Raw genomic sequence first — 130,501 nt, forward strand, 5'->3', positions numbered from 1 at the left:
TTGGAGCTTTTATTTGTTTGGATTGAATAAAAGCCCCAAGGAGCTGTCGGATGTGTTGAGGAAATGCTGCTCCTGAGACACCTGTGCAAACCATTAAGCCCAAAATGCCTCTGGTTGTAGAGGACAAGACAGGAAAAATGTTTCCTAGGAAAAAGGCATGGAGGCAGGTAACTGCCTGGAGGGTTTCAGCTCGGGGTTGAGAGTGTGGTCATGGTGCACTGTCACTCACGATGCTTTTCCCCTCAACTATGCAAATTCTACCCAAAATCGCCCCCAGAAAGGGCGATGCTCTCATTACCAAGACCTCAAAGTTCTCCTTCCCTTGCTGCTGCTTCCCCGCAGGTCTCTTAAAACTTTTAAATGAGCTGGATTAATAAAATATGATCCATCTCTCTCATGCACACATTTTAAATTAATCACGGCAATCCCGCTGTGAATTCACGCTGGAACAAACCAGTCCAGCACACCCAGTCCTGTGTCCCCAGCCCGTGTGTCCCTGTCCAGCTTGTCCCCGCCCAGCGTCTCCCCATGCCACGTGTCCCCATCCAGTATGTTCCCAGTCCCACGTGTCCCCATCCTATCCGTCCCTGTCTGTGTGTCCCTGTCCTGCCTGTCCCCATCCCGTGTGTCCCGTCACGCCTGCCTCCATTCCCATCCCGTGTATCCCCGTCCCTCCTGTCCCCGCCCCGTGTGTCCCTGTCCCGCCTGTCCGCTGTCCAGTGTGTCCCCATGCCCCTCCTGTCCCTGTCCCCTTCGTGTCCCTGTCCCCTTCGTGTCCCTGTCCCGTATGTCCCCGTCCCGCCTGTCCCTGTCCTTCCTGTCAATGTCCGATGTGTCCCCGTCCCGCCTGTCCGCTGTCCAGTGTGTCCCCATGCCCCGCCTGTCCCTGTCCCTCCTGTCCCTGTCCCTGTCCAGTGTGTCCCCATGCCCCGTCTGTCCCTATCCCTCCTGTCCCTGTCCCTGTCCAGTGTGTCCCCATGCCCCGTCTGTCCCTATCCCTCCTGTCCCTGTCCCGTGTCCCGCAGTCCCTCGGGGGGCCGGCAGGGGGCGCGCGCGGGCCGCGCAGCCGGGGGTGCTGCGGGGGCCGGGGGGACACGGAGGGGACATGGGGAAGGGACACGGGCAGGGGACATGGGGAAGGGACACGGGCAGGGGACACGGAGGGGTCACCGGCAGGGGACAGCGGCAGGGGACATGGAGGAAACACCGGCAGGGAACATGGGCAGGGGACAGGGGCAGGGGACACGGAGGGGGGACAGGGGCAGGGGACACGGAGGGGGGACAGGGGCAGGGGACACGGGCACCTTCCCCCGGCCTGTCCCGGTCCCTCTGCTCCTGCCCCCTCTGCATCGCCCCAGGTCGCGGCAGGTGAGAGCCCGGCGCGCCCCGCAGCGCGGGTGGGGAGCGGCGGAGGGAGGCGGACACGCGGGTGCCGATGGTTTCCCTAACGCCGCCTCTTGATCCGTTCCTGCCTCGGGGAATCGGGAATGGTTTTGGTCCTCGTCACGGCCGGGGGATGCAAGCTGGGATGCAGGACTCCGGCCACCTGTGGGAATGGGACTGGTGTCCTTGCACCCTGCCTGTGTGTGGGATGGGATGGGATGGGATGGGATGGGATGGGATGGGATGGAATGGAATGGAATGGAATGGAATGGAATGGAATGGAATGGAATGGGTGGGAAGGGAACCGCAAGGATCATTCAAATCCAGCACAGACACCCCAACAATCCCACCCTGGGAGTGGTATCCAAAGGCTCCTGGAGCTCTGGCAGCCTCGGGGCTGTGCCCATTCCCTGGGGAGCCTGGGCAGTGCCCTGCACCCTCTGGGGGAAGAGCCTTTCCCTGACACCCAGCCTGACCCTCCACTGGCACTGAAGCTGGCGGCTGCCACTGGCTCCAGGGTGGCAGCAAAGCCAGGGCAGGGAGCCTGGGCAGCCCCACCGGCTGTACCCAACCTCTTCCTTCCTCCCTTCCGCAGCGCTGGGGCCGTGCTGGTGGCCCCAGAGCAGAGCCCAGGCCCTGCCCTGCCCAAACCAGCGCCATGGTGTGAGGAGAACCTCTCAGAGCCCACGGCTCCGCCGTTCCCAACACCTCCTGAGGCCGTCCCGCGGCACAGTGGGAGCAGCAGGATGCTCTGGGCAGGTTTTTGGCCACTCTGCTTCCCTGGAGCCCGGTGCCTGGCTGGATGTGTGCTTGTGCCTGACCTGCTGGGCCCTGGGAGCAGCTGCCTGGCCCCTGCTGGTGTCACCTCTGCCTGGGAGCCACCCCCTCGCACCTGAGGCCGGGTTTCACCCCCAGCAGCCAGCCCTGGTCTCTGACTTCCTCACAGGATGCATTTCACAAGCCCTGCCTCGGTTTGTGTCTCTGTTGCTGTAGATACCACCAGCTTCTGTCTGTGTGTTTACTTGTTTTTCTCATCTTTCTAGGGCCTTACAGACATAAAAACTGTAGAAGCACATAAGTTCAGGGTTTCCAAAGGAAGCTGTGGTCTGAGACACGCAAAGAAATGTCAGTGGTAGAGAGTTACACTTGTGGTTAGTGACTGTTTATTTGTTTTGCTAAGTAGAAGCAGGTGTTACAGAGGGTATTTGGGGAAAGAGGAGAAGGGTTGTGTTGCTCAGAGGCTTGAAAACCTTCTCACCAGTGTTAACTATTGTTTTCAGGCACAAGAAGCAGAATGCAGGCGAGAGAGAGAAGGATTTTGCTTTGGTCTTTCAACATGAAAATTAAAATTTCAGCTTTCTCCTTTCATTTTCATTTTGTGTGTTACAACTTGAAAACCTTATTATCAAGGACCGCACAGGGATGATAGTGAAGCAGTGGCAGGAACCCCAAACGTGTCCACCAAAGCCCCTGCAAGTGTTCAAGGAGAACCATGAGAGGGTGAGGGGTTCTTAAAATCCCTCGAGGTGCTGCTGCAGGATTGAAGTATAATATATTCAGAAAACTTTGTGTATTTAAAGGGTTACTCTCTGCCACTTACTAGGGACTATTTTAAAATTTACTGTCTGACAAGGAACTACCAGTGCACTAAAAATTCTTCTCTGGAAAGCTAATGTTTGTATCTCTTGGCTGACACCGGTTGCTAACATGATGCTCAGTATTTGGTCTGTGCTGAAGCTGCCGGTATCCAGGAATGTTTGTCTTCATCACTCTTGAATGCTCCCAAATCGAGTCTGGGGTGTGCTGTGGGACCTGCCCAGAGCACGGGCTCCAGGGAAAGCAGACAAGTCTGGTTACATCTAAGATACTTCATGATGTTCAGGAGAAAATGCTTTGAATTTAATCCAGTTTATTTACATAGTTTCTCTCTCTCTCTCTTTTTTTTTTTTTTTTTTTTTTAAATTTTTAAAATCAGGTTCACATTTTTAATGGGTGCTTTTGGTGAGAGGTTTAATTTCCTGTGTCAGGATGTATTTGTAATTACTGTAACCAGGATTTGGGCAGGATTCCGTTCTTTACCTCTCCCAGGTAGGACACTTCCTGCTCTGTGCTGGCAAATTGACTGCCCTGTACCTGGGCCCCAAATCAGGCTGACGGGGCGGATTTCCCACTGTGCACAATTTTCAGGGCTAATTTTTGCTCTCAGCTTTACAGATCTGCTTTTGTTCTCCCTTCCTGCCCTCACATACTGCGAGCAATTAACCCCTCTAAAAGCATGTGATTTTTGCTATTAAAAGTCCACACCAGAGAGCATCTGTGTGCATTTTTTAAAAATTACTCCTTTGAAATGGAGCCCTTTATGCATTTTAAGATTTAGTGTTCTTGTTCCCTTGGTCGACAAAATCGAATTTGACATGGATACAAGGTTTGTGTCCAGTTCCCACTTGGCACACTGAGCAGTTTGGCCTCTCTGCTGTGCTCAAGGGGCTTTTAACCAAGGAGAACTGCGCAGGTAGGTCGGGCTGCAGGGTCACTGTCTCATCCTTGAAGACAGACACTGAGGTTGGAATCCTCGACTCACTCAAAGCTGTGCAGAGGAGGCTGAATAAAAACCTTTGAGATGTGACGCTGCCTGTGCAGCTCTGGGGAGGGCTGGGGTTGTCTCCATGAAAACACTTCCCTGAACTAAAGCTTGAAGGGGGTTTTGCGTTTAATTATTTGGGTGATCTGTTTGCACCAGGGTTTGCTGTGAGCACTCATGGGGGACTGGGTTCACCTGCTGGGTTCTTTGTGACATTGGCCCAAGCTGGAAAGGCTCTGACCTCTGTCAGTGGAGGCAGGAGAAGAAGGGCAGCAAATGGGGGAAGAAACAGAAAAATTCCCTTTGTACCTTTGCAAGGTACAGTTTGTTTCATACTTTTTTTTATCTGGGTGGGGAATTGCTGAGTGCCTGAGAACCGGGAGCTGTGCAGGGCCACGAGTCTCTCTGGATGCAGGTGGGAGGTTTCTGTGTGCGCACAGCAAAGCCCTGGCTGGGCTATCAGCAGCTGGGATTGGGCAGAGGATGGCCAAGAAGAAGTGTTTGTCCCCACTGTCACCATGGGAGAGGACGGTGGGGCCAGTCCTGCAGGGTCTGCGGGCCCTGATAGCCCCAGGGCAGGGCAGGGCTGTGCCTGCTCCGGGCTGATAAGGCTGCGGCAGCAGCCCTGGGGGTGAGGATGACGCTGACACAGGCAGTGTTTGGGGCTGTGCTGGGTACAGGGGTGGTGAGCTCGGGGCTCCCAGCACGAGCAGGGGAAGGGAGTGATTTCAGGGCAGCCCAGGGGAAGGAGATGGCTCTTCTGGGGTTCCTCTCCAAGCTGTTGCTCCCTGTTTCCAGATCCCCAGCACTGCAGTACTTGGCAAAGGCTGGCTTGTCCCCCTGCACTGCTTTTGTGGGAGCAGCAGAGGCACATCCCATCCTGCACCCACAGGGCTGCATCCCATCCTGCACCCACTGGGCTGCATCCCGTCCTGAATCCACAGGGCTGCATCCCATCCTGCACCCACAGTGCTGCATCCCATCCTGCACCCACTGGGCTGCATCCCATCCTGAATCCACAGTGCTGCATCCCATCCTGCACCCACAGTGCTGCATCCCATCCTGAATCCACAGGGCTGCATCCCATCCTGAATCCACAGTGCTGCATCCCATCCTGCACCCACAGGGCTGCATCCCATCCTGCACCCACTGGGCTGCATCCCGTCCTGAATCCACAGGGCTGCATCCCATCCTGCACCCACAGTGCTGCATCCCATCCTGAATCCACAGTGCTGCATCCCATCCTGAATCCACAGGGCTGCATCCCATCCTGAATCCACAGGGCTGCATCCCATCCTGCACCCACAGGGCTGCATCCCATCCTGCACCCACAGGGCTGCATCCCATCCTGCACCCACAGTGCTGCATCCCATCCTGAATCCACAGTGCTGCATCCCATCCTGCACCCACAGGGCTGCATCCCGTCCTGAATCCACAGGGCTGCATCCCATCCTGAATCCACAGTGCTGCATCCCATCCTGCACCCACAGGGCTGCATCCCGTCCTGAATCCACAGGGCTGCATCCCATCCTGCACCCACAGTGCTGCATCCCATCCTGAATCCACAGGGCTGCATCCCATCCTGCACCCACAGGGCTGCATCCCATCCTGAATTCACAGGGCTGCATCCCATCCTGCACCCACAGGGCTGCATCCCATCCTGCACCCACAGTGCTGCATCCCATCCTGAATTCACAGGGCTGCATCCCACTCCACAGCGAGCCCTGCTCCTGGTGCCAGGGTGTGGAGGGCACCTTGCTCTGCTCTCCCCTCCTCTCTGTGCACCCAGGACCAGCTCTCACTCCTGGTTCTCCAGTGTGGGAACGCCCAGGTGCAGCAGCTGCCATGCCAGCTCCTGCCTGTGGCTGTGTGTGTCACAGCGTCCCCATGCCGTGTGTGTCACAGTGTCCTCACACTGTGTGTGTCACCGTGTCCCTATGCCAAGTGTGTCACAGTGTTCTCCTCACACCATGTGTGCCACACTGTTCCCACCCTGTGTGTCACAGTGTCCCCCCACCAGGTGTGTCACAGTGCCCCCACACCGTGTGTCACAGTGTCCCCACACTGCGTGTCACAGTGTCCTCACAGTGCCCTCACACTGAGTGTGTCACAGTGTGCCCCCACACCGTGTGTCACAGTGTCCCCACACTGTGTGTCACAGTGTCCTCACAGTGTCCTCACACTGAGTGTGTCACAGTGTCCCCACACTGTGTGTCACAGTGTCCCCCCACCAGGTGTGTCACAGTGTCCCCACACTGCGTGTCACAGTGTCCTCACAGTGTCCTCACACTGAGTGTGTCACAGTGTGCCCCCACACCGTGTGTCACAGTGTCCCCACACTGTGTGTCACAGTGTCCTCACAGTGTCCTCACACTGAGTGTGTCACAGTGTCCCCACACCGTGTGTCACAGTGTCCCCCCACCAGGTGTGTCACAGTGTCCCCACACTGCGTGTCACAGTGTCCTCACAGTGTCCTCACACTGAGTGTGTCACAGTGTCCCCACACCGTGTGTCACAGTGTCCCCCCACCAGGCGTGTCACAGTGCCCTCACACTGAGTGTGTCACAGTGTCCCCCCACCAGGTGTGTCACAGTGTCCCCACACTGCGTGTCACAGTGTCCCCACACCGTGTGTCACACTGTCCTCACACTATGTGTGTCAGTGCCCTCACACCGAGTGTGTCACAGTGTCCTCACGTCACCGCTGTGCTGTGGCTGCCAGGGCTGGCTCTGGCCGGGACACGGAGGTCACTGGGATGGTCACTGCCACCAGGGGAAGCGGGGTCAAGGCCCTGTGAGGGGGAGCTTTGGGCAGCCACAGGCTGTGTGATAGGAGGCTCCAGAGGCAGGTTTGTCCCGGGGGCAGTGTCAGAACGGGACCTTTCTGTGAACCTTCATCCATCACTGTGTTATTTGGTCATTAATTTCCAGTTTACACCCACTGAGGGAAACCTCCCATCGGCACTGAGGTGGAGTGAGGGCACAGTGAGGGGAGCTGGACTGGTCCCTCCGTCCCCAGGACAGTGCCTGGGAGGATGCTCAGCGGGACTTAGGAGTGTTCTCATCACAGGCAGGAGCATCCCCCTGACCCTGTGCACGGGCAGCAGCGGGGATGGAAACCCTCCCACCCCCAGCAGTGCTGGGCCCCCCTGCCTGTCCCCTGCCACCCCCAAGCCCCAGGTACAACTTCACAAACCTTTGCTCTTGCTGCGGAATTTGCGTCTTTGTCTCATTTTGCAACATGTGAAAAAATAAAAATACCTGTTGCATCCCAGCGAAAGGCAAAAGCCCAGAAACACTTAAACCCCCTAACTGTGGTAACTTCCCCTAGCCCAAGCCCAGACTGGTGGGGGTTACAGTGAATCAGTGGAGCACAGAGGCAGAGGGGACGTGCCAGCCCTGCTGGAGCTGGGGCACAGGGCGATGCTCAGCACCCCGGTTTTTCCTCACCCCACTCACCCCTTCTCACTGCTCTCAGGCTCTTTGGGACTGCTTTGGGCTGCTCCTCTGCCAGGCTGCCTGTGGCCAGCACCCAGCAGTGGCTGAAGCAGAAAAAGCGTTCACAACATTAATGAAAGCTCTGACAAAGGGAAGCGAGGGGAACTATTGTCTCCTTGGCCTTCTCCTCAGAGCGGCTGCGTGTAATGAGACTTTTGGTTATGCTTGTGGCTTCTGTGACAAAGCTGTGATTTAAGGGCTGTCTGTTCCGAGGCAGAGCTGCTCACACAGGCCAAAGTGCTGGTGAGTAATATTTTACCACAAATTGTTGTAACTGGAGCTCGACGACTGCAGTAGGAAGGAGGCGGGGGAGATTGCGTTTGATTTATTAAATGACTTAGTGCAATTTGCAGGGCGAGCTTTGTGCTGGTGTGGCCGTGGATTTGCAAATCCAGCAAGTAAAAGTCCATGGGAATAGGACTGGGGAGGGGAAAACTCTGTGGTTTGCTGCCACGATGTCCAGAGGAGGGGGGCTGGATCTGCAGGAGGCTGCCGACCAGCTTTGGGGACCAACAGCAGCTGGAGATGCCCAGGAGCCCTCCCCGTGTGTGCCCAGTGTCCAGTGGGACCCATGGAACCACAGAATGGAACCAGTGAGGTTGGAAAAGATGTCCAAAATCGAGCCCAACCTTTGATCAAACCAAACCACCTTATCAACCAAACCAGAGCACTGATTGTCCTGGTGTTCCTTGGACACCTCCAGGGATGGGGACTCCAAACCAGCCCCTTCCCATGCCCGACCACCCTTTCCATGGAGAAATTCTTCCCTGAATTCCTTCCTGAAGGGTCCTGCCTTTTTGCATGGCCATCACGTGTAAAACACTCCCTCAGGGCAAGTAGTGCTTGCTCCCTCAGCCTTCAAACCGAGCCAGAAATTCAGAGGTGTTTTCCTAACCCCGAGGCTTTTCCTAAAGCCAACCTTTGAAGCATCTTTTAGGATGAGTTTTGAGGAGGAATGGAGGGCAGGATGCTGCTGGGCTTGCATCACTGTGAGAATTCAGGTCATGTTTACTACAGGCAGCTGGAACACGATGATCTCAGACGGTAACAAGTAACATCTGAGGGGACGCGTTAAAACATTCAAGCTGTTTTGTAAGCACCTACTTTGCTTTCTTTCCAAACCCAGTTTGGCCGTTTGCGAGGATTCATCCGTCCCCTTAAGAACCTGGTGTCATCTTCTTGAAATAAGTGAAAAAGAACAAGAGGTTCCCCTTCCTTTTAATTTCAGATGGAGAAATGGTTTTATCTTTTTTGGTTGGTTGGTTGGTTGGTTTTGTGTTCCTGTTTTTGTTGTTGGGGTGGGGTTTTTTTTGTGGGTTTTTTGTTTGTTTGTTTGTTTTTTAAAGTCCCCAAAACAACAAACACAATCCCACAGTCCAGCTTCCTTTCTGCTTCAGAAAAGACAGATACCTACGGTCTGAGGACTTTTGGCCTCTTGCAAGCTGACCTTGTGTAATTTCCTCTATTTACATTTGGCCAGCACTGGCCTCATTGACTGCAAGAGTTTATACAACCCCTTTTGAGAGGAATACCAAGGATTGCTGAGGCACGTCCTGCCCCACGTTCTCCTGTTTACTGGGCTGCTAAATAGATGTACAGTGCTACTGAATAAATACGTCCTTATCCTATTTTGTTCTGCCTTTAACGCCTTTGTACCAGGATAACAGAGAAGGTCACAGGCAATTAATTTAAACCAGGTGGGAAAAACGACTCTCAGAATCTCTCTGTGCAGGGAGACATCTGATAGTGCTCCAGTTAAATGTGCTTTTATTTACGTGAACTGTGTGCAGCCTTTGTAACGCCTTTTTTCGGGGGTTGTTTTTGAGGCAACTGTTGCAAATGATGTTTGTTCGCTGCTGTAAGCGAGCCAGAGTCAAATTTGGAGACAGATTATCTTCCCTGGACTTTGGTGCCGGCGTTCCAGCCTGCTCTGCTCGCATGCACGGCTCACCTCTGCTCCAGGACTGTTTTTTTGCAAGCAGAATGGAAACAGCTTGTACTTAATACACATCAGTGTCATGATGATTCCCTCAGCAAGCAGAGAGCATTTGCAAACCTAATGCATGCAGCGGTATTTGGGACGAGGCAGCACCGCTCCTTGTAGGGTTTGGGGATGGTGGGCAGGGTGAGCAGGGAAGGGCGTATCAAGAAATTAGGTTTGAGGGAGAGAAAATTGCTCTTTAGTGCGACTAATCTGCTAGTTAGTGGCTGTGGTTTTTTATTTTCTTTTTTTTAAGTAGATTTTTCTGATACACGGGTTGCTGAGCCTGGCATGGAGAAAGCATTCAGCAATTCAGCGGTGATAAAATAATTACATGATTGCGTGCTTCGGGAAGACACGAGGGTAATGCTCCCAAGTGCCACCAATTCAGGCACCACTCAGGAGAAGAAAAGGCTCCCTCTAATCAGGGCTCCCGGGGTGAGGGTTTACAAGAGCACCCTTGAGGTCAAGACTAATCCACAGCTTGCAGGCAGCTCATTTAAAGAGCTGGGATTGCCCAACTTGCAGGGAAAGCAGGGCCACTTCAGGCTGGAGGAGTGGCATGTGACAGCTTCCCACAAGAAAGCCAGGGACAGCCCAGGCATGGAGAAGAGGGAGAGGAGGAGAAGTTTTTTCACTGTGTTTATTATTAAAAAAAAGAAGGGAGAACAAGAGAGGGGGAAAGAAAAAAAACAACAACCCAAAAAAAACCCCCCAAAAAAAAAGAAAAAAAAAAAAAGAAAAAGTTTATTGCAAATCTCAGTGTTTAAGAGTATTTTCCAGAGTCCACTCGGTAACGTTACAAACAAATCAGTAAATCCTGCTTGTGCTGTGCCCTCACACACACACACTCACCACTCGCTCCCCTGCTCGTGCCACGACACAGACAGGAACAGAAACGGACTGTGAGGTCAGTGGCAAACGTAGTATTTGATCTGGATTGGAAAGTTGAGTTAAAAAAAAAAAAAAAAAAGAAAAAAGAAAAAAACCCAAACTAAATACAGTAGAACCTCGCAAATCTGCAGAACAGGGAGCTTCCACACACACGCAAAACCTGGAGGCCTTATTCCACTTCCAAGCAGTTGTAATAGCAAAGTGCTGTAGTGAGGTCTCGTATCACAAAGACTTCAATAACCTTACGAGGATAGGCTACAGAACATTTACCAAAACGCTTGAAGTATCATAAATTAACAATAAATTAAAGAGTACAACGTAATGCAACGTGGTTATTTGTTCACTGATCGCTGATTCACACAACTCTGGTTCTCTGTAAGGGATCTTCCAGTCCTGGGTGCAACACAGCGAGGTTCTGCTGGCCGTGATAAAGTGCTGAGGCAGAGGAAGGACACGAGACCGCAGGTCCCGGGCAGTGAGGATGAATTGCTCCAGCCACTTGGTTGCAAGAGTGCCTGTTTCTTTTTTTTTTTTTTTTAATTTTTTTCTTCTTTTTTTTAATTTTTTTTTTTTTTTGACATCTAAGACAGAAAAAAACAAATCAAGCACCTTCCCAAAAAGAGGTTGTTCTTTTTTTTTTTTTTTTTTCTTTTACAGATTGTCCCACGTTTCTATGGCTGGTAAAACACAGACAGGTCAGTGTAGCAGTTAATGGATGATGCCACTTCCACTTAAGTACACAGAAATGGTGGTTTGGGGTTTCTTTTCCCCCCAGACCAGAACAGACTTGTTTGATTTGTCCCCCTGAGTTGCCTAGAGGCGAGAAGATGCATATAGGTGGGGTAAGCAAGCTCGTGTCACTGTGAGCAGGAATCTCTCCCATTAAGACTGAAGGAACAGCTCAAATGTTGTCTTTTGTCTTTCCCTTCACGCACAGGCTCCGCTCCATTTCTCACTGAAGTCAGCAGCAAAAAATAAAAAGCCCCTTGCTGACTTTAGGGGAGATCTGGGGAAGGGGGTGCAGCTCTGCCCGGCCCCCCGTGGCTGGCAGGGGTGGGGAGCAGAGGGAGAGGGGAAGGTCCCGGGGGGGCCACAGGCAGCTGGGGCTGCAGCAGCGATTTCCTTGTGCACCTGTGAGCCAAGGTTTCGGGTACGTTAAGACATCCTGGGCCAAATCCTCCCTGTGGGCTGGGCTGGGTCCGGCAGCCATGCCAGGTCCGTGGGCACCAGCTGAGCCTTTTTCCATGGAAAGAGATACTGGATCTGTAGTTCATTATTTTTGTTTTGTTTTGTTTTCCTTAAAATAACTGGGTTACTTAAGACTTACCTATTAAAACCAGCTACACTTTATGCTGTAAGAGTAATTTTTCCCAACAATTTCACAAGCAATACAAGATAGGCATTGAAGAGATGGATGTAAAGACAGCTTTCCATTATGCAGAAGATCATTTTTCCTCTCCAGTTACTTAAGCTAACCTCCTTTAAGAATCTCAGAATAAATTAATAAATACTAGTTAAATTAGAAACAGTACATCAGGTCTGACTATCAACAGACAACGGTTCTAAGGATCCCAGTTGGGAGAAGAAAAATGATCTTATGAAATATGTGCAGTAAGAACTGGCCATAAAGACGCACGGAGCCTTTGATTTCCCAGCATTTGTGACATTCAAGTTAAGATCATTAGCAACGGTTTCTAATTGTCAGCTATCTGGCCTAGCCTCCTTCTCCACCTCCAAGCTAAAAGGTGAGTCTGTATCCCTCCAGAAGAAGATTCAGTTGGCTCCTGGTGGTGTATGAAATGCTCGTCTCCAGTTCGTATCGTTGGGTCTGTGTGGAATTTGTGGTAGGGGATGGGTGACAGTCAGAGGCTGAGCTGCTTCGGCTGTTGTCAGTATTTATGGGATCAGTTGGACCTTTACCTATGCTTGTTATCAGGAAAGCAAGTGTGCATCACATCTTCATGCTAGACAGAAGTTATTCTTACGTGGCTATCCGTATTTTCTATGGAGCTTTCCATTGTTGGTTAAAAAAGTTCTGTCTAATATTTAAAAAAAAATAATAATTATTGGTAGCAACTGTTCACATTTAAAATTTCACATTCCCTTTAGAATGGAGTTTTAAAACGTGGAGCAGAGCTGACATTTCCCCCCAGCCTTACACTGAGTACATTAGATGGAGAAGGAACAGGGTTTTTTATACCACGCTGTCGGAGCCTTTTCCTGAATGTTCTGCTTTTCCAATATCCATGTCTATAAAGTCATCTGGTAGTTCTGGTGGTGGCCCCGCCGTGCTCTCCTCCACCTGCTGCTGCTGCTGCTGCTGGCGGTGGCACAGCCCAGTCTTGCACGGCCTCACCAGGGCCAGAAACATGGCCCCCAGGACCATGCCAGCAGCACAGGAGTAGAAGGCTGAGCTGTAGTTCTTTGTCGTATCCACTAAGACACCTGGAAAAAAACATTTACAGCAGTTAGCCGCAGCCCACTCCCCCCCTGCCCTGCCCTCCTGGAGGCTTTTAATCGGCATTTTATCTGCAGCCAAAACTCAGGGACAATCGGATGCCGTGTTAAAAAAGTAAACCCATTTTGTTCTGGGGTACACAGTGTCATCTCCAGGCGAGTCAGAAGCCCCTGGGCACTGCAGGGATGCTGAGCCCGAGATGCATCAGGCATCTGTTTGTTCTGCCAGACTTCACCTTTCTGCAGTGCGTGGCACAGGCACAGCGAGAGGGATTCGCCTCTGCTTGTGCCTGAAGTGGTGCCAGGTTTGGGTTTCTAACGGGATCAGGGCAGCACTGCAGTATTTCCCTTCCCTCTGAGGTTCCTCAGTGCCTCATCCGTGGGACTCTGCAGAGCTGCATTGCAGTCTTCTGGCTCTGGGAGACTCCCAATAGTGCTTGCAGGGCTTTTAGGGGAGTGCTGTGATTAGTGCTGCCAGAATACCTTCTACACAGAGACCAACAGCTGTCAAACACCTCCAAAACAAAATCAAGACCAAAGTTTGTGTTACCTGCAAGGGGTGGTCCAGCCAACCCAGCTAAGCTTTGAATGAAGACGTAGACTCCAGCTGCAGAGGACATCCTCTCGATGCCGACCACGTCGTCTTCAGCCAGGAGGGGGATATGCGTGCCCGCCACCGTGCCGAGCATGAACCCAAAATAAACGCTACATATCATCAAGCCCCAGAATCCAGAGGCAAAAGGGAAGGCAACCAACGCTACCGACAGCAGGATGACGCAGATGAGCTCGATGTAGATCTTGCGGATCGGCTTCTTGTTGAGAACCCAGCCCGCAAAGATCCTGCCGAAGACCTCGGCGATGGCCATGGCTGACAGGATGTAGGCAGAGTGGTCTTTGCCAATGCCCAGGCTGCGGCTCAGGGGGATGATGTACAGGGAGGGAGCGAAGAAGCCCAGGGTTGCAAACAGGCCAAAGAATGCATAACAGATAAAGCTATAGTCTCTCATCACAGAGAAGTCCAGTAGTTTGGTTTTTGGTTCTGGAGGGGTGCTGTTATTTTCAACGGGATTCTGTCCCTGTTGCTTTGGTTCTTCACTTTTCGGCTCTGCTTTGGTTTTTCCAGGCACATTGCTGGGTGAGGTAGTTATATCGACTCCTGAGTCTATGGACTCTATTGAGGTGCATGTTTGCTCGTTTTCAAGCATGTACTTTGTCTCCGTGGACTCCTCTGGAGGCTGTGCTTTCTCTTCTTCCTGCTCTCTGATGACGATGGGGCGCAGCAGCGATCCGCAGGCGGTGATGCCGAGCTGCAGCACCCCGACAGAAAGCATGCTGTACCTCCAGCCAATCTGCTCCTTCAGGGCCGTGATTGCTGAGGGAAGAGGAAAAGTGTAACTGGGAAAAGCCTGTAGTTAAACCAAGGAATTGAATTCACTGCCGGGGAAGGGACTGGAGGTTCGCCACTGGAGGGTTCCAGGCACCTCTGGAAAAGGCTGAGCGAGGGTCCCTCCTACCCAGGGGTCTGGCACCCACCTTCCTCCCCTCTGCTGCAGCAGACAGAAGCTAAAAGCTGTGTTTACCACCTGGCTAACAGATGCCACCTTCTAGGTCGCCTCTTTTGAGGTTTGGGGACAAAGGGGGTGTTGTTTTTAGTGAAGGAGAGAAAACTCAGTGCTTGAGTTTCCTTTCTCAGCTGCCCCCACCCTGAAACGAGCTAGCAGAGGAAGTCTCTCAGCTCTGCTCAAAGGTGCACACGTCACTGCTTAATTACCAGCCTTCATTTGCACCCAAAGCAGCTTTGCAGTGAGTATTAGCCCAGAGCACAGCAGACCACATCAACCTCCAAGGGCAGGCGGTGACAGGGCCGTGACGCCTGGGGACAGGTCCCCAAAAGGCCGGAGCACTTTGGCAGCCCGTGCTGAGCACAAGCCCGGTAACCTTTAGGAGCAGTTCTGTGCACTGTGTGTGTGTGTTTTAAATAGCTGAAGTTTCTCGGGCTTATTTTTAGCCTGCCAGATCTATATAGGGAGCCCGGCGGGCTGCGTATCAGCCAGGCATGTCCTGCGCTGGCACATGGCACAGGGGCAGTGTCACACCCGTCCCTGGGCCTGCCTGTCACTCTGCCTGCTGGGCACGAGTGCCACGGGCATGTGAGCAGCCACTTGTGGGCACTGACTCCGGCTGTTTGCTTGGGGAAAGGACGGCAGCAGCGCCGTGCCTCTGGCACTGCCAGCACGTGAGCGTCGTACCTGGTGCGAAGGAGAAGACAGCGAAACATTCCCCTGTGGATGCCACCGCTGTGACCAGCGAGCGCCTTTTGTCAAAATACTGTGATAAAATGGTGACAGTCGGGAGGAAGGAGAGGCAGTATCCCAGGCCTGTGAATAAATGCCAAAAATTGCCATAACAACAAGTAAAGGAGGGGGAAACACCGATGCAAGAACACGTTAAGTCGGCTTTCCCGGCGGTCATTACAGTATCATTTCGGCCAACTCAGCATGTCACCCTGGAAGAAAATCATTGGGGAAACCAGAATGTTATTTTTTTTTGTAAATTGGAGGGGGGAAAAAGAAAAAAAGAAAAAAGGACAGTAAAAACCCAAACCAAGAGACCCAGCCTCCCAAACCTGCTAGATAATGCCTTCTGCTCCCAAACAGACAGCAGGGTCCACTTTGAGGACCTCATCTGCTTAGAGGTATTTGAGCCTGTACCAACTGTTCCCCTAAGCAAGGCAAGCTCCTGGCCATGGACATGAACAGGACACCCAGGCCAGGCTGGAGAGGGGGAAAAGTATCAGGAGAAGAAACCAGAGCCAGAGGGAGCGTCAGAGGGTTTGATCCCGGGCTCAGCTTTGGTCTCCCCAGCAATCCCAGTCCATCAGAAGCGACCGGTGCGAGCGCAGGGCCGAGTCCAGGGTGGGACAGGGCCGAGAGCCAAGCCTGGGGCCCATCCCCGCTGCGGGATCAGCTCAGGAGGGGCAGCAGCAGCAGCATCAAGCACACCCCGTGTGTGTGTGTGGGGAGCCAAAGCCCCGTGGCTGGCAGGAGGGAGCGCGGCAGGCAGGACACAGGAGGGTGGCTCACCGGAGACGACGCCGATGGTGACGTACATGTCCACCACGCTGCGGGCGAAGGAGGCGATGACCATGCCGGTGCTGACCAGCAGCCCCCCGGCCATCACCACCAAGCGGTGGCCGAAGCGGTTGCTGAGGACCGTCGACAGAGGAGCTGGAGAGGGAGAGAGCCGTGATCAACACCCACCTCAGCAGCTTCACAGCCACAATCTCCTGCAGAGGCTCTTCTCATACTCCTGCCCGGGTCCCCGCGAGGTGCCACCTCCCTGCTCAGCACAGCATCACCCTGGAGCCACCCTCGGAGCACTGCACAGCTCACAGCATTTAGGACGCGCTAAAAAATCACCAGAACAGACTTAAAGACGAGCACGTGGCAGCCTGGGACAAATCTGAGCCACAGGCCCGGACACCACCGGATTTCAGCAAGGCTCAAGTTATTTCTAATCCTTTTCACTGCAGTGTTTGGTTTGAAAACTCTGGTTTTTGTCCCTTGCTGGTGAGACCTGAACAACTGGGTCAGGCTCAGTGACACGGACCATGTCCCTGCACCACCCACGGATATGAGTTGGGGCTCAAAGGGACTGCCAGGCTGAGACAAATATTTCTTGGCATTTGAGGAAGGGCCTCTGAGCTTTATGGCTGTGATTTAATTTACAATGGAGCCATTAGAGGCACGAAAGTCACAGGTGCCAGGTCCTTGCATGCTGAGTCAGCAGCACCAGTGCCCCTTGCACCTGCACCGAGCGCCTGCTCCTCTTACCTGTGAAGGTCTGTACAAACACACATATGGATATTATCCAGGATATCCTGCTGTTGGTTTCGTCAAAGCTTTCCATCAGGTCGTTAAAGAAGACTCCAAATGATTTTATGATGCCGTATGTCAGGGCTTCCACAACAAAGAACGCAAAAGCGACTGTCCAGCCCCATCCTCCGTCAGGCACTTTAGTATAAACGTTTGCAGAGGTGCACGGCATCTTTACAGCTTTGACTGTCATTTTGGATCTGGAAAAAGAGGGGAGAGGGAGCCAGGTATCAGTTTAAGCTTTATTTAGCTGGAAGAGGCACAGACTGGGAGCTGCAGCACCCCTAAGGCACCGTGAGCAGGACCCTGTTCTGCTGCGGGATTAGGTGCGGGAGTTGGGCTGATGTTCCTGCCTCCGTCCCTCCGTGGGCTCCCTCGTGCTGTGCTGCCCTGTGAGCCCAGCACCAGAAACTCTCAGCTCAGCACTCGGGCGAGCTGTTCCCAGCAGCCAAGCCCAGGAGCTGGGAGCTGTCATCTGTCTGTCGGAGCACGGGGGCGGATGGATGCAGTTCGTGAAAGATCCACCGCAGGCTGGGCTGCTGGAGCCGCAGGAACCCCTGGGGCACCCATCCTCCCCAGCCTGGCCGACCCCAGTGTGGCAGCTCAGGGCTGCCCACACCTCAAAACGGGGCTGGGGATACCCCAGCTTCCACCAGCTCCCCTGCAGCCCTTGGCACCACTGCCACCCCCCAGGGCAGGGGGGCCTGGATGGGATCACCCCATAAGACGTGGGGTGTCCTCAGCCCTGCCCCACGGGTGTGTGGGGGTGGCTTCGGTCGCTCATGGAGCCCCCCATGGAACCCCAACACTGCCACCACTGCATAGGGGGAACAGTGCCGGTGTCACAGTCAGGGGGAGGACACTGTGCTGGGGTCACCACCACACCCACACAGGGGGGACAACGTCAGGGGCACAGCCCTGGGCTCACTGTCACCCCTGCATGGGGGGGCTGCTGTGCCACGGTCAACACCACACCCGTGCAGGGGGACAAGTGCCAGGGTCACTGTCACACCTGCATGGGGGGGGAGCACTGAGCCGAGGCCACTGCACCACCACACCTGTGCAGGGGGACAGCGACAGGATCACCTGCACTGGGGGTCTGTGCTGGGCTCACCGCCACGCCTGCAGGGTGTCCTGTGCCACGGTCACCGCCACTCCTGTGCAGGGGGACAGTCCCGGGGTCACCGCCACACCCGCGTGGGGCGGGGGGGGGGGGACAGAGCCAGTGTCACCAGCGCACACCTGCGCGGGGTCCACCGCGGCGCCGGGTCCCCGCAGCCACGCCGGGAGGACGGCGAGCGGTGGCCGTGGGCAGCCGCCCCGTGTGCCGCCCCGTCCCGCCCGGACCTGCGGCTCGGGCGTGCGCTCTGCCCCGCGCCGCCGTCCCCGGCAGCCACCAGGCATTTCCCTCCTCCATTTTAGACTCGGCACCACGTTCTCGGCGCGGGGAGCCCCGGCCGCGCCTCCCCAGCCCACCGGGGAACTTCGCACGGCGGAGCAGGCGAGTGCGCGGCCCCGCGGGAGCTCGGCCGGGCTGCCGGCCCAAGGCGAGGGGTCCCCGAGCGGGCCAGGGGGGTCCCCACGCCCCGCAGCCCCTCCTGCGGTGCCGCATGGCGGGTGCGCGGCTCCCGGGGGATCCTCTCCGGCAGGGATGGAGCGAGGCGTGGGCTCCTGCATCCCTGCGGTGCTGCCCGCGCCGGGCTCTGCTGCAGCCGGGCAGGGCGAGGGGCACGGGCGGGAGCCCCGAAGTTTGTGGGAAGTGCCTGGAGGTCCCCCCCACGAGAGAGGGGACTGGGCTACCATGAATTCCTGTGTCACTGCACGGGGAATAGGGGGGGGAAAGCAGATCGGGAGGAAGCACGCTTCGGGAACAGAAAAAGAAAAAAAAAAAAAATTATAAGGGAAGGAAAAAACAACCCGGCGAAGCCGCAAACCTGGGCGTATGTTTCGTGCATTTAAAGATTAAAAGAAATAATGATGGCGGGGAAAAAAATTGAAAATGAAGAAGCCGGAGCGCAGGGGCCCGGCGTGGCCCCCCCTTCCCTGCATCACTTTCCCAACATTTCAGCCCTGATTCCTGCATCGCCGGGGCCGCGGGCTAAAAATACAGGGATGCAGGCGAGGGGAGGTGGGGAAGGAAAACGCTGGAAAAAATGAAAAAAAAAAAAAAAATAACATTAAAAAGCGCCCCAAAAGAGGGGGGAAAAATTAAAAAAAAAAAAAAGGGAAACAAAGCCCTCCCCCACACCCAGCTCTCCCCGGAATCCCCGGGCGGGAGCCCCACTCACCCGGTGCTGCGGCGGGGTCAGGGGCTGCCCATGGCCCGGGAGGGCGAGCGGGCGACCCTCGGCGAGGAGGCGGCCCCGCTGCCCGCCGGCCTCCGGCCGCTGCTGCTCCCGCTGCCCGCGGCGGCGGCTGCTGCTGCTCGGTGCTCGCTCGCAGCCCTTTTATACCGGCTGGAGCCGGTCTCCGCCGGCGGCTCCGCAGCGCCCATGTGCGCGGCGCCGGGCCCGGCTCGCCCAGCGGCGGCACCGCGTGTGCGGGAGGGGCGGTGCAGCGGCCGGAGCGGGGCGGCCCCGCCGGCTCCCGCAGCTCCGCGGCCCCCGGCCCGCACCTGTGCCCGGAGCATCCCCGGGATGCGGGGTCCGGGGCATCCCCGGGATGCGGGGTCCGGGGCATCCCCGGGATGCGGGGTCCGGAGCATCCCCGGGATGCGGGGTCCGGGGCATCCCCGGGATGCGGGGTCCGGAGCATCCCCGGGCTGGGCTGGCAGGGAATGCGGGGAGCACATGCCGGACCCCCCCCCCCCGCCCCACCACGGTGCTGGTTCTGGGGGTGGCACAGCGTGTTTGTCCCCTCCGAGCGGTGGGTGCCGCGCATGATGCGGTGTTAGGGGTGATATGCCCCTTACTTGTATTTTTTCAGGACAAAAAAAATCTCCTTGGGTTGCATTTCCAGGGAACAAACCCCATCTCTCTTGGTTGTATTTTTAGGGAAAACCATCTTCTTCAGTTGTGTCTTTAGGGAAGACCATCTTTTGTTGTAGTTTTAGGGGAAAACGTCTCACCCGGTTGCATTTTTAGGGCAAACATTTTTCTTGCTTGAATTTTTTAGGGGGAGCCATCTCTCTTGGTTGTGTTCTTAGGGAAAACATCTCCCTAAGTTGCTTATTCTTTTTTAGGGAAAAACCTGTCCTTCGTTGTATTTTTACAGAAAACATCTCCTTTTGTTGCATTCCTTGGGAAAAACATCTCCCTCAATTAAATTTTTGGGGGAAACTGTCCCTGTCAATTGCATTTTGGTCCCTCTCCCTTGGCTGTATTTTTTGGGGGAAATCATCTCCTTTAGCTGGACTTTTAGGGAAAAACGTGTCTTTTGTTCCATTTTCAGGGAAAAGCATCTCAGTTGCATTTTTTTTAGGGAAAAACGTGTCCCTTGGTTGAATTCTAAGGGGAAAACATTTCCATTGGTCGGATTTCTGGGGGAAACCAGCTCCCTGCGTTGCATTTTTAAGAGAAAACAAGTCCTTTATGTAGGAATCTTAAAAAGTAAGGATTTGTGAGTCAAATAAAGCAGGAGAGACCGACTCACCACCTACAGGGATGGGGAAGGGGGAAGCAGGGGTTCAGTCATCCTAGACTCACAGAACATCCTGAGCTGGAAGGGACCCACAGGGATCATTGAGTCCAAACTGGCCCTGCACAGACACCCCCAAAATCCCACACTGTCCTTGAGAGCATTGCCCAAACTCTCTTGGAGCTCCGGCAGCCTCAGCTCACTGCTGCTGCTGCCTCCTGCTCCTGTGCTCCGTGTGCTGGGCACAGACGGATGCTGCCAGGAGGATTTGGAGTCTTGCACCATTCCTGGTGACTTTTGGGCCAGTGACTGCTGCCTGCAGGGAACAGCACAGGGGTCAGAGTGGGTGGGTGGCCACACCTCTCCTCACCTGTCCTCCTGGGATGTGCCCCCTGTGCTGGCCCAGGACCCCACCACAGTGTGCTGGGTTAATGCGGAACCTGCTGATCCTGGTTCATACCCCTGGAAAAAGCACCCAGGTTAAAATGTTCCTGCACTGCAAGGGCTGCCGTGTTTGGTTTGGCCAGAGTCCCTTCTGCTGCTTTTCCCTTCCTTTGTCCCAATGGGATTGCTAGTGGGACAACTCAGGCCAGGGCAGCAGGTAGCTGGGGCAAAATTCTCCAGATTCCCCAGAATGAGGCAAATTGTTGCTTTTGCTCAGGAACTTTGGGAAAGCTGCTGCTGGTTTCTCTTGGCAGTGCTGCCTCCAACAAGTGCTGGTGCTCTCAGGGAGGTTTCAGCAGCTTCACTCCTCACAGTCCCCTCCTGAACAAGCAGAAATCCTTCTGAAATCCATCAGAAATCTGGGTACTCAGCCATGGGAGCGTGCCCTGAGAGCCTCCTACCTCCCTGCCCCACAGGAAAACCCTTTCCTCTGAGGGAACCTTTGAGGTGGTTGTCCTTTATCCCTGCCCTGCCTTTCAGGGCTACAGATCACGGGTGACCACCCCTCTGGCCTCTCAGAGCCAATATCCCGTTATACAAGCTTTTCCTCGGGAATGGGTCACCCTCCCCGTGCTGAAATTCCGCCTGGTAGCGACAGTGCAAGTGGTTGTGGGACAACAAAAGAGGTTTGTGCCTCCAGGGGAGAAATAAGAATGCAAATATCTTTGGCATGAAAAGCCCCAGTGCGATTTGCTCCTCGGTATTTCTTGTCAGTACTTTGCATCTGTCTCTGCCTCACCTTCCCATTCCTTTCCTTGGGGCTTTCCAAGAGCAATAAGGCTTTGGGGAGCAATGGGGGCTGCAGGGGCCCTGTGGGGGGGACAGGGATGGAGGCTGCAGCCTCTCCAACCCAGAGCTTCCCAGCCCCAGTGTAAAACCCTTTTTCTCCCACTCTAGTTTGCCCACTCTGGGGAGATTTCCCTGCTGCTTGGCTGGGCTGTGCCTGGCTGGGATCCTTTTCCCCCGGCACATCCATTGTGGGTCCGTCCCGTGCCTGGCAGCGCTCGCACCGGGACGTGCCTCTTCATCATCCCGGGAACTCCAGCGGCCCCGGGAGCAGGGCTGGTTGTTTGAGGGCTCTGTAATCCACAGGGAAGCAGAGCAGGCGTCCTGTCCTGTCTGTGGGCATAAATCAGGCGGGAGCTGGAAAACAGGGCGGGCTGGGCAGAGCAGGGGAGCGCGGGCCCCTGTGCTGAGCCGCCGGATGGCTCAGGGACTTCCAGTTCATTTATTCTGCCGGGGTTTGCCCAGCCCTGCTCGGCATGTGAAATGTTTTCTCTGAAAGACCCAGCAGTGAGATGGGTGAAAAACATTCTCCTGTCCCAGGAGCTGGCAGAAATCCTGGTAAATCTGCAGAAGTATGTTTTTGTCGGTGCTGCTTATTCTGCGAGGAGAACTAGTATAAACTATTCCAGTAGAAAACCTTTTTCCTGGAATCAAGTCCTGACTGTGTTCAGAGCATTGTCAGGGCGGCTGTGCTGGGAATGGAGCTTTGCTGGTAAACATGTCAGCACCGGGGAGGCCCAAGGGGGCAGACAGAGCTCCTGCCCCTGTGCCCCACGGGCAAACTCCTCACCAGGTGCCTGCTGCCCTTCTCTGCTCAAATCAAAACCTCTGTAATCTGAAATTGCAAACAAAACAGAGATGATTTTTCTGCTCCCCGAAAGCCTGTCTGCCCTGCCACCCATCCCCTCCAGACTGTGGATGGACGTCTCCCAAGATGGGGCACCAAGAGCCTCACCATGGGGATATGTCCCCATCCCACGTCACTCAGCAGCTGTGAGGTCAGCACAGCCTGAGCCATCACTTCTGCTTGCCTGCCTCAGTTTCCCTGACCCCAGCTGGCACAAGGGCTGACCCTGGGGGCTCCTGGGGTGGTCCTGGCTAACAGCAGGTGCCCACTCTGCTTTGAATTTCTCATCCTTTGCTGTGTCCTTTCCTCTCTGCTCCTCGTGGCAGGGATGGGGATGAAGTCCCTGCTGGGACTTCCAGCAGGGCCACCGGGTGGGTTTGGGCTGGAGATCAGAGCTGGGACACCCCGGGTGGGTTGTGAGCCCTGGGAGCTGGCGGGGGGACAGCTCAGCACAGCTGGGTGTGCTTCAAAGAGCGGCAGGTTTTTCTGGGCTCCAGCCACTGCTTTGCTCTCCAGGCAGGCGTGAAATGTGAAAGAATGTGAAAAATGTGAAAATGATCATGCTGGCCCCAAGATTTGTAAACTTTCTGGTTAATGTGTAATAAATACATGACAGATGCTGCCAGTGCAGTGCGGGTGACCCCTCTGTGGTGGCACTGCCAGCGGTGACATCCCAGAGAGGCATCTCCCCTCCTCTGCCAGCCCGGGGGTGTCCTGCTTGGAGAGGCTCTGGGGCTTTTCTAAACTGGTTTATCTGGTTTGGACTTCTCCAGGTTCCTGTGAACCGCCTTGCCTGGTTTGCAGAAAGCCAGGTTATTTATTTGTTCAGTCCTCCCCTGGTACAAGGTGCGTGCTGTGACGCCCAGGTGCGCCCTGTCCAGCTGAGGAGCACGCTGCCAACGCCAGTTATCCAGAGACCTTGGATGCTGGCAGTGATTCCTCCCAGGTAGCTCATCCAGCCACCTGGGCAGTATTTCCTGCTTGGCACGAGGCGAGGTGCCGCAATGTTCCTGCCACAGGCAGCCTGGGGAATCTCTCCTGAGTCATTTTGATTTTTTGCAGAAATAGCTAAAAGTCGCTCGGTCAGCTCGGGGTGGGTCTGGCTGCAGCAAAGCTGGAGGGGAGCAGAGGTCCTGGTGCAGTGGTGAACAGGGGCTGGGATTTATCCCAGGGAGGCTCCCACCTCCTCCAGGGGGTTGTGCACAGCCCAGGCTCACTGGGAATTTGAGCTGAAAAGGGTCCGAGAGGGCTCAGAGGGCAGTGGAGTTGATGCCAAGGGATGTGGTGTGGATGTGGACAGTCCATGGGCCGTGTTCCTCGCCTTCAAACAGCCTCTGAGCATCAGGGATCAAGAAGTTTTGTCTGACGCTAAGGCATGAATTTGAGCCCTGAAAGACTTTCCCTGTAATTTAGGGAGGAGAGAGTGTCCTTTGAAAATTGTTTGGGTTGTTTTCGTTAGCTGTGTCATCCTGGCATCCCTCCCCAGAGTAAATGGAAGGGACAGAGGTTTGTGGGTTCGGCTGCTTTGAGGTGTGCTGGGTTTTTCTGCGCGGCTGCAGGTGCAGCTGGGGGGGTCCCTGGGGCACGCTGTGGGGTGCAGGGCCGGCCCCCAGGAGCGGGACTGGGTCTGGGATGGTGCTGCTGGGAGGATGTTAGGAGAGGCTGGGATTTGGCACAGAGACCACGCTCAGCCTGGGAGGGGCTGGGAGCTGCTGGATGCCAGCGGAGGTGCCAGAGGGCAGGATTAGGTGGTGTGTCTTTGTCTTCCCAGAAACCTGAACACCACCTGCCTGAGGAGCTCAGCTCAACTTTTGGTGCTTTATTTTTCCCTGAACCCCAATTCTAGCAGAGGATGATACCCTGCTCCATTGTGGAGAGTCCCAGACAGGAGACAGGGATGGGGCTGGGAGGGGGCTGGGATGGGCTGAGGTCTCCCTGACCACTGTTGAAGTTGGTGGTTCAGTTCTGTGCTGTCCTTGGCCCAGCTGGGCTCAGCTCCTGAGCACAGGGTGTTGGACCCAAGCAGAGCTGCTCCTTTCAAGACCCCGTCCATGAAGAAATCCAGGGAAATTGCAAAGGAATTGTTGTTTTGGAAGTAAAGGCTATTTAGATGCCATCAAACATGTCCAGAGGCCTAATGTCGATTGTTGGAGCCGTGGGGATGCAGGAGGGTGCAGACCAGGACCTGAGCTCCTGGGCTTTGTTGGGGCAGGGCTGAGCAGCCTCTCCCACAGCTGAGCCCCCTCCCACAGCTCAGCCCCACCACCCACCACGTCCCACCCCCATTAGCTGATGTACCGAGAGCCTCCAGGCTTCATAAATTAACACTCTGGGCTATGAATTATGAATGGAGCCACGTCTCTGATCACTGCAATGCTCTGCTGACAGCCCAGGAGCTGCTGATCCAAGTGACAGCCCAAAGCTTTTAAAGATGTGAACAGCAAAACCTGGGAATAATTTACTTTGCAAGCTGCAAACCGCTTGGCCTACAGATGGGGCTCATCGTATTCCCTCTCCTGCCTGCTCCTGTCCTGTTCTTCTGTGTTGTTTCCCAGTATTGCCTTCTCCACTCGCCCTCTCTGTGGTAATGGATGTTGTCCTGCTTGGCTGTGTTGACCATCCCTTGGGAGCTGCATCCCTCATGCCACGTTCCTGCCCTGAGGTTGCTGGTACCAACTGGGGACAGCAGGTCCTGGCCATCCCCAACCCAGGCACAGATCCCCACAGCCAGTGCCGAGCTCCTGGTGCAGGACCCAGCGGGATTTTGGCAGATCTCTGCAGCTTCATCCCCCTCTGGCCATAACTTTGTGTCCAGGACATCGTATTCCACAGCTCCATCTGCTCTGTGGAGCTCTGCCACAGCTCCATCCCTGCCATTGCTCTTTGGACGGTTTGTCCTTGAACCTTTCCATCTCTGGAGGCCAAATCCTGCCCTAAGCAGCTGGATGTGCTTAATCCTGGGTATTCCTGGTGTTTTTTGCCTTCTGGGCTTGTATGGATTCCTGCCTCCTCACCTCTGGGGCAGCTCCCTCCGGCAGCCGGGCTGGGCTCCCTGCTCTGCCAGCACTGGGGCAGTGGGAGCAGAACTAAATTTAGACAAGGAGCTTCAAACACTTGTGTGTTGTCACAAATGAAGGCAGAGCCCTCGTGGGGCTGTGCCCCCTGCAGCACTCGGGAGAAAGCCCTTGGCAAGCAGGAGGGAGCACGGGGTGGCAGGAGCATGGGATGGCAGGGTTAACCCGTACCCTAACCCTACCCATCCCAGCCTGAGCAGTGGGCACAGGAGAGGGACACTCCACATTCCCAGTCCTTTCTAGCTGAGCCGTTGGGAACCAGGCGGCAGAACAATTTCAAAGGCACTTTGGAGAAGGTTTTTAGCCCTGGGCTGGGATGCAGGAGCACTCCCCACGTCCTGACTGTTTTGTTTCCCTTGCACAGGGGATGATGTAACGAGGCGCAGGACGGACTGACAGAGCCCCAGCAGTTTCTTCTCCACGCAGGGGCCGAGGGGCTCAGCCTGCAGGGAAGGAGCCATTTTTGGACACAAACATCCCTGTGGCTGCAGTGAGGGGAGAGGAACCGCCGCCGCCGCGGATCGAACCCGCTCCTGGAGGGGAAAACACCGCTTCGGTTTGGTGTCTAATTAGATATTTACCAGGAAGGAAGGAAAGATATAAATAGGGTGACAGTGACTTCAAAGGGTGTTTTTTGACTTCTAAGAATAACACCTTTGCTGGCGCCGATTTCGGGAATATCGGCTGTGCCTGGGTGTGAAAGGCGGAGGAGGTGTCGCAGCTCGGTCGGCAGCCAAGGGAGCAAACCCAGACCCCAGCCCCCGTCCGGCCCCACTGGACCAGCTGAGGAAGGGACTGAGCCCGTGCGAAGCTCAGCTGCATCCGCAGGGACACAGCGGGGGGAGTTTGGGGAACACCGCCGGTGCTGCAACGCGGGCAGGAGGGGACGTGTGGCACCATGGGGACCCCATCCCTGACCCCGTGGGCAGTGCTGGTGCTCACTCTGGTGCTGGGGGGACTCTGGGCTCCCTGTGCGGTGAGCAGGCAGCCCAACTTCATTGTCATCCTGGCCGATGATGTGGGCTGGGGAGATCTGGGCGCCAACTGGGCAGAGACAAAGGAGACCCCGCATTTGGATCAGTTGGCTGCCGAAGGAACAAGGTAATGTCTGTTCCCCTTCCCTGCCCTCACCCAGCATCCCTGGGTATTCCGTCCTGCAGCACAGGGGAGTTCAGCCCTGTGGGACTGGCAGGTGAAGGGATTTCATTGGTGTGGCTTTGGGTGCACGAGGAGGGCAGCCAGAGCCCTTGGGGTGCAGGTCCATCCATCCCTGCTGGAACCTTCACCTCCCACTCCCCACCCTCATCCCCAGAGCTAAAGGGGGAGTGTGCAGGGGAGCAGGCAGGGACAGGGCAGTGTCAGAGCACACGGGGTCTTGTGGTTGAAGAGTCTTTTCATTCTGCAGGTTCGTGGATTTCCACTCAGCCGCGTCCACCTGCTCCCCGTCCCGCGCCTCGCTGCTCACGGGGCGCCTGGGGCTGCGCAACGGGGTCACCCACAACTTCGCCGTCACCTCCCTCGGGGGCCTCCCCCTCAACGAGACCACCCTGGCCGAGGTCCTGAGGGAGGCCGGGTACAGCACGGGGGCTGTAGGTAATGCCCAGAGTGCCAGGGGGCAGCTGGGGAGGTGGCAGGGGGTGACAAAGATGCAGAGGAGGTACTTGGGTGAAATGCCGGCAGCGAACGGAAAACCTAAAGGGTCACGTGAGAGAGATTTCACACATCCCCCGTGGATTTTGCAATGCCAGGCTTAAGATCTTCCTTCTCAATGGTGCTGCCGGAAATCCAGACTTCTCCACCTAATCTCTCACTGCTTTTCCTCACCAGGAATGTGCTGGGTGTTCCGTGGCAAACAGGGCTGTGCTCGGCGGCTCTGCCATCCTGCACCATGGGCAGTGCCGCTGGCCCGGTGGCTTTGGGCACCCTCCTGTCACCGTGGGTCCCCCTCAGCCTGCACAAGCCCTTTGCACCTGCAGCTCCTGCTGTTGTGCTGGCAGAAAATCCCTCTGTTTATCCATTCCCCCCTCCCCAGTTTTTGCAGTTCTCCCTCTTGGATCAGAATGTTAGGTGGGAGCGAGTGCGTGCTGGAGGTCAGGGGATGAAGCTGACTGTTAGGGAGGGGTTAGGAAGCAGTCTGCTCAGAACACAAACACATGAAAGAGCCTTTTAAGGCTGGAAACAGTCGCTTTGCACAGACATGAGATACCTTGTGCATTTTTTTCTGGGTTTTCTGCAAAAATAGATGGCATTCTGGAATGGCAGCCAGCACAAACATGGAGCCTTTCTCGTAGCTTGATTAAAGCCCCCACCGCTGCGGGCACCTCGTGGGTGAGGGCTGCTGGTGGCCAGAGCTGTGCCACCTCTGAAATGATGTTCTGTGGCTTCCCCGCAGGCAAGTGGCACCTGGGACACCACGGCCGCCATCACCCCAACTCCCGCGGTAAGGGCTGTGCCAGCGGGGACAGCTGGGCCCCTGTGGCCACCTTGACCCTGCTGACCCCCTCACTTGCCTCTCAGGCTTCGACTTCTACTACGGGATCCCCTACAGCCACGACATGGGCTGCACGGACAGCCCTGGCTACAACCTGCCGCCCTGCCCGCCCTGCCCGCGGCACGGCACCGCTGCCAGGTACGGGGCACGGGGGTCCCCTGGGTGTTTGCAGCACTGTCCCCAGCCCTGAGAGCTGCCCTTGGCTCTGGTCACCTCCCCTCATGCTCTGTGCTCCCAGTTTCCCCCTGCAGGGAGCACCCCGTGCCGTGGGGACATTGTCAGCGCTGCCTCTGTCCTCCCTTCCTCGGCTTTCTGGAGGCCAGGAGGACAGCCAGGCTCCGTGCCTGCTCTGGTGACAAGCCTGGGGGGGCTCTTCCCAGCAGGGCGGCCAGGAAGGACTGTTACACTGACATTGCCCTGCCTCTCTTCGAGAACGTCACCATCGTCCAGCAGCCCGTGGAGCTCGGCAGCCTGGCCAGGCGCTACGTGGAGGAGGCAGCACGGTTCATCCAGAGGGCCAGGTGAGGGCCACCTGCTGTCCCCGGGGTGTCCCCTTAGCCAGGAGAGCTCCTGGGTCACTGCAGGACTCCTTTGCATCATGCTGGTGCAATGCCAGGGGAGATGGGTGCTGCCCCGCGGTTCAGATTTGGGGTGTCCGTGGCTTGGCTTCCTGCTGGAGGCTTTGAGGCTCTCCTGGTGTCCTCTAAAGGGGCTGTGTGTTTTTAAAACCATCAGTTTTGAGGAATGTCAAAGCTTTTGGATGGAGCTGTGCCTCCTTCCCGGGGGGGATGTACATGATGTCAAGGCTAATGGGGATGGGAGGGAGGCTGCCATCGGTCTGTCCGTCCCTGCATCCCTGTGGATGAGGTGGCAATGGGGTGGTGGAGGTGCCTCCGCGGGTGTGAAGCGCTGACAGGGGCTGTAAACAGGCGCTGAGTGGTGCTCAGGGTGGGACCAGAACAGCACCCAGAGGTGTTTGAACACGCCCCGAGCGTGAGATCGGATCCATTTTGAGGATAAAGCACTCCCAGATCGCTGGGCTCCAGGATCTGCCTCCCCCAGCCTCACAGCACAGGAGGTGCCCGGGTGTGTTTGTCCCCGAGGAGCAAAGTGGCTCCTCCGGATGACGCCCCCGAGCCCTGCTGACGGGTTGTGTAATTTTAATCCCCATTATTGGCGGATTACGAGCTGTGACTTTGCAAAATGCCTCCCTGCAGAGTGAGGAGAGGAAGCGCTGCCGGGCAGCCCTGTCTGAGCCCATCCCCTGCCTGCATCCCGGGATAACGCAGGCCCAGGGGAGGCGGGTCCCTGGGGTGAGGTTTGTGTGGCAGAGGTGAAAGAAGGGCTGGGCAGGGAGCAGCACATGGGGAAACGGCTCTTTATAAAGCTGGGTGCTGTTCTGTTGCACAAACACCTGTAGTTTATCCCTGTGGGTACCAAGGATTGGCGTTGGGGTGGCTTGGCCACGTTTGGGATGCTGAGGGTACCCAGGCTCTGGGCTGTGGGGCAGCAGCAATCTCTTCTCCTGCCAAATCCCCAGCCCTCCAGGCTGCCAGGATGCTCTGTGGCTATGAAACCAAGTGTGTGAGCTCCGGGTTAATAGGAAAAACCTTTAAACTCCCAGCAGTGTTTTGGGGTTATCTGCGTTCATGAGAACAGGATTAAGCAGGTGCCTACCTTTTCTCCCCTTCTCTTTGATGGCTTATTCCAGTTTTCCCCTGCCTGACTCATTACAGGGCAACAAAAGAACACCGGATTTGCTATCCCAGTGTTTTTTTTTAACCAGTCAAGGTTCAGCAGTTCGTGACAGTGAGATGTGGCACTGCTCGAGCACAAGCGAGCGTGGGAGCAAAAGTCAGGGACTCCTGTCTTCAGTTATTGATTAAAGGTTTGCTGGATCTTTCAGGACAATTCCGAGGTGTCCGTGTGGCAGATGGGAGGGATGTTCCGCTGAGCATCACGGCCACCAGCCCATCTGAATGCTGGAGTGGTGCTTCCAGGTGGGATCAGAGCCAGGGGGAGCAGCTTTCCCTGCTCCAGGGGCTCTGGCATCCCATCGGGAGAGGTCTCACAGTGGCAGTTCGCAAGGGGCACATGAGCTCTCCTGTCCCCCCAAGTCCTGCAGGGACAGGCAGGGTGCCAGGGGACATAGCCCAGCGCCGTGGGGGCATGCAGCAGCTCCGGGCAGGATGGGGTTTACTCATTTTCCACCCCAGGTGGGTGACGGGCAAAGGAAGGAAGTGCCGAAACTCCCGTTGGAAGGGCCCCAAGAGCTGCCAGGAGGCAGCGATGGGGCGGCCGGAGCCGGGGGAGTGCACCGACGGGGACGTGTCCCCGGGATCCGGCCCCTCCCCGCCGCTGGCCATCCCACCCTTCCCCTCCGAGGTCCCTGAGGAAGAGCAGGCCTCGTTGGAGCAGATAAATATAGCTGTAAACAAGCAAACAGGACGTGTCCTGTGATGATTTAGGAGCGAGCAGGCGGCCGGGCAGCGCACGGCGGCGAACGCACCGCGCTCCCTGCGCGGGGCTGGCACTGCCCAGGCCGTGCCCGGGGGGGTGTGGGTGCCTTGCTGTGGCCCATCCTCTGCCCACAGCACCAGCAAGGCCGGGCACTTGCTGGGGACGGGGATAAAGGGATAAAATGTGCCCCCTGAGAGAGGAGAGGGAGGTGTGTGGCTGCACCAGCGTGGGGTGTTTGACTGCTGGGGATGGAGGAAGGAGCAAATCCATCCCAAATGGGGGGACAGCTGACAGCAGGGGGACAATGGGGAGAGGTTTGAGCAGGAGCAGAGGAGAAGTGGCTCAGCTCAGCCAGGTTTCCTCCCTGTAAGGAGAAGGGTGCCTGGAGGGTTTGCAGCTGGGGTGTTTTTCCCCCAGGCAGCTGCGGCAGAGGCAGGGGTGGAAGGGCTTGTGTGCCCAGGCTCAGCGGTGCCACCACCCCGGTGACCTCCTGCTCCTGGAGGCTGAATACTGTCCCTGTGTCCCCTGTGCAGTGACAGTGGACGTCCCTTCTTCCTGTACCTGGCCCTGGCCCATATGCACGTCCCGCTGAGCCCCCCGCTGCCCCCCGCCCCGGGCAGGGGCGTCTATGGAGCCTCCCTGAGCGAGATGGATGAGCTGGTGGGGCGGATAAAGGAGCTCGCTGACAGCCTGGGCAAGGGCAGCACACTCCTGTGGTTCACAGGTACGGCAGGACAGCGGGCTGGGGGTGACACTGGGGACTGCCCCTGGAGGCAGGAGCAGGAGCTGTGTTTGTCCCCTGCCCTCTATGTCCCTTGCCCTCAATGTCCCTGCTCTCTGTGTCCCCTGCCTTCAATATTCCCCACCTTGGATGTCCCCTGCCCTCTTTGTCCCCTACCTTTGATGTCCCCTGCCCTCCATGTCCCCTGCCCTGGCTGCTCCCATTGCCCTGTGGGTGGGGAGTGGTCCCAGAGCGGGGTCAGGGGTCCCAGGCTGCTGTGCCCACTCAGCTGGGTGCCCACCCTGCCACCCCCCTCTGGCTGCAGGGCTGAAGTGGTGAGGCTGTGACTAATTAAACCACAAATCCTCGGTCGTTAAGAAGCCCAAATCCTCTCTCTGTTGCTGAGCAGCCTCCCTAATGAGGATGTCTTGCTCCTGATGACAGGAACCGCTCGGCCTCTCATTAACACCCGAAGCTGGTGGCACCGTGCCCCCCCTGCCCTGACCTGGCTGCACTCAGCCCCTGCAAACAAACTGCTAAAAACCAAAATCCATCAACCAGCTGCTCTTGCTCCTGTGGGGAGGCGTCACAGGGCTGGCGAAGAGGGATGGAAGGGTCACTTGTCCTTGCCTAGCCCCCCAACACTGTGGAGGTGTCCCCTGTGGTCCTGGTGTCTCTCATGGGGACATTTCTTTGTCTTGCAGGTGACAATGGCCCCTGGGCACAGAAGTGTGAGCTGGCAGGACGCCTGGGGCCATTCGTGGGTGCCTGGCAGAGGCAGAGAGGTAACCTGGCAGCGTGGGGGGGTCCCAGTGCCCGGGGGCACAGCGGGGGCTGCTCCACAAAGCCCTTCACTGCCCATCGAGGGGACACGGGCACCATTCCGCCCCCAGCCCTTCCCTGGCTGCTGCCCTGGGCTTGAACACACCCCAGAGCTATTTTTTTTTTCTTTCAAACAGTCAAGTTTCCCCCAAAACTGCCGCAGAGGGTGGGCTGGGGTCCCCATTGCCCCGGAGCTTGGGGTGAGTGTGCTGGTTTGGAGACGGGATGTTGCTCTCTGCCCCATCAGGGTCTCACAGCCCCCAGCCCCATCCTGCCCGGAGCAGAGCACCCACCACCCTCCCTGCACCCCGGGACTTTGCTTTTCTTTCTCTCCATCGTTTTGTTGGGGTTTTTCTTTGGTTTGTTTTTGTTTTGTTTTGTTTTGTTTCGTTTTGGTTTTTTTCACTCTTTCCTCCTTTTCCGGCCAAGCCATCTGCTCGGTGGGTTTATTTCGGCCGGGGCAGCCAGAAACATTCATGAGTCAGGCGTTTCCCACTTCTGCTTGTATTACGCGGTGTTAACGTGCCAGGCTCGGCTCCCCCTGCCCGGGGTCAGCACTGAGGGGCTTCCTTCTCCGCTTCCTCAGCCTTCCCTGGGCAAACTGCGCTGGCTCTGTCCCATTCCCGGAGCCCTTCCTTCTCCTGGCCCCGGGATGGAATCCTAACCTTAGTTTTCTAGTAAACAAACCCCGCTGACGGCCCCGGGTTGTTGCTCTTGAGCAGCCCACGGTCACAAGCCCCAGCAGATGGTACAGAGTCTGCGGCGCTCGGGAACAGGGCGAGCACACCACGGCCCCTTCCCAGCCCCTCGCTGCCCTGCAAAGCACCCGGGGCCCGCCCGCGGCCGAGGCCGGGGAGGAGGTCGGGCTGGCAGAGCGCTCCGAGCTGGCTGTAAACACCGGCTGCCAGGGTGACTTCGGAAATCCCTCGGCTGGTGGCGGCACGGATGTTTGGAGAGCCGGGCCGGGCTGCTGCCGGCTGGGCTGGCACTGCGCGCCCCGCCTGCGCTGCCGCGGGTGGGATGCTCGGGTGGGATGCTCGGGTGGGATGCTCGCGTGGGATGCTCGGCCTTCCCAGCCCGGGGGGATTGGTCCCTGCCAGGGAAAAGCCCCCAAGGAGAGGGAGGGCAGGGGAAGACACCCTGCTCCCGGCTCTATTTATTTCCATATGTTTCTATATGTCTCTATAGGTTTTTATTTGTTGGTATGTTCCTACATGTTCCTATTTTCTGTTTCTACATGTTTCCATATGTTTCTGTGTGTTTCTGTATGTTTCTATGTGTTTCTACGTGTTTCTATGTTTCAGTGTTTCTAACAAGTTTCTGTTCCTACATGTTCCTACGTGTTCTTAAATGTTCCTATATGTTCCTATCTATTTCTACGTGTTCCTATATGTTTCTATAGGTTTCTACATGTTTCTGTATGTTTCTAACATGTTTCTATATGTTTCTCCATGCTTCTGTATGTTTTCTGTACCTCCATCTTTCATTTTAGGGTCCAACCCTAAATTCCCGGGTTGTTTTCCACTGATTTCAAGTGGTCACTGGAGTTGGCAGAGAGCAGCATGTCCGTGTGTGCTGCCCCTCTCTCTGTGCTTCCCACTGCCCCCAGCCCACCCCAAAAACTCATCTCCCACCTCAGGGTCAAGAGTTCAGCAAGGAGGGGATACTGGGAGAGAAAGAAACATTCTGGGGATGTGATGCTGGGCATGTTTTGAGGCAGGTTGGGGAAGTTCCAGACCTGGTGTCCCTGTGCTGAGGACCTGCTGTGTGTGTGGTGGGACCAAGGTTTTCATCCCCGCCACGGGAATGCACAGTTCAGCTTTCCTGGAAAGCCTGGAAAGTCCCCACAGCAGCAGGGCTGCATCATCCCCACTCTGGAGAAAATTCCCTGGTTGGGTTTGGGTGTTTCAGCCCTGTTTACTTCCCAAAGTGTTAATGTGACCTCATTCCCAGGCTGCTCTGACCTGACCAGCCAGAGGTGCTGGGGTGGCTTGGTCAGGAAGTATCCCTCTGATGTCCTTCCAGAGCCCCCTGACCATGCACGGAAAAACCCTGGAAATGCATCCAGGAGAATGAATGTTTTTAATATGTATGCAGAGGTGGGGATTGATATTAATTGCTGTAATTGCTGTGGTTTCCTGGGGCCAGGGGGAAAACACCAAAAGTTTGGGTGGGGAACGGGAGAGGTTGGGGATGTGCTGGGTTCGTGCCAGGGTCAGAAACCTTTTCCCTGGGCTAGTCCTTGTGGCACCTGTGCCATTCGTGTCCCCGCGGGCACGGCAGCATTGTCTGGGGACAGGGCTCAGCCGGTGGCACCGGGCAGTGACTGTGGGGAGGCCGGGCCGGGCTGGGGACGGCGCGGGGACTCTCTTGGCTGTGCCCGGAGGAAATGGCTCGGGGCGAGTGCCGTTGCCATGTGCACACTGAAAGGCAGCGCACAAAGGCTGCTCCTGGGAAGTTTGCTCGGTGAATCGGGTTGGGATTTTCTCTTTGCCCCATTCCCAGCCCCTTCCCCCTCCAGCTGCCTGGGGCCCTTTGGGCTGCAGCCAAGGCAGAGGCTCTCCAACACCCTTCCAGCCCTTTTGATGTTTGGTGCTCCCATTCTAGGGCTCAGCACCCCAGGTTTGGTGCTCAGCACCCCAGCCCCAGTGCTCAGCACTCCAGGTGCTGGAGGGACTGGGCAGCTTCCCTGTGCGTCTCAAATCCGAGGACAGAGCAGGCGTGCTTTGGGTGCTGTCAGGGGAAGGATGGATCAGGTTCATTAACTGGCAGGAGGGTTATTAGCAGGGTGGTATTTTTAATGAGGCAGGTTTCCAGCAGGCGGGGTGGGGGGCGGGGGTGTTGGTGCTGAGCCCTGCAGAGGACAGAAGCCCCTGGAATAAATTCCTACATTTGGTGCCTGCTCCATTCTCTTACCTGGCATTAAAAGTGGATGGAAATGCACTGGCTGTGGCAGCTCCTGCATTTCTCATCACTCACTGCAGCAGAGAAACACAAACCAGTGCCCAGCTGGGACTCCTTTCTTTTCCCTTTCCCTTTGAAAAACTCCTGTAGTTCTTCTCCCTTCCCTGGCCCGGTGAAACCATCCTCCCTTGGGGTAATTTACACCACCTCTGCCTCTGAACAGTTCCTTTCCCAGGGAAGCCCCGGGCTCAGGAGGTTTTCCAGTATCAGCAGGATGCTGAGCTCTGCCCTGTTCCCCTGCAGGTGGGAGCTCAGCGAAGCAAACAACGTGGGAAGGAGGGCACAGGGTGCCAGCCCTGGTGTACTGGCCTGGCCATGTCCCTGCCAGGAGGACGAGCCGTGCTCTGCTCAGGTAAGAGCCCCTCGAGGAGTGGGGTGGCCCCGTTTGGAAGGACCCCCCATCCCCACCAGGTCATCACCTGGATTTTGGCAGCAGCAGCTCCCTACACTGCTTATTCCCTGCCTTGTGCCAGGCTGCACTTTCGTCCTGTCCCGAGACTTAATGCTTCAGCCGAGAGGAGCTGAAAGGGCTTTTTGTGAGGCTGGAGGGCTGGCGCTCGCAGCCACCGGGCTCCGTGCGCTCCTGGCCGCCGTGGCCAAGGGCCTCCCGATAATTAAAAGATGACGATGTCCTCTCTCCCCACCAAGGAGCAGGCTCAGGCTTTGTGGTCTGTGAATGGCTTTATGTGGAGGAGGGTGCGGTTGTGGGGAGGGATGGCGCTGGCAATCCCTGCAGGATGCGGCTGGGCCGGGATCCGGCGGCAGCCAGGGCAAAGGGCTGCTGCCCCCGCGCCTCTCCTGGCTGGAGAGGGCGGCTGGGAGGGTCTGTATTGCCCCTCTCCCCTGCAGCATTTGCACCCCTTCATGTGGAACCTGCGCCTCTCCTTACGGCCCTCCTTGGCAGCAGATGTGGGGCACAGCCTGGGGGGAACGTCCCTGTTGGTCCCTGATGGATCCCCGCGGTGCTGGGGGTCAGGCTGGTGGGGTTTGGGGGTCCCTGGGCACTGGGATGCCCTGTCCCCTTTCATCCTTGAAGCACGCAGGGTGCTGGGGCTGGGGGGTTGCTGGGTGTTGGGAAACAAGGTCCCAGCTGCTGGGAGCAGGTCCTGACTGGTGGACCCTGGGGGAATGTTGGGTGTTTCTAAGGTCCATGAGATAAGCTGGAGACACTCACTCGTTCCACGGCCCGAGGGCAGCTCTGGGAGCTGGATTTTTGCAGGCAAGGGAAGGTTTGAGCCAAAAGCTGAGTCACTGGTGTCTGGTGGAGGGGCTGGGGAGCACGTAGCACCCCATGGTTTCACCTGCAAGTCCTTGTCCTCCCTGGGCCATGGGGCAGAGCTGCCAGCCCCTGCCCACTCGGGCAGCTGCGGCAGCATGGGCAGGGTCAGTGCCCATCCCATCCCCCTGCCCTGCCTCCAAGCCCAGGAATTCTGATTATCTCCTCAAAGACCTTATCTCCTGCATTTCCCAGCTCCAGTCTGGCAGGTTGGACAGCTGGAAATCTAGAAATCCAGCAGAGGCACGTGCAGCATTCCAGGCGCTTGGGAAGTGGCTCTGTAGCTCCCCAGGAGTGACAGTGCAGCTGCTGTCCCCCACGGGGGTGCAGGGTGATGGTCTGGGGTCAGGAAGGGGCACCCCCTCTTTGGGAGGCAGCACAGGACCAGCCTGGGGGGCCTGAGCAATGGGTCATGCTCAGGAAAGTGTCACCGCTGTGGTCCCAGCCGTGGCTTGAGGTGGGACGGGGAATGTGGACACACACGGAGGGACATGGAGGTGCTCACAGGACAGAGGTGGCTTTTCTCACCCTCGGGGACAGCCCTCAAAGACGAGCGTGTGCGACAGGGACATTGAAACCCCCCCCAGCTGATGGGGAAGACCGAGAGGTGTGTGAGGAGAGGCTGGGAGCCCTGTGCACTCACAGAGGGGCCTCAGCCTGGTGGGATCCCCGGGAAGAGCCAGGGCTGGGCAGGGGAAGGCCTGATCCATCCATCTGCACGGATCTCCTCTTCCCCTGGGGTTATGGAAACACCTGGCTGGGGCACGGAGGCTCCTGGAACTGCCCAGGACCTCGTGGCTCCGTGTCCTGCCCGGCCAGGGAGTGCAGGGGTGAGCGAGGGTGAGCATGCCCTGGGGCTGGAGCCAGCACAGAAACGCTGATGCCTCCTCAGAGGCCAGCACCTGCACGCTGGGCTCTGCACAAAACTGCCTTGTCTGCTTTTCTTAATTATGTTTAATTGTCAGAGCCACCCACTGTGCTTCTGCCCTTCCCTGCCCCAACCCGAAGTAGGGCAGGGAAGAAGTAGGTCAGGAGGGTGGTGAAGGAGGAGATTGCACCATCCTGGCTGTGCTGGCAGCGTGGGGCTGGGCAGGTTGGCCGAGCTGTGGGGTGTGGGGAGAGCCGCTGCAGCTCCTGTGCCCTGTCACGGCCAGGCAGGGCAGAGCTCTGTGCCACGCCCGAGCTGGGCTGGGATGCTCAGCACCACGGCAGGGCAGTGCTGCCACCACGTCCTGCCCCGGGGGTCAGGATGCCCACTGTCCCACAGGCAGGGAGCTGCTATCCCTGGGCACTGCCAGGCCCTTTTCCCTTGGTGTTCAGGTGGCAGCAGGGTGCTGGAGTGGCTTTATGTGTTCAATGTCTCCTGGCCAGGGCAGGGGCTGGCAGTGGTTCTCCCTTCCCCTCAAGCACGGATGCCGGGATGTGCCCGCTGGTAGGGCCTTGGCTCTGATGCCAACTTCGACCAAAATCCTGTTTTTCGTGCCTTTTTCCATGGCTTACACCTGCCCATGGCTGAGGAAATCTTCACCCACCTCTGCCCTCAATGGTGTTCTCCCAGCCCAGTGTTGCTTTCCAGAGGCCCCATCCACTGGCTCAGGGCTGCTTGGGAGCGTCCACGTGCCTTGAGATGGGAGCTGGATCCTGGGAGTGCTGGGCACCCATGGGACCAGGGGCAGGCTGCCAGGTGAGCTGCTGTGTTTAGGGGAACCTGCTCTGCCCCAGGAAGGTGCCTGCAGGGGTTGCAGTGGAGAGCCAGGAGTTTTTGGGCGCCTCCCGGCCGGGCTGGCCATGGGGCTGTCCCGGTGAGGGCCCGGAGCAGTGTTTGTTCTTATTTGTTCTCTCTGTCTCTTAGCAGCTGAATTAAAACTCGTTCAGTGGGAGAACGCGGCGCTGTTAAGCCCAGGGCTCTTTCCTCTCTCTGCTCATGCAGCTGCCCCCACGCTCCGGGCAGGAGACACGCAGGGACACGATCCTGGTGTTGGCACAACCACGGTGACAAGGTCACAGTGGCAGGACCACGGCAGCACCCTGGTGCCCCCAATTCCTGTACCGATTTCCTGGCCCCAGCCAAGCCCTCTGAGCTGCCGGCACGGGGGGTTTTGTGGCCAGAGGGGTGTGGGGTGGGTCCTCTCAGCACTGCCAGCTGTCAGCTCCTGTCCCCGAGGGCACTGCTGGGATGTGTCACCTGACCACGCTGATGTCCCGCTGTCCCCTGGGGCCATCCTGGTGCGGGTGGTTCCTTTTAGAAGTGTGGGGTTGCCAGGGAGGGATGCTCCATTTGTGCCCCACAGGATGTGGAGGGTGAGGATTGGACATGGGGGCTGTGAGCAGGACGTTTCCATCCCGCTGGAGTTGAGTCTGGACCCTTCTGGGACACCTGGAAGAGGGGGTGCAGGGCTGGGAGCAGGGCTGGGTGATCCCCACCCCATCTGCAGCTCCTTCACACCACAGGGATGTGCCGGGTGGGGACAGTCAGGGTCACACGCAGCAGGTGACAGAGCAGGGACTGTCCCTCTCTGCATCCCCAGGGAGCCAGAGGCACTTCGTGTCACCTGTCCCTTCCCTGTGTCCCTCTGCAGGGAAGGACTGAGGTGAGTCCCCGGTGCTGTGTTGTGGCTGAGGCCGTGCACAGGCTGGGGCTGGCACTGGAAGGGCTGACAGGGTTCTCCTGTTCCATGCTGGCAGCTGGTGCTGTGCCCTGCAACAGCCACGGCGCATTTCCTGGGGTGCCGGGAGCTGCCGGCACTGTCTGCACAGGGTGACTGACCTGCTGCCTTCCTGCCCAGGAGGGCCTGCCCTGCTCCCCCCGGGCCCCTGGCCCAGGGACAGGCACATCCTGACTGAATCTGTGCAGCTGGCTGGGCTGGGAGGGGTGTGAAGCCAGGCCTTGCCCTGGCCAGAGCTGTGTTCAGCCTTTCCAGCTGTTGGGAGCTCCCTTGTGAGGGATGTGGGGTGCAGGTGAGGTTGGGGAGACCCTCCTTGCTCTGATGACTGTCCCCTCTTTCCCCAGTGTCCTGGACATCTTCCCCACGCTGGTGGCCCTGGCTGGGGCAGCTCTGCCCCCAAACAGGCGCTTTGATGGCTTGGATGTGTCCCCAGTTCTCTTTGGCAGGTCGGATGTGGGGCACAAGGTAAGGAAGAGCCACCCCCCGGTGACACCCCCCTCTGCCAGCAGGTGCCTGAGCTAAAACAGGTGAGTGGGGGTGGAAAAAGGCTCAGGCTGGGGATGTGTCAGCCCCTGGCCTGGAGGAGGAGGACAAATGGAGATGTGCTGTACCAGGCTGGGCTTGGGATATCAGGGCTAAAGGACTTAGGGTGAAAAAACGATAAAGATTGTGTTGTGCTTTGTTCATAAATCTGGGATTAGAGGTGGAAATGCCTGTGCCTGCAGCTTGGCACCTTCCTGTGTGCCTCAGAGCTGTGTCTGTGACCAGCCCGGGGATGCTCAGGCTTGTGGCAGCCTGCAGTGCCCAGCACAGCATCCTTCTGATCCCAAAGGTACAGCAGTGTGGGGAAGGGGAGCTCCCAGGGCTTCAAACCTGGTTATACCCATTTATTTATCACCCCGGATCAAAACATAACAAACCCCTCCTTCTCCCAGCTCCAGGGTGACATCCTTCCATTGGGACAGCCCATTCCATATTCCAGAGCTCTGTCCAAGCTGGCAGCTCCTTTCAGCCCCAAAAACAAAACACACTTTGCAGGACAAGCAGGATGGCCACACGTTTGTCTTGGAGTTGCACGAGATTTTTGCAGAACCAACAAAAAAAAAAAAAAAAAAAAAGAGAAAAAGAAAAGTGGCTTTAATAGCAGTCCCATGGATAAATCCTGATTTTGCTTTTAGAGTTCACCCTCCTGCAAGCACTGTGAGCCAGCTCCCAGCGGGATCTTGGATTTGCTTTCGGTGTCCATCAGGGGTTTGGTATTTGCTTTGTATTTATGGAACCCTCTGCTGAACTGGGAGATGGAGCAGGGACGGGGATGGGATGTGGCCAATGCTCTGCTCTGCTCCTCGGGATTAACCCTGCTCTGCACGGGCAGTGCTGGGAGCAGGGCCCTGGGGGGCTGTGGGAGCAATGGTTTGCTAGGAATGATGGTTTTCCTGGGAGCAGTGGTTTGCTGGGAGCAATGGTTTGCTGGGAATGATGGTTTGCTGGGAGCCATGGTTTTTTTGGGAATGATGGTTTGCTGGGAGCAATGGTTTGCTGGGAATGACGGTTTGCTGGGAGCAATTTTTTTTTTGGGAATGAGGTTTTCCTGGGAGCAATGGCTTTTTGGGAATGATGGTTTGCAGGCAGCAGTGACTTGCTGGGAGCGATGGTTTGCTGGGTGTCAGGGTGCAGCCATTCCTGTGTGGAATTGCCCCCAAGGGGGTGGGATGGCACTGCCATGGGATGGGGTGACCCCGGAGGGGCCCCACAGGCCCTGGGGTGATGGGGAGCAGCCGTGTCCCCGTCCCTGCCCTCCTCTCCTCTCAGCCCCCGCCTGCGGGCGGCCGGCAGTGACCCCCGGGCAGGGTTTCCCTTGACACAAATCCTCCTGGAAGCAGCTCCTTCACTCACTCCAATGCCCAATTTCCACACTTTCCTAATTGGGGTCGCTGGAGCTCCCAGTGTGGGCTGCCCGGGTGACGCTGTCCCAGTGTCCCAGCCTGTGCTGGCCACTGGCACAGCCGGGAACGGGGCTGGGGTGACACCAAGGTCCTGCTGAGACCGAGGGCTGTTGGCAGGAAAAATAAACCACATCCTCCAGGGAGCCCCAGGGGCAGTAAATCCCTCTGTCCATCAGCTGCATGTGAATTGCCTGGAGCACCAAATTCAAGCAATGAATTTTCAGAGGAGAAAAGGCTTTCCTCCCCCCCCACCCCGCCCCTTCTCTATTTTTTACATATTAAAATAATAGCCATGGAGTAATGGAAGAGTTCCAGATCTGGGAATGTCTCTTCAATCAAAACAAGCTCCTTAATTATGCAGTAAATTATAACAGATTTTCTAAGTGTGGGGTTTTAAGAGGTTTAGGAACGTGGCTGTTGATGGGAAGGGAGATTTGAGTGCCCTTGGCAGCGTCCCAGCTGTGCTGTTAAAGGTGTAGGCAAAGCTTTAAGGCTGGAGACAGATGAATTGGTTCAGTTCCTGGTCCCTTGGCTTCACAGGGCCTTGAATATTTGCTGATTCCTGCTTTGGAGCTCTTTCATCCTGCCCGAGGAGTGTCAGCAGAAGGGCACTCTGCAGCAGAGCTCCCTCCTTGCACCAGGCTCACACTGCACCACCTCTTCCACTTTACACCCTTCTTATTTTTCCCCTAAAGCATGAAGATCCAACCAAGTTCCAAAAGGTGATTTTTTTAAACAAGCAATTTACCTTACGACAGAGGGCAATAAAAGAAAGTGAGAGCATTTGGAAATCACCCCCTACCCTGAATCCTGAATCATTTCTTGGATGAGTTTCCAACCAGTCCCATGAAATAGTGGATACACTCAGACCAGGCAGTGTGGGATGGACATCTCGGGGTGCCCATTGGTGCTCCATTCTGGACAACATGGGATGGACATCCCTGGGTGCCTGGAATTCTCTGTGCCAGGCGGTGTGGGATGGAGATCTCGGGGTGTCCCGGGTGCCTGGAATGCTCCCTGAGGGGCAGGGCTCGGTGCCGGGCACCTGCTCAGGCACTGCTGCTCTCATCAGCTGTGAGTGCTGTTACTAAACTTGGCACTGCAGCTGCCTACAACTCCAGCAGATGTTTCTAATTTTTAGCACAGTGGAAATTTCTTGAATCACTTTTAAACTCAAATCCCAGGGAGGAAACCTCAAGTGACTCATGCCTCAGTGAAGGCATTGGCTCCGCGGCAGATGTTATCGGAGAGAGGAGCCGCTGGAGCCTCCAGCTCACTTGTCTCCTCACTCCCCAGTGCCAGAGCAGCCGTCCTGTGTGGATCCAGTGTCCTAAATACCAAAAGGGAGAGATCCGACCCACCCTTCCCTCCTTCCCTTGCTGCTCACCCCGTTCCCTGGCTGTTGTCAGGGAAGGGAGCCCTCGCACAGCGGGGTGAGTCAGACGGACGAGAGGGATGTGGGAGTGATGTTCCAGCACCTCACCTTCCCCTCTGCCTCGCATGAGCTCACCCTCAGCTCGTGGCTGCCTGCTGGCTCCAGGCTGGGGCTCGGCTCCCTTGGATGTCCCCGCTGCTGGCTGAGCTGTGAGCACCCAGGGAGGTGCCGGGTGACACAGAGCACCTGGGACCACCCTGGCGTCCAAATATGACACAGGCATTTAGTGATAGCTCAAGGGGGAACGGTTTTAGAGTAAAAGATGGAAGATTTCGATTGGATGTTAGGAAGAAATTCTTAATTTTAAGGGTGGGCAGGCCCTGGCACAGGTTGTCCCAAGAAGCTGTGGCTGCCTCTGGATCCCTGCAAATGTCCAAGGCCCAGTCGGATGGAGCTTGGAGCAGCCTGGGATAGTGAAAGTGTCCCTGCCCAGGGGGTTGGACTGGATGGTCTTTGAGGTCCCTTCCAACCCAAACCATTCTGTGATTTTATGATCATCTGCCCTGCTCTGCTGAAAGCCCCATAGCCTTTGTGATCCCTTTCTTGCCAGAGGGTCCTGCAGGGCAGGAAAATCCAAGGGAGATGCTGGTGTTTCCTGGAGCCCTTTTCCCATCATCCCACCCTTCAGCAGTCACAGCTCAGCTGGTTGCTCAGAGTCCAGGGCCTGAATGACTCCTGTGAATATGCTCAGGGGTGGGATGTGGCTCATCCGAGGAGGGGGTGGATTTCATGGAGCAGGTTTTCCCTGCCATGGGCTGACAGGAATCATTCTGTCCTTCCTGCAGGTTCTGCTCCACCCCAACAGCGGCGCGGGCGGGAAGGTCGGCGAGATCGAGGTGCTGCGGCTGGCTCAGTACAAGGCCTTCTACAGCACAGGTACTGCGGCCCTGCCAGGGGCTGTGAAGCCTGGGAAGACACTTCTGGAATTCTTAGATCCCTGCAAATGTGGGTGAAAACCAGCTCAGGTTAATTCAACCAAGAGCAGACCCAAGGATGTGCTGACCTCTGTCTGGAGGATGGTGCTGCAGCCTGGGGTTGCTCTCAGAAATGCTCTTGGAATAAGAGCTGGGATGGGGTGGGAATGGGGCCATCCTGGGTGGGTGAGGAATACGGAGGTGATCCCTGGACCTCTGTGACTCCGGGGTTTTTCTCCCTAGGAGGGGCCATGGCCTGTGACGGCAGCACTGGGCCAGCAGAGCGGCACCAACCACCCCTCATCTTCAACCTGGACCGTGACATCCAGGAGCAGGAGCCTCTGGATGTGGCATCCAGGGAGTACCAGGCAGTGCTGCCTGCCATCAGCAGGGCCTATGCCCAAGCTCTGCAGGACATTGCAGCAGACAATGTCTCGGTTGCAGATTATTCCCAGGATCCAGCTGCAATTCCCTGCTGCAACGTGCAGCACGTGGGCTGCCGGTGCCATGGGACTCACGGGGGTTTAGGATCCTCATGGGATCCCCACGTGGAAAAGAGAACACCACGGCTTTGTCTTTAAGCAAATAATTGCTCAGGCTGCTCCTTTCCCAAGTGTGGTGTCTGTGAACTCCTGGAGGTGGCCATGGAGAGGGAGGGAGGGAGGGAGGCTGTGGTTCCCTTTGCTCCGTGCTGGGAAGAGGGAGGTGAGTTGGGTGTGGGACTGGGGGAGCTCACAGAGCTCCCTTTGGACCCTGGGCATGTGGAAGGCTTTTTGTAGGGCTCTTTATGTGGGAAAGAATCAGCTCTTGGATTAAAACTGCCTTCCGTGAGAGCTGGCTTTGGGAGAGGATACCTCTGGGAAATCTGCTTGGTTTTCCTCTAAAAAGAAACCTTAGAGGAGCAGCTGGTGGGAGCACAAGGCAGGGATGGGGCTCCCAGCCCCTGGGCAATCAGCCCTTCTGCTGCAGAGACCCTGGAAGTTCGGTGGCTGCAGAGAGAAAATTCCTGCCTGGCACGAGGGGAGTGCTCTGGGAATGGAGCACCTGCCCCAGCAGCTGCCTGCTGAGGTTCATTAGCAGGGACATGGCAAGAGCCAGCCGTCTGTGGAAGGAAGGAAGTGGGTCCTGGGCTGTCCCCGAGGGCTGCTATCCACGTGGGAAAGGCACTCTGCCATCCCCGTGGGAAGGACACTCAGCTTGTCCTGCCACTGTGCTGTGACATCCGAGGGTTTGGGAAAGGCTGTCCCTGAAGGTGGCAGGGAGAGAACTGGGGCTGCCCCCCATGAGCTCAGCAGGAAGGAGAAAGGTGTAACTGTGGCGTTTGGGCAGCTCAGGGAGAGGGCCCTGCCCTGGGGTCTCCCAGCAGATCAGGGCTCCAGGCAGAGGAGCTGCTCCTGCTGATCCCAAAGCAGGCACAGATGGAGTCAAACAGCTCCTGTGGGGCCATTTCTGGGCAGGTGCAAAGGCCTGGGGAGCTGCAAAGGCAGAAATGAAGGTGCAGCTGAAACCTGAGAAACCACTGGGATTTCTCAGCAGCTGAGTGAGGGTGTTCTGAAACCATTCTGGAGTCCGATTTACACACCCAGATCTTTCTTTGGCCTTAGGAGGACTTGTGTGGACTCACCCAGGTGTGCTGCCCTCACTCCAGCCCCCAGAACCCCTCCCACTCCCCAAACTTAATCCAGACTGACACCTTTAGGGCCCCAAAATGAACAGCAGGAGCTGCCAGGGACAGACTGTGACTTTATTCTGTCTTTCAACATAGCAAATGGCATCTTCTCTAATATCACTGCAAAAATACTTTGCCTGGGTTAAAATAGTCTGTATATACTGTACAAAGACATAAGTTTAATATCTCTTCCTATAAGTACATTTATACACATAAAACAGCATAAATTAGAAAAGGGACAAATGGGTATATAAAATTCTGGTTACATACAAATCTGATTAAATTAGCATTTACATTGTGGTTCTAACAGAGAGTTTGTTAAATAGAGCCTTGTGCATACAGTACATTGACACCCCACCCAGACACAAATTAAAACAGGGGCTAACAGGGCCAGGTGTTCACTTACACAGAGGAAAAAAGTGTGGCCCACCTTAATTTATAATCTTTTTTTTTTTTCTCATCTCGGGGACTCACAGATCTGTTCTTCGAAAACTCCTGGCTTTTCCAAAGCACCTCCCAGCAGCTGTCCTAAGCGTGGATGTTTTGCTTCTCCTCATGACCTCTTCGCCTTGCCCGGCTGACCTCCACGGCACAAGATTATCTACCAAAATCAAAACAAGAAGGGCCTTACTTTTCCCAGCACCAGGGAGTGTTTCCAGTTGGTTTTACGCACTGGGGAGGAGCAGGGGGAGGGATGTCCTGCAGTGTTTTACTTTCCATTCCAAGGCAGATTGGTGAGAGGTTTATTTATTTGCTCTCCCCCTCCCCAAATTTACAGTCCTGGGAACAGGAACCATCTGGCTCAGTGATAAGTGTGTCTGGCCTCTGGCTGGCACTGGGCTGAGCAGAGCCAGGCTTTGGGGAGTGCATTTGCCTCGCTGAGGGCTCCCAAAAAGCTCAGCTCTGGCGTGGCTGGAGGGAAGGGTTTGTGCTGGGCATCCCTGTGTCACTCCAGGGTCTCTGGATGGATCCCAGAGTTAAACTCCAACATGTTAGACAGGATTAAAGAAGGAAAAGCCCAGCCTAAACATCATCAAAGCCTCTGCAAGAGTAAAGCAGGAGCAGAGAAAAACAGACAGCAGCAGGACCCTGATTCACCTCCCATCAGCTTCTCCTGCCACAGAGACCCTGGGTAAAATGTGTCCCTGCTCCTGGGTGAGGCGTGGGCAGCCCTGGGCAGATCTGTCCCAGCTCCAGCCCTGCCAGACGTGACCTGGAAGGGATGTGAACCCCACAGCTCCTGCTGCAGAGGGTCTCTGCCAGTCCTCCTCCCAGGTCTGTCTCTCCATGAGCTGCGGGACCATCACTGGCCAGGTTTCCAGGCACAAGCACTGACACTGGATGGCACAATTCCCAAGGGACCTCAGCTAATGGACTGATAAGCTGGGTGTAATCCTGCAAACCCCAGCTGCCCAAAATGCCAGTCTGAGCTACAAGGGCAGGAGGCAGATTCTGCCAAACTCCCTCATCCCCTCTGAAACATAATTACAGGTAGAGCCTCACTGGAAAATCTGTGGCCTTTCCTCCTGCCACCAGCCAGCTGTTAAAAAATAATCACTTAAAATAATTAAGTGTCCATATCCATGCAACAGAATGAGGGAAACACCATTCAGCAAACAGGCAGGAGGAATCTGGGCCAATACTGGTTCCACAGCCATCTGCAGCCTGGTTTCTTGTATCAAGATCAGTGGTCTGGAGCAGCAGAGGAGTGTGTGGACCCCATGACAGGGCACTGATTTCTGCCCTGTTGTGGATCCCCCTGGATTTTTTTCCCTCCTACAGGCAGCAGCATCCTTTGGCAGCACAGGAAACTGCCCAAACTGTTCTGGAGCAGCCAAAAACCGATGGGAAAGGGATGGTTTTTAAGAGTGATGGAGTATCAGTGAGGGGAAGCTGCCTATGAAGAGCTGATTGCAGTCTTACATGACCTCATGAAACGGCTCACCTGATAAAACCTTCACCTCTGGGCCCTGCAGCCAAATGCAGGATGGATCACCTATGCCTGGAAAGCACTGACCAATCTGCTGGAAGAAATTATCCTTCCTACTGAATCCCAGAAGTTTTGGGAAGATCCTCTGGTTGCACTCCCCAGCTGCACACAGGCTGTGCTGCTTGCAGAATCCTGGAGGGTTTCTTTGGCCAAACCTCACAGCACTACCCCAAAACTGCAGTGCCCTGCGTGGCCCAAAGCACACCCCAGCAGCTCCCAGCACCACTGGAAACCTCCCTCCCTGCTACACCCACAGAACAGGGGTGGCTGCTCGGGCAGGTGACCAGAGAACAGCCCAAATCACCACAGTTTTGCAGCCAGAGCTGGGTTTGCTCTTCCCACCCTGTAAAATCTTGTGATCCTGCAGGCTGAGGGCTCTGCAGCCTCCTCCCTGCACACCCAGCACGGCACCCATGGCTTCAGCCCCCTCGGGAACACCTGAGTCCTTCCTGCCCAAGCTCAGCAGTGACTTGGGAGCGCTTAATCCACCCCATCCACACAGGAATTGTCTGAACTGGTTTAACCTCCTTCTGCAATCCTGGCACCAGCAGCAGCAACATCCACGTTCCCTCCTGTGAGGCCACTTTTTACGAGTCCTCCTTGGGCTCCTCATCTCCTCTCCGATCTGTCCCTCCTTCCACTTAATGAACAGGCAGTGTTTGACAGATTTTATGTCAGGCTGAAGCTGGTTTTCCTCAGTCTTTAACAGCTCAGCCTCAGAAGTCTTGCTTGAGGTCAAGGGAAGACAAGAGGTTTCAAAATGGGGAGAAACTGTGGGGTTTGAGCACTGCTGTTTCTCCAGAACCATGTCTGAGTTCAAAGCCATACCGTGGGCTGCGGGTGAATATTCCATTTTGTCACAAGTTTTGAGGTTTTTAAAAGTCTTTTTGTTGCACACTGGAAAACAAACAAAACCCTTCCCATGTTTCCGCAAAGCTGAATGCTGTCAAAACATTTTTGTTGGATAAGGTCAGGTTTTCTCTCCCTCCTTCTCTGCACAGGAGTGACCGATGCCTGAAACCCCCTTCACTGAGACTGGAGATCTCAAGTGCTGAGAAAACAGCCGAGTTCAGTGAAATCCAGAGCATCCAAACATCCTGAGTGCTCCCACTGCGAGGGGCAAGCCCCAAACCCAGAGCGGGGGCTTCATCTGGAAGCTCCGTTTGCTCCTTCTCAGGGAGTATTTCTGGAAAAGCACCTTCCCTTCCCACACCACCTCCTCCCTAACAATACACATGTCACTGCTCTGTCAGGTTAATGACAGGATTTGGAGGGATCAGAGTTCATTTCATAAAGCACCTGCTGTGGTGCAGCAGGGGTTTGGGGCTGCTTTCATCCAGCACAGTCCCAGCAGGAAGCCTCATTCAGGAGCAGCGTGATTCCTGCGTGCTGGCATTTGCTTGTCCCCAAAGCACGAGTTCAAGAGCAGGTTTAGCAGAAGGAAACAAAGGATTTCTCTCTGTCCCTGCTGCTTTTTCCAGGGGCCTGGGCCATCACCTTCTCCGTGGGCACACAGAGGGAGACATTTTAAATATCCTTCTTGAGTAATGGAGTTGGACAACTGGGAAATTCCTGCAGCAGGGAATGTTGCAGGTAAGGAAAGAAATAATCTGAAGGTTGTGTGAGTTGAGCTGGGTTTAGGTGGTGCTGGCTCAAAGGGAGTCATGAGCCAGCCTCCTTTTATCTAAGCAACACTTTGCCTCAGCTCAGAGGAAGGTGCCTCACAGAGGTCAGCTCAGCACATGGAACGAATCCTGGGATAAGGTTTGTACTTCCTCCTTTTCAGGCAAAACTCCAGCAGCAGGATATGTAAAAATGAAGTCAGGAATTCCAAAAGCCTGCCAAGGCTGCAACCTGAAATCCATTACAATATTCTGCTGCATTACTGCTATGAAGACACCACTGATTGCAACCAGATCATAGCACAGACCAACATTTGTCCAATTAGGGGTTAGATACTTAATTAATGAGCATGGAATAGGAAAAGGAGCCAGAAAGACATTGCCACGCTGAAGTTTGATTGAAAATCCACTAGCTCCTTCCAATGGTAACTGAGAAAGTGCCACATAAAAATCATAAAATGGTTTGAAACTCTGTTATTCCTTTCATCTCTGTCCTTGGAAAAGAAATTTCCTTCTCAGTTACCTTGGAAATGAAGGGACTGGTGAGGTTCAGGTATGTTCCAGTTGCATTCCATGAACTAACACAACTGACTGAAAATGCAACGGGGTATGAAGTTTTTATTTCTAAATCGTTCCAATTAAAACTATTCCTGCTAATATTAGCAATCTGCTCAAGGCACAAAGGTAAGGTCTGGACCTGAACACCATCCAGCAAGTTTGTTCAGGTCTATCTCTGCTTAGTTTTGATCATTTTTGCCCCATCCCCAGCTGCTGTTTAGTGAGGGTGTCCTTTTCCTGGCACTGTCCCTAGAACCCATTCAGTTATTTTATGCTTCACAGCAAGCTGGGACAAGGAGGGGGCAATGGAATCTCTTCTGGGAGAGGTTACTACTTCCTTCTTAGCATGAGGGCTGCACTGCAGGTTTAGGGGTCCCGAATGCTCACAGGAGGAAACTCATTCTCATCGTCCAGACAGACTGGTCCAGTTGCAAACTCGTGCTCTGGGATCACCTCCCCCCGCAGGGCTCCGCCGTCCTCCGAGTAACCTGGCCAGGGGAAAACACAAAGTGTGACTGCAGGAAGGGATGGGAGGAGGCTGAAAACAAACAGCAGACACTGCTTCCACCCTTTCAGCACTGAGCTGCTTCCTCTGGCTTCATGGACTGAGGAAGAGGAAGGTGTCTCCATGGACACTATGGATTATGGATGAACTACGTGGTCAGCTCCGGTGGCAGCAGCTTTCCTCCTCCTGCCATGAACCTAAGCACCAATTTCAGAATAAGATCTGCATTTGTATGTGAATCTATAGTCACCCAGTCTTTTCCTGCAGCAGTTTAGTACAAGGTGTACCAGCTTCAGAGACTCAGACAATCTCACCACAAAAACAGTGAGGCCTGATTTCTACACCCATGGTTACAACTCCTGGAATCCACCTGGCAGCAGCTGCTGGCTGCCAAAGCATGGTTCCTGCTCTGCCCTGGGCCTGTGCGTGGCACAGCTCAGCACAGGGAGCAGAGCTGGCACAGAAGCAGAGCAGACAACTCTGTTCTGTGCCCTGTTTTTGTGGCAGAGGATGAACCAGGTGAGCTCCAAAGTCCTGCTGCCCCAGCATGCAGTGCACATGTCACCACACGCACATGCACATCCTGGATGAACCCTTGGAATCTGGGACACTTTCCCCGTTGCCCCAGGTGGTTTTGTGGCTTCTGCCTGAGGAAGGGCAGATGTGGTGCTTACCTGGCATGGTCGAAGTTGAAGGCACTGTACTTTGTCTGGCTACAGTTGCTGCATAAGATTGAGGTACTGGAGGCTGAAGGTCGTTTTCTTTGTTCTCCTCCATCTTTCCTGAGCCAAGCAGACTAATTGTACAGATCAAGAGAGGGGAGAAGAGTTAGTTCTGATCCCAACCGGTCCTCCCCAGCTCCAGCTAAGACAAGCCCATGCATCCGCATCTCCTCGAAGCACATCACCCATCCCCATCACTGCATGCAGCAGCCCCAGCAGTGCTGTGGACAGGGGAGCATTGTGCTCCTCGAGGAAAGCAGGGGGTGAAGAAGGAGATAGGGAAAGCACCACTTCAGCTGGAGGACAATGCTGGCATGGGAACAGAAGGGAACAGATTGACCACAGAAGCTTTAGGTTACAAAGGCAAACAGTGTTTCTAATCACAGAGGGGGCTCCAAAGGGCTTCCAACAGGAGCAGACTAGATGGGAAAAGCAGCCCTAGCTAGTTTAGGACAGAGTTTGAGCAGAGATATCGTATGATGTAATGTAACTCATGACCCAAGGGCCCTTTTCAGCCCTCTGATGCTCAGAGGAGCCCACATGACAAGGCTGGGGGCTGCGGGCGGCGCGCGCTGGACAGCGCAGCTTTGAAGTGCTTTTGTTTTGTGGCTTTTCCAAAAGCTGCTGGCACTTTCCTGGCTGGCAGCCACCTCCCGGCCTGGAGCACATGTTACATCTCACCCCACCCCAAAGGCTTCACATCTGGAGCCAAGCAGCCCAGATGTGTGCGGGGGGGTTACGTGCTTAATGGGATTTGCATATGGACTGAACAGTGGCGGGGGAGGCTCTGTTTTCACAGAATCCCACAATGATTTTGGTTGGAAAAGACCTCTGAGATCATCGAGCCCAACCTCTGACTGATCACCACCAGCTTGTCACCCAGACCAAAGCACTGAGGGCCATGTCCATTCCTGAACAACTCCAAGATTCGTGACCCCACCACCTCCCTGGGGAGCCCCTTCCAATGCTCCACAACCCCTTCCATGAAGAAATTCCTCTGCTTTGGCACTGGGTTTTTGTTTACAGAAGCTCACCGTGTCACTCCACACCATCCTACCCCCAGTCAGCTCTCCAGCACCCACTCCAGTCTGGAGAAGGTGTTCTGCTCTCCTGCCACCATGATGGTCAGAGCTCTGCTGCTGGGGGTGTCTCCTAAAGCACAGCCTGCCCAGTCGAAGCTGGGATATCCCACAGCTGCCATGACATCTGAGATATCTCTGGTTTCTCCTGCAAGAAGCCCTGCCCTGTGTCCCTGCCTGCTGATGTGCTCCCCTGCCACGTCTGTCAGACCAGGCAAACCTCCAACCACAAACTCAGTTCTAACTTCCTTGCTCCTACAGCTCCATTTTGTGCTGCCAGGTGAGATTTCCCTTCATTTTTTAGAAGATTGGCCTCTGTATGAGGTGTGAGTGAAGGCAGAGTTACCTGTGGTTTTTAATTAAGACACACTCCCCTCCGTCCTGCGGGTCCAGGTTATAGATGTAGAGATGTCCATCCGACGTCGTCACCAACAGCCGAGGCAGCTTCTGAATCCTGCTGGGAGAGGCATCCTGAGGCCACACAGACAGCAGCACCCATACCACATGCTCTGCAGGCAGGGGGATGAGATAAGGCTGGCCTGGCCCAGGGGGCAGTGGTCAGCAGGGTCAGCACGTACGTGGAGAGGGCACAGATGTTCCTCTGTCCGGAGATGTTCAGCCGGACGGTGGCGAAGGCTCGGTCCTGGCTCATCATGCCTGACACCTGGGCAGGGAGGTAGTTGGTAGCAGCCTGGAACATCTTTCCCATGTAACCACTCCAGGTTGGAGGCTCCTCTGGCCGGCTGAGGGGGTCACAAAGCAGCGTCAGTGGAGTTTCCGTGATCAGTGTGACAAAACACCAGGAACAGACCTGATCTCACATGGGTGAAGGGTTTTTTGGAGCACCTGTACATTGTGCACCAGCCTGGCTGCAAAAGGCAGGGAACAGTGGCACCTAATAAAGCCAGAGAGGCCTGGGGAGCCTGACAGCAGGGGTGCAGTGTGTGCCTTTTCCAAAGAGTGAGTCCCTCAGGACACAAAGACAATTTGTAGCTGGTATTGCTCGTGGGAGCGTACGTGGTGAGGACATGGAGAGCAGCAGCTGTGCAAACACAGACCTCTGAAGCAGAGGCAGCCCTGGGGCAGGCAGGTTAAGCCAGGCTAATCCCTCACCTGTCTGTGAGGTGCTCCAGTTTGAAGATGTGCACGGTCTCCGTGTTGCTGGAAGCACAGAGGAACTGGGAATCCATGCTGAACACCAGGGAGCTGATGTTCACGTACCTAGAGCCAAGCAAGGACAGGACTGGTCACTCCCACAGCAATCATTCAAGGGGAACTGCTGGGCTTGGCTCTCAGAGGAGTGGATGGGCAGGAAGGAGACCCATCCATGGTGAGGATCACCCTGCACAGCTGCTGCTGAGCCTGTGGGCTCACTGATGAGCAATTCCCTAATCCCTTTGCTCAGCAGGGCTGGGGGTAGCCTCGAGCTAGTGACAAACAGCCAGAGAGGTGGAAATGTCCTTGCTCACAGAGCTGCCTGTGGAGGGAACATCTGTGCCAACCTCACTGCAGCTTCTGGTGCTGCAGAGACCAGGGAGGATATCCAAAGTGCTGAGCAGTGGGATACAAGACAGCATCTCCTGCACAGGTTCAGCAGGAATGAGGTCTCTGACAATTTTGGGGACGTCATTAATAATAAGGACTAAATAAGAAAAAAGAAAAGACAGAATAAATGGAGTGACTCCACGCCTGTTCCCTGCCATCACCCTGCTCTGTGACACACTGAAGGGAATCAATGAGCTGGGCACAGCCTGGCACAGTGACATTTCGAGCTGATACGTTTGCTCTTGTTTTCCTTCTGCAAAAGATGCCAAAGTCACCAGGATCTGACGTTGCTGTGTCCCTGTGTTTACATTTTGGCTCTGGGAGCCTTCTGTGTACTTGTCACTGCCAGAAGAATGAACTGACCTTTTCATCCCTCGGCGGAATTCATAGAGTTTTTGCCCCCCAGGAATGGAAAATACACGAATGACTGTGCCCTGCAAAAAATGCAAATGGAAATATCACATAGGAGTAGGCCAAGGAGCCCGAGCCCTTTCCCTGACACACCCAGGAAACTCAGGATGTGCAAAGGCTCCTCCTGTTTGCCAGCTGGGCTCAATCTGATCCCGATACACTGAGGAGTCAGCAGCCCTTGTGTGCTGGCTGTGTTTAAGAAGGGGCAGCTCAGGGGTGCTGAGGCAGCCCTGGGCAGAGGGAGGGTACTTGCAGCCACACTCACTCACTTTTTCAGAAGCACTGGCCAACTTGGAGCCGGTGGAGTTGAAGGCGAGAGCGGCCAGAGGCCCGTCGTGGGCAGGAATGGTGCAGGCTGTTTTCTGTAGGGCACAAGGGAATGTGAGTGCAAAGGGACACGCTGCTCCTTGGACTCTGTGGGTAAAGGGACACGCTGGTCCTTGGGCTGTGTGACAGCAGGGCGTTCCTGCCTCACACCCTATCCACACCTGCTGATACAGATTCACAGGATCATCTTGTGCTGATGGTATCCCTCCAACATCTCCAGCAGTTTATCTCTGCCCTGCCTTGAGTTCATTCCCCACCTATTACACAGTGATTACACAAAGCTCACCTCAGGGGCAAAGAAACTCAGCTCCCTGCCTCTTCAGAGTTCAGGATTGTGTCTGCACCCTCTCCAAAGCCTGGCCCTTCTCCGTCAGGATGAGAGCTGGCTTCCCTGCAATCCTCTGTGCTGCACAGCAAGTCCTGCTGCAGTGACACCACCCTGGTACCTGTGGGGAGCCCCAGCCCTCGCAGCACCTCTTGCAGCAGCAGCCTTTTCCCTGTGCTCTGCTCCTCCCTGCTGCAGATCCTCAGTTCTCCCTGCACGTAGGGAGCCACCAGCCTTATGAAACCCAAAGCCCTGGCATTAACAGCAGATAATCATGACCCTGCATCCAGCCAGGGACAGATTTCCTAAGGGGACTTTGGACACTTTCCCCTCCCTGTGACTTTGGGTCTGACATCCCTTTCAGTCCACAGTGTGGCAAAGCAGCTGCTCCAGGTCCTGCCCTGTGCCTGGAGCAGCTCCAACCTCCCCTGCCCCACGCTGGTCACATCATTCCCATGGGATACGCTGCTGACGTTCCCACAGCAACCCCAGTGTCAGCCTGGCAGTGGCCCTTGGGCTGCAGGGCAGTGGGTCACATTTCCCTGAATATCCTGGGCCGGGAGATGCACGTCCTGATCTCAGAGCTGTCTGCTCCGAGCAAGGGGGCTCCGTCCAGATGTGCCTCCCAGGCAATTCCCTTGCACTGCAGCTCGGTGGAGTGTATTTATTCATCCTTCCCAAGGGCCCCGTTGGCTTTGCTGTGGCTCTGTTTGTTTTCAGCCCCTGCCGGTATCCAAAGGCTGAGCTTCGCGCTTACCAAAGTATTTCCGTCGTAAAGCACGATCTCTCCGCTGGTCGCGCTGCCGGGATAAGCCAAGTAGGAGTTGGCGTGGTTGATGGAGAGAGCACACAGACCTGGCAGGGGGACAGGGACACGGCTGAGGCTGGGAGCGGGGGGAGGACAGCACGGGGCACGGCGGGGGGAGGTTCAGGCTCTGGCTCATTCTGGGAGCGGGGCCGCGCAGCGCTGGGAACACCTCGGCCGCGAGGACATCTGCTGGTACGGGACAGAACGGCGGCTGTGCCCTGCCACCCTCCCCGAGCGCAAGGAACCCACACCCGGCTTTTCAGCACGCTCTGGGCTTTCCCCCTGCGTTATCATCTCCCTGGAGAAGGCAGGGATAGGTGCACGAAACAGAAAAGGACACGTGGGTCTGAGGGCTGACAGCACTCCTGTCCAGCCACATCTGGACGCGTCCAGATGTGCACAGGGTGTAGGTGGCGGGCTGGAAGCTCAGAGGAGCAGCCCAGTGTGGGTGCAGCCCCGCTGCAGCCTGGCTGAAGGCAGTGCCATTTCCTTCTGCTCTGAATGGAAAAGGGAAGCAGAGAAAGACAAAGGAAATGCGCCAGCTGCGCAGGGAGTTTCCGGCTGACAAGGAACTGGAACGTAGCGAAATTTTAAGCACGGGGGGAATTCTTCCCCGTAAGAGCCATCTGGTTTTGTGCCAACATGAGCACAAAGGTTTCCAACTGCTCCCTTCAAAGCGGGCAGGAATTACAGGATGAGACAGGGATGGATGGATACGTGTGTGGGTACATCCACCCGCCTGTCCCCCAGGTGACCTCGGAAAAGAGCATCTCTTCCTGCCTCTCGTTCCCGCTGCTGGCTGAGGATCCAGCCCGGTGAATCCTGTCACATCCGAAACGTGCCTCGCTCGCTTCCTGCCCCACATCCGTGTGCTCGCAGCCCTCCCAAACCCGACTCAAGGCTCCAGCACGACCTGAGCTTCCTGACCCGCGGCGGGGGTCCCACCTCATCCCACGTGCGGAGGAAGCCGCGGGGTGAAAGGCACCGGGGCCGCCGCTGCGGTCCCCGAACGGGCCAGCAGGACAGCCACACACCGCACGTAGACGCGCGGACGTGTCCTGCCGTGCCGTGCAAGCCCCGTGTCAGGACACGGCCCTGGCCCCCGCCCAGCAGCAGCGGGGAAGGATCGGCCGGAGCTCTCGTTTTAGGTCATTGTTTATAACCAAACAAAGAGACCGCAGCGGAGCCAGGAGCTGCAGGATCAGCCAGAGGCCCCAGGGATCCGCTCCCCAGCCATCCAGAGGCATGCACATCACGCCAGGGATGGCGCACCGGGAGAGGCGTGAGGAGCACGGCAGCAGCAAAGTGCGGGCAATTAAAAGGCAATTAAAGAGGGAGGGATAGGTGGAAGGCAAAGATAACCCAGAGACTGCTGCTGTGATGAGCATCCTGCCTTCTCCGGATGGTGATCCCCCGGCCCAGGCAGCACGGGGGGATCAGCGCAGCCCTTTCAGAGAGGATCAGGGAAGGCTGGAGCTAAACAAAGCGAGCTCTGAGCGCCGGGGTGAGTCACCCGCTCCCTCTGCTCCTCTGGCCGGGAGAGGCAGCCGGGAAACCAGGCCAGGGGAAAACACAGATGTGAGTGTACTGGGCTGACCTCAGGGACACACAAAGAACAAGGATCACAGGGGCAGCCTTTGAAGATGCTTCTCTCCCCTCGGCAGCCCCCCAGCCACGGTGAGGGTTGGTGCTTGCAGTGGTGGGCTCAGGAGGGAGGAGGCAGGCTGGCACTGCTCCTATGGCACCTCTGGGAGTGCCACGTCACAGGTGGCTTCCTCAAACAGCATGGAAAAATGCTACTGTATCCAGGAAACCTGGCCTTGCTCTCACGCCAGCAGGTCCAAGCACATCCAGGGCTTGGGGGGAGCCACATGAGGTGGTTTCCAAAGCTGCAGTCATTCCCAAGATGTGCCCCCACAGCACACATGTCACCCCAAGCGCTGTGACCTCCTTGCTTCAAATCCTGCCCCTGATGTGAATCACATGAAAAACAACTGTCTTGGACACCGTGGGCATTTTCCTCTCCTACGTGGAGGAGGCTGGATCAGGAGCCAGGTGCTGGCCAGGAACAGCCAGAGATCTCCCTGTGACTGGCCAGTGTGGCTGCAGCAAGCCCTGGCCCTGCCTGTGCTGGTGTCACCGTGCCCAGGGCACACACTTTAGGAGGATGGCACATCTACCATGTGCTCCTACATCCCCACTCCTAAACAAGTTGCACAAAGAGCACTGAGGCTGGACTGCCCTGACCTACTGCACACAGTGTCCTTGGGGTCAAGCTTGGGACTGAAGCAGATGGCCCAGGGACAACAGGGGCACTGCACTTGTCACTCAGCTCATTTCAATGACAGCTGCTACAGTAAAAAGGGTTTAAAACACTAAGTCCATGTGAAGCCTGTGATCTGCAGCATCCCAGTCCTGCCCTGGCTGATTGCCGCTGCTCTTAAACCATGACCTGATCCTCCAGCCCCTCTGCAGAACAGCTCCAGGCCTGGGTATCCCTGTCCACCCTGCTGCCAGGCCTTCTTGGGAAGGTTTTAAACTTTAATTATATTTTCAGCATTTCGCATGTTTAATCCACACAGAGAGCCCATCTGGTGAGATCTGAAGTAGGTCAGGGGAGCTGCTGGAAGAGCATCCCTTGAAAGCCCCGAGGCCAAGCGTGAGCACATGAGCAGCTTCCCAAGCACCCAGCCATGAAAGGATGCTGTAGCCCGAGCGGGACGGCACAGCAACGCGGGCACCCGGCCAAGCTTCCCTCTCTGCTGATAAAAATAGCTCCTCTCCCAGCAGCAGGAAAGCCGGATTCACCCTGTGCCACACACACAGGATCTGTGCTGCAGCCACCTGCCCTGCCCCTCGGGTTTGCAGCCTGCATGGAATGGGATCAAGTGGCAGCCGCTGGAAACTCCCTGGCAGGGATTGGTGCTGTGCCTGGCTGTGTGCTCTGTCCCTGTGATCGCTTTGGGAGCTGACCCCGAGGGGAAGTCAGACCCTTCTGCCCATCTCTGCCCTCCTTTGATACATCTGCTCTGGACAGAGCAGGGGTTTGCTCCAGACAGGGCAGGCGGTTGCTCAGGACAGAGCAGGGTCACAGCACCAGGCCTCAAAGAGCTCAAGGTGAGTTTGGACAATACTCTGGGCACAGTGTGGGATTGTTAGGATGGTGCTGTGCAGGGCAAGGAGCTGCATTCAGTGATCCTTGTGGGTCCCTTCTAATTCAGCTTATCCTGTGATTCTCCCAAGCCTGCCTGACTGCCTCTACGCATTTCTGACTCCCCAGTGCTGGCTTAGGATGCACAGGCCACAAACTGGTTTAAATTCTAACACAGTGCTGTGGCTGTACAAAGCTCCCTTTCACACAATTCTCCCATGCTCACCTGTTGTGTTGGGAGGTGTATCCAGAATAGTCTTCAAAAGCTTCATGTCCTTGATGTTATGGATGTAAATCGACTCTTCCAGGCAGACCACCAGCCTCTGCAAGGACACAGGGGACATGCACAGAACCCCACCAGCAGTGCCTCTGGCTGCTGCTCCCACACCTCCCAAACCCAAACCTTTGCTGTCAGACAAACTCAACAGGAATTTTCCACATGCTGAAATGTAACAGATACATGATCTCTTCTGCTTCTCCATCCCCTCTCACATTTGGGTTTGTATTACTCGTTTTGAGAGTTTTTGCATCTGGTCTTGCTTTAAGGAGAAGACAAAACATCATGACTTCACTGCTCCTCTACATCTTCCACATGCCCAGGAACAGGAAGACCCATCAGGGTTACACCCCACCACATGCCTTGATTGCCATCGATCCCTACCCCACCTTTTCTCTGCAATTCATAACCAATTACTTTTTGATCACAAAGACCTGGCAGCAGAGAGGCTGCAATCTGCTCGTCAGCGTGCCTCCAGATGGGAATACAGGCCCTTTGCCCTGACTTCTTCCTGATTTGGGAGACAACACTGAGGTGCTGGGTCTGCCACTGCTGCTAAACTTAATGCATCTGTCCAGCACATGAATGTTTCTTTTCCCATTTGGTGTCAGCAGGGAAGACTCTGCTTTATGTGCCCTGCAGAACTGCATAAACACAGAGCTGAGACACATATGTTCAGGGACAGTCACCCCTGCACCATCTTGGCTGAGGGGCTGGGATTTCCCAAGTTCAGGTGCTTGTACCTCTTCTGCTGACCCTGCCAGGAACATCCACCTGGCCATGGGGAGCTGCCAAGCCACGGGGAGGAAAGGCAGAAAGGCAAAGGGAAGCCTGATGCTGTAACCTCAGCCCTGGGCCATCTCTGTGGCCACTCAGCTTTGTGTCCCAGCCTGGTCCAGATCCCTACGTGTCACCACAGAGGCTTTTTGCACAGAGGCTTTTTTTGGGACCAGGCTTTGGGTCTGGCTGAAGGGCTGAGCTTTGTAAGTCCAGCAAGTGCACAGCTTCACTCTCTTAGTGCCAGGAGTCCAGAAACACTAAAAACATCCCAATAAAAGCCTAAGCCCAGACCCCATCCATCCTGAAGTTGGAGTACCCAAATCCATGTCCAGGAAGCCTCCACCTCTTCAGAAATAAGGCCACTTATTTAGTATCTAAATGTGGATCTTAGTCACTAACTTGAAACACCCACATTAAAAATCTCTGCCTTGCACCACCATTACTCTCAGATCAAACTCTTTCCCACTTCTATTCCTGCTAACCACAGCATCTGGGGTTGTGTCAGTGCCATTTTGCATTTCCAGGAAGACCTTGCCTTTTCTCCAGTAAGAGCCATCCACTTGCAAGCAGAGGAATATTTATACAGCTGATCTGGGCAAAGCCACCATGTGCTTTCCCAGAACGGGCCGCTCTTGATGTCCAGGTGAAGGGAGGTTTCCAGATGATGGCAAAGCAGCAGCCAGAGATGCTGGCACCCACAGGAACAAAATCCAGGAAAGTTTGGGAGGTCAAGAGGCAGAGGAGGTCTGGACAAGCTCAGCAGGAGCTGGAGAGGAGAGCTATTTCACCCCTCCTGGCCTCCATGCTGCCCTGTGGCCACATGAGGGTCGGTGGGATGGGTTTCATCCTCACTGTGTACACAGACAAGGTCTCAGAGAAGGTGCTGTGATTGCTACACAGGGTCAAGGCACTGCTAATTGTCCAAACTGTTACTGCTCACCAGCTCCTTCCGTAGTTTGAATGGATCAGGCCAGACAACTGAGCTGTATTTGGGGGCTGAAATGAGTTTGGATAGTGTCAGATAAACACCTCAAACCTCTCCAAAGAGCTCAGCAGGGTTTCAGCAGTCCCAGAGCACAGCCTGATTCTCCCCTTTGAGACAAATCAGGATTTACCTTCACACACTTCAGAGTTATCATGGAGCTTGGAACTAAATATTCCCACAACAACTGAGGGAGCAACATTGTGCTTCTTTGCACAATGAGGACTTTTTCACAGAGATCAGATTGAAACATGCACCTTTTGTTTGAGACCTGCTCCTGGTTAATTTGTCACCATTTTCCTGAGTTAATGCCTTGTCTGGGATTTGTCCTTCTGTGAACTTCCAGAGGAGTGCAGCTTTCCTACAGAAGCTCAGGCAAGAGTTCAAGTGTCACATGCACAAACTGGTGGCCACCAGTTTAAATCCTGAATGTAGACTGAAATAATGATTTCTCTTCAACCTACCCAAATTGGGAAGGTTTAGAGGGGACTTGAGGGAAGTTTTTTGTGAAAAGGGTTATTAAGCATTGAACAGGCTGTTCAGGGCAGTGGTGGGGTCACCATCCCTGGAGGGATTTAAAAAATGTGTGGATGTGGCACTTTAGAAAAGGGTTTAGAGGTGGCTGTGGCAGTGCTGGGGAATGGCTGGACCTGATGGTCTTACAGGTCTTTTCCAGTAATGACTCCACGATTCTGTGTTTCTAAACATCTGTGGCACCTTCAAATCCCTGCAGGTGTGTCTGTGGCACAGCCAGAGGATGAGCTCAGCCCAGGATTTGAACCCCAGCTCATAATGCAGCCAAGAAATGTGGATGCAAGGCTGGGACTGTGCATCACCTTCAGGCTGCTCCAGAGCAGCACATGGGGAGTAGCCTGAACTTATTTTATTCACACCAATCTCCTAGAGCTGCTCAGTGGAACCTCCCAGTTTATTTTTACACACACAAATCTATCTGCAATTCAAAGGAAGTCTCACTGTTGCCAGTTCCACTGTAAGCTTAAGTGAAAAAAATCAATTTAGGACAGATTTAATTGTAGTGCAGGAACTCCTGGTCAAAGACAGCTTTACTGGAAGCTCAGCCCAGAGAGCCTCACTGCAGGTCTCACTGTTGCTAACTGAGGAGAGGCTGATTATATACAATTACCCAGACTGCTCATTTCTTCATTGTAAAATGTCCTCTGCTTCTTAGGGCACATACTTGGAAAATAATTATGGGCAAAAAGAAAAGATGACTTAAAATCCTCCAAAAGAGCTCAGGGCTGCATGAGGCTGTGTCACATCAGAGAATAAGACTCTAAAAACCTCACTTTAAGTGGCCTGAGTGGGTTTTACACCTTTAAAACCAAAACAAGGCTGCTAGCAGTACTTGGAAAGCACCTTTTTGCCTTATCCACAGAGTTCAAGTTACTCCTGGGTTTTTGTAACCAACTTTGAAGGTCTCATTTGCAACCAAGATGACACAGGTGGGCCTGAAGTCAGGATGTGCAGAGGGAGGAACATGAAAAGGTGTTTTCTTGGCAGAGCTGTGTCCTGAACGGGCAAGAAGGCAGGTGACAAAAAGCCTTTGTGTAACTGCCACCAAAACAAGGCCTTGGCTTCATTTTCCTGAAGGAAAGAGCAGTGGCAGATGATACCCACAGCCCTGCAGCTCCTGTCAGAGGCCTCTCATGGGGCTGGGAGGAGAGCACAGGCACCCATCCCTCCAATCCCACTCATAGCCTCCCTGCAAACCTCCCCAGGCTGCTCCCAGTTGCAAAGGCACACAGAGCAAAGAGGCAGAGTGGGCTAACTCCGGATAACCCCTCTCACCTGCCGGTTCAGCCGGATGGACAGGATTTTACTGGAATAGCTGTAGTTGCAGATCTCCGTCCCTTTCTTGAAGTGGTAGACATTCATTTGCTGTGGCTTGGCATGGCTGACCACAACCACAAGGCTGCTGGAGAACAGACGCTCCACGATGTAAACATCTGGGATTTCATCTGGGCACACAGGGAGAGCAAGGCAGAGCCCTCAGCTTGGTTTGACTGCAGCAACAAGACTCAGCTCAGGAGGGGATGGGGTTGGAAGGCTCTGTGCTAAGGTGTTCAACATCATTTCTGTGAAAAATTTCTCATGCCTGGCACAAAGCAATTAGGTCAGAGCAAGAAGGGATTAAAGAACCTCCCCCTGAAGGCAGAAATGGAGCCAGTTCTCTTTGACAGTGCTGCTGTGCCTCTGTCTCCTGGGCAGGGCCCAGCTGAAGCTAATCCTCCAGCCGCACTACATCCTTGGGAAGGGGATATAAAGGGAGGAGTGCCCTAACTTTGGTCAGGCAGTTTCCTGGAGAATGTGAGGGGTGTAGTGAGGCAAGGCAGGAGCTGGCTATGCCTTGGTGTTTCTTCTGTGGTGTCTGGTTTCTCCCAGCCTCCCTGGGGAGGCAAACAGTGGCTGCTGTGTCTTGGCAGTGCCGGTGTTTGGGATGACTCCTGCTGTGTGGAGAAAGCACCAGTGCAATGGCCCTGGAGGCCCTGCACCTAAATCCCCAGAGACTGCAATTTCCAGCGTGCCCAGCCCTGAGTGATGCTCAGTTTGGGCTGGGCTGTGCTGGAGGAACAAAGGCTGCCCCACAACTGTCACGTGGAACTGGTTGTGCCTCAGCCCATCACCCTGAGTGTGTCACCAGCAGGGACCTGTTTCCCTTTGCCTGACTCTGGGAAGGGAGCCTGGACCCTGCTCCAGATAAGGCAGCTGTGTCTGATTGCTGAGGCTCCTTCTGCAGCCACTGGAGAACACATCCAGCTGGGAAGTGTTATCTTCAGTGCATCTCAGCTGAAGCACTTCTGGCCTGAAGCAGCCTGGAATCCCTGCTCCATGAGGCCAGGCTTGTTTTGGGCTGTTCAGAGTGTGTTGCATGCTGCTGTGAGCACAGCTAAGAGCTGCAGGCCTGCTGGGAATGACCTTCTTTACATGGAAAACCTGTTAAAAACATCTTGCTTGTAAATACCACACTGGATTAAAAGGCTGGGAGTTATCCAGCAGCTGTGCTGGAAGCCTGTGGGCTGCTGCCCATGTACCTGAAACATCCTAGTGGGAAACTGCCTCTGAATGCTGGGCTGCAGCACAAACTGCTGCTGTCAGGATGACAGCAGTGGAAAAGAAGCTGGGCGCTAACAAAGGTGAAGGACTCCCACAGATTTAAGGTACTGTTGGTCAATATTCCTCCCCAGGGAAACAGGAGACTTACTGCTTTCATGGACCTGGTCCAGTTGCTCCACAGAACTTAAGGAGAAAAGTCTGTATCCAGTTGTGGTTCCGATTGCCAGGGAGCTGCAAAGACAAAGCAAAAACCTGCTGGTTCAGAGCTGAAGCCCCCCAGGTGACAGCAAGAGCCCCTGCAGGGGTGGTGCACTGGTTTGGACTGGGATGGGGATTGTTTGCCACACTAGCTTGTGTGGGGCTGTGCTTGGCTTTGTGCTGAACACAGGGTAGATAACCTGGGGATGTTTTTGTTATTGCTGAGCTGTGCCTACACAATCAAGGCTTTTTCTGCTCCTCACCCCTCCAGTGAGGAGGCTGGGAGGGCACAAGGAGCTGGGAAGGGACACAGCCAGGACAGCTGACCCCAGGGACATCACAGGCCATCCGGTGTCAGGCTCAGGGGATAAAGAGGGGGAAAGAAGGAGGAAGGGGAGGACATTTGGAGTGGTGGCCTTTGTCCTCTCTGCTGTGTGATGCAGCCCTGCTGTCCTGGGGATGGCTGAGCCCCTGCCTGCCATGGGAAGTGGGGAATGAATTCCTTGCTCTGCTATGCTTGTATGTGTGGCTTTTGTTGTAATTATTAAACTGCCTTTATCTCAGCCCATAAATTTTCTCACTTTTACACTTTTGGTTCTTTCCACCTCACTGAGTGAGGAATTGGCTGGGATTAAACCCTGACATCAGAGAAATGAGTAGTTCCCGGCACAACTTCAGTTTCCAACCTAAATAATACAAAGTAACAAACTCAGGAATCCAGTTTTCGATCTGAGGCTGTTGCAGCCAGTATCCCTCTGGGAGAGCAAACTCATCATCTCCTATGGGCCTGTGGCTGCTGGAGGAAGAAACAGGTACAGATCCACCTGGGAGGACACCGAAGGGGCTGTTTCCTAAGCCAGGGACCGATCCACCTGTACTGACACAGTGACTTATGCAGGCTGTGGAAGCTTTGCTCTCAGTTAAGGGTAGTGGGCAGTCTTGTCAAGGGCTGTCTCTTGCCCAGTTCCAGAAGCAGTAAGCAGAAAGATCTAGGTCTTAAACTAGCAGCCAGCCCATAATAGCAACGCACTGCATTTGTACTGGTGGTAGTGACCAGCAAGTTCCTATCAACGGCACATCCACATCCCTCAAAGAGCCCTTTGTTCGGGCACAGAAATGCAAAGCAGGGCTGCAAAGGAAATGGCATTTTCAGGTGTGACTGAGGCTGATATCTCTGATCCTTATCTCATTCCTCGCGATCTGGGCCGATCCTGGCTCCGGGCTACGGCTGCCACATCCTTGAGTGGCTCGCTGCTTCGGGAAGTTTTTGCTGTCCCGGTTGGGAACGGTTCTTAAATTGGAGCAGGTAAAGCACGGGTTAGAGAGGCTGAGAGGCTCCAAGGAAGGCGGCTGCTATCCCGGGCGGGGCGGTGCGCTGGCACCGGCCGCTCACCCGGAGCCTCCGGGGCGTTCGGGTGGCCCTGGGCAACGCCGCCACCTCCCAAGCGGCCACACAGCGCTCGGCAGACAAAGCCCCGGGAGAACGCCGCTGCTCTGACCATCCCCGAGCGCTTCCCGAGCTGCGGGGGAGGCAAAGCCCGGCGATGGCTCTGAATTCCGCCTCCCGCGGGCTCGCAGAGCCCCAGCCGCGGGCCTCGGTGCCTGCTCACCGAGAGAGCCGGGGCCGCGGCCGCTCCGCTTGGGATGAGGCAGCCCGACCTCGGCCCGTGTGTGTGTGCGGTGCAGGGTGGGCTCACAGGGGCCATCCCCCGACCGCGGCCCGTGTGTGTGTGCGGTGCAGGGTGGGCTCACAGGGGCCATCCCCCGACCTCGGCCCGTGTGTGTGTGCGGTGCAGGGTGGGCTCACAGGGGCCATCCCCCGACCTCGGCCCGTGTGTGTGTGCGGTGCAGGGTGGGCTCACAGGGGCCATCCCCCGACCTCGGCCCGTGTGTGTGTGCGGTGCAGGGTGGGTTCACAGGGGCCATCCCCCCGGACCACGGTCTGCCTGTGTGTCCGGTGCAGGGGAGGTCCCACCGGCGCCATCCCTGTGGGGACCTGTCGCGCCACGGAGGCGCTGGGACCCGCCCCGCTCCGGGCCGCGGGGCCGGACCAACCCCGCTCGGCGCGGCCCGGCCGCTGTCACCCCCCGCCCCGCGGCGGCCGCCCCGCTTACGTGCAGTCCTGGTTGTAGGAGAAGCAGCTGAGCGCCGCGGGCGCCCCCGGGGCCTCGGCCGCGGCCTCCATGGAGCGGGCGCGGCGCCTCGGCCGCTGCGGCCCCCGCGCCCGCCCCGGCCCCGCTCCGCCGCCGCACGGGCGGTGCCGCCGCCCATTGGCTGGCTGGGCGCTGATGGACGCGCGCAGTGACCGATCGGATGAGGAGTGGGCGGGGCGGGCCCGCCCCCCGGAGCGGCGGAACCGCCTCCCATTGGCTGGCGGCGCGGAAGGGCCGCGCGTGGCCACGTGGTGATGTTGTGGTTGCATCAGACGGGCCCGGCAGATGTCGCGGAGCGCGGCCGGGGGAGCGCGGCTGCTGCCGGGGGGACACGGCGACAAGGGCTGCTGGAGGGGCCGCGGGTGGCCTGAGGGAAGGCGTGCGTGAGGGGATGGGGCGGGGAAGGGTGGTGGTGGCATCGCTGACCGGAAAACGAGTCGCTCCGCCTCACCGCTTCCTTGGCTAAACGGCGCTTTGAAGAGTTGTTTTTCTCTTTTTACGGCATTGACATCCTAAACCTAACGGCATTTGTGCATCACTCCTGTGCTTAACACCGCTGTTGCTGTGGGGAGGGTCGAATCTACCGGGGAAAACACAAAGGAAAACAAACCTCCGAGCCAGTCAGTAAATGACAAATATTCCAGGAGTCAGGGCAATGACATTAGCAGTGCACAGAAACGCCGGGGCAGAGCCTGCAAACCCCCTAATTAGATGAGTAATCCTCATGTGAGTGCTGAAGTCATTGGCCCCAGATCACTTGATGTGCACCACAGGACTTTTGGAAAAAGAGCCACATGCAATACCATCTCCATGAGGCAGATTCCATGTGGACACATATATCTGCCTGGATTAAACCCCCTCTGCAGCATGGGGGCCTTGAAGTGCCCGTAATATTCCCCTGTGAGGGAGTTTGAAGCCTGCAGCAGTGAAGATGATTGATTTTGGGGAAGGAGTAGGAAAATACACATCTTCAAAACACCGTTTTGGAGGGAGGTGGATGGTGGATCATCCCTGGGACTCAAAGCACATGAATGACACTGCAGGGGAATAATTTTAAAGGCACCCTGCTTGGGGGGAAAACAACTTCTGTTCCAAGGGGCCTAGTGGGAAGTTCTAATAAAACCCAAACATGGAATAGAAAAGCTGTTTTCGAATGTCCTGAAACTGTCCCTGTGGATCAGCATAATTTGATTTTGAAACAGGGATGTCAGAAAGGAAGTGGGGTTGTAGAGCAGGAAAAAATTAAAAACAAAACAAAGGCCTCCAACAAACAAAACCAGGGAGACAGTGCCTTGTGTTTCAAAAAAACCCCAGTTTCTGAGCAACAGCAACAGCTGGATGTTTGCTGCTTGGGCAATCACCATGGTTTTAAAATGAAACCTTGATAAAGCACCCGAGACTTGGGTAACACAATTATTTTTTGCAGCTTGACTGATGCAACCGTGTTGGTCAATCCTCCTTTGAGCTCACTGCCTGCAGTGGCTGTTTGATCAGCAGAGGTGGGAGAAACAGGGAGTTCTTGTCCTCTGCCTCGGAGTGAAAAGTGTTGGTGGCCTTTGGAGCAGGTTGGGTACAGCCATGTCACCACGGTGGATGTAAGGTCAGGGCAAGCTGCTCCTGGGGCTGGAAAAGCTGCTGTGTGTTGGTGAAGCCCTTGGAAATCTCAGGATCTGTGCTTGGGAACATTGGAGCAGTTGGGTGCTGGGTGTGAAATAGAAGCTGGGGTGCACTGTGTGGAAGCTGGGAGTCTTTCTGGTTAAAGAGATGAGGTGTCTCTGGTGTCTCAAACATAAAAAAAAAAGCTGAAGTGATTTTTCAGGAATACAGCTTTGGAGAGAGGTGGTAATTAGGGTAGTAGTTAAATCCCAAGGTATTTCTTGGGATCTGAGTGTATGTCACACCTGGGGAAAATGGTCTGGCAAGGCCAGCAGAGAGCCCTGCCAGACCCCAGAAGGACAGTCCTTGTGCTGATGCATGTGTTTGCTGGGAAGAATACATCAGGAATTGGCCTCCCTTTCCTGACAGTCCTGTGACTGAAGAAACTATTGACAGTAACAACCTCAACTCAGTCATTAACTCTAAACCCAGTCCAGAGTGGGACCATCTGATCTTAAACGGTTCCCAGTGCAGAAGACATGGTGTGAGGGATGTTGGTTTGCGATCTCCACCCTGGGTGTTTGTACTGAAGCCTTGAAGAGGAAACAGAGGTGAAGGGGCTGGGAAACCAGTGCTGTGCCCAGAAGGGCCTCTCCCACCCACGGCATCCTGCGTGCTCCCATTCCATGTGGGAATGGTTGGGTACTTCTTGAGAGCTTTTAGGTTTTGCCCTGGCTCAGAGTTTGAATTCCAGCTAAGTTCTTCCCTCTAAGACAAAGCCCGCTGCCACTGATAGGTCTGGTATTTTAAATCTGTTACAGGAAAATAAAAGAGTCTTGGCAGAGCCAAATCTGTTCAATATCTTTCTATCCTTCACTGGAATTCCTGATAATCAGAAGCCTGTTCAGCCTTGCAGGGAAAAGGTGAATGTGTAATAAGGAGAGCAAGTGTTTCTAAGGGCAAGGAAACCACTTTTCCTTGTGGAAGGAACGGGAAGAGGTGGCACGGACATTGCTCTGCTCGGTTTTGTTACCCTTCCCGAGTGTGTAAAGCAGGTGGATGAGGACGAAGGGGCTGCATCACGACCTTTAGGAGCTTTAATACATGGAGTGTCGAGCACTGAGGTGCCAGTGCCGGCTGGTTTAGGATGTCAGACAGACAATAAATGCTGCCATCTGGTGCCCCGAGCAGGCTGCACACAGCCGGGCCAGCATCACTTCCCACGCTGCGGTGTCTCCACACCGCGCTGGTTAAATCCTGCTCTTGGCATTATCCCGTGGGTTACCTGCACCTCCGCCAGCAGGAAGAAGCGCTGACATCAGGGAGAGTCGAGCAGCCCTGCTAATGGAGTGCTAGAGAAGGGAAAGTGGAATTTACACCTGCACTCTCCTTGTGCTTTGATGAGTTCTTGTTTCTGTCACAGCAAATAAGATTTTTCCTTTTATGCAGTGGAAAAGTGAGAAGAAAGCAAAGAGCTGGATTGATTGTCAGAGGCCATTCTGAGTTTGGAAGAATCCTGATCACAAGATGCAGGTACCACAGAAGTCACCACTTCAAAGCCCTTTTTTAATATCGTGATTCCTGTATTAAATATAAAAAATGTGGAAAAGTAAAAAACAAAGGACAGAACACATTTGTGAGAGTCACCAGCAGACTGGCTTGTCTTGCTGAATTGTCTGGACGGGTTCTAATGTGGCATGGGGAGGGGAAGGGGGACACAGGAGATGTGTATGCCATGTGCACAAGGAAGCGTCACTGCCCTCTGTTTAAGGTACAGAAATTGGGAAAGAATCATGGAGACTCTGAGAGCCACGTGCATCAGCCAGGGCGAGGGAAGAACAGGAGCAGTCATGGCAGACTCCACAGCCAGTCTGGATGTCACCAAGGCTTTGTGAGCCGGGCTTTTGCTACTGGTTCCTTTTCTGTATTAGGTGCTGAGCCTGTCCCAGATCCTGCCAGGGAGGGAACTGTGCTTGGGAGCAGCCCTTGCAGACGTGCTCGATGAGGTCAGAGGAGAGCTCGCCACTGGATGTTGCATTTCCTTGTAAGTTGGATTAATGCTCCTTATCTTGTCCTTGCTCTGGCAAATGCTCCATTTCCTTAAGTAGCATTAGGACATCACACTTGCCCTGGTCATGGATTATCTCACTGGGGGCCTGACACTGCTCACAGGAGCGACACAGGCCAAGGGTGGCTCATCTTCCTGGCTCTTTGGGGTGCACACTGGACTCTTTAAAGTCTTGGAGTGTTTTCAGCTGAGAATCATAAGACCTGTACCACAGAGAGCAAAGGGGTTAAAACTGGAAGGGGGAGAGAAACTTTTGCCTTCCCTTTAAGTCTTGGATACAGCACTAATTGTAATTCCTCTGTAATTATCTAAAGATCAAAAAATGTTCTGACGTGAGAGATCAGAACAAGTTGCATTGTGAGAGGGAGACTGGGAACACACAGAGGTCCCGACAGCCAGAGGAACGTTGGGTTCCCACACGGCCTGGTGTGACCAGAGCAGGGAGCAGCTGGGAGGGAGAGCTTTGGGAGAGGCAGGCTCACTGCCCAGGCTCTTAGCATGGAAGATTTATCACCTGGGGGACTTTCTCCTCTCCCGTGCTAGAGGAGACAAGGAGGGGTTTGGAGGGGAAGTGGCACAACGTTGGTGTAATAAATGCATTAATAGCAGAGTTCCAACTCAGAGAATGCACAGCAGCATCTGCACTGCCCACAGCACTGTGGCGCCCACAGAGCCAAGGGCGCCTCCATCCATGTGGATGCAATGTCCTGACTTCTTTTGCCAACCACACTGGATCAGTTCTCCTGGGACTGGCTTGAAGCTTGTTCAAGTAGTTCAATTACTGATCCCCATGGCTGGAGCATGCAAACCTCTCATGAGCTTGGATTCATGCTCAGCCCAGAAGGTTCTTTTATCCTCATTGTGCTGGAGATGGAGTGAGGCTAAGTGACTTCCACTGGAGAGGCTGGAAATCAGTAGGAGGGCAGGAATCTAGAGCAGCATCTCTTAATCATCTTGCTGCTTCAGATGTAAGTGTTACAGCTGGAGAATGAAAAAAGGCTCTATCGTTTTCCTGTGGGCACACAGTGCGGGCCAAGCAAGCCTGAGCTGACATTTCAAAGACCTTTTGTTTTTCAAGTGGGTTCCTTCCATCTGGGAAAATGCTCTATTATCTTGGGGGGAGGGAGGCAGCAACTTGCCTCAGAAACGGCTCGGTTCTGTAGCCAGTTTGTTAGATGTCAGTCCAGACATTGTTTGGATGTCAGTCCAGACCAAGGAGAGTGGATCTGACCAATGTGTTTACTTTGCCACCTGCTTTCAGAGAAAAGCACATAAGCAAATTCAAATGTTTTGAATGCTTTTATGTGTGCATTTATCTTGCAGGAGAACTGTGTTCCAGATGATACTCTGAGAGGAAACTCTCCCCAGATTGTGTTAAAAGCACAAGAACTGAGGATTCTTTTCAATGGGGGTATTTACATTCTGTTACAAAAGAAACACTGGGAGCATTTCACAGGCATTCCCGGAAAAGAAGTCGGCAGTAGCTGCACACTGTCTCAGTGCTCTTTAATTTGGTTTGTGTCAGAGAGATCTCAAAGTCAAGAATCACATTTGCAGATGCTTGGGCGGTTCATGAACTGCTGAGTCTGCCCAGAGGTTGTATAAAGTTAATGATGCAGAACAAAGCCTGTTCACATCCAAACTGCAGGAGGCACAGACCTGCTGCTCTCCCATCTCCTTCCTTCTCTCTCTGGAGGCATGAGCCTTGCAGGGGCTTTTTTTGCCCCACTTCAGGTGCTGTTTTCTATCTCCCAGTTCATGTGGGGCAGCCTTACCCTGACCTAGAACTGTTTCCCACTGCATTAATGCCTGTCCTCATCTGGAGCTGAGGAGAGGGAGAGTCCTTGAAGTGCAGAGACACCTGAGCAAGGAGTTCCCATGTCAGGAGGGTGCTTAGAGGTTTCTAGCCTTTCTGTTGAGGTGGAGGTTAATCACTGATCTAGGACAGAACTCCCTAGGCCGGGAAAGAGAATGCTGAGTTCAAGTTCAACCTGGCTGGGTGGCAGAAAGAGCACCATTTTCAACGTCAGAATTTAACTGGGGTATCCTGGCTTTTTCAAAATGCTGTGGAGCCTGGGGTTCAGCCAACACAGGAGAGCTGTGTGCCATAGCTCTGATAATCACAGCCTCCCTCACGCTGAGCTCCTCAGCACTGACTCAGGAGGCAAAATGTTCCCAGTGTTGCCCCTTGGGTGTTGGGAGCCTTCCAGCTGGGAACCACGCTGGGAGTCTGCAGGGCTGTGCTGCAGCAGGCACGTCTGGCAGATGGAGATGGATCCCCTGACTGGTCTATCTGTTAGATCTGGGTACTTCAGGGCATTTTTTTTCTTGGCACTTGCTTCCTCTGTTTTGAGTTTTACCAGTCATTCTCTTCTTCAAAGTAACATATGGAAATGGTTTGGGATGTGCCCATAGCAGACTGGGTCTGCACTGGGGACTGTTTCACACAGCTGACGTCAGCCAGACCAAAGCCTCCACACACCACGTCTCTGGGTCCACAGGGGTTCTGAGCCCGTGAGTCATGGTGGGGTTAGAGCAGGAAGTTCAAGCGCTGCCTTTCAGACTCTTTTTGGATCACATCAATTCCTTGCTCTGTTTCTTTATCACCTTTAATTTGGCAAAATTACAGATTTTGCACTGTAAAACTCATCCAGAGGCTCAGACTCCCTGGCAAACACTGCACTGCTGAGGGACAAGTGTCATTCTGTCCCTGCATGCAGGTATACTGAAGTGTCACACTGGAAGCTGTCAAGATCCAGAGTTTGACCTGGAACCCAGACATCCTCAAATAATCTATTGTTAAACAAGAATATATTTCTGGGTGTTTTGGTTTCTAATCTATGGATCTTCCTGTGAATCACCGTGTGGTGCTGTTAGCCAAGGTGTGCAGCAGAAAGAGAGGGTTATTTTCAGTGCCAGTTAAACGGAATACAAGGAGCCATGCCCAAAGGATACAGTGTGAACTCTACCTCTGGCACCTCGTGGTGCACAGTGAGCTCACAGGTTTTAATTCCACTGATGTTCTGATGTAGATTTCAGGGCTGTTTGGGATAACGACAGCTTCTGTTTGTAGATGAAACCTTTCTGTACCACTTAAACTTCTTCTTTCCCCATTCACTCCACCCCAAGACAGCACACATGCTGCAGTCACCCTGATCAGGAGTGTTCCAGGTAGTGCTCTCCCCCTTTGAAACCCCATTTGTACCTCAAGGGTGACGGGCACATGATTTAACACCTAAAACTGTGTTTGTGTGACAAAACCATTGGCTGCTCCAATCTGCCATGGGTTTGATTCACTTGGTTTCAGCCCCAGAGGCTGCTCCAGGACTGTGGCACCTCACAGAACATGGTTCTAAGTTGGGTGGTACCTTCAGTAGAAGCCCCTGGCACTCCAGCTCCTGTGCAGCACCCCAGCTCCCCACAGGCACTGTTCATTAGGCTGCCACTGACCTTTCAAGCAGCTCCTTCTGTTCCACGCACGCAGCGGGGGTGGGTGACGTCTGTGCTCTTATTTCCCACCTTGGCTCACACACTCTTTCCCCCTGAGCTCTCCTCTGCTCTCCAGCAGCCACAGCCCTGGGCAGAAGATTGCTCCATGAGAAACGGATGTATGAAGCTGTCTGAAATGAAAGTTGTGGGAATAGCGCTGACGGTAATGCGAGTTACTTACTCAGGAATGTTTAATTAGATGGTTAAGATCAGGATCTGACAGTAATTCAGACCAGACCAAATAGAACAGGGCTTTGTTTGCTTTGAATTTCTCTGACGTCTTCGGCGGTGTGAGGATTAACACGTGGGGATGTAGGAGCATCAGCTTATGGAAGTGTGATTTAACTCTGAGAGATCAAGCTGGGGGAAGCTGTGCCCAGTGAACCTGGGCTGGCTTCACAAGACTCCTCCTGAAAGCTGGTTCTGTTCCCCTCCTTGCTCTCCTGGCTCCAGGACTCCAGCAGGGATTGCATCAAGTACAAGGGAATACTTGTTTCCCTAAGAAAGAGGACGTTGCAGAACAGGTTTTACACACTGGGCCGAGCTTTGTTGCAGATGGGATCTATCCCAAAACAGCACTGGGACTTGTCCAAACAAGGAGGAGTGAGATGTGACACTAGCAGGCAGCTTGTAAAGAAGAAAAAGGGGTGGTAAAAAGCTGAAAAAGAAATGTGTAGGTGGGAATGCAGATGACTTTTTGCGGTGTTCAGAAACTTCCAGTTTTGAGTTACAGAAGGAACTGTCCTAAAACCAGGTGAGCAAGTAATTTGGTGTTTTGATGCTGTACTCAGACAATGTTTCACAAATATTAATTGCTTATTTATATTCTTTGTGAAAGTACCAGCTTTGAACTTAATGTCAGAAAATCCTGGACCCTGGCTTCTAACTAACCCAGATCAGACAGCAGCTGTTAAAGATCTGGGGAATGTGAGCTCAGGGGCTGGACTGGGTCTGTCACAATTGCAGGTCCAAGATCTACACCCAAGTTATTACTCTTTTCTTTCTTTAATGTAAGAGCTAATAAACAAGAGACCCCACAACAGGTCGTTCCTGATGGCTTGTGTCACTGCACAAACACCACTGTGTTCCCGTATCAAAATATACATTAAACTGTTGCTATTGAGAGTACTTTTCACTGTACATTACGTTATTCTCCCATATGGGTTAAGCACAAGTGAGTGTTGGCTGAAATGATGTAACATTAGAGTCAAAAGCTGAGTTAAGTTCTGCGTTGCAAGATCAGCAAATGCGCAATTCAGGGATCATTTTTAGGGTTCATTTCTCCTTCCCAAGCCCAGAGATGGGCTCTGCCCGTGCCAGCACAGCCCGGATATTCGGTGACTTCTTACTTTAAATCATTTCTTACAGCTTGGAGTAGACAAACTGAAGGGAGTCAAAGGGCTCATCTCAGCAATAAAGACACATGAAATAATTCCTCACGCGGATTTACATCGATTATAGAGAAATCTTTGCCAAACTTGAATATCGTTTATTTCCCTCCATCTGTAACAATCTCTGATCTTTTAACTGGGTCCTTTCCAGGCCGGGGATCGCCAGCACCCGCGGCCGTGTCGGTGTGGAACTGACGCCCCGGAGGGTCCCGCTCTCCCCAGGGCATACGAATCCTCCCGACCATTCCTACTCCTCTCAGGGTTTCCCACTGCTCTCGCCATTCCCTCTCCCCTCAGGGTTTCCCGCTCCTCTCGCCATTCCCGCTCCCCTCAGGGGATCCCGCGCCCCTCACCGGACCACCCCCCCCCCACCCTGTTCCCGCCAGCCCCGCGCGCCTTAAAGCGGCAGGCTCCTCCCGCGCCTCTCCCCCGCCCGTGCCCGCGCCGCGCCCACCGTTGCCCCTTTAAGGTTACCGCGGCGACGGGCCCGGGCGAGAGCGAGGCGCATTGACGTCACGGCGGGCGGGGCCCGTCCGGCCGGTCGGTTTCCGGTGCCGCCGCTGCAGCGAGGCCGCGGCCGGGCCGGGACGGGCGGGGGGTCCCGGCGGAGCCGCCGCAGGTGAGCGGGGCGGGGGCGGCGGCCGGGCGGCTCCGGGGCGGCGGCGGGGCCGGGGCCGGGGCCGGGGCCGGGGCCGGGGCCGGGGCCGGTAAGAACCGGACGGGACGGGCGCGGAGCGGGAGGTTGCGGCCTTGGGGCGGGGCCGGTGCGGTCCGGTTGAGGGAGCGGGGCCGGTGCGGTCCGGTTGAGGGAGCGGGGCCGCGGCTCCGGGGCTGCTGTGGGGACAGCGGCGCCTTCCCGGGCCGCTGCCCGAGGGAACACCGCGGGCTGTGGGGCCGCGCCCGGCGGCGCTTCCGGGCCTTGGGGCCGCTTGTGCCCCCGCGGCTCCGTGTCCCCCGCCCCGGCGGTGCCGGCTCGGTGCCTCCCCGGTGGCCCCGGCTCTGAGGCGGCCGCAGCCCCGCGTTGTGTGAGGGCCGGGCTGGGCTGGGCTGGGCTGGGCGGGGCAGCCACGCCTTGGGGAGCTCGGGAAAGCTTTGGGAATGTGCAGGAAAAAAAAAGAAAAAAAAAAAAAAAAGCTTGTAGAAATACCGGGGTTTTCACTTTGCCCGTGATACGGCATTTCCTGCAGCGGTGTTGCCCTTCTGGCGTGGGCCGTGCCCGTGTCCGCTCCCGGAGCCCTGGGCTCCTCCGGGCTGCTCAGTTGGCGCTGACCTTCACCGTGCGGGCTGGCAACACAAAAGGAGTGACTGGAGAACTCCTCGGCTCTTCCTCAGCCCGTGGGAAGGCCACGCTTTTGTTTATGCAACGCCCAATACACGTGTGTGTGTGTGTCCTTGAGCAGGGATTAAGTGTGACAAGAACGAAACCTGGTTGAGGTGTTGGTAATTCCATATTAACTCGAAGCCTTCTGTAATCTCCAGCAGCAGAATTTGGAGGAACACGTTGTTATGTTGTCTCTGTGCCCTGGGTTTTCCTGCTGCTGCCTCAGCGGGATAAAACCCCTGATGTGACTTCAGTGCCTTGTCATTTCTCAAAATTATTTTGACTGAATCCGTTTTTTCCCTTTCAAAAGCTGATCCTGGGATCAACATATCTTACTGCATATTAATAAGCTGTTGCCACACCCCCTGTACCAGGTAACTTTCTTTATATTTCATCCAGAAATGCCCTGAGAAATTCTTTCCTGTTTCTTTACCTCTCACAGTGTTAATTTTCTTATGAAAAAAAAAAATGACATGAAATGTGTGTCTGTATACATGTATATGTAAGAAATGTGTTTTAAAATGGTTTTACGACCTTGTGGTGGGCTCAGCCAGGCTAGATGCTAAGCACCCACCAAAACTGCTCCATCACTGCCCTCTTCAACTCAACCACAGGAGGGAAATATAAGGAAAGGCTCCTGGACTGAAATAAGGGAGAGATCACTCACCACTTTGCCATCATGAGCAAAACAGACTCTGCTCGGGGAAATTGGTAATAAATTAAACTAATTAAATTTGAGTAGGATAATGAGAAATAATGCCAGATCTTACAAACATCTTCCTGGCTCTCTCCCTTCTTTCCAGCCTTAGCTTTACTCCTGATTTTCTCCCCTTCCCCTCAGCCCAGAGGATAGGGATTGCAGTCAGTTCATCACACATTGTCTCTGCTGCTCCATCCTGCTCAGGGGAAGGCTCCTCACACCTTCCCTATGGGAGACAGTCCTCCATGGGCTTCTCCAGTGTGAGTCCTTCCTGCAGCCTGCTCTCCAGCCTGCTTTCCCTTCCATGCTCACAGCTCCTGCCAGAAAAGCACTCCAGCACAGGATTCCTGTGGGGTCACACTCTGTGCATTCCCCTCCTCCTGTGTGGGGTCTTCCACAGGGTGTAGGTGGATCTCTGCTCCCCGTGGATCTCCAGGGGCTGTGGGTGGATCTCTGTTCCCCATGGACCTCCAGGGGCTGCAGGGCACAGCTACCTCACCAGGGGCTGTATCAGAGGCTGCCAGGGAATCCCTGCTCCACCTCCTGCCCTGACCCTGGGGCTGCAAGGCCGTTTTTCCCATATATTCCCACTCCTTTATCTGGCTGAAGTAGCCATTTCTCCTCTTTCCTTAAGTACCTTGTCCCAAAGGCTCTGCCCCGTCACTGATGGGCTCAGCCTGGAGCAGTGGCATTTTCGTATTGGAGCTGTCTGGCGTTGGCTCTGTTGGCCATGGAGGAAGCAGCCAGCAGCTTCTCACAGAACCCCTCTGTACCCCCTGCTACCAAAATCTGGAAGTGGAAACCCAGTGGAAACAAACTGGAAAGGAGGCAAAAATCTCCGTAAGAACATTTTTGAAAGTGTCGTAGCTGAAGTCTTTTGAAGCCCTGGCATCATAAGAGATGTTTAAAGCTGTACTCTTCATTATTTACAGCTGAAGAGGTATTTTTGGGATTGCAGTGTGTCCATGAAATAAGTGGTGAGGTATGAGCAGGTTTCAATTACCCAGGAGCTTTTGTGAGCGATGCTGTAATCCATGACTTCCGTTAGCGGGCTCTGCCTTGGCATTTGGGCTTTGGCTTCAACCTGAACATGTTCCACTTCCGAATGCTGCTCATGCTTGGCCTCTCACATTTCCAGCTTCCACCCACCTCTCTCCTGGCCGTGGTCCCTCCCTATGACCCCACACAGACAGTGCAGCTCCTGACAGGAGCCTCCAGTCCTACAAAATCCTCGGCTGAACAGCAGGAAGTTCAGGTGGAATCTTCCCTGGCTTGGAGCACTCACAGGGCTTGAGTTGTTGAAGCTGTTTTAGCTCAACCAAATGCTTTTCCTTTTCTGCCTGTGGCTGTAGAGCCCCCAGAGTTTTGATTTCTAGTTTCTTTCCAGGCACTAAATAAGTTCAGAGCATTTTCTTTAGCTTAGTTACTACTCTGGTAGGTAAAACTATGTTTTTTCTGTGGTGTCAATAAGATAATGCAGCATAACTTCGTTTTAGGCAGCAGCATCTTTGTTTGCAGTAGTTATTTATTATTTAACCTTCTCCTTCTCTTCCCTTCAGCAATGGCAGCTTCCAGCAGCAGCAGCAGCGAGGAGGAGCGGAGCCTCCGGGAATGTGAACTTTACATCCAAAAACACAACATCCAGCAGCTGCTGAAGGATTGCATTGTCCAGCTGTGCACAGTGAGACCTGAGAGACCCATGGGATTCATCAGAGAGTACTTTGAGAGGTTGGAGAAGGTAAAAATACAAAAACTTATGTTTAAATGTATTTAGGGGCTGGGCTGCAGATTTGACCAGTTGTGTTGACTGTTTGTAGTTGGAAGTGATGCTTTTTGGAAGACAGATTCTGTTTTCCAGTAGTTTGTGCAGCTCTGTCATACCAAAGCCTGTAGGACAGAACATAGGGTGACCAGGAGACTTATCCTGCTGGGATACAGCTGTGATCCCAGCTCAGTGCTTACTCATGGAAGCTGATACACAGCATACATGGATGTGTCTGGAGCTGGAGAACTGTGGAGTTTGACCTTGCTGGGTGATAGTGAGGGCATTCAGATTCTTCTATTGATCTCCAGTAATGTGGGCAGAGCACAGAAGTGGTGCCAGTGGTATTATCCAGGCCTAGCTGGAGTCAAATGGAAGTATTTGCATTGCAGATCTCTGGAAGGGCGAGCCTGCTTCTGCCTTCTCCTGGGAGTTCAGTGTTGGTGTCCCTCTTGTGCTTGTCCTGAGGTCCCTTTGGTGTTTTTGTTGTTGTTGGAAGCATTCTGGGGTCTTGGGAATGGAAAGCATTCAGAGTTGAAACAGTGATTTCCCACTCTTCTGACCTGTTAATTTTGTACATTGGTATCTAAGCAGGTAGGAAAAGGAGCTGCAGTGGAAATGGGAAGATGAAAGGCTTGTGCAGAGGAAAGGTTGGATGCAAGTATACTCAGAACATGGAATTAGCAAATGATGCAGCTGTGACCTTGTCCAGCAGTGGTTTGCAGGTGCTGCTCTCAGTACTTGTATAGGGCAGTTAGATATTTATCTTATTTTTTTGTTCTAGTGAGTTACTAAGTGCTGATACAAAGAAGAAGGAAATTAACACTGGAGATCATAAGTATGTCTGGTGGAAATTGTATTTGAATGGAAGTGTTCAGGATAAGTACTGGAAAATGCCCAAGGGTTGCAGACCAGCTGCTATAACTTATGATTTATTTGGGGAACATTTTGCTTATGAAATTAAGAGCTCTGATTTTTTTTTTTTTTTGGATGTGTGCGTGTGTGCATGCATCAGCAGCAAACTAGTGAATAATGAGGCTCTTTTCTTTAAAATCCCTTGTCCCTGCCTGTTACAATGACTCCTTCCCCTCCCCGGATTCTTGAGTTTTGAAGTACTGCTAGGTTGGGAATTTTAAAACATCACCACAGGTACCCATACACAAAATTTTACTGAGTAAACTGCATTACTGTGCTTAGAACAAATCCTAAACCAAACCATATGTGGGGATATAAAATGGGATTATTTGGGTGCTTTTGTGCAGTGGATTTATGGCCAACATGCAGTATTTAGGAAGTTAATTTGTTTTTTAGCAAGATAACAAGTCCAGCTCTGAATTTAATGACATGAATGTTGGAATTGAATAAGTTGATGATATTATTCTGGTGCACATTGGCTCTCTGTGTACTCGGTCAGCCTACACTGAAGCTGAAAATAAAAGTGGTTAGGTAATGTTTTTTCCCCTTAAATTGCTCTCACAATTTTGGTCAGGGTCTTCTCTCATGGCTTCCAGGTGCCCTCTAGTGCAGCTGTAGCTACAAATGAAATTGGAGCATTTTTTTGTTGCCTCCTAGGATTTCAAACTTGCTGCAGGTTCCTGTGGGTGGTTTCCCCACTCAGCCTGGTACATTATATTACATTATCCAGGTAAAGTGGTGCCTCCAGAGCTCTCAGGTGACAGAGCTGTGAACATCCTGTGCTGGGCAGGAAACTCCTGACATCCTTCTCTGGAGAGCACCAATGCTCAGTAATGTTTTTAACCAGCTCCAGCCCAGTCCTCAGCTCTGCCACAGCAAAAATGCCTGAAACTCACTCTGCTCCACCTCCCAAAATCCTGGCTTTTACATCTGTAATAAAGCAGAGCAACTTTTCAATGTGCTGCCTAAATTTTCCTCTCTCTGACTATCTCACCTCAAGTTTTTTTATAAGATGGATTTTTGAAGGAACACCATTGAAAACTGAAGTGAGCTTGCTATTTTCTCTCTCATTCTCTTGACAAGTCATCTCTTCCACTGCACACAAACAGAGCTGATTCACTGGCATGTTATTAAAATATGTTGAAGAAATTTAAACATGCTTTAGAATTTCTGCTCAGAAACATCAAAATTGCTGCCTCCGAGGTGGTTACAGCTACTATAGGAATTCAAATGTCCTCTTCTGGGTTATGAAAACTGTTAGCTGCATCTAATTACTACTCATTGATTGTGTAAATGGTTTTATTTTATGTGTTTGTGATGTGCTAAGGGCTCTGTTCTCTTTGCTGTGCAAACATGTCTGGTAATAGCAATACCTGCCAAAAGCTGTAATAGCTCTCCAGCCCTGGGCTGGGCTGGGCAATGCAGCTTGAGCTATGGAAATTTAATGTAGAGATCATTATTGCAGCCTGCCAGATGAATCCTGCCTGTTGGACATGACTGTCCTCTGGAATAGGTGCGTGCTTGAAATATTGTGTGATGCAGTTATGTGCACATCAGGCTTTAGAGAAAGCTGGAATTAGTGTGGTGGACAGGTAGTCACCGTCCCTGTTCCCCACCACCCGACCTGCTCAGATACCTAAACATTCTCCCATTTTCCTAAATGATTATTTTGCAAAACAAGGTACTTTAGGAGAATATACTGTGCAATTGTGAATTTATGGCAGAGCCTTTTTTTAAAAAAATACTTCTGTAGCTTCTGAATGTTTAATTTTTTAAAATATGGTATAAATTAATTACTAATTAACCAGAAGAAGTTGAGACTGTGTCTGGTGCAATGACAATTAGCAGGTTTTACAGTGTACACCATAATTCTGAAATTGTGAAGGTCTTCTTCAGTAGCTGCTAGACTTAAATCTGAGTATGTGAAGTGTCATCCCTTCAGTATTACTTGTAATAATTGAAATGGACTTGATAAGCATTTGTTATTTGTCAAGAAAAATAAGGCTTGCAGTTTGTGACTGACACTGAAAACTGAAAGACAAAGATCAACGCTTAGTTGTAATAAACAGATGAACTTTATTCCTAAATCTTTCTCAAATCCTGGGAATGTTTGTACTGATGAGTTCAGAGCAATCTGAGTTTCTTTATCCATTATATGTTTGATGTGAGGAGCTTCCAGACTTGAACAAGCACGTTTTCCTCACAAACACTGGCTAAATCCAAAGGTATCTGAGAGTAACAACTGCCACTCTTTCTTTAGGTCCTCCTGTAATTTTCCTCTGATCTATTGGTTTAATAAATGGGGTTTAGTGTCAGAAATTGTAAAAGGTATCTATTAAAGAGATGAAAACCGAGATTATAGGATGTCATGGCAGAGAGTTGTCTGGCAGTGTGTAATATGAATATCTGGAGATTTATGGTTTAGATGACAGTGATGTTTGGAGTTGATAGTCTTGGAGGTCTTTTTTAACCTCATTCTATGGTTCTGTTCTATGATTTGTCTCAGGGCAATCTTCTTGGTGAGTGTGTGTGTATGGACTATTTAGAATAACTGGTGTATTTTACATTAATGCATTATTTTACCCACCTGTGACTTGTTTCTGTGTCCATCCCCTACCTTACTATACTAAAAAAAGAAGTTAATATTAAATTTTGGGTCAGACAGAAGTTACCAGTTATATTTTTTTGTGTTAATGCAACTTCCTTCTCCCTGAGTGGGACGTTGCCCTGAGGAATCTCTTGAAGAGTGTTTTGATAACAGCTCCCTCACTAAATGCTGATGAAGTGCTTCAATTTCTGATCACAATATTTAATATTTTATGTGATACTGGAAAAAACCCAGCAGCTGGTGTTCACTTATTTAAAAAGTGCCTTTTTTAATGGCTTAAGCATTTTGTATGTGAACAAACATGTTCTGTGGTTGATGGTGAGGCAGTTTACACCAAACACTTATTACTTCTCAGGCTATTTATATTTCATCTCTGTTGAGACTTGTTCCTCTAAAATCAGAGGACAGAAACGAGTTTTAAATACATTTTGCTCCCATGGCTGGGAAATGTGGCACCATTTTATCAATGGGAGAGGAGCAGGAAGTGAAACGTGAGGCGAAGGAGCTCCTTGGCTCTGGGAGAGGGGGAATGGAAACTCCCAGGAATGGTTATCCCATGGCCCTTCCCTCAGGCTGGTGTCATCCAGAGCCTCACTGCCCAGCTGGGATCAAGGGCACTGGGACAAACCCAGCTTTGACAAGGGCTGGAGCTCTGGGAGAACAGATGAGGCCTTGTTCTTTCACAGAATGTCCCAAACCCTGTTTCCTAAGGCTGGGAAAGTCATTTGAGCTGTTATGATGTCAGTGCTCTGACTCCAGGGTTGGCTGTTTTGTTTTTAATCTGATTTTAGTTGATTGAGGTGAATCTTTCAAAGAATCAAATTTCTGTGTGTCAAGTTAATTAGAATTTGTGTTATTGTGGGTACCCTGGTCTTCTCGAGTATCTCTACAACACAATAAGTAACTGAGGGAAATAAAGAAAACAAGTAACCTTGTGCAAGGTTTGCATGAGGTTTGCATAAAAAAATTCCCCGTTGGCCTCCAGCATCCTTCCTCCAGCTCTTTTGAAAGCAGTGTTCATGTTTCTTTCTCCTAAAATAAATGTTGGTTAATGAGTGTCAAGTTGGTCCATGACTCGACCTCTTTAAAAAGCTTCTCATGTAACACGGATTTCTGAGGAGTTGCTTCTCTGTCTTTCAACTCCAAAAAGGCTTTGACACCTCGCAGCTGAGGGAGGAACTGGGGCTTTGCAGCTGGGAAAGTGCCTTCAGCATCCGAGGAATGTCCTCATCACCTGTTGAGTACACTGGCAGAAACCAGAATCAACTTGTTCACACTAATAGTTTAATAAATGAAGGATAACTCAATAAAATAAACACCATTGTGATGTGACTGGTGGAGGAATGAAAGGCACATCTACCACGTGTTTGCAAGGCCTTTGATCTCAGATGCTGCAGTCTCCTGTTTGCTTTAATGTGGGAATAATGGTACACAGGAAGCTGCCTGGTGTTGGCAGGCTGGGCTGGAACATGATACATGACTGCTTTACCCCCCCCTTTGGATTATGTGACACAAACGCTTCTTCCTTCCTGTTTAGGAGGAAACAAAGCAGTTGTTGAATCAGCTGAAGTCTGGTTCTCGCTCCGACTCCCGGGAGGATGAGATCTCCCCTCCTCCTCCGCTCAACCCTGTGGTTAAATATCGATCACGACGTGGGGCCATCAGTGCAGAAGTCTACACAGAAGAGGATGCTGCCTCTTATGTTAGAAAGGTGCTCTGGCTCTTAAACCTTGCTCAAAATTACATCCACAATCCAGGAGTTTATCTGAACCCACCTTCCATCCCTCTATCTGTCAAGCTCCTGGAGCCTGTTACGGCATAATTGCTGTAAAAAGCAGACCTGTGTGTGTGGCTGTTCAACTGAGGACAGAATAACCTATCATACAATTAAACCATTCATGCATTACTTAGACCTGTTCCCTTTGAACTCATGTATATTTAGAGATGTGCATATATTTAGATATATTATATGTAATGTGCTTCCAGTTATTTGGCAGCTGCAATAACATTTGGCCTAATGGCAGAGCAAGCTTGCTGCTGTTCCCAGGAAAACACAGGTTGAAGACATATTTGTCCTCTTGCAAAAAACCTTAGAAACTGAGCATGGAATTATGCTTTTAAGTTGCATAAATTAATATAAGATTATATTTTCCTCGTGTTCAAACTGTCTGTAAACACTGACTATATTTGGGGTTGTTCTTACAGTGCTTGAAAGAAAATGGGAAAACTCAGCCAGTGTTTTATAGTAATTTAAGTTGTTTATTTACCATGGGAAATGCAGAAATTTTTCATGACAAAAATTAACCTTTTGCTTTTTCTGATTCTCTCCTAGGTTATTCCAAAAGATTATAAAACCATGGCTGCTTTGGCAAAAGCAATTGAGAAGAATGTGCTGTTTACCCATCTTGATGATAATGAGAGGAGGTAGGAGCAAATCTTTGTGGGGTTAAGGTTTGTGGAGGTGCAGACTTCAGAAGAACTAAATGTGCCACAAATCTGCAGTGGTCGGTGGAACCACAGAGCTGCAGGAGCAGCATTGATGGGTTGGGGGTACAGATGTGTGGAGTTGTGTGGGTTTTTGTCTGATTTTGGTGTCCTCTCCTTCAGTGACATCTTCGATGCGATGTTCCCCGTCACTTACATTGCAGGAGAGACTGTCATCCAGCAAGGCAAGTGCCAATGTTTGCTCTGGGGAATCATTTGGGGATGGGGAGCTGCCTCTGGTCTAGTGCTCTTGGTTTGTGTTTATTTTTTAATATAAAAGCAGGGTCGCTGCAGCCACAACAATTTCTTGTTGTGCTCCCTGAAGCACTTTGTATTGAAGTGAGGAGTCAGAGCCACTGGAGGAGGATGTGGCTTCCTTGAAGAGATTATCTGTTGGGAATATTGTCCTTTGATGACTCTGTAGAAGTGTTATGTCAATTTATGGATCTGGTTTGCCTTTCCAGTAATCCTGGAATTGCTGCTGATCTCCTGGGAGCCAGTTGATGTCCCCTTTCATGGGGCTGAGAGGAGTGTGAAATCAGCAAAATGTGATGTTTCACCCTGCAAACTGTGCAGAAGTTTGTCAACCTTGTTGGAGTCTAAACATCAAAGTTGGCAGAGATGCCAGTTCTTTCTTCATATATTCAGTTTAGTGTATATTCAATTTTTTTTTCTCTTCTTTAGGTGATGAAGGCGATAACTTCTATGTTGTTGATCAAGGAGAAATGGATGTAAGCATTCCTGGTAGTTTATTAGTGATATGTTCATTCCTGGCAGAAGAATACTCTGATATTTGTAGGTCTCTTCTACAGACCCTGCCTTTAGCAGCTTTTCTCATTTAAGTTCTTACTTATAGAAGTTTGTTTTTGCTCTTTAACAGCTCAGTCTGGCTGCACAGACTGAGTTGCAAAATGAATGATTTGGACACAATACAGTTGTTTTAGGTGTGCAGGGTGGAGTTGAGGTGTGGGGCAGGCTTTAAGAGCAACCAGACTTTTTATTTTCCAGCCCAGCTCATTCATAGCCCTTTATGACCCAGACCTTGTTGAGATGTTATTTCTCAGGAGTCTGTGTGTGTAGAGTGTGTGCAGGAGATGTAGAAGAGAATCCCTTTGTCAGTGAAAATACAAACTGTGCTGGTGTTGGAAGCGTTGATAAAACCCTGAAATGATCAACCCGAGTACAGATGTGAGAGTTTCCTTTTACTGCCAGGGGAATAGAGGGCAGCAGGAAGCTGAGGTGTGTCTGAGCATGCTGTACCTTGCAGGTTTACGTGAACAGTGAGTGGGCCACCAGTGTGGGTGAGGGTGGGAGCTTTGGAGAGCTCGCCCTCATCTACGGCACCCCCCGAGCTGCCACCGTCAAAGCCAAGACCAACGTCAAGTTGTGGGGAATTGACAGGGACAGCTACAGAAGGATCCTGATGGCAAGTATCCCTCAAAACCCGGGTTTCTGCTTTGGGGGTTATGTGTCCTGGGTATCTGTCCTTGTGCCTGTCCTTTGCTGGAGTTATTTATTCCAAATCCTGCTGTCTCTTTAGTAATCAGAAAGCTGATTACTCAATGTGCGTCTCTCAGGCACAGGGCAAGGGGGAGTCTTGCATTTAGTGAGGAAAACAATGCCAGTATTAAACTGAGCTGAGAATTTAATAAGGCTGCACTAAATGCTGAGTACTTTAGGAATGTTGCTCAACTGGAATATTACTGAGACAACTCAATTTCAAAACATTTCATCTTGTGGGTTTGGGGTCTGTGAAACAGAACACTGTGTGCCTGGTCAAATTTGTTTGTGTCTGGAGTTTTATTTGGAGTAGAAAGAAAACTTACTTTGTGTCCTTTCCTTTTTTTTTTTTTTTTAATAGGGAAATACTTTGAGAAAGAGAAATATGTATGAGAAATTCCTTAGTAAAGTATCTATATTGGGTAAGTGAGAAGATTTTTGTTCTGGAGTGGAATCAATTGCCACATTGTAATGAAGCTGTTACCCAGCATTATGATGATTACAGACTGTTGTGGTAATTCATCACAACTGCTTCTCTGCATCAGAATAACTCTAATTCAGGTCTTGATCACTGATGCACAAATGCAGCCAGAAATACACTGACCTCTGTGTAAATACAGAGCAGAAGGTGTAATTTGTGCCTTGAGAAGACACTCCAGTAGTGAAGTGAATTCTTAACTCCGTAGAATCTCTGGACAAGTGGGAACGTCTCACTGTGGCTGATGCCTTGGAACCGGTACAATTTGAGGATGGCCAGAAGATTGTGGTCCAGGGAGAGCCAGGAGATGAGTTCTTCATTATCTTGGAGGTAAGCAAGCTCAAAATGAAAAGCTCAGAACTTGACTTTTTTTTATTGTGTCTCCGAGCAGGTGCTTGGAGAAGAACAAAACATAAGAATGTACTTCCAGACAATCCCTAAAGAAACATCATCTTACTGGACATGCAGTAACTTGGATTTAGTTTTGCTGTTTTCACAAATTACACTTCCAGGGAAAAAAAAAAATAGCAGGTTTCTGACTGAAAGCAGTTTATCTTTTTGAGAGCAGAGACCTGTTCTAGGTAGCCTTTAATGCTTTACTAGTGTTTTCATTGTCTTCTGTCTGGTGGTTTGGTTTTTCTGGGTTTTTTGCTAGTCATACTATAATATTCCTACTGTTATGAGGAAAGCCAGGAAGAAGTCACTGCTGTGGACATGTAAATGTTCAAGGTGTTTTATGCTTAGACAGGAGAGAAACAGTTGTTCTTATACAGCAGTCAGGTGAATTGTGCAAGGACTGTGAAGTGGTTTATTAACTGTGGCATCATAACAGTTATTTCTGGACAGCAGCTGATTGTGTGTGAAATTCAGTGTTTGGAGTGGTGCTGGGGATTCCAGCTGTTTGACTGCTGTCATTTATTGAAGGGCACAGCTGCAGTGTTACAGCGCCGGTCAGAAAATGAGGAATTTGTTGAAGTGGGCAGACTGGGACCTTCTGATTACTTTGGTGAGTGATGTTGTGACAACTGTGGCTACAGACACCACTGTCACCATTTTGTCTGTGCTGTGTCGATGGTGGAGCTGAGATGGTGAGATGGATTTGTTTAATTACTGTTTTGGACTCCTGTGGTTGCTCTCAGTGCTGGGTGAAAATCAGAGTCACTTGGCACTCGGGTGTGCACACAGGATGTGATCCTTCCACACTACTCTACTGTGAAAGATAATTTGGCCTGACCTCCCTGCCCTGAGCACAGCTAAATTTGAAATGACATCGTATTCCTCAGGGCTGTGTCCAGTTGAATTTCCTGTGTCTCCAGGGATGGAGATCTGACAGCCTCTCTGGGCAGTTTCTTTCTTTGTCTAACCAGCCTTGCTGTGGAGAGGTTTTTTCCTTCATGCCTGACAAGAATTTCCTGTTCTGCAGCCTGTTGCTTTGTCTCTGTCTTTACCTGTGCAGCCTGGGTTTGTCTTTGTAGTCACTCACCACACAGCTGAAGACAGCAGTAAGATAAAAAAAATTCCTTCCTTGGCCTTCTGTTCTCCAGGTCAGAAAGGAACCTGCTGTTCAGTGGTTAAATACAGCCCTCTCCCTCTCAAATCCCCTAACATTTTTCTCATGTTTTAGCTAGTTCCTCTCTTTCCTCTTTCTAAAACCTTCTGGTTGTCCAGGTTTTCAGCTCTGGATGATGTAAGCAGCAAAGCCTCAGTTGCAAGGCATGAATTGGGATGGACTCGAGTGCATGGGCTCTGCCCAAAGGCCTGCTTGGCTCAGGATCTAGGACTAGACTTCATTCTGTGTCATTTCATATTTTCTAATATTTCCCTCTGTGTTCTCTTGAGTTTCCCACTCTAAAACTAAATATAATCACAGTCATTGTGTCCAGGTGCTGCAGACCTTTCCTTCAGGGGTTTAACTCTCCCTTAGAATCTCCTTTTTCTTTAGCAAGCCTCTCTTTTGGAGGCTGCTGAGTTCAGGAGTTTTAACTGGGCACAGAGGAAAAGTTTTCCTCATATCTTTTGAACATCCCTTCTGATAATGCAGGCAGAAGTGTTCTCCAAGAACACCGAGTTCTTTCCTCAGTCCTGAACATGGAAAGAACTCCAGCCCAAAACCAAGCAAACAAAACCCCAGAGCTGCTGCTGTGGTTTCTTCCATGCTTGTTGTAGGAATGTTAGGAGTTGTTTCTGTTGCTGATAACAGGGGCTTGCTGAACACTTCATTTCCAAATATGTTGTTCAGCAGTTGGAACAAAGCTTTTGGCATGTTTGTGCAAACCTTAAGAATTGGGGATCCAGTGGGACTTTAAAATGCTCATTTTCCACAGCCCCATGACAAAGTCAGAGTCTTGATTCTGGCCAGCCAGCAATGGGTCAAAGGCTTCTGTCTGGTGCATGAATGTTTTGTTTACTTCAAAACCATGCTCTTGTTGTCCTGAGTTTCCTAGAAACAGCAGAATTGAGCGGTACTATTAGAAAAATAAATACTTGTTGGCTAGGAAAATTACATGGTAAATTGAAACATTACCTTTCCTCAAGCACACACAGCACTGAAATTTTTTTTAGGCCTTATTTTCAGAGAGACTTGAATGTGAACAGGCTTTTTAATAACAAAATCATCAAGTAGGCTTTTTTCTATTTTTAAACTGCTTTTACAGTTGCTTTTAATGTAATTACTCGGTACTTGTCCTGAGCAGCGCTAAAGCCTGAATTACCTTCTCTGCAACTGAAGGTGGAGAAGGGTCATTTCTTTGCCTCTTTTTCCCCATTGATTGGTAACTCTGCTGCCTGTTTGTGCTGTCCCAGGTGAGATTGCTCTGCTGATGAACCGTCCTCGTGCCGCCACCGTCGTGGCTCGTGGCCCCTTGAAATGTGTGAAGCTGGACCGGCCCCGGTTCGAGCGTGTGCTGGGCCCCTGCTCGGATATCCTCAAGAGGAACATCCAGCAGTACAACAGTTTTGTATCGCTGTCTGTCTGAAACTTTCCTCCCTGTCCAAGCCATGCTTCACCAAGTGCAGACTGCTTCCTTCCCCCTGTGCAGAGCCACATCGCCACTGGCATTTGCAGCTTCCTGTCCGGTTAAAAAAAAAAAAAAAAAAAAAAAAAAAAAAAAAAAGAAAAAAAAAGAAAAAAGGGGAAAAAAAATAAACTGCTTATCATGGCACTGTCATTAATTTAGAGCATATTATTTCTGTGCTCTCTGTCCCATTAAATTAATAGAAAAAGTTCAATGGAGACGTTTGTTTCTCTCTGTGCACCAGTGTCCAACTCAGGCCAGTGCAGCCTTGCTTCAGCAAGGGAGAGACCTCCTGGCACCACGCCATTGCCATAGACTGAGGAGGTGATGGTAAAAGAGAAGGGAAAAAGTTCTTTTAAAGGTGTTTCTCAAATTATTGGACAGATTCTAAGGCTGTGGTCATCACCTGCTGTATTTCTTTTCACATGAGAGCTACCCTTGTAATTGAGCTTCTTGGGGCTTGGGGTTTTCTGGGTTTCGTTTTCATTTTCTGGGTACTGTAATCCTAGGTTCAGTCGTGAGGCATCAGCTGCTAAGAAAGCCACAGTTGGAATTTACCAGTATAATTGTTCCTGTGTCTGCTGGTTTAAGATTGCTTAGTTCTGTTCTTGTCAAGTGTAAATCAAAAGCTTTCCAGGTTAATAGTTCTGGTGAACTACTGCAGTTGTTGATCCATTTGCTGACTTGCCGCAACTGATCTTCTCCACTTGTTCTTTCTCCAGCCATAGATTTGCCATTTAAAACTCTTCCTGTTCCAAGTGGCAAGAACCAAATGCTACATGAAATGCCTGACTTTGGTCTCTAGTACATAGGTTGGTGTAAGAATGGTGCAGCTGTCCAGCTGTTAGTACTGTTTGAGTGCTTAGATTGGTGTAAAAGTCGAAAGCAAACATTTGATTTTCCCTGTGAATTGTTTTGTTAATCCTCAGTTGACTTTTAAAAAAATCACCATCAGTTCAAGTGACCCTTTGTTACCAGGGAAAATCAATGCTGAGTGTTTTGGCCAGGATCAGTTGCAGGTACAAGATTGCTGGTCTGTAAAGCTCCATTATTCTTGACAGAGAATGTGAGGCAGAAAACCTGAATGTTTGAACTTTCCTGAACAACACTCAGTTGTTTTAAGTTCTTAGAGCTGTCAGTTCATCATTTTAAAGATGGTTCACTATGAATCTAGTTCGAAGCCAAAAGGTGCATTCTCTTTTCTTGCTTATGGAATTTCCACCACACTCATTTATTTCATCCTTTTTTTTTTTTCTCCAAGTTCAATCTGTTGCGGAGTCTTAAATGTATTTCAGTATTTCCCAGCTTTGTGTTCCATTAATCTGTGCTCACCAAGACTTCCCAAAAGTTTTTACTGAATTCCACGGTTCAATAATTGTAGGCAATTTTTAAGGTTTCCTTTAAACTGTAATTTATATCAAGTAGCATAGGTTTGTATTTGGGAGTGACAGCAAGCAGTTTGGCATTTGTTGTGCAACTACTTTAACGATGGAGCCCTCGTTTTATTTCCTTTCTGAGGTGGAGTGGATGCAAATCCAGTGTTTTCCTAGGCATGGAGAGAATCAGGAAGAGTCTGCTAATTGATGCAGAATAATACTGAAGGTATCAAGCCTTTACAAAAGGTTTCAGGGTATTTCTGAAACTGAAACCCCAAGAAGGGGATCGAAATGCTTGTGGTTTGAGTTCTCTATTCACGAGATGTTGAATAGAGGATTTCTGCCAGAGTCCTTAAGGAATGAGCAAATGCTACCTTTTTTTGGTTCTTTTTTTTTCTTCCTTTTTGGGTTTTTTTTTTGGTAAAACTTTTTTCTTAAGTTTTGACTCTGCAGGTTTTTTCTTCGTATGTGTTCTTTGTGTTATATTAAAGCACCAAAAACTGTGTAAACCAGTTAGAGCTCCACAAAAAAAAATGCACATTTTTTTAATATAAGGCTTTCTAATCAAGTTTCACTACTGCATCTTTTTAGCTTGCTGTTTACTCCCTTTTGTAGTTTTACCTACAAGATTTTAAGATAAATCAGCTAAGTCTGAGTTAAATATTAAACACAGTTATAGCTTTACCTTCGTGTGCAATTTCAATATGTTTGAAACCACAATTGGCATAGTTTTGCCTTAGCTAACATTCAGGGCTTTAGAAGTAATTTTTTGCTAGTCTATCTTCAGCAAACTGATGAAGTCTATTGCCCTAGGAAGCTATAGTCAACCAGAGGACCATTTTTGTATTGTTACCTGACTCTATAAGTCTGATTTACTGTATGTGCTAATATATTATATTATATTCCTTTTGTTATAGATTGTCCTAATGGCAGGTAAAGCAATAAAATGATTTAAATTCTTAAATGCAATCAGCCTCTTTTATTTTATTCCCTGCCCCTACATCTTGTTTTCCTTTGGCTTCAGAGGATGTGTTATGAATGAGGCAGCAGAAAATAAGCAGCTTAATGGATTATCTTGGTGTAAACTCCAGAGGGGTGAGTTCAGGTCCTGCCTTCCCCCTGGAGCCTGGGGAGAGCTTGGTCTCCACGTGCCAGCCTGGGAATTCCTCTGCAGTTGTACCTGTGTCCTGTTTGGCTCCTGGTTGACTTGTGCTGCTTTCGTCTCTCCCAAGGTGTTAATTCCCAACCCAGCCATGATTTTTGGAGCTTGGGAGTTTTTCTAAGTTGACTGCTCCCATCTCTGCAACCCCTTAACGGGCATATGATGGATAATGATGAAAAAGTTGTGATGAGGAATGGAAGAGGGGGATTTTCAACTGTGATGAAGTAGAACAAAATGTGAAGAGTGACCTGAAGCAGCTCAGACTTGGATCTGTTTCACACCCAGCTCCAAGAAAGCTGAATCACCCACTTGGAAGGCCCAGTAAAAATTTATCTGTCATGTATAGGAGAATAAAAGTAAGAAGAACCCTGTTAGTGTACCAGCCATTTCAATATCCATGGGTTAGTTTCCTTCACCCTGCCCTCCCTTTCCCAATCCCCTCCACTGAAAATAACCATGCTGAAACCAGAACTTTCATTTCCTAAAGTGAAACTTTAAACCCTTCACTTCCAGCCTTATAACTAAATACATACTTTATTACTACAACTGTAATTTAAGCTTATCTTCTGTTGCCATGTGCTTCCTGTTGGAGCAGCAAACAGTCATCATTCCGTGACAAACGAAGGAATTAATTCTGGGTTTGTCCTGAGCACAAAAAGTCACCGGTAGAGGGAGATAAAACTTTGGGAATTCATTGTCCTGGACAGAAATAACCAACGGAGCAAACATGCTGAGAGGGAGTCAAATCCTCTAATTTTCATCTGTTCCCTATCCACAAGAGTAAAAAGGTCCTGAAGTCCCAAAAGTAAAAAGGTCAAGAATCTGCTTGAGACTGTTGAAAAGTTAAAAATGCAAGGGCTTGTCTGAACCAGTTTGGGAGCGCCTAAGGAGCCTGGAGTGGGGTTTTTGGTGGGATTTGTGTGGAGTTTTGGTGGGTTCATTGTGGGGGTTTTGTGGCCTCAGAACACTGGAGGAATTTCTTCATTAGGAGACACTCCAGACTTCCTCAAACACACAAATGAGCACCTGTAGGACACACTCAGATTAGAACTGCACCTCTCCCATGGTTTTGCAGTTTGGAGCCAGCTGTGTTGTCAGATCATTGTGGAGTTAAATGAAGCACCAGCCCAATCCCCTGTGGAAAACAAAATGAGCTTTGTTCCTTCCTTGCATCACCCAGGCACTTATTGGTGTCACTGAGCTCCCTTTAGGTCAGGCAGAATTCCAGCCCATGGGAAAATGAGCCTGTGGTGGTGCAGCAGCCTGCTGGGATCCTGTTAAAATGCTGCCTGGCAGCTTTTGTACAGGGATTTGGGGATCCTCTGGAAGGTCTGCAGTACTGGAGGTGGGTTTTGTTTAACTTAAAGGTTAGTTTAGAGTGTGTTTCTGATAGATTGGTTATGGTGTGGGGTTTTTTGTTGCCTTTTCCCCCCCCTTAAGGATGATAAATTATCAACAGAGTTCTCAACTGCTTTCGCCAGGCTGCCAAAAGGCTCGGTGTAATAATTCCTAATAGTTAAAAGAAAAAGCTATTAAAGAGAGCTTCACTAATCCAGTTATTCTTAAACCTTGTTGGGAGGTGAAGGGTGAACTGGGAACTGAAATACCCACGGTAACTCCCTCCCCACTCTTTTTTGGTCCCCAGTTTCTGTTGCATCTCCTCAAAATGCACAGATATGGAAAGGGGAGAGACTGGGATACCATTTCTATTTGCCAGATAATTATACAACCTAAATGATTTTAAAAGATGAGGAGAAAATTATTTTAAAAGATATGAGGAGATGACCTGAGATAGATTTTCCCCCCCACCTTGGCAAAATGTTTTCCCCAGAAATGGGTGAGTTCTTGAGCTGTAAACACAGTCCTGTGTCTCAGAGTGGTTTGATTTTCGGGGTCTAAGGCAGCACAGACCTGCCTGTGTTCTGTATCCAAACTGGGTCTTCAGGCAGGTGAGAGAAGTGGTTTTACTGCCCTGGGAGCTTTGTGTGACAGGCTGGGGTGACACTGCTGCAGCACTGGCAGTGAGCACGCGCAGCTGCCCTCTGGTCTGACCAAGCTGGGCCAATGTCACTGCCCTTGTGCAGCAGGACTGCTCTTTTCTCAAATACACACTCCCGATCATGGAACAAAGGCTTTGTAAGAGGAAAATGCTCTTGGCATCTCTTTATTCAACCCTCATCCTCGGGTCGAGTTCATGTCCTTCTCCAGCAAGGCCAAGCCCCTGTGGAGGTCGAGCAAACCAAGGTCAGGTGTTCCCTCACCCAGCTTCAGAAGATCACAGCTTTTTCACCCCGGAGCTGTTTGGGGTGCAGAGATCTGCTGCAGTCACACCAGCACACTGGCCGAGCACAGGAGCTCAGGTTAAACACCAGCAGAGGAGCCCAGTGTCATTCTTGATCTTCTGACATTTCCCCTCTGAGTCTCTGCAAGTGTTTGTAGGTGGGAAGGAGCAGTTGCTGAAGCTGCCTCTCGCCGTGCAGGGTTTCCCCTGGCTCTGAGCTCTGTTTAGGTGCCCACCTTGGCTCTGTGTGCCGCGGGGCTCTGGGGCTGTGCCGTGTCGTTGGCCACCACCGTGGCCTCTCCAAAGGTGTCGATGCACTTGCTCACAGCATCCAGGATGAGCTGCAGCCGTCTGTCCAGGGCCAGGAGATGGGGCTCAGTGAGCACAGGGGCCAGGGGGTCCTGCAGGAGGGATTCCCTCATCACATCGCTGAGCCGGTACTCGGGCTCCGCCAAGAGCCGCAGTCGCAGCAACGTCGTTCTCTTTATTCTGGGGAAAAGAAAAGAAATCAATGATTTAATGCCTGCCAGCAAGAGCAGCTGAGCTCCTTGAGAGCAGGAGGGCAGAGATGGGTGAAGAAATTTAAAGAAGTGTGGAACAAAAGATCTTTAATTTTAATTTTGGAAGGTAATGATATTTTTTTTGCAGAAGCTTCTACTTCTTCCTTTGTTTTTCCAGAGTATTTGTACTGCAAATTTCTGTCAGCAGAGAGAAAAACATAACTGAAGTTGTCAGTAGTGAGTGAGTCAGAGATGACCCAGTTCCCCAGGTTCCTGCAGGGTGGTGCCATCTCCCCAAGGATGACATTTATGTGATTGGAGCAGAGGGTGAGGTCAATGAAAAGACATGAATTAGAAAAATATCTTCTGTCAAAACTCTGAGCAAAAAGAGGGAATATTTCCTGGAACTGATGTAACTGTGACTTTTCACCTTAAGGGGTACTGAGATTCAAATGTGACTTGCTTTGACAGAAAATGGGATGAAAAGCTGTAATCTTGTAATGCTTCTGGGCATGAAATGAAGTATTCTGAAATCATTTGTTTAATCCTAAACAGAAATGTGTTGACTTCAGCATGTATAATACCAAAATGAATCAGTGCTTGTAGTTATTGCCCTATAAACCTTGGAAACAAAGTGGTCCATGTTTATGGAACCACTTGGATTTAGCCCAGTCAGAATTTTCAGGCAGAAAAAGGTTGAGTCAGATCCATTTTGGGCAGCTCAAGAATTTGTGTTTGTAGGCTGTTGTTTACCCGGGGCATCCATTGGGAATGTGGATCTCTGCAGCTCCAGCTGGCCACGTGCTGTTTGGGAAAGGGTTGTGGCTGTTCCAGGTGCTGGGGACAATCCCCAAGGCTGGAAAAGACCTTTGGGATCCTCAAGTCCAACTGCTGTCCCAGCACCATCAAACCAGGTCCCCAAGTGCCACATCCACACATCACTTGAACGATTCCAGGTATGGTAACTCCACGATTTCCCTGGTCAGCCTATTCCAATGTTTTACAACCCAATGTTTTCCCTAATATCTAATCTAACTCAAGAGTAGCTGGGTGAGGTGTGTGTGTCTGTGGGCAGTGTGCCTGCAGCACAAGGGAAGGAGGATGCTGCTGCCACGGGGGCAGGCATCACCTTCCTGCGTTAATATTCCCCCCCCCAAAAATAAAATAATCTATTGATCAAGTGTTAGGGCTGACAAGGAAGTTTTAAACCCCAGCTGTGAGGTGCTGCTGCTGCTGCCGCCAGGGAAAGCTGTGCCCGGAGCGGATGTGAACGAGTGTCTGTGCGCTGTCCTTCGGGCAGGGCTGGCCCAGGAGCTGCTGTGGGTAAACACCAGCTGTGTTTGCTCCGGTCCCAGCAGTGCTGGGAGGTGGAGAGCAGGCTGGTCTGACCCGTGGGGAGCAGCTGACTGAGAGCTGGGACAGTTACACAACAAACAGGCACAGCACGGACAGGGCTGGGATGGAAACGCTCCGCTCCAGTCCCACGGGGGGCTGTGACCCGGGGGCTGTGCTGAACTGCTGAACCTTTCACCTCGAGCTTTCCAGGGACTTCAGCAGCCTGACTGGGGCTGCTTTCAGGCCTGGCTGTGCCTCCAGGAGGGGTTTGATGCTTTCAGGGAAAGGACCATCTCATGGCACGGCTGTATTTGTGCCACTTGCTGGGAGAGGAGACCCGCAGGCTTCAACGTGTGGGACAGGGAGCTGTGAAAGGCAGCTAAAAACAGACTCAAATCTGCTGGAAGCCAGACTTGGAGCACAACTGAGCTGGGAATGAGGTGGATGTGTTTAAGAGGGAAGGAACAGCCTGCTCTCAGCATCCCTGTGCTCCCAGCGCTGCCGGTTGGGGTGGCTGGAGGAGCTTTCCTGCTCACATGCCTCAGACTGGTGCTGAGCAAGGAGGTGACTCGGTGCGCTGAGTCCAGGTGGTTGGTCAGGGCAGGCGGAAATTTGTGGCCTCCGTGTGCTTACTCAAAGTAAAACCTCTTCCCTTCCTTCCCAAGTGGTTTTAGATGCTCTCCCACTCCAAATGGATCAGCTCCTGTGAGAAGTGAGGGTTTGTGTGTCTTACTCAGCCAGCACAAGTTGTTTTTATGCTGTTCCTGGCCCTGGTTTGCTTATGACAAGGTGTTCAGGTCCTCTTACCACTGCCTTTCACAAGAAGTGAGTTAAGAGGAGTTTCTGGGAGGTGGATCTGGAAGAATAGGAATGATGTGACCTGTGGATATTACGGTGTGCAGGTCAAATTAAGAGGCAGAGTTAATTTCAAACTGCGCAAAATTTCAAGAGAAGGATTCCCTGCAAGCCTGCAATTAGAAATGAAAAGACTTGCTGAGTGCAAATAACAAGTCTTGAAATTAAAGGTGTGTGGGGAGAGTGCAGTTAGCGCCCCGAGGGGGAGAAGGAGCAGGTACAGCAAGGAAAAAGGCTCCACATCTCCTGAAGAGAAACCCCAGGAAAGAGCAGCTGCTTCTGCCTCTTAAATTTAACTTTCAGCCGCTGATTTGTGTGAATTAATGAAGGGGGAACACTGGGTTAAATTTATGAGCTTCTCCTTGCCACGAGGAGAGGAAACTCAATCAAGTGCATTGAAGTTCCACCAGGATTTTGGATGGAGATTTCTGTGCTTCCTGAGAGCACCTCATGCTGATGGGCTGGGACAGGCTGTTAGAACTTTCTGGAAGGGTTTGATCCAACAGACAGTGTCTCCTGGCCTATCAGTGAGTGTTTTTCCTCTTGTGACTCCCATGGTCCAGCACCCAGGCTGGGATTAGCAGGATCCTCCTTGAGCTGCCAGGCCTGGGTGACCTCCCCAGTGGCAGCAGGGACACCAACACTCCTGGGAAGGAAGGTGCAGCTTGGACTTACATGCAGCACTGGGAGAGAGGAGCCAGGATGGAGATTTCATCGTGGGAATGGCGCCCAAACCTGAGGGTGAAGCAGAGTTCAGAGCCTGCCCTCCTCCTCACCCCCTCCCCGGCTCCTCCCCTCTGGCTGCCTCACCCTCTGGCGTTGTCCAGGTGCAGGAGGAAGCCATCGTCCCCAAACTTGGTGAACATCTCGTAGTGGTGCCTGTCCATGTTCCCTGGCAAAGGGCACACACACACAGAGGGACAGAGTTTCCCTTGCAGAGAATTTTCTAAATTACCCCGAGCTTTCTTCCAGATCTGCATGGAACATTTGTTGCCATGCTGGAAGTGCCCAGATGCTGCTTTCCCCTTGCTCGGGGAACCTCATTGTGGGGAGACAGCAGCCCCTCTAAAGTGTCTGGGAGGGAGGGAGGGAGGGAGGGAGGGAGGGAGGGAGGGAAGGAAGGAAGGAAGGAAGGAAGGAAGGAAGGAAGGAAGGAAGGAAGGAAGGAAGGAAGGAAGGAAGGAAGGAAGGAAGGAAGGAAGGAAGGAAGGAAGGAAGGAAGGAAGGAAGGAAGGAAGGAAGGAAGGAAGGAGGGAAGGAAGGAGGGAAGGAAGGAGGGAAGGAGGGAAGGAAGGAAGGAAGGAAGGAAGGAAGGAAGGAAGGAAGGAAGGAAGGAAGGAAGGAAGGAAGGAAGGAAGGAAGGAAGGAAGGAAGGAAGGAAGGAAGGAAAGGAAGGAAAGGAAGGAAAGGAAGGAAAGGAAGGAAAGGACCTTTCCCCTCCCTCATTACCTATCAGGAAGTCAAATATGGCCATGTCCACGATGTTGAGCAGCCGGTTGCTGTTGCTGTAGGGGTAGATCTCCCTCACTGTGTTGCAGTACAGTGGATTCACTTCCCACCTGCAGGAGATGGAGAAGGGGAGACACCCTCAGCTGCTGCTGCCATGTCCCAAAAGTCCCCCAAAGCCCACCTTCCATGTGAAGATGCAAAGGGGGTGGAAATAAAAATAAACCTCCTCTTGTGCATGCGGGAGACTGGAATTCAAATGCAGCCAATGCCCAGGCTACACTAATTATTACACTAATTATGGGTTGTTTCCGCAGGCCTGTCTGTGAGTCCTGCAGTGCAGACACGGGAAGCAGCCTCATTTACCCACTTACTCCTCTTTTCCATCGAAGGAGTAGGAGCGGATCCATGGGTTGGGGATGGAGAGCCGTGGGGCCAGGTTGAGGGAAGGCAGGAAGGCAGAGAGGGAACCCTCCAGGAGGTGAGGGTTCCCACACACGGCGTACTCCGTCTTGCACATGTACGGGCACTTGGCAAAGAAGCAAACGTTGCTGGCTGGGAGGAGAGCAGAGAACAGGGAAACGGGGCTGTGATCTCCAGGGGGAGACAGGGTGGCCTGGGCTTGATGCCTGAAGTTTTCTCTTCCCTGTATTTCAGGTCCTGCGCTGCCCAGGGCTGCAGCTCTGAGCTCACAGTCAGTGTCACTCAGCTCTGCACACAGCAGGGACACAAAACAAATCCTTTCCCAAAGGGACACCAAGGACAACTTTCAGCCCCAAAGCACAAACAAGGCTGGCTGGAGGGAGGAACAAGAAGGATGGGACCTCACAACCTGCAGCTGCCATTGGACAATTCAACCCCAAGGTGCAAATGGACCAAAACTCATCCAAGTGTCACACCTGGTGACCCTTTGTCCATTTGGGGACCATTTTGGGCCCACCTTGGGTGTAGCCCTGGCCAGGCTCTTGTCCTGCCCAAGGTGGATCCTGGAGGCCTTTGAATAAATCTCTGCTTTATTCTCCAGCTCTGTCCAGCCTCTGTTCCAGCTCAGCCTTCCCGAGGCATCAGGCTTAGCCCTTCCCCATCATGGGACAGTGATTATTTCTTGTGGCAGGGATAGTAAAGTGCGGGGGAACAGATGGGAAGAATCCCAAGGGGCTGCAAATGAGTGCAGAGCAATTTCAAACCCCTGTTTGATTGCTGTTTCATGGAAACACTCTGGGGAATCCACAAAACAAGATAAAACTTAAAGCATCCGTGTCATGGATGTCAACCTGCCAAATCAGAGATTTGGGTCCTGTGCTAAGGGAAAAGTGAAGGAAAAAGGCCAAATGAGTAGATCTGGTAGACGATTCCAGCTGGAGGCTGGGAGAGGGAACCTCTGCTGCAGCCATGTCTTTGTGCACGTTTAACCCAACACGTTTAACCCAAGAATTTAATTTCTGCCCCACAGCACGAGTCCTGCAGCCCCTTCCCTTCCTCCCCCCATGGAACATCACAGCTTTGGGTTAGGTGTGAAGCGATCAGTTAAAGATAATTGCCCCAAGCCAAACCCTCGCCCACCTGGTGACACGAAGAAGACGCTCTGCAGGACCTCGTTCTTGGTGACCTCCAGGATGTCCTTGGTGACATTGATCAGCCTCCCCACGGTGGGTGGCACCCTCCGGAAATCCAGGATCCTGCACACAGGGAACAGGGGGTGGTGCCCAGGGATGATGCTGCACACTGGGCTGACAGGTGCTGCCCTCCCCCCTTCCATCAGTGAACCAGGAGCCTTTGGCTCACTGCACCCAGACTCTTTCCAGCAAAAAGCCACCCTGGGCCAAATGCAGCTCCATTTGGATTTTGGTATTTTAATAGCTGCTGCCTGGAGCAACCTGGATGTTCTCCAGCATTCCTGTCTCTCTCTGACACTGCCTTGGTTTCTCCCATCCCTTTGCACACAAGCAGGGTCCTCCAAGGGCCAAAGCTGCCTTTCAGGCTCTTCCACAGTGTTGGTTTGACACGGAGCAAAGATGTTGATCCTGGCGCAACGTGGCTGAGGAGGCTCCCCCTCCTCCAGAGGCACTCATACCCGGCTAATTCCTCAAAAATACTCTTTAAAACCTCAGGGCCTGGGGCAGGAAAGCATTCCTGGCAGTCAATGGGAAGCTGATTGCTGAGTCAGTAACACGGGGTGAACTGGCTAATGCTCTGCTTGGCTCCTTGGGTAATGCCCTCTGCTCCTGGGAATTGGGCACAGAACAGGATTTAGCCTGTTACTTATTGAGCAATGTTTGGAGAGAAAAAAAAATGTTTGCTTCTATCCAGCATCTTTCAGCTCTAAAAACCGCAAAGCACTTCACAAAAGCAGTCTGGCCTCATTTTTGTGGCGCTGGAGCTGCAGGGGCGAGGTGGTGGTGGCTGAGTCAAGCAGAGCCACTGTGAGGATGTTGGGGCAGAACTGGGAAGGGAATTCAGCTCCCTTTGTTCCCCTTCTCAGAGTCTGAGCTGCAGGACTTAATTTAGTCCTGCTTATCCTCTGGAAATTGGAGACCCCCACCCACCCTGACCATCAGGGATCACCTTGCCCTGGTGTTCAGTGTTCATCCCACCGAGGAGAGAAACGCTGCTGCCCTCATCCTCTGAGAAAGCTATTTTTGATTTTATTAAACACACACCCTGCTGGGAAGAGGTGCCAGGTTAATTGCTCGTTACCTGAGGGCTTAAAACTGCATTGCTGCAGTTGATCAACCCAAAGCACACCTCGACTGCTGATGGAGTGTGTGCCTCCCTCACCAGGAGGGCACCAGGCTGTGCCCAGAGCTCAGCTCTGCACTTGGCTGCAGGGGAGGGACAATGTGTGACAGCCAGGTGACAATCTGACCCATTCCAGCCTGGACTTCACCTGTTCTCACGCAGTGGCCAAGGCAAAGCTGACTCTGGGGGGCCAGATGAGATCCAGAGCCACTCCTCCCCTAGATGACACCTCGGCTCCTGGAGGGTGCAGCAGAGCAACCCCTTCTCTGAGCCCTGCAGGGCTCTGCAGGCCTTTTCCCAAAAAACTTTTCCCAAAGCTCTCGTGGGCAGAGGAGCAGCAGCAGCACCAGGGGGAGGCAGGGCTGGGACAAGCCCTACCTGTCCAGGTGGAAGGCGGCGATCTCCGCGTTGTGCCGCTGGAAATCCACGAAGTAGAAAAAGTCCTCAGGAGTCTCCTCCTCACGTTTCTGCCTGGGAGGAAGCAGGGGGTGAGCCTAAGCAACCTGCTGGGCAGCCTGGATACTGAGAGGTGGCACAAAGACAGTGCACCCAGGGACCACTGGTGGGCTTGGGGACAGCCCTTGTGTGGCCACCCCGGGGACGAGGTCAGAGCCAAAGCGCTCAGTGCCCAGCTGGAGCCATGGCCCGCCGTGCCAGGCAGCAGCACGTGCACCCTGGTGGTGCCAGGGAGGCAGAAAAGCTGACTGGGGGCTTTAAATCTGCTTGAGCAAGAGCTTAGACCACCTTAGGACAAAGTTTCATCCCCCTGGAGGCAGAGGAGGGCTCAGGTGCCATGCTCTCCTATCCCTGAGGTGGGAACTCCATTGAATTCCATTTTCTGGCTGTCACACGGTGCCCCAGCATGGGAATTTGATGCTCAGCCTCCCAGGCAGCTGCAGGGCACAGGAAAGCCCTCCTGGCTCAGCAGGGCAGGGATGCTTTCCTTCCCCTCCTGGAGGACACTGGGCAGAGGTGGATGGAAACCCACGGGAGAGGAGCTGCCTGCCCTCTGGGTGAGGATGTTATCCCAGTCCACGTGCTGCCAGCTGCTCTGCTCACACGTGGACAGCAAAGTGAGAGGGAATAGATGTGAAGAGTCCCAAGGGGCTGCAAAGAAGTGCAGAAGCAATTAAATCCCTGGGGATTAAAATCCCCCTGTTCCCTCTGGGGAATCCAAGGAAAAACAAGGTAACCCCCAAAGCCTGCTGGGGAAGAGGAGGCCATGAGCAAAGATCTCAGGCAAAGATCTCAGGAGAACAGTGTCCCAAGGTCCCTCTCCACCTGGCACCCACGAAAGGAGAAACTTCCAACATCAACAGCGATGTGTTTATCCCCGTGTGCTCCTGGGATGGTGTGAGCAGCCAAGGATAATGAAAAACCGTGGAACTTTCTCAGCTGCCCAGGTAGTGAGGGCAGGAGAGGGAAGGTGTGTGGCTGTGCCTGCCAAGGAAGGTCACAGCCCTCCCTGCAGGGGCTCCGGGGGGCTCTGCTGGCCTTACCTCATGGGCTTGAACATGGCTTTGCCAAAATCCTGGAACCTGAGGACCAGCTTCAGGTGCACGCCGCTGGGCTTCACGACTTGGGGAGGAAAGGGGTGTTAACTCCTGGGAAATGGGATGATAGCTCCTGGGAAATGGGATGGTAACTCCTGGGAAATGGGATGATAGCTCCTGGGAAATGGGATGGTAACTCCTGGGAAATGGGATGATAGCTCCAGGGAAATGGGATGGTAACTCCTGGGAAATGGGATGGTAACTCCTGGGAAATGGGATGATAGCTTCAGGGAAATGGGATGGTAACTCCTGGGAAATGGGATGATAGCTCCAGGGAAATGGGATGGTAACTCCTGGGAAATGGGATAATAACTGCCTGGAAACACCCCATTTACACACCCCAGCAAACCTGGCTTCCCAACCCCGTGAGTGCATCCCATCACTCCTCCCAGCTGCGCCCCTCTCTCTCTTCCCATTTATTTTCCTTCCCTCCCTTGTGCCATAGAGAAGATTTCCCTTCAGCCTCTCTCCCAACAGCCCTCTGTTCCATCCCCCAGGGAATTTTTCCTCCGTCCCCAGTAGAAACCAGTGGTGTACTGGTGTCCTGATACCCACATGGAACAGGCTGCTCAGGGGAGTTATTATCACCCCTGGGTGCTGATAACTTATCACCAATTGTTATCACCCCTGGGGGTTAAATTATGACCCCTGGGTGTTAAATTATCACCCCTGGGTGTTAAAGAAAAGCATGGATGTGGTCCTTGGGTCAGACTCCATCATTTGAGAGGACTTTTCCAGCTGAAATAATTTTATGGTCTATGATCCCAGCCTCTTCTGGGGTGGTGGGGGTTAACGGGAGGGAGCAGAGCCTGGCTTGGCATTTCCCTGGCCGAGGTGAGGGTGGAGGAGTTGGGGACTGGGGCCAGCCCAGGCGATGGTGGCACCTGGGGACTCCACACTCACTCTGGCTGCAGTCACAGGCTCCCAGCAGCGCCTTCTCATCCTGGCTGTAGTCTGCAAGGGCAGGAGGAGCAGTGAGACCCCGCCAGTCTCCACCCCTCGCTGCTGACCTGATGCATTTTACAGGAGGCCAGAATGTCCTGAGCCTCCTGCAGGTGCATCACCTCCTCAGGGCTGCCAGCAGCCTCAGAAATGGCTCATAAAAATACTGAGATGGCGTGATAGGAGGGGTTTGGAAAAGCAAAAGGTTTTAGTTAAGAAGAAAATAACAAACCACACAAAGCAAAAGTGAAAGGAGCCCAGCAAGGTGCAGGAAAGTCCCACACACCTGTTAAGACACCCCAAAAAATGCCCCAAGGGTCTCTCTGCTCTCTGTTAAGCATGTAACTATCTAGGAGGGTTTTTGGCATGCTGCCCAACAGAAATAGCTACAGAACTTGAGGCACAGCTCCAACTGTCCAACAGGTGCCTTTGTGCTGGAACCTGGCCAATTTTGGTGAGGAGAGCATCAGAGTTTCTCGTTCTTTGCCTTACAAGATCAGGGGTGTAACTCAAACCCTTTCCTAATATGGGAACACCTGTGAATGTAGGGGTGCCCTGCTACCCTGTGCCAGGCTCCAGGGAGGGAGGAGCTGAGCCTCACAGCCCCTCGCAGCCGCCCCCATCCACAATCCATCCCCATCCCATCCCATCCCATCCCATCCCATCCCATCCCATCCCATCCCATTCCCATCCCATCCCCATCCCCATCCCCATCCCCATCCCCATCCCCATCCCCATCCCCATCCCCATCCCCATCCCCATCCCCATCCCCATCCCCATCCCCATCCCATCCCATCCCATCCCATCCCATTCCCATCCCATCCCCATCCCCATCCCCATCCCCATCCCCATCCCCATCCCCATCCCCATCCCCATCCCCATCCCCATCCCCATCCCCATCCCATCCCATCCCATCCCATCCCATCCCATCCCATCCCATCCCATCCCATCCCATCCCCATCCCCATCCCCATCCCATCCCATCCCATCCCATCCCATCCCATCCCCATCCCCATCCCCATCCCCATCCCCATCCCCATCCCCATCCCCATCCCCATCCCCATCCCCATCCCCATCCCCATCCCATCCCATCCCATCCCATCCCATCCCATCCCATCCCATCCCATCCCCATCCCCATCCCCATCCCCATCCCCATCCCCATCCCATCCCCATCCCCATCCCCATCCCCATCCCCATCCCCATCCCATCCCCATCCCATCCCCATCCCCATCCCATCCCATCCCATCCCATCCCATCCCATCCCCATCTCCATCCCATCCCATCCCAATCCCATCCCACCCCATCCCCGCGGCAGGAGGGCGCTGACCGGCGCTGACGGTGGGGAATTCCCGCATGTCCCGGAGCAGGCGGGTGACGGCGGGGCTGGAGCGGGGGTAGAGCCCGTCCCGGCTGATTCCCAGGTGGAACTGCAGCCAGCTGGCCTCGGGCCGCAGCGGCAGCGGCGCCGCCGGCGAGGTCAGGTTCAGCTCCTCCCGGTAGAGCTTGTGTCTCCTGCAGGAGAGAGGGTCTGGGCATGAGGATGAGCCACTGGGTGGGAAACCTCCCCTCGCCGGGCCTGGAGCCTGCTGGGGAGTGGGGAGGGTGCCAGGAGCAGAGCACGGGGTGGGTGAGGGGAAACTGAGGCAGGGGGAGATGGCTGAGACGGTCAGGGTGTCTGACCGTCTCTGAGAGTCTTTTCCCCTGAGGCTGGAGATCCCAGGAATGGGAAAAAAAAAATCACTAAAAGCTGCAAATTGCCTCTGTGACCAAATTCACAGTGAGAAGGAGTGCTACGAGATTTTTATCATCCTGCCCACGATCTCTAAAAATCAAAGTTCAACCCCATCCTGTTCTGGTAGCTGGAGCTGAAGGAGCTTCCCAAGTTCCATAATAACCCAAAACCATCTCCCCACTCGATCAGCATTTCCCTCAGCCTCAAGACCTCCAAGGCTGGCACTGTGGGACTGAAAGGTCACTTATTCCAGCCAGCAGAGGACGGAGCTTTAGTTTCTCATTAACATTGTCCAGCCCATGTAGGGAGCAGGCAGTCCTGATAGAGGGAAAATGCAGTTCAGTTTACACTGAAAGTGCCAGGATCCATCCATGAAAGCAAACAGGACTGGGGGCTGATAAGGAGTAGGACATTAACCAAGGCTGGGATGGAGTGGCTGGAAGCACCACACACCCAGCCAGAGCCTGAGCAAGTGAGGTCTGACCATGCACCCAGGCATTTCTCAGCCAAGGAACGGCCCTGGGGGCTGGACAGGGCTCCTGGGTGCTGCTGCTTTTTCTATTTCCCCGCTCAGCCCAGCAGCTGGGTTTTGGTTGGGAGTTTTCCATCAGTCTTCTCCATCCCAGCAGGCTGAGCAGCCTGGTTCATCTGGCTGTGAGCAGGGGATGAACCCTCCCAGAGGTGTTGCAGTGGGAGACACCTAGGAACTGGAGAGACAGGTTGGATGTGCAGCTCAGGGGAGCCTGTTCCCTCTCCCAGTTTGTTTGTCCTTCCATTGGACTGGGTCAGCCACAGCGTGGCGTCCACGTGTGCGTGGTCAGAGGGAAGCTGGAGCACTCCCACACCAGCTCTTTGCTCGGGCTGCCTGCAAGGAGGCAGAAAACTCCCTGTGCACAAGGATGTGGCCCTGGAATGCCACCAGCTCCAGCAGAAGTGCCCTGACCCCCCCAGCCTGCTGCCCTGCACCAGGTTTGCCGCGGGTGAGTGAGGCACAAACCTCAACCCCGCCACAGCCAGGGACAACAAACCCCAGCACGATGGACAGGGATGACTCAGGGCTTTTCCCTCGGGAAGCTGCCCAAATATTTTACCATATTTGCTCTCCTGCCTGCCATACACACAGGAGAGTGTATGTTCCCCCAGGGTGGCAGCGAGCAAGGGATTACTGAGGGGAAAAAAATGCAGTGGTTATGCAAGGGGAGGCAGATCCCAGCCCTGCATCCACATGGTCCCTCTCCAGGCTGAGCCAGTCCCTTCCCAGCCTTTCAAACCCAAAATACAGCTCTCTCTGCCTCCCTGATTCCTTCAGGATTCCTGAAATACTTCCCTGGAAAAAAACCCCTCCAGATTTCTGCAAAAGGCATAATGATATAAAAACAGGGTTCATTTCTACCCTGCTATAAATAGCCCTGGGGTTGCCCTGGCTTCCAGCTCTCTGCTGGGCTGGGAGGGAGGCACAGCACGGGGTGACACTGCTCAGGCCACCAGCATCCTGAGTTTAGGGTTCTGAGGCTGCTCCTTCAAGGATAAAAATAAGCTCTGGAGTTTTTAAGGGATTTTTGTTTTGTTCGTTTTGAAGAGGTGTGGATTTTTTTTTTTTTTTTTCTGTTTCCTTCCTGCACGCCCATCAGTCTCTCCAGCTGGTTCTGCATCCTGCAATCAAACTGCTGGTCCTGATTGAAGTGTTTGGAGCAGGCCGGGCTGGGAGCACCGTGGAGGAGGACACGCTCTGGCCGTGGATATCCCTACAGGACGTGTCCTGGGGCCGCTCCAGCTGGCAGAGTCCCTGTCCAGCTGATGTCCATCTGGCTGCAGAAACGAAGGCAGACACGCTGCGCTGGAGGAACGGGGTTAAACTGCAGCTTGTTCCACTCAAGAGGAGAGTCCTGCTGCTCCCAAAGCTGCTCTGCCAACAGTCACACCCACGGCTGGTGGAGAAATGTGCTGTCAGCCCATCACGCTGGGGAGAGAATACCCATGGAGAGAATACCCTGGGCCTCTCTGCCTGGCTCGGGATGTGGAGCTGCTCTGGACGTTTTGCTCTTCAACCCCCAACAGCAGCAGCAGCTTGGTTGAACACATGCAGTGCGAGAGAAAGCCACGGATTCCTGAGTCCCACGAGGAGCCTGCCCTGGCCACATCAGAGAGGACACGGGCTCTGCAGTGCTCCTGGTGAGGCAGAAATTCCTCTGCGCCCACTGCAAATTAACAATCTGATAAAATCCATCAGCTCTGGCAAGTGTCACCTGATCATACATTCAATTTGCAGCACCGATGGCTGTTGGCAGGTTTTTGCAGGAGCAGTTGTGTCACCTCAGCTGCTGGAGGTTTCACCCACTTATGAGCATCTTATATTTTATTTCAGAGTGACTGAGGCATAATCGATACTCTGCACTCCTTTCCTTCCTGGAGGTGCAAAGCAAAGTCAATCAAGGACAAATGGCATCATTGTGTTCCTTCCAGCCACACCGCAGCCAAACCTTGGGGCAGAAGGCAAAGTGCAGCCACAGCTTCATCACAAAATCCATGTTTTAACAGAGTGGTGAATGAAACTGGGGAGAGCAGACTTCTCACTGTCCTGCAAGTGAGGCTGCAGCAAGTGCTCAGGGCTTCTGATGGTGCCACCAAGCCGTGAGCTGCTTTGGTTTAAATCCCCCATTCCCAGCGGCGTTTTGCTTGGGAAACATCCACCTTGGTACCCAGATCCTGATGTCTTCAGAAGGCAGTGCTCAGCTCTGAGAAGATGCACCCAAGGTGGGTCTGTGGCACAGCCAGGAATACATAGACCCACTTCTTCCACTTTTTTTTTTTTTTTTTCCTTCCTTTTTGTTTTCTTCTTTTTTTAACTTATTTTTAAAAAGATTGCCCAGATGAAGTTAAACCCCAGAATCCAGCAAACCTGGATGAATCCCCAGGAGCAAGCCCTGCTCCTGCCAGCCCACTGAAGGGCACTCAGGGCTGTGTCTAAGGATTCAGTAGGATCCAGACTGGAGCAAGGGAAGAGCCTGGCAGGGGTGCCCCTGACTGAGCACAGAGGTGGTTCCAGACCCTGGTGCTGCTCAGGCCATGAAGGTCATTCTCTGTTCCTTCCATTATCGCTTCCCATCATCTCCTCCGGCAAATCTCACACGGAACCGGCACTGGGTGAGTCCCACAGAAACAGGAGGAGCAGGCATGGAAGTGGAGAGAGCAGGAGCTGGGGAATCCTGCCTGTGCAGCTCAGCGATCACCACACAGGTGACAGGAGGGGTGGGGGCTGCTCCAATGCTGGGAACCAAACCCGGGCACTGGAGAAGTGCCAGGACAGGGATCCCTGGGGTGGTGAAAGTGCCAGGACGTGCTGTCACCCCCTTGCAGATGTCCTGTCCCACAGAGGGGGCAGTGAGGTGATGCCATGAGCTCAGCACACCGGGAGCTCTGTGCCCTGTTGTATCCGAATTTGTGCGGAAACGGACAAACTCTCTGGCTGTCACATAGTGACAAAGTTGCTGTCATTCCTTTGCAGGTGTCTTGGGGTTCCTGGGGTGAGGGAGCAGCTGTGGGTTGCTGTCTGCTTCCAGCTTGGCCCCAGCCCCCGTGAGAGGGGGGTTACATCAGGGACTCAAGGTGCATAATCGATGCTTGGAGCTGGTGCTGAGAGTCACTGTCCCCCCCCAGGGCAGTGACCACAGGGCAGTGACAGTCCCACCCAAGGAGCAGGGGAGGAGAGAGTTTTCTTGTTGGGGCTGGGAGAGGGAGCAGACCCTCTGAGCTGAGGGTCCCTTTCTCTGAGGCTCTGGCCGTGGAGCAGGGTGGGGGACACCCCAGGAAGGAGCAGCAGAGCCCCTCAGCCCTGCCCGGCCTGCCCATGGGGGCTGGAGGGGTGAGGGCACAGAGCCGGGATGGGGAGGCAAGCTGGGCCGGGAATGCCAGGGGCCACCCAGGGGGGGCTTGAGCAGGGGAGGGGTGCCCAGGAGAGCTGCCCAGAAAGGGAGTTCCCGCGGGGGTGTCCAGAGAGGGGCCCTGGGGTGCCCATGCGGGGAGTGCCTGGCCACAGTGTGCCCAGGGGATGCCAGGGCAGGGGGTGCCCAGAAAGGGAGTGCCCAGGAGATGGCCACGCAGGAGGTGCACTCACACAGGGTGCCTGGGAAGGGGGTGCTCAAGAGATCCCAACGCATGGGGGGCTCCAAAAAAAGGGGTGCCCAGGCAGGGGGTGACTGTTCAGGGAAATGCCAGAGAACTGCGTCCCCATGCAGGGGACTCCCAGGAAAGGGGTGTCCAGGAGATACCTGGGAAAGGGGTGCCCGTGCAGGGCTGCCCAAAAGACACTAAGGAAAGGGGAGGTGGGTGCTCAAGAAAGGGGTGCCCAGGAAACGTCCAAGGAAGTGAGGGATCATGCAAGGGGTGCCCGGTAGGAGGGTGCCCAGAAGCTGATTGCCCAGGAGATGCCCAGGAAAAGGATGCCCAGGAGATACCCGGGAAGGGGGTGCCGGGGAAGGCAGTGCCCAGAGATACCCGGGAAAAGGAGTCCCAGGAGATGCCGGTGCACGGGGTGCTCAAGAAAGGGATGCCCAGGAAAGAGCCAGGAAAGGGGTGCCGGGGACGGAGGTGCGCAGGAGATGCCCGGGGAAGGGCTGTGCAGGCGATGCGCGGTGCGGGGGGGGTGCCCAGGAGCGGGGGATGCGCGGTGCGGGGCGCGGGGGTTCCGCGGCTTGCGGGACGCACCTGTTCCATCGAGCCGCCTTCCGCCGGTAGTAGCGCAGGGCTTCGCGGGCGCCCAGCAGCGGCTCGGCGGGGCCCGGCGGGGCGGCGCGGTACAGCGGGTGGGCGAAGAGGCGGCGCAGCGCGGGGGCGGCGCGGGGGAGCGGCGGGCGCGGCGCGGGGGGCGCGGGGCACGGGCAGCCCGGGGAGACCCTGCCCATCTCCCGCCGAGCCCGCGGCCAGAGGTGGAAGTAGAGGTCGGCGGCCAGCAGAGCCCCGAGCAGCAGCAGCACGGCCGGGCGGTCCCGCCGCGGCCCCGGCATGGCCGGTGCGGGCTGGGACGGGGCCGGGGCCGGGGCCGGGGACGGGGACGGGGACGGGGACAGCGCCGGGCGCGCCGCCGCCGGCTCCCGGGGCAGGGCGCACGGGGGAGCTCGAGCGGCGGAGCCGGGGGGTGCGGGCACCTCGGGGCGGGGACCGGGCAGGGCGCTCGGGGCCCGGGGCGGGGGAGCGGGGGTGGGGGCACGGCAGCCCGGGAGCCTCCCCCGGACACGGTGCCGGTGCCGGTGCCGGCGGGGTCTGAACCGGCCGCCCCCCGAACTCCGCCCGCTGGCCCAGCGCAGCCCCTCGCAGGTGGCGGGTCCCCCGCCCGCCCTCGTCGCCAGCTCCTTCGAGGGCTTCGTCCCCTCCCCCGAAAAAGTCGGCCCGGGGAGAGCCTTGGCAGGCGCTGGAGGGTGCTGGGTGTTGCCGGTGCGGGGATGGGGGGCCGGGGCTGTGTGGGAACGGGGCTCGGACCCCTGTGGGTGTCTGCGGGCAGGGCCCGGGTGGGCTCTAGCCCCCCCAAGCTGGGTTTGCAGCCCCTCCGCGGTGCTCGCTGGCAGATGGTTCAGACGCCGCTTTTATTTTCTTAATTCCTAAAAAAAGCCCCCGATACAGTTGAGGAAAACTCCTGCCCGCAGTTTGCTGGGAGCGGCTGGCCGTGGGGATGTGCTCGGGCCGGGACCCATCGCGCTCATCCCGGGGGGATGGAGAGCCCAGCAGGGGACGGGCTGGAGAGCACCGGGCCGAGGGAGGGGAGCGGAGGAGAAACTGGCTGAGCGCTGCGGGAGCGTGACCAGACTGGCCTGGCTCCGGCGCTGTGCTGAGGGCAGAACAGAAAATAAACTGCAGAAAGAGGCAAAAGTCGGATATGTTTGCAGCTGGCTGGAGCAGGGCTGGGTTCTGTAGCAGGGAGGATCTGAGAGGTGCTCTGGGACGGGGGGGGGTCGGACTGAGCAAAACGGCATCGCGGGGGCTGCTGGCCGAGCATCTGTGCTGAGGTCCGAGATGCTCCTTTGATCCAGAAGGGGAGAGAAAACCATCCCCTGGGCTGGGCTGTGGCTGCAGGGATCCGATGCACACCTGTCCTCTTGGTTTTCTGATCTTTGGAAGACGATTCTTACTCTCCTTTAGGAGGACAATTTCAAATTTGCTCAGTCTTTTGATATTTGAAGAGTTTGGGTTTCAGGTTTGGGGGATTTTGCTCTGAACCCCTTTTTCTGTAACACCAAATTCTATGTGTTTTCCCTAGAGGATTTATAAGCACAAACTGCAGCTGGTGCTGCTGTGGCCAGCAAGGATCAGTGCGAGGAAAGGATGTGCTCCCCACACTGTTTGGCTTTTGGGGACACCAGCTCTGCCCCCCTTCTGTGCCCTTTGGGGACAGATTTGGCAAAATGATTGCACTTGGATCCCTTCAGGCTCTAGACCCGACATGAGGTATCAAGAGGGGAAACTTTAGGGTGCTGCCTGTGCTGGAAAGGCTTGGGGGGCGTGGGGTGGGCTCGGAGGTGCTGGGTTGGGGTCTGCAGGATGGGCAGCCACAGAGCTGATCCTTTTCTGGAGGAGAGGAGGAGCTTTCAGGACACGAAATTGGATGTAAACAGGGGGAAATGAGTGCCAGCTCGCTGGTCAGGTGGCTTAGGGGAGAGCAAAGGGGGCTGTGCTGCAGCTGCACCCTCTGCCTGTGGACACCCTGGTCCTCAGCCCCTCCAAGGCCAGGTGACCTGGCAGCTCCCCCAGACAGTGACATCATAAACCCAAAAAGAAGCAACAGCCCGGGACTAACAATAGAATTTTTTTTTTTTTTAAAAAACTTATTTTTAAATAGCCTGCCAGGCTGAAGTTAAACCCCAGAATCCAGCAAACCCGGATGGAACCCCAGGGGCAAGCCCTGCTCCTGCCAGCCTGTTGAAGGACACTCACGGACTCACTTCAAACTCAAAGAGAAACTTTCCATAACCTCTCCATCAAAATCTGGCTGATGCTTGCTTGGCTCCTAATCCTCCCTGAGCTGTTTCCCCGTTGCTAATCTCTCCCAGGAACCATTAATAAATCTTTCCTGGTTTGCAGCGTTAGTTCTGGACAAAGGCACCAGGAACCAGCAGTGCCTGGGCCCGTGTCCCTGTTGTTTGCATGCTCTGCAGGAAGATTGTTTGGCTTTTAATGAGGCTAATTAAAAAGAAACAAAAAAATCATAAATCAATCCCATTAATCTGTAATAAATTGAAGTGCTACAATCCTTCCCAAAGCAGTTGGGACTGCCAGCTCCCAACAGGCTGCAATGCAAAATCACTGTTGTTATTATTATTTAGAACAACCCAGTGGTGCTCGGTAATAGTGATGCTTCCCTGCTCATCCATGGCTTGGAGTTTCTTGGAGCAGGGGGATCCTTGTCCCACACACAACCCTGGGCACCTCCTCGTGTTCTGCCCGGGGGGCCTGGGCTGCAGGTGAGTGTCACTTCCCATCCCAGGGCTCAGCAGAGCTCATCCCAGCCTGATGGAAGGGGTGGATGTGTTCCTAAAATTACCCTGGAAATATTATTTTGATAGGCCACTGACAGCTCCAGCGGAACCAAATTACCGTTTGGAATTACCATGAGATAATTGGCCTCATTTACTATTTAAAGATGGGGGGGGAAAAAAAGAGCTCCTTCTTGCAGACGACTGCAGTGGAGAAATGTTCAGGCGTAGCTGATGTCCCAAAACATATCATTAAAGCTTTAAATAAATGTCTGATGACATCTCAGAGTAAGAAATACTTCCTTTGTGTTTCAGATAGGAGCAAGCCGGGTCCTTTTCAAAGGCCCTTTTTAATAAACAAAGGATATTCCTCTTGTTTTTCCAGGCACACAACTTAAAATATTTGGAGTTGTAAGTATGTAATTTAAATTCTTTCACACAGTATGGATTTAAAACCCATCTTCCTTAGAGATGCCTTTTACTTGCCAAAAGGTAAATGCCTCTGTCTGCTGCTTTTTGTCTTTTTAACTTGAAATGCTGCAGAGCTGCCCCGGTCCCCCCCTGCAGACTGTAATGTTTGCAAAAGGGAGGAGATGAGAATTATCCCTTTCTCACTCCTGTTAATTACGAGGATTAAACACCAAGGCAGCTACACAACATTACAAAGGAAAGAAAAATACGAGTTGGAGGAGCCAAGTTGTGTGTTTGCTGCTTCACTGACAAGAGCACAGACGTGCCAGGAGCACATCCTGCAGCTCTGCTCCTGTTCCTGGAGCAGCAGGTCCATGTTCTCCCTGCATGGTGCTGATGGTGGTGATGGTGATGATGATGGTGGTGCTTATAATGATGGTGGTGATGGTGGTGATGATGTCGGTTGTTGTTTTGGTTGTTATTGTGTCCCCAAAGAGCATCTCCCACCCTGGGCACGGCCTCCTGTCAGGGTTTGTTCCCCTCTGCCTGACCCCCCCCTGGGCTGGGGCTTTCCCACCCCAGGACGGTGTGAGATCCCTTCCCAGTCTCTGCTGGTTTGGTGGGAGAGGCTCTCACTGTTGCTCTGGGCTGTCTCACACTGTCCCAGCTTGTAATTAAAAATGAAATATTTGGGCCAAGTGTTTAAATGAAAACACATTTTTGGTAGCTGACAATGCCGAGGAGAGCCCTGGAGACCCTGACGGGGCCATTAGTGCCTCTCCACTTGCATTGGAGAGGAGTCTTGAGAGAAGAAGTGCGTTTACTCCAGAGGGTTTTTTGGTACAATTTTGGCAGTTCTAGGGTATAAAAGGAAACGTTTAGGAACACGCAAAGCGGGAATGAGTCAGGAGCCTCCTTCACCACAGGACAGGGAAGGCAGAAGGGAAGAGGTGCCCCGGACATGACACCTCTGACACTTCCCCATCCCTGGCAGCAGCTCCCGTCAGTGGTTTCATTTCCCTCCTCCCATCTACCTCTCCTGGCTGCTGTTCCAGGCTCATCCCTTGGCCTCAGCGAGCTCCCAGCTGCTCAGGGCTCGGGAATCTGGGCGGATCCTCTCCCTCTTGGCAATGAACTTGCACTGCTAAGCACAAACAAGACAAATCCACCTTCATGGTCCAAGCGAGCTGTTCTTGTGTGCTGGGGCCTCCAGCATGGCTTTTCTTCCCTCCTCCCTCTCTCCCTCTGAGCATCCCAAAATCCTGGGGAGCTGTGGCAGCTTTCCATGGTCTATCCCAGCACAACACCATCCTCTTCCCGGAGGGTGGAGCGGGTCACTGTGTGGTGTGTGGGGGCTGAGAAGGCTCCTCCAACGCTCCCAGCGCTCCTGTCTGAAATCCAATGGATGGACACCAACCCTGGGAGCCTGGGGAAGCTCTGTGCTGGCAGAGCTGGTGGGGAAGGGTGCCCTGCATGTCCCTGGGGAGCTGGGATGACACGGAGCCCAGCTGACATGGACATGTTTGTCTTGGACACGCTGGGACTGACCGGAAAACGGCGCCGACCTCTTGAGCAACACCGGGGGGTTTTTGGCCGGCCGGGCGGGGGCTCAGCCTGCGCTGAGTTTACAGGATCTGATTTCCAAGATAGCAAAAAACCAAAACAATCCCACTGCAATGGACTGGCTGGCTGGAGCCACCCCTGCCACGGGGACGGGACCAGCCCCCTGGTGTCATTGAAGGTTAAATCACAGCAAATCACATTCCTCGGCTGCAGACGGCACCGGGCCGTGCGCACGCGTTATTTAATGAGTATTTAGTTTGTGGAATTACTTTTATTGGTAGTTAACTGTGTAGTGCTCTCCGTGGGACAGCTGGTGCACCATTTGAAAGGAATATCCCTCAACCCTTGCTGAGTGAAATTGTTTTTGTAGGCAAGTGGAGGCTTTGGGGCCATTAAGAAGATAAAACGCAGATTGCTTGCAGAGGGTTTTTATTTTATTTTAATGGCTTTTGAAGAGAGGAGCTTTTATTATTTTATTTGTCTATTGTTAGCAGGCAGAAGGGCTGGGAAGAGGCACAGATGTTCCTTTTGCTGTTGGCTGGGCCAAGTCCCAAACCCAGGGAAGAGGGTTTGAACCTCTCTCCGAAGCTTCTGTAACATTTCCCAAATCTTGAAACAGCTCCTCTGCCCACCAGTTTCTCAGTAAAACCACTGAGGACTGGGTGGGACTCCCTGTATAATAATATAAAAGCTTGACAGTGGATGAGGCAAGGATTGTGGGCAAACCAGAGAAAATGAAGGGCTTTGTGCTTCCTTCCAGTGATGGGAAAATCACAGATGGATCCCAATTTTCCAGCCTCAGGCCAGCACCAGTTCATCCAGACCGCAGAAGAAAACAGCCAATCTCCATTTTGGAGGCATGGTAGGCTGTGATGGACGTTGGGACACCTTCATCCTCAAAAGCAAACCCTCTAAAGAAAAGAGCAACATTAATTTCCAGTAGCTAATGAGCTGCCTCAGGAATTGAACATCATATCCCTCCGTGGAGGAGCTGCCTGATTCCTCTGTGTCTGCAGGAACACTGATTTCAATCATTTAGAGGGAATTCTACAATCCTTGGTGCTGTTTGCTCTTACAATGGCATGTCCTGTCCCGGGGAAAACCACAGGTGCACCCAGGCTGGGAAATGAGGGATTTAGTAGGAAGATAAAGTGGAACTGCTAAAGGAGGAAGGGATGGATGCTTGTGTATCCTGGAGGTGGGATCAGGATTTGGGAAGGACCTTGGAGGGCACTGGAAGTACCAAGGGGGTCAGTTATGGGATGAAGGAGAAACCACCTTCCCCTTTCCCTTCCCCTTCCCCTTCCCCTTCCCCTTCCTCCTCTTCCTCCTCCTCCTTTGCTGTTTTATTCCAGCACCTCTCTACAGCCTGGTTTTTGGGAAACGCCCTCATGTATCAGAACTGCCAGGGAAAGCAAAGTGAAAGGGAGTGGACGTGTCCATCCCAATTTGTTCTTCAGTGTTTGTTGTACTGAGGGGAGGGGGGAAAGCACTTTCATCCTTAATCCAAAGTGGAAATTATTGATTAACAAGCACACATAAATTGGGATGGTCAAAGGCAAACTGCAGAGCAGTCAGGTGTGTGTGAGCCCAGTGTCAGCCAGCGGGGAAGATCCTTCCACTTCCCGGGCAGGATTTGGGATACCACTGCCCTGCTCAGCTTTTCCAGAGGGGTTTTTTTAGTGTGTGTGTGTGTTTGTTTTTCCCTTTCCTGCCCATATTAATCTCTGCTGTCACCAGGGTCACCTTAACCTTGGCTCTGTGCTGGCCAGAGAACTGGTGGCAATAACTCTTCTGGGAGGTGTGTCTGTGGACACAGGACTGGGTAATAAAAACAAGGATTTTAGAACACAGCACTCGTGTGGGGATTTGCCCAACAGTTTATTCTGCAATAAATGTGGCATAAATTAAGAAAGAAAACAACAAAAATGGGAGGAGCTGGGAAGGACCTCGGGAGAGTGACAGCTCCATTCCTGAGGGTGCCAGGCTGGATGTGGCTGCAGGGTCGGGGTGATCGCAGCCAGGCTGATCATCTGCCACCCCCTCTGGCTTTCTGACCACCAAACTATTGAGACCTTAACTGCTCGTCAGCTTTGCTTCCTCTTTTCTCACTTCATTGGATAGCAGCACCAGTGTTGAGGTTTTTTTTACCAGTAGAACATAAACCAAGGAGAATCCGTGACTCCCTCGGAGTAACAGAATTCCTGCTGAGCCTGGGAGTGTTCTCTGTTTTCAGCACAATCATGTGTCCAGATCAAATTAAAATGGAATTATGGCCCTGGGACCCCACGTAGGTTCAAATATCTCTGTGTAAAATGCCCCCAGCACTTCAAACATGAATTCTTGTCCCAGGGCAATGATCTGGGAATGAAGGTGCCCTCCAGTGCTGCTGTAGGGCTCATCTCATTTCACACCAGAAAACTCCCTGTCCTGCTGGAGAACCGGCAGTGAGGTGTGTTTTGAAGCAAGACAATAGCCAGGATAGTTTTAATGGGGCTCAGAAGGAGGAGGTCTCTTATCAGCAGAAAATTCAGCTGTTTTTCGGCTCTGTTCATCGTTGATTTCCCAACTGACCCTTTGCCACCGACGACTGAGACCAGTGGGAACCTGGGCTGCAGGTTCTGCTGTTTAATCCCCGTTCTCCTCTCCTGGCGCCTCCGTGTGTGGAAAACATCTCTGACCTTGTTTCTTTCCATGTTTTCAAGCCTCTCTAGCTCATGGAGAAGGACACAGGTAGACTTCTCCCCCCAGGCTCAGCGTGCTGGATAGAGAAAGCTTTGGAGAGAGCTGGTGCCAATTTTGGCACAAGTTCCTGCAGCAGAAATAGATCTTCCTGAGCTCACATTTAAATCTCACTGAATTATATCTCAGGTTAAAGTATTTATTCAAGTGCCGCGGGGGGAATTTCAGGCTGGCTGTGTACCTCATCACAGGAGATGGGCTGGAAATTACAGTCATTTGGAAAGAACACGGATTTGAATCCCGGGGCCCGTGGTGAAAGTCAGTGCACAGTGAATTATTCCACTCAATTCCTGTTCACACATGGATTCAGCTGGAGCCAAAGCCATTTCCAGAGAATCCCATTTCTGCAGTGAGCTGCAAGGACTCTTGGGGCGGGGGTGGGGGGGTTGTGCTTGTCCTTGCGCTTTTCGTCCCTCTGCCCTTGCTGCTCATCCAGAGGCAAATGCCAGCGAGGTGCATTTGTTCATTTGCTGTGTGCAATAACCACAGAGAAGGATTTTTTCTTGGCTTCTGTGGTGGTGGGAAGCAAACAGCTGAGGAGCCCTTGTCATTCGTGTCCTATGGAACTGTTGGTCTGTGTGGGGATGTCTAATATTTATATGAGAAACTGTCAGGGAAACTCTTTAATTGGCAGCGAGAGAAGGTCCAGCTGTTCCTGCAAACTGCTGGAATTGTGTCTTTGCTTCCTGCGGCTCCAGATGTTGGCCTGGGTCACCCTGCAGCCATCTCTGGGGGTCACAGAGTGGTGGGAGAGGGACAGTTTGGGCTCACGGGGGTGAGGGACCTGCCCTTGGCACGAGTGCTGGTCTCACACCGGGCTCACCTCCCCTCACTCTGCTGTGCTCCAAATCTGCTCAAGAAAGTGGGATCCTGCCTCTGACATTATAAAAAAAAGTCTCTCTGGGGGCTTCAGAGGTTGGTCTGCACCTCCCTCGTGGCATTTGCAGCTGCCTCAGCTCAGGGAAGGCACTAGCTGGCTCAAGCACTTGGAGAGTCAAAAAGAAATTACAGGGGGACGCAGCTGATGAGCAAGAATCTGTTGGATAGCTGGAAGTGATCCCCTTCTCCCTCAGATCTGAGGGGTACCAGAGGTGTTTGTTCTCCTCCTCCAGCCTGGCACTGCACTCTGTGGGTTGGATGGGGCCTCTTGCAGTTTCCAAATCACCATTTTCGGTGTTTCTCGCTGCACAAAACGCGAACGTTCAGTCCCTGCACCCCAAATGAGCTCAGAACAGCAAGTTTTCCCCTTGGCCGTGGTGTGGGTGCCCTGTTGGCTCTGCCTCCCACACTCTGAGAGCTCTTAAAAGCATCTGCCAACCAAAAGGCTCAAAGAACAGGAGGAGAAACGTCTTAATTTTAGTTGTGGTTAAGCTTTTCTCTCATTTTCTAAATTACCCACCTTTCTTCCCAGCCCAGCTGATGGGTGCAGAAATTTTGGGATGTGCAGAAGACAGGCCCTGCACCTCATCCCTCTTTTTGTTGTGTGGGGCCTCCAGAGGACGAATGTGAAGGGTCTGCTGTCAGGAGAAGGTTGAAAATGAATATTTACCCAGCACTCGACTGCTGCCCGTCTTCCCCATCAAACTGTGAGCGGTGATTGCAGCTATTGCTGAATCCCCAACTTATTCATGACATGCAGATTGCAGGGCAGTAATTACAGCTGAGGTTGCTGTCATTCTGCTGGGACCCTGAGGATCCACATCTCCTAAGGGCTGGGATTTTTTGCTCGTGTGGCAACATTTGGCTTTAGCTGGAGACACAGTTAAGTAGGGGGAGCTCAGCTGCAAAATGTCCTTGAAAACAAGGTGACAACGGAACTCTTCCTTTGCCTGGCCTGAGCTTGTCCCATCATATTCTGGATGTTCCTGTGGGAGCCGGCACAGGCTCCGAGGGGCATCAACAGTGCAAAACCAGCTCTGGGCTTGGCCACAGCCCTGCTGTTGTTTAGGAACCTGCTGGGGTGTGGGTGATGGTGGAGAGGAAGGGCTGGACATGGCCAGAGTGGGAGGCTGGGAATTCCTTCATTTCTGCTCATTGTGGGATCTCACGTCAGCAGCTTCTCGTGGTGTTAATGACAGAAAGGTCACAGTGCAGGAAGGGACATTGGAAGGACAGGAGGAAATGGCCTCAAGATGCACCGGGGGAGGTTCAGGTTGGACATCGTGAGGAATTTCTCCATGGAATGGGTGCTCAGGCATTGGAAGGGGCTGCCCAGGGAGGTGGTGGAGTCCAATCTCTGGGGGTGCCCAAGGAAGGACTGGACGTGGAACTCAGTGCCCTTCCCTTCCCTTCCCTTCCCTTCCCTTCCCTTCCCTTCCCTTCCCTTCCCTTCCCTTCCCTTCCCTTCCCTTCCCTTCCCTTCCCTTCCCTTCCCTTCCCTTCCCTTCCCTTCCCTTCCCTTCCCTTCCCTTCCCTTCCCTTCCCTTCCCTTCCCTTCCCTTCCCTTCCCTTCCCTTCCCTTCCCTTCCCTTCCCTTCCCTTCCCTTCCCTTCCCTTCCCTTCCCTTCCCTTCCCTTCCCTTCCCTTCCCTTCCCTTCCCTTCCCTTCCCTTCCCTTCCCTTCCCTTCCCTTCCCTTCCCTCCCCTCCCCTCCCCTCCCCTCCCCTCCCCTCCCCTCCCCTCCCCTCCCCTCCCCTCCCCTCCCCTCCCCTCCCCTCCCCTCCCCTCCCCTCCCCCCAAAATCTCTTCCCTCTGTCCCTGCATGAATTGATGAAATATTTACACTTTTAGAGTCAGATATTGCACACCAACTCAATTTTATCCAAAGCCATTAAATCCATACTTTAAAAGCCCATTTTTAACGACCCCCAGCGGGGACATTAAAAGAACATTTTGTGGACTTGATGGAGTTGTAGCTCTGTGCTACAAGCAATGGAAGGGGGACTCAGGCCAGGAGCTGGGGACACAAACAGGCAGATTTAAACACAGAAAGGGTCAAAGTGAAAGGTTTAAGAAGAAAAGCAGCAGCTTCTTGAAAGGAATAAAGTCAGTTTGACTCCAAATATAATTTTTTTAAAAAACCCCTTTGTCTTTCACATAAGCTGTGACCCAGAATGATGGCTTGCCAGCCTCTATGATGTTCCAAACAAGCAACATTAATCCCTGGGGAAAAAAAAAAAATGTCCCCCTCTCTCCCAGGTGCCCTCTGCAAATTGAATTCACAGCCCTGAAAACCCGGAGCTGATGCCAAGCATTTTAATCTTACCAGAAGTAAACAGTGAGCACCGATTTACATAAAAATCGTCGTGTGAAGTTATTTCAGTGTGAACATTGTGACACTCTGAGTGTGCCGGGTGACTTTGGGGCCACTCAAGTGCTTTTACTGCCACGAGAGAGGCTGGTCATGGCTCTTCTCAGAGGTTTGTAGGAAATTCCTTGGGGAGAAAAAGCTTTGCTTTAGGGAAAAAACCCAAAGGAAAATGGAATGGAAGGAAGGGGATTCTCCAGGGAGAGTTCTGGAAGTCTCCCTGGCAGGGTGATTTGAGGAGGGTGGGAGGATTGGGACCCTGTGGCTGCTGGAGCTTCCAGGGCACGGGGTCCCAGTGAGTGACATTTGGTGGCACCGAGGGTCCCCAGCGTTTGCTCACTGACTTTCCTTCATGCTGTTCTCCCTCAGCTCGTTTGCCCGCTGTTTTCTGAGAAATCTCTGAGAAGGAAAATGGGAGTAGAACTCGTTTGTGAGGGCAGAGAGTGCATTAAAGAGCAGCCTCTGTGGGAAAGGGGCCCGGCAGCAGGAACGGCTGGAGCTCGGCTGGCCCTGGCCTGGGGAGTGGCACTCACTGCAAAGCTCTGAATTATCAAACCTCCAACCCTCTCCTGTTATTGGATGAAATATTTCAGCTTGTGGTGAAAAGAAGCTCAGGGAAGATGCTTTAATGGCTGCTTCTGATCTGAAAACCAAATACTCCCTGAATTGCTGCCCACACCGAGGAAAACATCCCTGAGCTGTGCTGGCTTTTACTGCATGAGGATGTACTGAAGTTTATCCAAGCACAGAGTCTGCATTTTCAGACCTTAGGAGATTACTTTTATCTTCTTTCCACTATTAAATATAGCTCAGCTCTGCTGCACTTTCCCACGAATAAAATTTGCTGGCAATTACTTCTAGGAATCATCCATGGAGTGTTTTTAAGGAGCTGTTCAGTCGTGTGTTTGTGCTAGATGGGATCAGTGTTGTGTAATCCGCAGTGTTTCCTCTGCACTGTGATTATTTTTTGGCTGCTTTATGCGGGAAGAAACCTGCCCTGCTTCACCACTTTGCCTGTCTCTTAAATCTGAAACTGTGGTGGATTTTTTGGAGTGGAGAAGGTTGTGTGGAGACTGCAGGGACTCTTCATCAGGAGTTGTAGGGACAGGACAGGGGGGGTGGGCTCAAACTGAAAGAGGTCAGGTTTAGATGGCATATTAGGAATAAATTCTCCTTGTGAAGGTGGTGAGGGGCTGGGATGGAATTCCCAGAGGAGCTGTGGCTGCCCCTGGAGCCCTGGATGTGTCCAAGGCCAGGTTGGACAGGGCTTGGAGCAACCTGGGACAGTGGAAGGTGTCCCTGCCATGGCAGGGGTGGCACTGGGTGATCTTTGAGGTCTCTCTCAACCCAAACCCTTCCATGACTCTGTAATTCTCTTATCTGGAGCTGTGGAGATTTTCCCACGGGTGGGAGCTTGGAGAGGATGAGGTCAGAGATGGGGAGAAGGGATTTTGGGAATCCAGTATTTTAGGGAGAATCTAGAATACTAAATTCCCAAAATCTAGTATTTTTTTATTATTATTACATGAGATTATTACTGCTATCTTTATTTGTCTGGAGAACGGGGCTTAATAAGTATCAACACCATTTCATCACGTTTTTTAAGCTGATATTACCACTCACCCTTGCTGCTGAGAGGCTGTTGCAGCTTGATGAACTGTCCAGCAAGGATCATCTGGAGATCTTTCAGGCTGGAGGAGCTGCTGGCTGGTGTGAAGGGTCGGTTTGTGTCTGGGGGACGCTGATGGGATTTGGGGCATCAGCACCTGTATCAGCAGGGAGAGGGCAGGGGAAGGGGAGCAGTTCCTCGTCCCTGCTGGGGGAAGGATGCTCAGCTCATCTCCTGCCGAGGAAAACCGCCCAGGGAGGAGAAATCACACATACCCAGCGCCAAACGGCGTATGATGACTCAAGGGAAAAAAAAAATCACACTTCTTTATTACCCAGATTCGTCTCCCTGTGCCTGACAAGCACCACCAGATGCTCCTCTTCGCAGTTGCTTTATTGGATTCTGGGACATCCTCGTAATTGCTGTAAGTGGGAGATGATTCCCCAGCATCTGGCTCATCCTGATCCTGGGCGCTTGTCAATCCACTTAGGGAGAGCACAGACGTGCTCCCTGTGCTGGCAGAGGCAGCCTGGGAATTCTGAAGCATCATTTGATGCTGTTTTTCTTCCTTTGAGTCGCTGCTGAATGACTGAGACCTCGCCACTGGACCTCCTGCAGGCTGGCCAGTGCAGGGTGGGGAGGCATTGCTCAGATTTCACCCCCTTTTCCAAGGATGGGCAGAAAAACTCTGTCCCAGTTCCCCCAGTCTCACCCCCAGGCTGTGTTTTGGGGGCTGCTGGAATGTTATCCCAGCACAAATTGCCCCTCAACTCGTGGGAGTGCATTTAACAGTTAAAACCCAAAAGAAACCTTTGAGTAGATTAAAATTGCTTCTAATTTTCGGTTTAGGTTCAGAAGGTCTCCTGCTCCCTTTGGGGCTGGTGGCAGATACTGATGAGCAGCTCTTGGGCATCATTTGATGGAGAAGGGAGTCCTGCCTGCTGGGTTTCCCAGGTGGGTGGGTTTCCCTGGTCAACTCAGAGTGAAGAAAAATAAGGAATAAAACCAGCTAAAAGCAAATATTTCACAAATTGCTCCAAAGCTGCCGTTTTCATTCCAGGTAGGAATGAAAATACAGGATTTAGACTGTTAAAATTTTTTTCTTCCCTACTTGCTTCCTCCAAGCAGCCTGGCAGGGTTTGGTCCAACAAGAGTTGATGCTGGCACGTGGTCAGCAGCGCTGGCAGCTTCTGTTTGCCAGGCACAGCTTTGGAGCTGGAGCTTTTGGAGGGACACCACAGTGCAAAAGGGTCCGTCTGAATGAGAGAATGAAACACTTCCCAGCTTCAGGAATGCTGCTGGGTGTTGAACAGCAGGGGAAAGGGATTCAGCGCTGTCTAGACTTGGTAATGCAGTGGTGCAAAACCGCCCCACTTGAACTCCTGCCACGGCCTCTCAGCGTCCTGTGAATGGAGCTGGAGAAACTTCCCGGTGCCAAAGCCTCAGTCACCTTAATGAGCCCCCAGGTCCTGCCAGGTTTGGCAACTCAGCCCTCTAAACCGGTGAGCTTGCAGCAGGTGGGGGAAAAGCTCATTTCCTAAACCCACATCCCTCTGGAAGAAAAAGGCCCCTCCTGGCTTCTCCTGGCCTCTCCCTCCAGGCTGGTGGGGACTCCTGGGTGTGGGGCTGGATCTTTAAGTAATTCCAAAACAAATGAAAATAAAAAAACAAGAAGAAAAACTTCTAAAAAAATTTGTTTAAAAATTAGAAGTTAAAAAATAAAAAGCCTCAAATCAAAAATTAACCAACCCCCCCCCCCATAAAATAAGTCAAATGTCATGTTCATATCTTGTTTTCCTTGCCCTGAACAATGCAGCCTTACCCATCAATCAACCAAAAAAGTTTAAAAATTAGTAATATTATAAATTCATTTATTAAATAATAGTTTAAAAATATAAAAATAGTTTCATCAAAACAAACAAAACACTCAAAACAATCTTCATAATTCAAACAAGAGGGGGAAATGTTGGGAACACTCAGGCCACCACTGGGTCAGCACATTGCTCTTGAGTCAATCACTGTCAGGTCATCTCAGAAAGGTGACACTCCCTGCCCAACGCCCATTGAATGTGGCACTGACAGCACCAAAATCAGTTTTCAGCCACCAAAGTCAAGGGGTTTTTTTGGATCTTTCTGTCCTCTCTGGCTCCATGAGTCTGCTGGCAGAGCTCCGCTCTGTGGAGTTGGTTTGGGTCACCAAGTTGGTTTGGGTTTAGGATGAATTTCCTTCTCTAGCCTCCCTTCCCCCCTTTCTGAGATCAAAAAAAAAAAAAAAAGAGAAAAAAAAAGAAAAAAAAAAAAGAAAAAAGAAAGACAGCAGGCAAAAAGTCTGCTTTTTTGCACCTGAGCACACCCTTGTCCCTCTGTTCCCCACTGAAGGCTGCAGCAGGGCTTGGGCACCTCTGTTTTCCTAAATGCAGCCCAAATAAGGAGTATCTGCCAGGAGGCAGAGGTTTTCCTAAGCCTGTGGCTGGAATAACCCCTCCTTTGCAGCCTTGCTCTGCTCCCAGGCACACTCCCAGGCCAGGAGTGGTGGGAAGCACAATTCCAACCCCTGGATGTTTTCTCCTGTGCACCCACAGCCCAGACTGATGTGAAAACAGAGCTGGCCAGGTTCAAACCCTCCTCATTTCCCTCTTCCTGGAGCTGTGGTCTGACCTTTCCCATGGCACGAGGGGTGGAGAAATGTCCTCCCTGCTTTCACCAGCACAGGAATAATGGAGTGGCTGAGGGAGAAAATGACACAGCATCTTCAAATGCCAATTCCTCCCTGCACCTGGCACAGCACTGAACTCACCTGACCAGTTCTCCTCCTGCCAGCCCAGAGAAGCACCACTGCTCCTCTTAGCAGGAAATCAGGGTCTCACGTGTGTTTTGGGAGCCTGAAGCTCCCTGGAGTGTGTTGTGGTTCCTGTGCTGGCAGTTTTGGGCGCCTGGGAAGACAAAGCATCGTTTTCCAGAGGTGCAGGTCAGATCCCTGTTTCTCTGCCCAGAGCAGTGCAGGCAGCTCAGATCTTCTGTCCTTTTGGTGCAGGTTCCTGCCCTCCATCAAAGGACAGAACCCAGCTGTGCAGAGCTCTTGGCTGTATGTGAGCAGGCGGGGCTGGAATCAGTGAAAAATCAGTGAAAAGCTGCCTGGATCCCAGTGGGGGCTTCATCCCCAGTGGGAATTTGAGTTTGGCATTAACAAGATTTTCAGATCTGCTGAAGCTTTGGGTTCGTGGTATTTTTGCCTCTTGGGCTGACACACGATTACGTGGGTTATGCATCAGGGGCTGATGTGTCAGGGCCCATAAAGAAATCTTGTTCCCCACAGGAATTCCCATAGGAATATGCTTCTCCAATCCCTCTGCTGTGAGGTCTGTCATCCCAGGAATGGCAGAGGAGGTGCCCAGGATGGTCAGTGAGGGCCTTGCATCTCAGATGAGCAGTCACTTCTCAATTTACATGCAGGAGAATGGGCACAGAGACCTTCTGTGCTGAACTCCATAACAAATGCTGAGAAAACCTGGAAAGTCCTGCTCCCATTTCCTGCTCCAAATCCCCCACAACAAACCCTGATATCCAGGGCTGGGAGCCAAACCCTCTCGAGTCAATGGAAAGATTCCTCTTGACTTTAATGGTCTTTGCATGAGTGCCTAATTCCTTCCTGTTCACAGCCTCTCTTGGACTTGGGCATGGAAACAACTGCAGCTACAAAGTGCTGCAGTGAACTGTAAACCCTTCAAAGCACATTTCCCGGTCCTCCCTGCCACTCGGAATGGGATTTGTTTGACAAAAAGCCTGATCTGTGTTCTGCTGGCCAGCGCCGTGGCTGCAGTGTGAATGAGTGTTTTAACAAATATATTCCTGCAGACAGGGTTTGTGGTCAGCCCGCCGGGGCTGCAGCCAAGCTCTTCCCAGCAGGATGGGGAAGGCAGGGAGCCCTGGCAGTGCTGGGTGAGGCTGAACCTCTGTGCCTCTCAGGGCTGTGCTCCTGGCTGTTCCAGCTTCCAGGGACTGTTTTTCCCTGCAAGGACCTGGTGCCCAAATTTGTCAGCTCGTTGGGAAATGTGTTTTGCCCCAGGCTGGGCCGCCTTTGTGCCTCGCTCCACAAAATTCTGACAAAACACTTAGAAAATGCTCAGCTTTAAGGATATGGGTATGTTTCACTGGGGATTAAACACATTTGGCTGGGGAGGGGTCGTGGTGGATCTGGCTGTGTGGTGCCAGCAAGAGGCACGTGGAATTTTCTCCCAGCACCTGGGATTATCAACTGGCACCTCAAAGCGTGAGATCTGCCTGCTTCGGCCTCATCATGCAAGGAGAAAGAGCAGCACACAGATTTTTGAGTCTTTATCTAGCCCAGAGTCACCAAATCTGACTGTGATAGGGACAGCAATGTTCACAGGGGGTCTGTCTGAGGGTCGGAGAATGTTTGCCACTGTGGAAGATTGCTCAGCTGGCTCTGAGGAAGAAGAGGCTGATGGTGGCTGCTCTTTCTTTTTTTGTGTCCTAAAAACTTCCTAGATCGAGGCTTTAGGTTGTTTTTACTTCACTGTTCAAACACCAGATGGGTTTTGCTCCTTTTCTTTTACCCAAAGGCAACTGAGTCTCTGCACTCCCCACCTGCCCATCCCTCTTGTCCTGTGCAACCTGAGTCCAAATGTGATCCCAAAATGTGACCCCAAAATGTGACCCCAAAATGTGACCCCAGAATGTGATCCCAGCGTGGCCTCCACAGCTTGGGCACAAATCCCCACTTCTGGAGCCACGTCCTGCAGGAGGAAGCTCGGCCTCACTTTCACAGCTGTGCATTCCTGAGATGAAAAGGGCAGCTCAGGCCCGGGATGTTTCTCAGCAGAAAATCCGACCTGGGCAATCCATGGAAAAGTCTGGCAGCTGCTGGAGCTGTCTGGCTGCTGGAAAAATCTGGAGCGAGCTCCCTCCTGACACCCCAGTTTGGGGAGCTCAGCCCTTTTGGATTTCGGAGTGTTTGCCCATCAGTCTCCCTGGAAACGTGGCTGCTTGAGGACTCCCAGCCCAGCCATGTGGGAATTGTGCTGGCCTGGCTCTTTTGGAAGGATTATTTTCTTTTTAAAACCCTTGTCTGCAGCCCAAGCTGATCGTTCTGTTGCAGAGGAAAACAGGCAGGAGCCTGAGACGTGGATGAAGTAATGAGTTCATCTCTCTGCAGTCTAGCCAGGTACACACATTTTTTGCTCCCAGGACTTAATTGAAATGCAGGCATCTTTCCTCACATTTTTATGGAGCTCAATGGCAAATAACGGTCACCCTCCTGTTACGTCACCATTAACTTGTTTTCTTGTCTGAGAAGGAGAGCTCCAAGGGCAGTATCCTTGCTTGCCCTGCATTTGGTAACTCTGGGATGTGCTATCTCCAGCAAGCAGCCAGAAACACAGGGTTTACATCAGGACCAGGACCTGTGTGGGCTGGACTCTTCTGGGACACAAGGAGAGACTTGTCCAGTGGAAAATATCTGCATCAGCCCCTCACCTGGCTGATGCTCTCCCTGGTCTGTTTTGTGGGCTTTGGCACTGACCCCATGGACATCCTCCTGTCTGGGGTCTGGAACCCGTTGGCCATCTCCTGCCTGGACTCCTCCCAGTGTCCCCAGGGCTCACTGGAGAAAGGGAAAATAAAAACCCAAGCAAGTTTGACTGAATAATGAGTTTATTCAGCCACAGAATAGGGTATGTTCACCCAGAAGAGAATGGAAGAGAGCCCCACTGGTGTTACAGAATCGTCTGTCCTACGAAGGAAACCACCAGCTCCTTGTGGGAGGGGTGTAAAGCTGTTGATGGAAATGATCATGCCGTGAGCCTTGCAGTGCTCTGTGATTTTGGTCACTCCAGACTATGATCAGCACAGCCAGACTACTCCTCATCCCAGTCCAGCTGGCCACTGGCCCCAGTAGCTGCTGGCTGCTGTGCCTCGTGGCTTACAGGGAGTTTATAGAGCCCCAGAAATGTCTTTGTGCCGCTCTGTAACATCCACCCAGCCTGGCTGCACCCTGCAGGGTTGTTGGTTATGAAACAGCCAGGTCTACAGGGGCATTTTAAAAATTCAGCTCTTTTTAACACGGAATTGGTGTCTCCTGGTATGAATATTGCAGTGCCCTGTTCTGCTTGAAATGATGCTGCTCCAGCAGCCCAGAGCTCAGCAGTGCGTGTGTTCCATTTCCCCCTCTGAACCTGACCGGACCCATAAAATCAAAACCTCTCCTAAAATACTGTAATTTCTCAGATTACGCTTCATGCATGGGGAATGGACACATTTAGATGCTGCTGCCAGGATGGCTGCACTGGGAGAGGAGGTTTTGCATGAGGAAAGGAAGTTTTGCACTGTGGGGGGAAGGTTTTGCGTCGGGAGAGAAGGTTTTGCTCTATGGGGAGAAGATTTTTCACTATGCGAGATGGTTTTGCTCTGTGTGAGAAGGTTTTGCATGAGGAGAGAAGGTTTTGCGCTGTGGGGAGAAAAGGTTTTGTACTGTGGGAAGAAGGTTCTGCATAAGGAGAGAAGATTTTGCACTGTGGGAGAAGGTTTTGCACTATGGGAAGAGGGTTTTGCATGGGGAGAGAAGGTTTTTCCCTAAGGAAAGAAGGTTTTGCACTATGGGGAGAAGATTTCTCACTATGCGAGAAGGTTTTGCTCTAGGAGAGAAGGTTTTTCACTATGGGGAGAAGGTTTTTCACTGTGAGAGAAGGATTTGCACTACGGGAAGATGGTTTTACATAAGGAGAGAAGGTTTTGCATGGGGAGAGAAGGTTTTGCATGGGGAGAGAAGGTTTTGCACTGCGGGAGAAGGGTTTGCACTATGGGAAGAGGGTTTTGCATGGGGGGAGAAGGTTTTTCCCTAAGGAAAGAAGGTTTTGCACTATGGGGAGAAGATTTTGCTCTGTGGGGAGAAGGTTTTTCCCTATGGGAGAAGGTTTTGTACTGTAGGAAGAAGGTTCTGCATGAGGAGAGGTTTTTCACTGTGGGGAGAAAAGGTTTTTCACTATGGGAGAAGGTTTTGCATGAGGAGAGAAGGTTTTGCAGTGTGGGGAGAAGGTTTTCCACTGGGGGAGAAGGTTTGGCTCTGTGGGAGAAGGTTCTGCGTGAGGAAGGTCTGGGCCTGTGGGAGGCTGTGCAGACCCAACGCAGCTCCATGCCTGGGTCTCATCCCAGCTGAGCAGTGGGAAGGCAGCAGGTGGCTCTGACCATCTGCAGGGAGGAGGAAGAGGAGGAGCTGCCATCCCTCCATCCACCCTCCAGTCCCCCACGTGCCCGGTACAAAATGGGATCAGGATGACAAATGGCTCATCCCTTGGGATTTCCTCAGGAAGCTGTGGCTGGAGTGATGGGAACAACAGCGGGAGCAGAGAATTCAGAGGGCTGAGCTCGTCCCAGGGCTGAGCTGATCAGCTGGAACACTGATCTGAGGGAAATGTCAGAAAAATCTGAGGGAAAATGTCATTTCAAAGTAAAAATATGAGGGGGAAAATGTCAATTTTAGAATAAAAACATGAAATGAAATGTCAGTTTTAGAGTAAAAAATCTGAGGGGAAATGTTGTTTTAGAGTAAAAATCTGAAGTCAAATGTCAGTTTTAGAGGTAAAAAAATCTGAGAGAAATGTCAGTTTTACAGGTTAAAAAACTCTAAGGAAAATGACAGCTTTACAGCTCTGGTTTGCCCATCAAAAATCTGCGTTTTGGCACAGACGGGGTCCTCGCTCATGCAAATACTGATGGGCACCATCCACGTGGGGAAATCCTCCCCTGGAAAAGAGGGAAAACAAGGAATCGGGGGGAAAAAAAAAAAAAAAGCTTGGGTGGAAAACACTGAGAAACAGAGCTCAAACGGGTGCCAGATGCAGGATTGGCTTTGAAAATGGAATTGAAAATAAAAGCCCAAATCTGAAGGCCCGAATCAGAAATGTCGGTTTTTAGAGGCAAAAACTGGAGGGAAAATTACAGTCTTAATCTGAAGTGAAATGTCAGTTTTAGAGTAAAAATCTGAGGGCAGACCAGGGCTGGGTGCTGAGCGGGAGCACAGCGAGGCCGTGGAGCGAGAGGAGCAGCGGGGACAGCCCAGAAATCCCGCTGGCAATGTGATTTATGGAGCCGCGAGGGTGTCTCTCACTCCCGCTGGCAGATGCCACATCAGACGTGGCATTTAAGCAGGGTGAGTGTTATAAATACGTATTTTAAAGCTGGCATTTTGCGAGGTGCGTGCTATATGATTAATAACGTTGTGGCAAAGCTACAAGTTTTTATTTCTGCTATTAGTAAAGAAAATAAGGCACAGTGGTAGTAGTTGATACAGCATGATTAAACTGTCTTTGTGGTCGGGATAACACCCAGTGAACATGTAAAAAAAAAAACCTGCTATTGAGAGACCAACTATCAGCATCCACCCTCTGAAGAAAGTATAAACCAAGGCCCAAACTGGAAGTGATAATGAAGACACAGCCCAGAAACACGCCTGCTCTAAAAAGGCGGACCCAAGGCGGGGCCATGCAAAACAGCTCCTAAAATATAAAAACTGGTTTATGGAAAAATAAGAATATTCAACAGATCGCTACAATAGAAAAGGTATTTAAAGAATGACTCTGATAGAACAGGGTGTGGACGTGCTGAATGCCAAGTCACCTGGCCGGCCGGACTTTGCTTTTCTTCTATCTCCTAGTTGTCTTATTTTCTATTAAACCTATTTCTTCAAATCCACATAGAAAGTGAACCTTGTTTTTCCCAGTGAGGGAGGTTTCCCTGCAGGAAACCAGGCCCTGCCCTGCCGGGAGGGGGGCTGAGCTGGTTTGTGGCGCCTGCTCTCGCAGCCGGGGAGGGAATTTTCTAAATCAGAATTTTATGAGGTGTCTAATTGACTCATCATCCCTGGCCCCCCCTCTCCACTTCCCCTCCGTGCACAAACATTTGCTCTGCCCTGAAATGTGAGATGAGCAAGGCTGGC

General features: G+C 52.8%; 6 protein-coding genes across 12 annotated transcripts; 2 read left to right on the forward strand and 4 right to left on the reverse strand.

The window, feature by feature from the left end:
- Nucleotides 1–10,067: 10,067 nt before the first annotated feature.
- Nucleotides 10,068–19,095, reverse strand: SLC16A6 (solute carrier family 16 member 6). 3 transcript variants are annotated; one of them, XM_066200255.1, is made up of 6 exons: nucleotides 18,957–19,095; nucleotides 16,627–16,868; nucleotides 15,877–16,020; nucleotides 15,043–15,171; nucleotides 13,344–14,165; nucleotides 10,068–12,781 (listed from the first exon to the last, which is right to left on the reverse strand). In XM_066200255.1, the coding sequence occupies exons 2-6, from the start codon at nucleotides 16,859–16,861 to the stop codon at nucleotides 12,531–12,533; spliced, it is 1,581 nt and encodes a 526-aa protein (XP_066056352.1). In that variant the 5' UTR covers nucleotides 16,862–16,868; nucleotides 18,957–19,095; the 3' UTR covers nucleotides 10,068–12,530. The 3 variants fall into 3 exon arrangements, with proteins under 3 accessions (XP_066056352.1, XP_066056355.1, XP_066056353.1); XM_066200258.1 differs by lacking the exons at nucleotides 16,627–16,868; nucleotides 18,957–19,095 and having other exon boundaries at nucleotides 15,043–15,299; nucleotides 15,903–15,981; XM_066200256.1 differs by lacking the exons at nucleotides 16,627–16,868; nucleotides 18,957–19,095 and having other exon boundaries at nucleotides 15,043–15,299; nucleotides 15,877–15,956.
- Nucleotides 17,965–43,683, forward strand: ARSG (arylsulfatase G). 2 transcript variants are annotated; one of them, XM_066200253.1, is made up of 12 exons: nucleotides 17,965–18,169; nucleotides 25,760–26,496; nucleotides 26,801–26,988; nucleotides 27,788–27,835; nucleotides 27,913–28,024; nucleotides 28,267–28,407; nucleotides 30,880–31,070; nucleotides 31,772–31,852; nucleotides 35,097–35,205; nucleotides 39,140–39,260; nucleotides 42,962–43,052; nucleotides 43,334–43,683. In XM_066200253.1, exons 2-12 carry the CDS (start codon nucleotides 26,294–26,296, stop codon nucleotides 43,669–43,671), a joined length of 1,623 nt encoding a protein of 540 aa, XP_066056350.1. In that variant the 5' UTR covers nucleotides 17,965–18,169; nucleotides 25,760–26,293; the 3' UTR covers nucleotides 43,672–43,683. The 2 variants fall into 2 exon arrangements, with proteins under 2 accessions (XP_066056350.1, XP_066056351.1); XM_066200254.1 differs by having other exon boundaries at nucleotides 28,270–28,407.
- Nucleotides 43,684–44,813: 1,130 nt separating this feature from the next.
- Nucleotides 44,814–65,353, reverse strand: WIPI1 (WD repeat domain, phosphoinositide interacting 1). The gene is made up of 13 exons (XM_066200252.1): nucleotides 65,229–65,353; nucleotides 63,065–63,147; nucleotides 61,651–61,820; nucleotides 58,029–58,125; nucleotides 54,601–54,698; nucleotides 53,461–53,553; nucleotides 53,144–53,214; nucleotides 52,349–52,456; nucleotides 51,814–51,978; nucleotides 51,582–51,689; nucleotides 50,109–50,230; nucleotides 49,317–49,417; nucleotides 44,814–45,360 (listed from the first exon to the last, which is right to left on the reverse strand). The coding sequence occupies exons 1-13, from the start codon at nucleotides 65,297–65,299 to the stop codon at nucleotides 45,313–45,315; spliced, it is 1,335 nt and encodes a 444-aa protein (XP_066056349.1). The 5' UTR covers nucleotides 65,300–65,353; the 3' UTR covers nucleotides 44,814–45,312.
- Nucleotides 65,354–74,324: 8,971 nt separating this feature from the next.
- On the reverse strand, nucleotides 74,325–75,810 carry LOC136299335 (uncharacterized). Its single transcript, XM_066200851.1, has 2 exons — nucleotides 75,800–75,810; nucleotides 74,325–74,901 (listed from the first exon to the last, which is right to left on the reverse strand). Exons 1-2 carry the CDS (start codon nucleotides 75,808–75,810, stop codon nucleotides 74,325–74,327), a joined length of 588 nt encoding a protein of 195 aa, XP_066056948.1.
- Nucleotides 74,328–90,938, forward strand: PRKAR1A (protein kinase cAMP-dependent type I regulatory subunit alpha). Of its 3 annotated transcripts, XM_066200886.1 has the most exons (12): nucleotides 74,328–74,430; nucleotides 75,443–75,506; nucleotides 77,392–77,570; nucleotides 82,655–82,828; nucleotides 83,450–83,541; nucleotides 83,725–83,786; nucleotides 84,286–84,332; nucleotides 84,869–85,027; nucleotides 85,463–85,523; nucleotides 85,788–85,909; nucleotides 86,504–86,585; nucleotides 88,382–90,938. In XM_066200886.1, exons 3-12 carry the CDS (start codon nucleotides 77,394–77,396, stop codon nucleotides 88,552–88,554), a joined length of 1,149 nt encoding a protein of 382 aa, XP_066056983.1. In that variant the 5' UTR covers nucleotides 74,328–74,430; nucleotides 75,443–75,506; nucleotides 77,392–77,393; the 3' UTR covers nucleotides 88,555–90,938. The 3 variants fall into 3 exon arrangements, with proteins under 3 accessions (XP_066056983.1, XP_066056985.1, XP_066056984.1); XM_066200888.1 differs by lacking the exon at nucleotides 75,443–75,506 and having other exon boundaries at nucleotides 74,331–74,430; XM_066200887.1 differs by lacking the exon at nucleotides 74,328–74,430 and having other exon boundaries at nucleotides 74,874–75,506.
- A 709-nt stretch (nucleotides 90,939–91,647) lies between these two features.
- On the reverse strand, nucleotides 91,648–109,555 carry FAM20A (FAM20A golgi associated secretory pathway pseudokinase). 2 transcript variants are annotated; one of them, XM_066200507.1, is made up of 11 exons: nucleotides 109,219–109,555; nucleotides 104,110–104,294; nucleotides 102,744–102,794; nucleotides 101,787–101,865; nucleotides 100,666–100,758; nucleotides 99,112–99,227; nucleotides 97,923–98,103; nucleotides 97,552–97,661; nucleotides 96,913–96,994; nucleotides 96,778–96,837; nucleotides 91,648–93,901 (listed from the first exon to the last, which is right to left on the reverse strand). In XM_066200507.1, exons 1-11 carry the CDS (start codon nucleotides 109,515–109,517, stop codon nucleotides 93,637–93,639), a joined length of 1,521 nt encoding a protein of 506 aa, XP_066056604.1. In that variant the 5' UTR covers nucleotides 109,518–109,555; the 3' UTR covers nucleotides 91,648–93,636. The 2 variants fall into 2 exon arrangements, with proteins under 2 accessions (XP_066056604.1, XP_066056605.1); XM_066200508.1 differs by lacking the exon at nucleotides 91,648–93,901 and adding an exon at nucleotides 95,758–95,950.
- Nucleotides 109,556–130,501: the final 20,946 nt, after the last annotated feature.

The sequence above is a fragment of the Chamaea fasciata genome, unplaced genomic scaffold (assembly GCF_029207755.1).
Source record: "Chamaea fasciata isolate MVZ Bird 193981 ecotype frontalis unplaced genomic scaffold, bChaFas1.0.hap1 SCAF_19, whole genome shotgun sequence".
Classification (NCBI taxonomy): domain Eukaryota; kingdom Metazoa; phylum Chordata; class Aves; order Passeriformes; family Sylviidae; genus Chamaea; species Chamaea fasciata.

Excerpts from the sequence above, each read along its gene's own strand:
- SLC16A6 (XM_066200255.1), bottom strand. The coding sequence starts at position 16,861 with ATGACAGTCAAAGCTGTAAAGATGCCGTGCACCTCTGCAAACGTTTAT. Across the intron at positions 15,172-15,876 it reads CACCATCGGCGTCGTCTCCG|GCCTGGGATACTGCCTCTCC; the intron begins GTGAGCCACCCT and ends ATTTATTCACAG. Across the intron at positions 14,166-15,042 it reads TGTCTTCTCCTTCGCACCAG|CAATCACGGCCCTGAAGGAG; the intron begins GTACGACGCTCA and ends CTCTTCCCTCAG.
- ARSG (XM_066200253.1), top strand. The coding sequence starts at position 26,294 with ATGGGGACCCCATCCCTGACCCCGTGGGCAGTGCTGGTGCTCACTCTG. Across the intron at positions 26,497-26,800 it reads TTGGCTGCCGAAGGAACAAG|GTTCGTGGATTTCCACTCAG; the intron begins GTAATGTCTGTT and ends TTCATTCTGCAG. Across the intron at positions 28,025-28,266 it reads CGGCACGGCACCGCTGCCAG|CAGGGCGGCCAGGAAGGACT; the intron begins GTACGGGGCACG and ends GGCTCTTCCCAG.
- WIPI1 (XM_066200252.1), bottom strand. The coding sequence starts at position 65,299 with ATGGAGGCCGCGGCCGAGGCCCCGGGGGCGCCCGCGGCGCTCAGCTGC. Across the intron at positions 53,554-54,600 it reads TTTACGACGGAAATACTTTG|AAAACAGCCTGCACCATTCC; the intron begins GTAAGCGCGAAG and ends TGTGCCCTACAG. Across the intron at positions 49,418-50,108 it reads TTCAACTTCGACCATGCCAG|GTTACTCGGAGGACGGCGGA; the intron begins GTAAGCACCACA and ends TCCCCTGGCCAG.
- PRKAR1A (XM_066200886.1), top strand. The coding sequence starts at position 77,394 with ATGGCAGCTTCCAGCAGCAGCAGCAGCGAGGAGGAGCGGAGCCTCCGG. Across the intron at positions 83,787-84,285 it reads AGAGACTGTCATCCAGCAAG|GTGATGAAGGCGATAACTTC; the intron begins GCAAGTGCCAAT and ends TCTCTTCTTTAG. Across the intron at positions 85,910-86,503 it reads AGTTCTTCATTATCTTGGAG|GGCACAGCTGCAGTGTTACA; the intron begins GTAAGCAAGCTC and ends CATTTATTGAAG.
- FAM20A (XM_066200507.1), bottom strand. The coding sequence starts at position 109,517 with ATGCCGGGGCCGCGGCGGGACCGCCCGGCCGTGCTGCTGCTGCTCGGG. Across the intron at positions 104,295-109,218 it reads AAGGCGGCTCGATGGAACAG|GAGACACAAGCTCTACCGGG; the intron begins GTGCGTCCCGCA and ends TCTCTCCTGCAG. Across the intron at positions 96,995-97,551 it reads CATATTTGACTTCCTGATAG|GGAACATGGACAGGCACCAC; the intron begins GTAATGAGGGAG and ends GCCCTTTGCCAG.